This window comes from Parasteatoda tepidariorum, chromosome 4, assembly GCF_982258835.1.
Source record: "Parasteatoda tepidariorum strain Cologne lab strain chromosome 4, Ptep-v5.0, whole genome shotgun sequence".
NCBI classification, from domain to species: Eukaryota; Metazoa; Arthropoda; class Arachnida; order Araneae; family Theridiidae; genus Parasteatoda; species Parasteatoda tepidariorum.
In genome coordinates, this window is record NC_141758.1 from 32,585,325 (window position 1) to 32,729,503 (window position 144,179).

At 30.4% G+C, this 144,179-nt stretch overlaps 3 protein-coding genes across 4 annotated transcripts; 1 reads left to right on the plus strand and 2 right to left on the minus strand.

Moving 5' to 3' along the window:
- Positions 1 to 6,039: 6,039 nt before the first annotated feature.
- Positions 6,040 to 37,429, minus strand: LOC122268220 (pancreatic lipase-related protein 2). Its single transcript, XM_087160887.1, has 8 exons — positions 37,270 to 37,429; positions 32,957 to 33,396; positions 29,596 to 29,842; positions 28,081 to 28,305; positions 26,296 to 26,523; positions 24,233 to 24,347; positions 12,832 to 13,011; positions 6,040 to 6,300 (listed from the first exon to the last, which is right to left on the minus strand). Exons 1-8 carry the CDS (start codon positions 37,289 to 37,291, stop codon positions 6,222 to 6,224), a joined length of 1,536 nt encoding a protein of 511 aa, XP_087017013.1. The 5' UTR covers positions 37,292 to 37,429; the 3' UTR covers positions 6,040 to 6,221.
- Positions 37,430 to 40,077: 2,648 nt separating this feature from the next.
- On the minus strand, positions 40,078 to 77,092 carry LOC107440430 (pancreatic lipase-related protein 2). 2 transcript variants are annotated; one of them, XM_071182112.2, is made up of 8 exons: positions 76,876 to 77,092; positions 73,429 to 73,868; positions 70,121 to 70,367; positions 63,944 to 64,168; positions 61,429 to 61,656; positions 51,226 to 51,340; positions 48,658 to 48,837; positions 40,078 to 40,300 (listed from the first exon to the last, which is right to left on the minus strand). In XM_071182112.2, exons 1-8 carry the CDS (start codon positions 76,895 to 76,897, stop codon positions 40,222 to 40,224), a joined length of 1,536 nt encoding a protein of 511 aa, XP_071038213.2. In that variant the 5' UTR covers positions 76,898 to 77,092; the 3' UTR covers positions 40,078 to 40,221. The 2 variants fall into 2 exon arrangements, with proteins under 2 accessions (XP_071038213.2, XP_071038214.2); XM_071182113.2 differs by lacking the exon at positions 40,078 to 40,300 and having other exon boundaries at positions 48,696 to 48,833; positions 51,222 to 51,340; positions 76,876 to 77,032.
- A 9,288-nt stretch (positions 77,093 to 86,380) lies between these two features.
- Ogdh (oxoglutarate dehydrogenase Nc73EF) lies at positions 86,381 to 118,944 on the plus strand. Its single transcript, XM_043049259.3, has 22 exons — positions 86,381 to 87,103; positions 89,047 to 89,262; positions 91,341 to 91,461; positions 93,314 to 93,414; positions 94,428 to 94,582; positions 97,954 to 98,100; positions 99,608 to 99,695; positions 99,776 to 99,884; positions 100,900 to 100,970; positions 101,589 to 101,717; positions 102,857 to 103,036; positions 104,468 to 104,620; positions 106,839 to 106,941; positions 108,016 to 108,286; positions 108,440 to 108,567; positions 109,869 to 110,047; positions 110,852 to 110,923; positions 112,177 to 112,302; positions 114,891 to 114,963; positions 115,503 to 115,666; positions 117,429 to 117,583; positions 118,460 to 118,944. Exons 1-22 carry the CDS (start codon positions 86,894 to 86,896, stop codon positions 118,557 to 118,559), a joined length of 3,051 nt encoding a protein of 1,016 aa, XP_042905193.2. The 5' UTR covers positions 86,381 to 86,893; the 3' UTR covers positions 118,560 to 118,944.
- The last annotated feature ends 25,235 nt before the right edge of the window (positions 118,945 to 144,179 follow it).

The window sequence follows — 144,179 nt, forward strand, 5'->3', positions numbered from 1 at the left end:
TTATTTTGCAGTACAGTCAATGGTGGATACGATGTATTTTAGATGTAAATATAAACTACGAAGAAGTTAAGATACATTTTCTACAGCCTCATGGACCCTTACTGTCATACTCGTACCCACGGAAGCCTTTGATATTGAAAGTAAATAAATCACGGATCATTTAGAAGGTTGAAGTACTAACAACAACAGGTTAAGACTTTTTCATACCGTCTGATGAGATAAAAATAATTAACAAAAAATAGCACTACATCATTCCTAACTATTTCATAAAATTTTATAATGCTTATATGTTTAAAAAATTACTAATTCTGTTCATAACATATTGTAACAGAGTTAATAATCATAATTTTAATTTTATAAATTATTTTCTATGAAATAAATGTTATTCATATCTTGTAACTATTTTAAATATTTTTTGCATATCAAAAGGTAAACCATTTTTTAATAAGAAAAATATAATACACTTGCTAAAAATAAAAATGTTATTTTCGATACATTTTAGGAGCCAAAAGTATGGGATAAATATTACTTTTGGTATGAATGATCATTGATTTATATATTGGTTTAAGAATTTTAGGCTTTTTACTCAGTTTTCTACGTATATTGTATGAAATGTCTTAAAGGGGAAAAAAGTTGTACAGCATACCACTTTCAATTAATAAAAATTTTGGTTTGCAATAATTAATGTTTTTTTTTTTTAAAATTTCAATTTCTATGCTACAAATTTGAAAGGTGTAGAAGAATGTTGCAGTCAATAAAAAATATTTTTTTCGTAATTCTTTGAGATCACATATCACAGGTCAAAGGCCTAATCAGGTTGCTTTGAAAGTTGACCTAGCCTCAGAAAGTCATATAAGGTATCAAATGAAAGGTCTATTGCAATGGTGTTTCAAATCTTCTAAAGTAAAAAAAAAAGTAACTTATAAAGTTAAGTTCTTAAAGTAACTTTTTTTAAGTAAAAAAAAAAAGTTGCAGTTATTTATATGCATGCAAGTTAGTGGTTTTTTCAATGAAAATTTTATTTTTTCACATGTTTATAACTTGGACAAATTTCAAATTAAAAACTGTTCGAATTGTTTACATTATCATGTGTGCATGCTCCACCAAATTTCATTAAAATAGTAGGGGGGTCAGTTCAAAAGTGATTGATCTGTTGTGGAATGACTCATTATGAAATTTTTCCTTTGCTAATATTTCCTTCTACTTATTATATAAATATAATTCAAATTTTAAAGGATCTTTTTGATTGATAGTTTCTAAATCAAAAAATAAAAAATTTTACTCTTATATGCTTCAAATATAGATTTTTATATATTTATTATTTGATTGTTACAAAATTGTTTTTCTAATAAGGCAGTGGTAAGTTTAAAAAAAGCAACATTTTTATACTAACCACTTGATGCACATTTGACCTAACTCTTAATACACAGCAGTAAATATGTAATCAAAAATCTAATCTATCATCATAAAAGTAAGTAGTCAACTATTTCCAAAAATAAATTTAATGTAACATGAATTTTTTTCATTTCCAATATTATTGTTATTTCCACAGAATTTTTATCATTTCCAATATTATTGTTATTTCCACAGAATTTTTATCATTTCAATATTATTGTTTATCATGATGTGCTTAGATTCACAAATATATTATTACTTTTCATTACTTCCAAATAAATATATAATAATTGATAACCACATAAAAATTTTATCGATAATTTTTAAATCTTGCCATAGTTTTATTAACTAGCCAAAGCCATAATTTTATTTTATTAAAACTGCTCGTTACAAATTCATTTATAAAATGTTATAAGTAGAAACACTTTTAATGTCGAATAAACATAATATATAAACACTTAAACATCAATTTGAACTTTACTGCAGAATTATTTTTTATGTTACAATTACAATGCTTAATAATTAAGTACAAATGTTAGGAAATATGCATAGGATGATTAGACATTACATGGCATAATTATTCTTTTAATTTAGATCCGAATTTTCTTTTCCTTACAACAGAACGTAAGAAAATTATATAAATATTGCAGCTAAGCTTTTAAAAGAGAATACTTAATTTAAAAGTATTTAAGAGCACCCGTTAACATACTCTTAATATCAAAATGACATAATTTTATTTAAAAACAAATAATAAACATAGCAAAGAAAACATTAATTTTTAGTGTTACATTTATAAATATCGAAAAATTCGAAAACATTTTCGCCTAATTTCTTTTTTAAGCACAAATCTCCTCTTTTCCAGTGGCTGTTTACGAAATAAATGTAAACACAATCCATCAATGAACCAATTGTTTCATCACACCAAGTACGAGATTACGCGAGAACACAGACAGGCGTGCACAAAATTATTGAAATTTTTATTTTAATTCACAATAAATGCGATAACTTCTCAAATTCTTGCAACCATGAGTGATACTCAACAGCCAATCACAGTGCGAAAAGCCCATTGATCTGACGTTATCATCTCCTTGTTGCCATTCTGTAGTAGAAACTATGGTTTAAAATTAGTTACCAATTCCTTAAAAGATAGAGACCCGATTGCAATGCTTCAACACGCCATCTGGGGAGAAGACCGGTTCCATGGTGTTAACCCTTCCCTCTCCTCTCAGTTGTTAAGAATGTACTACGATATTTTCCCCTTTCATAATATTTCTCGTATTTAATTGTCAAAATTAATTTTTTAAATTTCTACAACGCCTTCTTTTAGAGCTACGCTCTATGTAGTTTTCAGTTCCACATAGTTTTCTAACTTAAAAGTTTTAATCAATTTGAAAATCAAGACAAAAACTAACAACGGTCTTTCTCCTATGACTCTCCACACGCTACTGGTGAGAGCATGCGAAGCGTTTCCATAGGCAGAGAGTTCGGGTATACGCCACTTGTAGCCAATTTTAATCACCAATCGGTTTGTTCCACGATATGAATTAACTACGATTTTGAATTAAAAACATGGACACGTTACAGATAGATCAAGAAGAACGCCAACAGAAAATGAAGTTAGAAGATTCACTATTGGCAATCAAAATGGACTGCAGGTGACGTAGAGCAGAACTCTATACCTATGGCAAAATCTTCGCATGCTTCCACTATTAGTGTGTGGAGAGTATATGAAAAGAAAGTACGTTAGTTTCCTCTATAATGCATCATAAACTGAAATGCATTATCACCTTCTTTCTGCTACATCCTACGTAGCAGAGAAGAGAGGATACTTAGTATTAACTAGAATTAATTTAAAAAAGTCCTGGTGATAAATATATTATTAAATTCCATAAAAACTGTAGCTTGCAGAGAGAAACTGATTACAGATTTGAAATAAACGACGTGAAAATATCAAAAATCTGTTAAGAAAATCTCATGCAACAGAGAAAAAAATGTTTCTCGGTGTTATAATTTTTGATTTTTCTTAATACAAACGATGAATTCTGACTCATATTTGTCCCAATTGGATGTATGAACGTAAACTGGAGATCGGATGCCCTAATTTACATTGTGTTTTTTCTCGGCAATTTGAAAATACTCATGACGAAGATCATGAACGATCGCCATCGCCACTTTCCCGCAGGGACTTGTTTCAACGAGATACCGAAATAAACAAGCATTTATTTTTTTAAAATTCAATCTTTATTAACACAAAACTACCATCCGAAGAGCTAAAAACATTCCACGTGACTCTAAAAACATTTTGAACAGTAATTATGCAGCTCAAGATATTAATGAACCAAATTTATATCAACAAGATGCTTTTATCATACATTTTATTAAAATATTATGGTCTTATGCTTTTTATTGGATCCCAGAGTAATAAAAAAGGGAAATAAAAACAACAAGTTATGGTGGAAAAAAGATAAGAGTAGAAAAATTAGAATGAATTAAATCAAAAAATGTAAATTGCACATAAAGGCAATTTTTTCGTTCTATTACGTATTAGCTCTATTTTGAGAACAATTAATAATATACTAAAATGATTGTTTTACGCTTCATTTTCCCGACACCGTTAAGGGATAAAAAAAGATAGAATACAATAATAAATTATTCTATGTTAGCAAATAATATGACAAAATAATAGAAAATTAATCTTTTATGTCTTAATTAATAGAAAACTAATCTAATAGAAAATTAATTAAATAGGCTAACTGCTGTCAGTTTTATCTATATTATCTAATAGATGAACCTATCAGCCTAACTAAATAGATTTAAAATTTTGTTGCAATATGAGGTTTCTTACCTAAGTTGTAGGGAAAATTGCCTTACAATAATAACTAAAACGCGCATAATGTAAAACAAAGCAAGTTTCAGAAACTACAACAGAAAATAGTTCATAATCACTGTAATTGTGTTACTACTATACTGTTAAATGTAGATTTATAATTTTGATATTTGTAAAAGCATTTTTTTTATAACCGTCATTGAACAGCTGACCCAATTTTTGGGTTCACGACTGCCAATGTTCAACTCCGTAGCTTTGAATTTTTAACACAATCCATAAGATAAGCTAACTTTTAGTTCAAGTAATGGGAGAAAATTGCCTACGTGGAGGACTTTTTCTTATGGAACTAATCCTCAATTGCGTTGTATGGCAATTAAAACCATACAGACCTCCCACGGTTAGCCAAAGGGGACTCTAAAACATGATCCGTCTACCACTGAGAATATTTTAACACGTTCACGCCTGGAAAAGTGAAAATACTGGTTCGGGAAAAGAGAAAATACTGGTAGAAGAACTATTTCAATATTAGATAATATTCGGGAGGAGTTAATCTATTCTCAACAATTCACTGTAAGGAAATTTATCACGCCGAAGAAGCAATTCATTATAAAAATTGCATCTGTTAAAAACAATTGGTAGTTACGGATTTTTATTATTCCCGGAAAAAAACTAAAAAATGAAATTTATTGTTACCAGTTTTTACTCCGGTGCGCTGCCAAGATGAGACAATCTAGCGCGACCACCGGTGGGTCAACCCCGCGTGAACGTGTTAAGCAAGTACTTTCGTCCGTGTGAGTCAGGTCCGTCATTGAGCAGCCGACCCATTTTTTTTTTGGCTTACAACAGCTAACGTTCAACTCCGTAGACTTGTGATTTTGAACCCAATCCAGAAGACAAGAGAGCTCCTGGATGAAGTATTGGGTCTTCGAGGAGGACTTCTTGATGGAACAACTAACCCGCAATTGCGTTATATGGTGAGGAAAATCACGAAAATCTCGCATGGTTAGCCTAAAGGGAAGGGTACTTTAACCTATGATCCGTCTACCACTGAGGATATTTTACGCAAACACTGCTGCTGGTCCAAGTCGGGTGCGGAATTCGTATTGACCTGTCATCGCTGGGACTCGAACCAGTTGGAAGGCGAAAGCTCTATCCTCTGAACCACCACAGCTCATGTAAAAGTATTTTTATTTTATAACCGTCGTTGAACAGCCGAAAGTAAATCTGGGTATACGACTACCAATGTTCAACTCCGTATCCTTGCAATTTTGATCCCAATCCAAAAGACAAGGCAGCTCCTGGATCAGTACCCCCAGAGGTTTTGATTTGTTATGGGAACATGGAGGACTTTGAGACTTGACAGATTTAACGTGCATGAGTCACCATTTAATGCGCCGGGAGTCTTCGTTCGGCCTGGGATCGAACCCACGAACTCTTGGACATGGCTCCAGTGCCCTACCAACCAGGATATCCCGGCCTTCATGTAAAAGTATTTTATTTTATTTTATTTCCGTCGTTGAACAGCCGACCCAATTTTGAGTTTACGAGTACCAATGTTCAACTCCATAGCCGTGTAATTTTGAGCCAATCTAGAAGACAAGGAAACTCCTGGATCAGTACCCCCAGAGGTATTGATTTATTATAAGGAGGGCTTTGCGACTCGACAGATTTAATGTGCATCAGTCACCATTTACAACACTCTTGGACATGAGTCCAGTGCCCTACCATATGTATAAGTATAGTAAAAATTCCAGAACTCTTAATTAAGACATTATGCCCACACTTGCCCTATTTGAAAAATAAGGAAGAGAACAGAACGCATTTCAGCATTTTATTAAAAGTTATTCTTATTGGTATTTAAAACGCTGAATTACATTGAATTATATGAAGTATGCAATCAGTTAACAGTTTTTCTTTACAATATTGAGCAGAAAGACCATTAATCTTATTTAAAAAAAACATGATTCTCATTCGTTCTTTTAATTCCACAGTATTCTCATCAGCAGTTGGCATCCGTTTGCTTCAAAGTATGGTACTTCTGGTCGGTGAGAATGACGGGATCTGCACAACTCTTAAATCTGAAAAATAATTTCAACTTTTCAAACAATTTGTATACGCTCATATTTTGAGTCATCATTTAAATTACTCTGAGCAACTTTGTTTTGTTTTTGGTTTCTAACGCTGTTCTGATTTCAGGTTGAGATTGATTTAAACCGCACCGGCACAAATAACCTAGTTAATTTTTGCTAAAATTTGCTCCTCTCAAATTTAACTGCCTGAAAAGTAATAATGTATATTAAAAAAAAAAAAAAAAAAACGAATCCGTTTGAATAACTTTTGATCTAATAATCAGATTTTCACGTAATAAGATTCAATCTTAATGACTCGAAGGGGTGACCTCAAGATATCAGGCACAGAAACGTACTTTCTCTGAATAAACACACCTTTCTTTCGACGGTCTCGAATTTCTGATCTCCATACTATGGCGGGTAGCCGTAATTTAAGAAATATGGTCCCAATAGTTTGGTCAGAATTCAGAAAGAAAAAAAAAAGAGAAAAACTTCAGCTCAGCGAATTATCTTTAGTGTAGCAGTAGCCTTTTAAAAAATTTGTGATCTCAGTAAAACTTTTAATTAATACTTTGAAAAAGAAATTTTAAGTCAAAAGAAGTAACAGAAATTATTATATTCCAGTAAATTTGATTAACTTTTTTTTAATTGCATTATTCTATGTTATTAGAGTATTGAAATCAAGCACATTTAGTTCTTCATCACAGAAACAGGAATTAAATTTTATAAATGAATATCAAAAATATTTTTCGTCATAGCAAAATTCTTATTTACTCAAAGAATAAAAATGTTTAGAAAAGAAATTAACACAAATGTCTATTTAATTATTCAATAAATAATTAAAAATGGGAATTGCAAATTCTTTTAATTTTATAATGTTTTTTTTTTTTTTAAATTTTTAGCTTTAGTGAAACAAAAACGTCTAGCTTAAGGATATTTGCTGAAATTATGCGGTTGAATTAAATTACATGAAGAGAATAAGCGGTGATGATGGACCGATATATTTCAATAGATTAGATTCTTGAAAGTGTTGATTCGCTTTCGGTGAAGCTGAATTTTCTTAACTTGATATTTTTTTTCCTATTATTTTGTTTAGATTTTTTCATTAAAATTACATAGTGCATTAATTTTACCATTTCAGAATTCTTCTTTGCAAACACTAACAAATAGTCTCTGGAGATAAATTAACAACAACCATACTTTGTATATATGTTACCGGCAAATTATGAAATCCGGCATTGTATAGAATGACTAGGCATTGTATAGAATGACTAGGCATTGTATAGAATGCCTAAAATTAGCCGGCAAAGTATGAAATGATTTATATTTTACACATTTCCTAGGCATTCTATAGATTGCCAAATGAAAAACGGCAAAGTATAAAATACATCTCCGATTCGTTTCAAATATCAATTGGTAAGGCTCGTGACTTTTAACGCGTGGCTCGTGACTTTTGACTAATAGCAAAAATTATTTTCTTACTGTGCTATATGGAAATGGCGGAACTTAATGAAATTTACATGGAAAAATTTAATGAAATGTAATTCAAAATGTCATTCAAGCCTGCCATGCTGTAACAAGTAGGTTAATTTCATATTTTTTATATGAAAATTTTGTTTCCCTTAATAAGAAAGGCTTAAATTTTGTTTTGCATAACTTTTTAATTTTCTTTCCACATTTTGAGTAAATGTTTTTCAATGGCACAGTATTCTCAGTCTTTTTTAGAACTAGTGGGCTGCGCCCCCTTCTCGCTAACGCTCGCCAACCCCCGAAAATTGCAACTCAATCTTATATGGTTTGCTTCGCAAACTAAGCTCGCTTCGCTCGCTACTAACTTAGGTACATTACAAATGTACAAAATTCTGAGAATTCAGAACAATTATTCAAATCCATATAACAACTTTAAAAAAAAAAAAAAAAACATTACATCTTTTTAGTAAATACTACGTCATTAAAATAAATTTGAATTCAAGTAAATGACGTGTAATTCGTTAAACCTATTAGAAATGTGCTACAGTATAAAATCTTAAGATAAAATTTCTAAAACTGATATCTCTTTAAAAAGGTTAAAATTTTGGCTATAATTAAGTCTATTAAGAATTGAAATAAGTGAATTGCAGTGGAAAAACCTGCATAAACAAATAAATTCTAGTAAAACAAATAAATTCGACTACTCTCTTGTGCCTAGCATATGCTCTCTCTGGTTATTTCAGTTTCCGTTTTCAAAAGCGCTATATGTTGAGCCATCTAAGCTAGATTTGGCATGTGACATTTTTAGCGGCAATGATTGGTCAATTTTCTAGTGTTGCCATTCAGGGAGTTGTAATGAGGCCTTTTTTTATCGCCGTGTAAGAGAAATATATATATATAGATAATATTTTTATTTTTGCGAAATGCATGTTACTGTGAATGAACGAAATCGGTAGTTTCACATTTATTCGATATTTTAATACTAACTGACGATAGATTAGAAGAAACATCAATGTAGGGTATACCGAGCAGTGGCACTTGACCTTCAAAAAACATCAGTGTAGGGTATACCGGGCAAATGTATACCGGGCAGTGGCACTTGACCTTGCAAAAACATCAGTGTAAGGTATACCGGGCAATGTCACTTAACTAGGACTAGTAAGACGGGACCTTTGGTAAATGTCCGAAATATATACTAGGTCTAGTATGTACGGTATACATTTGACCGGTATACCTTACACTGATGTTTTTTTTGAGGTCAAGTGCCATTGCCCGGTATACCTTACACTGATGTTTTTTTTAGATCAAGTGCCATTGCCCTGTACACATTTGCCCGATACTCCAAACACTGATATTTCTTCTAATCTATCGTCAGTAAGTATTAAAATATCGAATAAATGCAATTATATCCTATAATAAATTAAATATCAAATCGGATGTAATAAATATTTCGGACATTCACCAAAGCGACTATGTGATTGTCAGCATTCACCGGTGAAAGTCAACAACCACCGATTTCGCTTATTCACAGTAGCATGCACATCATTTACATAATAACCTCATCAGGACGTTTATTTCATACTTTGCATAAATAGCATCCGGCATTGTATAGAATGCCTAGGCATTCTATACAATGCCTTGGCAAAGTATGTAATACTTCTCACATTTCATACTTTGCCTAAAAACGTCAGGCGTTCCATACAATGCCTAATCATTCTATACAATGCCGGCGCTCCATACTTTGCCGGTAACATATACAATATTTCAGAAAGAGGAGTTCAAATTTATGAATTTATAAGTAAAAATAATTTAAATTATAGCGATATTCCTATTTACTCAAAGAATAATATTGAGAATAGGTATGAGAATTTATGTGTGTTTAAATGCTTAATACATTGTAAAAAAAAAAGAAGAAGAAGAAACTGCTTTAGTAAATAATTTAACTAAAAATAAAATTTCTTAGCTCTAGAAAAAAAAAACTACCTAAATTTTTGAACATTAGCACATAAAGATCGTATAGATGATGGATAAATATTTTTCAATGGACTAGGTTCATGAAAACACTGATTTGTTTTAATGCAATTCCGAATAATGAAATCATTCACTCTATATCTAAATGTATACTACCCAATCTGATGACTGATTTTAAATAAGTAATTAGGCTGTAATTAAGCATTATTTTAACTTTATAAGAGGAATAAAATAATCTTTTCTGTGATCTACACCACTCATCTGAGCCAAAAAGAAATGTTGATTCACTGTGAAGAACTCCATAAGCATATCTTCAACGATTTTTGAGGTAAATAAACAGTTAGAAGTAATAAAAATCTTTCTTCTATTTTGCACGCTCTCAAAACTGTAAATTTAATTCGCAAAATTTTTTAACTAATAATGTACAGAGAACGATATAAGTGATATCAAAACTAAAAGAGCATTGAAATAGCCTTGATGGTAAGAAGCGATACGTTTTCATTCAGCACATGTGACGTTATAACCAATCGGGGACCGTCTTTAATTGCATCACTGAATGAACCATTTTGGGCAATTTATATGTTAAATAATTTAACAAATAAACATTTGAAAAAAGAACAATATGGTTTTCGGATTCAGGAGAGAATTTTCATCAAGTCAGGACTGAAAATAAAATTTTTTTAGAGATGCAGTATTTGTCCATTCAGTAGCTCAGAGGTATTCTATATTATTTCACAACCATCGTTGAACTGCCGCCCCAATTTTTGAGCTTACGGCTACCAATGTTCAACTCCGTGGCCTTGTGATTTTGAACTCAATCCAGAAGATCAGGAAACTTTGCATTTAATATGGGAGAAATTTGCCTTCGTGGAGGACTTTTTAATGGAATTAACCAGCATTTGCGTTACATGGAGAGAAAAAGCACTAAAACCTTCCACAGTTAGCCTGACGACAAGGGGAATCTAACCCATGATCCATGGATATTTTACGTCATCACCGTTGTTGGTGCGAGCCGGGTGAACAAATCGTATCGACTAGTCATTGCTGGGATTCGACTACCACATTCGACTACCGTCTACCACTGAGGATATTTTACGTCAGCACAGTGGTCGAAGCAAGTCGGAATTCGTATCGACCAGCCATTGTTGGTATTCGAACCCGGTTCACCTCACTGGAAGACGAACGCTTGATTCCCTGTGCCAACACGGCTCACCCCAGAAGTATTGCTTTGTTATGGGAAATTAGAGGACTTTGTGACCACAACAAAATTAACGTGAACCACTCACCATCCAATACACGGGGTTTCTTCGGTTGGGGAGATTTGAAATCCCGTTCTCACGAACACGAGTCCAACGTCCTACCATCCAGGCTATCCCGGCTTACTTTAAATTTGAAATTAGTTAAGTAGGTGAAAGAGAATTTGCGATGAAAAGTCTTTCCTGTGGGAGAGCGACTTCTTAAGGGGTCGAAAATTTCGACCACTCATCTGAACAAAGAATTGAGACCTTATGTTCTAGATTGGTGCAACCCCTCATATTTTGAAGGTCAAGAATCCGAAACGAAAGGTATGTTTATTCTGAGAAAGCAAGTTTTTTGCATCTGTTTTCCTATCCTAAATTGCTGTCTGCACTAATTAGCATACGAGGTGAGGCTCTCAAACCATTAATAGTGTATCCTAGAGTGGGAAAATCCGATCTTTAGATCAAACGTTATTCCAGGTGTTCTGTTTTGTTGGTTTGCGCACTGTGCATGTAAACAAAATAATCAATTCAATTTGCAAACATATGGTCAAGTAAAATAATAAAAAGAAATTATTTATTTTTCGTATTTTACTTATATATAATTTAAGGGCCGGGATAGCCTGGTCGGTAGGGCGCTGGGCCCATATCCAAGAGATCGTGGGTTCGATCCTCGCCGGCTGAAGACTCCCCGTGTAGTAAATGGCGACTGATGCACGTTAAATCTGTCGAGTCTCAAAGTCCTCCATGTTCCCACAACAAATCAATACCTCTGGGGGTACGGATCCAGGAGTTTCCTTGTCTTCTGGATTGGTTCAAAATTACAAGGCTACGGAGTTGAACGTAAGTAGTCGTAAACCCATGAAATTGGGTCGGCTGTTCAACGACGGTTATAAAATAAAATAATATAAAATATATAATTTAGATTTCTATACACAGATTTGATATTATCATTAAAAATTTGGATCTTGTGATATAAAAAACACCCTTTAATTTGCTTTTTATATATTTTTAATCTTTTAAAATCCCCGTTTCATTTTTTTATATTTTGAAATTTTAAAACAAATTAATGAATTGTAAAATATTTGTAGTGGAAATATATACTTTTACTGAACTTTTATGTAAATTTTTACTAAAAGTTTTTTTGTTGTTGTTACATCTTGTTTGAGACTAATAAATTTAAATTTCTTAATTTTAATTCATGAGATATCCATTTAAAATACTTGTCTTTTTCACTAACATGATATAGTTGTATAGGCTTGCTAATTTTATACGCTTTTTGGAAAAATGTCAAATTTGATTTAAAGTTATTTTTCACACCACTACTTGTAAATGATTAAAAACTTATATAAAAAGTTACTTTTGTTTTGTAATAAGCGTAGTAGTTGGCTGTCAGAGTCGTATAGCAAGAGGTAGAGGTAATCCCCATACTTTTTTCTCAGTACGTCACTGGGGGTTGTGTTGTACTCTTAGATATTTCGCTTGGATGGCGATGCCGTAGTTTTACGTAAAAACTCATACTTCATGGTTGTGCGAAAATTAATTTTAAAAAATATTTTTCACTCAAAAATCTAACTTTACCATTTCACTTTCGTCAACCATTTCAACGAAGTTAACTTTAAAAAATATTTCTTATATTCTTAGATATCGCAATGATTTTTTTAAACATAAGAAATTTTTCGAAAATTTTTCCGTGTAATTTTCTCGTGTAATTTTTGGAAATAAAAGGTTAAGATAGTCAGCTATAAACTGTTACTAACTTAACTACAAATTTCATATTTGACGATCATATAAAAGAGCCGATTGAAATAATTCCATAGTCTTAAAATTTCTAAAAGAGTATGAAATTGAAGTGACTCACATATATTTGCCATCCGAATCCTGTATGGTGACAGAGGCTATTCCAAAGGTTTCCTTTCCTTTCGTAAAGAAGCCATTGTATCTCAGGTACAGAACCTGAACTGAATCCAACTGACTTACAATATCAGATATGGGCATTGCTTGAAATTTTCCACCGCCAGGGGAAAGCTTCTCATCTTTCCTATAAGGTAACAGAATTTACAAAAAAAAAAGAAGAAAAAAAAGATTATTATTTAATACTTTCGCGGCGACTGTAACCTATCCGTGACAGCATATAAGTCAATCAGAGTGAAAAAATAATACTGCCAGTCAAAACATTTCTTTAGCAGTTTATCTGTGAATATGGTAATAATAGTTTGATTTATTTAATTCACCACTACTTAGTTCAAAATTAAAACTTAATAGTTACACTTTGAACTAACATTCGTTTAACATACCTGCCAACTCTTACGCATTTGGCGTAAAATTTTATTTCTATATTTAAAGTGGTAGTAAAATGTATGCTTTCTATACATTACTTGCATTTATAAACTTAATTTAAAATATTTTTGATGCACCAGTATCTTTAAAAAAAATTAAGCATATATATAAATATGTAATACTGCTGTAGAAAACTGCACAATCGGTAACAGCAAACTCACCTGGACCGACCGCATAAAAAATGTAATAGACAAAGCCAATACAGCAATAAATGCAATTCAACCTCTCATCTACAACCGGAATGTTTCACTTAAAAACAAAAAACTGCTATACACTTCCATGATTCGACCCTTTCTAACATATGCTTCGCCTGCTTGGGCCACAATTCCAGATCATCTAATGAAGAAACTGAACCAGTGCCAAAACAAAATACTCCGTAAAATCACCTGTCCCAGATGGTTCATTAGAAACTCAAACATCCACAAAGATCTCAAAATACCGACTCTCTCTCAGCAAAGCTATCAACTGCAATACAGGTAACTTCAATGAAATATTTAAATTTGAAAACTTTAAAAAAGACAAAAACCTTAGACCAATAGCTGCACACTTCACCTCTGACTCCTCATACCGAAACTATCAACATAAGTAAAGATCTCCAATTCTAACATTAATAGCTCATAGCAATAGTTCAAAACATCAACAGATTACAATCTCAACTGCTTCAACTACAATACCAGACTTGAAATCTGAACCAAGTACCTAATGTTGACAATAGATTCACAGCCATCTTTTCTATAGCCTTGAAATTCAAACCTGCTACCTCATGTGGACAATAAATACACAGCCATCTTTACTATAGCAAGTTGCTTAGAATTATTTTCACTTTCTTTTCAGTTAAACAAGCAAGATGTTTGTTTTACAATATCAGTCACCCCAGAGACTCTGTATACAAACTGCTTATATTTTCTAATTTTACTGTAATTTCACGATGAATGGGATATGGGTCTTCTGCGCGGCCCAGGTGCCCAGCTTTTGTTAAATAAAGTAAGTAAGTAAGAAAACTGCACTATCTTGTTCGAAATACAGCTTATTTTTCTGCCTATAATTGCAATTTATGTAACATTTGACTACCACTGGCGAAAATCATCCTTGAAAGGATTAAAAGTTGGCAGGTATGGTAAAATACACAGTTAGAATAACGTTAAATAAAGTGATAGCAAATTAACCGTGTGCCCACATTTTTTGCCCCATTCTAAGTCAGTATGAATGCTTCTTCGACTAGTCCGTCCTGAAAAAGTTAAAGAATGGTTGCATCATACATAGCCTGCAGAACATAGTGGCAGTGGATTTGACGGTCAGCAAACTTACCTGCTATAGACCGAACACCAACAGATTTTTTAATAGATCAATTAAGCATGATTAGTTATGACGTTCGGCCAATGGTGCCTATGTATGAATTCTTTTCTTTCAATTTGCTCTCACGGTAATTAAATTGAGTATGACATTACCAGACTGCCCCAGATTGGACAAAATATGTTAAGAAACGGTAGAGAACATAAACTAAAATTTGCAGATTTTCCGTTTATTTTGCCAACATTTTAAAAGGCTTAACACAACATAACTGTAACTAAATGGCGTATCACAAAAGTCTTTGAATTATTTAGAACTAGTGATGAGTAAAAACCCTGTAAAACGAGTTTACTAAGCCAAGAATCATACATCAAAACACTACCACTGGAAAATATTTATCCGCAGCAAGTTCGCATTAATTGATTAATTACTGCCAACTTTCTTTGCTTTATGGGAAAATTTCTTCTAGCAGCAGCTAAGTTTATGTTTTAATGTATTATTCTTTGTTTTGTAAATTTGTTTTAAAGTTATTTGCCACATAAAGTTATTTGTCAAAAGTTTAATGAAACGCTTTAAACCAGATCTCTTGTGGTAAAACTCGCAAAATTTCGGGTAAATTGTCCAAACAGTTTGAAAGCTGTAGTTTTTAATTACCTACTATTGAATAAAATATTTTGTAAACTGTGTAGTAGTTCGCTGCTCTGTTCTTTTCTTAAATATTCTCCTTTCACTGCCACTAAGGAAAATAATTTTCATGTCAGGTTTACATACCCTCCAACTGCTACGGAATTTCCGTAGTTTCAGAAATCTTCTTTTCAGACGGTAGCAAAATTAATGTCTTAATATTTAAAAAAAAATAATTTTAGCGTGACTTGTCCACTATTACTTATAAAAGTGCAGGCCATATGGCTAGATTCTTAAGTTCTGATAAAAGTTTTATGAGAGATCCAATTGCTTTAAAAATTTCTACTTTGGTTCGCTACCACTAGAAAGAATTATTTTCAAAATCTTCATAAGTTGGAGGGTATGGGTTTAGAACCTTTGTTTATTAATTTTATTTTAAAAAAAAAGTGAAAGCTTACAATATAACAAAGAAATATCAGGGTTGCTAGCTTTTTGCGATTTTTCGGAAAATTTCTTAAATAGGAGTATGCTTAATTGTTTTATGGTTGCACATGAGACTAAAAATGCTGATTATTAATTCATTTAAAATTAGCAGCCTTATTTTTAGCATATTTTTTTCAATTTGCTATTGATAATCTAAGCAAAATCTTTTCTTTCTTTATTTATAAAAAATTGGGCACCTGGGCAAATCTAAGCAAAGATAGTTTTAGATTTAGATTTAAATAATTTAAAGTGTAAGTCATAGCGGTAGTTACAATTGAATGATTAAAGAAATAACAAATTAATTAAAGTGAATTGAGTTTCAAGCACTTTTTATATTTTTAGTTGCCTGTGGCATCCCTGTTGCATGATTCATTGTTTTGTAAATTTGATTTAAAATTATAATTCACATCACCATTAAATTTAAATTAACTAAAAGTTCGTTGGAAAAGCCATTTAGAGAGGCTTTTATTTTATTTCTAATGGCAAGGCAAAAGGTACAAATAGAAAGATGAAATAAATAACAAATTCAAATGTACGTAGGATAACAAAGAAAGAAGACCGAAGTCATTGCCTTAAAAGTTCTCTTGCTTCCCAATATCTTGAGGACTCAGTGTGTCCATGAAGGGCCTCACATAGAAGCAGGTGGTCCCTGCCCAATTTCTCTCCAGATTTACAAAGCGGACAAAAAGGCGTGGTGGAAAGGCCTATGCGGTATAAGTGAGCAGAAAGACAATCGTGGCCTGTATATAAGCGGAAGGCCGCAACTGCATCACGTCTTGGTTTGTCAGGAATTAAAGAAGGGCTTACATTTCTCCAACTTTTCAAAGCTGTGCGAGTCTGAAGGTCTTGCAATGAGTTGGTTTTACAAGGAACAGTTTGATTTTCCAAAAGGAAGTTGCCGTATTTGGTTGTTGTAGCAAATTGGCACCTTTCTTGGCAAGTAAATCTGCCTGCTCATTGCCCCAAACACCACAATGGGCTGGCACCCACTGGAGGACTATTCGTTAGAGAGGCTTTTATAATCTAAGCAAAATTACCGAAAATTCTGAAAGCTGTAGTTTGTAATTTTCTTCCATTCAATAAAATTTGCAAATAGCCTAGTAGTTGGCAGTCCTGAATATCAATTTTGCTAAAATTCAAATATTTTACCACTTATCCCATCTCTACACAAAAAGGTAATTCTACACTCCTTAGGCAAAGAAATGAGTTTAAGATGTTTATTTTGATAATAATAATAACTATTTGCAGATGTCTCATTGTATCTAAGCTGTTAGGAAGTTCAAATTATATCAATCACGAAAGTAATTATGTCTAACTCTATATGATATGATATTATGTAATTTTATATTCGACAGAAACGTTCGTTTCATAAACGACTTTTAAAGTCCTCTAATTGAATGCTCGTTAGTTCTGACGTCGGGGTTTTCTTTAGGACTTCCGCAATCCTTTATTAAACCTAGTTTTTTTGAGCCACGTTTTCAGTTGCGGCGATGAATCCTTCACAAGATTCTCCAAGCAAAGTTTTTGCACTTTTTTCTCTTAAAAACAAGAAAAAGTTTGCGACAGGAACAAGATTTAAGGATGTCAAAGTTATTAACAAAACCCCAACGTCAACGCCTCCTATAACTGAAAGCCTCCACACGGTTTTTTATAGGTCAAACCACTATGAAGGATATCCACTTTCCGAATGAGTCATTTAATACAAAATCTAGTTAAAATAAGAATGTGGTAGCAACAATATATGACTAAAAATTTATTTTATTTATGAATAATATTGGTTTGCCTTATTCACTTGTCAACCACTACAGATTCAATTCTCAAATATATATGATAAATTTCTCTCAATTACTTTTATGAAAGGTTTTGGGTTCATGCGCCCGCACAATTGGTTCACTTTTTAAATAGTCTGTGCGGACTACTTATGAAACACCGTGTGGAGGCTTTTTGATGTAGTAGGTGATGATTCAACTCCGTAGCCTTGTAATTTTGAACTCAATCCAGGAACTCTGTATCTAATATTGGGAGAAATTTACCTTCGTGGAGAACCTTTTAATGGAATTAACCTGCGTTTGCGTTACATGGAGAGGAAATCCTTCCACGGTTAGCCTGACGACAAGCGGAATCTGACCCATGATCCGTCTAAAACTGAAAATATTTTACGTCATCACTGCTGTCGGTGCGAGACAGTTGCGTAAATCGTATCGACCAGCCATCGCTGGATTCGAATCCGGTTCACCTCATTGGAGGGCGAACGCTCTATTCCCTAAGCCATACCTGCCAACTCTTCCGGTTTTTCCGGAAGATTTTATTTTCATATTTAAAGTGGTAGTAATTATATACTATTTTTTCTTTTATAATCCTAATTTTTAAATGATATTGATCACCACTATTCTTACAAAAATTAAGCACATATATTAATATGCGTTACTGTCATGGTTCAACTGTGGAAAGAGCCACACATCTAACTTTACTGGGTGCGAGGCCCAGAGCCAAGACTCCAGCTACAACAGCCCATCGACTAGTGACACTCATAAAAGAGCTACAAGATCTAATGAAAAACCAAGAAGTGCTGTGCCTTCTGCAAACTCTCATGAAGGGGATCCAACTGATCCCCTTCCAACTGATGCTCCATGATACTCCAAACAACGCCCTATCCCTGCAAAGATGTGAACCTGAACTCCTATTTTACCTTCCAAGGATTAACTTAGGACTTTCTAGATTACGACATCACAGTTTAGATGAATCAGTTAGCGGCGCTTCGCGCCGAACACTGAGATTTTCAACATTCCAGCATTCATGGTTGTCAACTTAAGTTTTCTCAAATACAACGTATTTGTTTGCTTAAAATTGAAGTTTTAATTCAATTTTAATACCACTAGGGAAAATAATAATGGAAGGGATTAAAAGTTGGCAGGTATGCCCTAAGCCATCAAAATTTAAGCATCTTTTTATAATCTGAGTTAATGCGAACTGTAATTGAATAGAGATGTTTGCAAGTATCAATGTATTTTTCGCTTTATTAATAAAGTAAATAAAATAGTTTATATAAAAATAGTGCAATGCTTAAAATATATGACTACCACTATTTTATTTATCTAAATATAATTTTAAAAAAATCCAAAGCTTTGCTGCAGACTTTACTTACAACTTTATGTTACTTAACCTTTTATAAGAACTAGCTGTAATGCTGGTTGAGAGAAATAAAAATATATTTTTTTTTGATGGTAAACAAATTAATCGACACGTACTCATGTTTTGTGATTTAATTTACAATAATTAAGCCGCCGCCGCTAAATGTCATAAATTGTAAAAGACCTGTGAATCGCATAGAGAAGCAATTAACCATAAATGAACCGATAGGACTTTTAAGTTTCGCTAAATAATTTCCTTCTAGCAATGAAACGAAACAAAATATCCAATGACAACTTGTCGGTTTCTGTAATACAACTTTCCTTTATTATTACTAGCTGACAACACACGATTATTTAAAGTTGAACATTACCTATGGAACTATCTAGTTGCTGATATATCGTTCGAGAATGCCATTTTATGATACCTCAATTACATTCCTCATTTCTCAGCTTTCTATTTCAATCAATTTTGCAACTACGCCTTCCATATTTTTTTTTAATTGATTCGTTAACATTTTCAACTAGTTATTGAAAAAGTGTTAAATTTTTATAATGTGGTGTATGTCACAAATTGAAACCTTTATTAAAAATTCGAAAGTAATATAAAATATTTAAAAAAAAATATTTGACAAAGTGTTAAATAGATATTATTTAATGAGACAAAAAGTTTCGTGCATTTTTGATAATTTTTCTAATATTTTGGTAAATATTTTTTCCTTATATCTAATGGCAGATGATCTCCTCTGCCTTTAGATATAAAGAAAATGACACATGATTAAAATAACCCAACTCAAGAGAACAAGGTTATAAAAATTAAAAAGAGCCATTTCCTCATTCGACTCCTTGCTTCCCAGTATCGGTCAGCGATAGCTACACGGAGAGCACAGCAAAGGAGAACGTGATCGCCATCCATTACAGATTGGATTCGACGTATAGAGAAATATGGATCAGAAGTTCAAAGTCGTAAAAACGTTTTCCAAAACTTCGCAAAGCATTAAGAAAATTCTACAAGTAAGGAAAATAACTTATTCTACCAGTAAGGAGAGGGCCAAATTTTGTCTACTTTCCTTCGAATGAACCGCCATTCCTTAAACCAATCAATGATCAGTTCTTTTCGAAGGGACTACAGGATTGCTTTTTTTTCACTTCGCATAATTAGCTAAATAGACGCCTATATTGTAGGTGGCAGCACAATAACTCAGTTAGCTTCGATTTGAAGTTCAAATTTCGTGATGTCTTTGTACAATTTTTCCCTGTCCAATTTAAAAATAATTCTGTTCTTTTTTGTTTTAAATGAAAGATAAGAATTTAACTTTAATTTTCTCTAATTAAAAACTCGATGAGAGGAAAACTACTGTGGATAAAAACTGTTGGAAGTTAGAATGAGTTTCTTGAATTTAAAAAATAGTAAAAAAAAAATTAATTTAATTCCTAGCACATTAATAAAGATATTTTTTTTCTTCTTTCGTTTCCAAAAAACAGAACGTTATTATCTTAAAAATTGACGATTTTATGTAGGACTGAACTCTCCATAGAATAACATGGAGTTGCTTTTCTCCCGATCGAGTGAGCGAACGGCCTTAAATCTGTATAAGTTAGCAGCAAGCAATTTGGTAATGGACGAAATTAAGTTTATTTTGATTGTCATTTCACGACCATTTCGGAGGGGAGCAAGAGCATGTTGAGTTGTCGTTTAGGCTTATGTTAAGCCTAAAGTTAGGCTTAAAGTTTTGGAATGGAAACTCGTGGAAGAAAAGGGTAGAGTTTAAATCTTTAACCCTTTCTACTCGGGTTACTTTAAAATGCTGTTTGAACTAATATAAGTAAGTCATTTTAAATATATAATACTGTAATTTTGTATAATTTTTGAAATTCATATAAACAACTTAGTGACTAATTATGATTATACAAAAGAATTTATTTTTACAGTGGTTACTTTAGATGTCGCATTAGAGGCGACTTCGGGGTGTAAAGCATTAAATCATGTGAAAATATTTTCCTTTTGCTACATAGAAAGGTAGAAAATTGTCATAAGTGGAAATTGACTATAGAAGTTTAGATTTGAACTTGAATTCTGATATTATTAACCCATAAACCGGTTCGAAGCGACCAGCCATCGCGGGATTGGAAACCGGTTCACCACATTGGAAGGCGAACGCTCTATCCCCTGAAGCACCATACCGTTAGCTACTTATTAGGTTTTTTTTTTTTAAATCTCCAATCCATGATGATAGATTTAAATTTAAAACTTTGTGTTTCTAAAATATCACAGTAATGAGGCAAGCTTTGTATAAACAAAAAATAAATGAAATAAATGAATAAGTAAATAAATAAAATAATAATTGTGTTACCTGTTTTTATGTTTTCAGGTAAAAAAAAAACTTGGCAAGTTCACTTGCCTAGCGGTTGTAATGTGTTAATGTGTTTCATAATATTCCATCGTAAACATGTTACCACTTTGTTTTATTTTCAGCAATGCCAGGTAGTACTCTTTCAGCAAAATCTTTCATAGAGTGGTAAACAATTAAAAACTAAAGCTTTCAGAATTTTTGGCAATTTTTACAATACTTTAAAAAGCCCCAACTTGAGATAGCTGCTACAAAGTGGAGTGTCGTGTAAACTTATGAATCATTTACATGCAGTGGAGTGGAAAATGACTTTAAATAAAGTTTACAAAACAAAGAATAATGCATTATAACATACACTTAGAAGAAATTTGCGCATGCACTAGAAGAAATTTTTCTGGAAAGCGCAGAAATTTGGCAGCCCCGTACATTAAGGTGCAACTTGCACTTCTAATACAATAACTCGAATGTTTATGAGTGACCAGATAATCGTGTAGCATCATTTTGAAATATTGAGGAAATTAAAAATTCCCATCTGGCATTAATTCTATAGTTAAGGAAAAAAAGGCGGGCTTCTTAATCTGTAACCCTTGACATTCTGTGGCAAAATTTGAGGAAAAATAATAATATTTGTAAAATATAACTTCTTGGAACGATTTTTTCTCTCTTTCTGTTGCATGATATTATCGGTCGTACCGAACGGTCTTCTGTTTGACAGGACCATCAGAGAAAAAATTCACCTCAAACCCGAGGACTTTCTTTTCAGAAACGAAACTCCCGCTATTAAAGTTGTTCCAGATAATACGACACTCTGTCTAGAACTCATCGAACCCTGCTCGAAAAAAGGTTCTACGAATAAACTCAAGGAGTTTGGGATGAAAACTATCGATTCTCTATCTGGCCTCAATCATATCAGGGCTTTTACTGATGGATCTTCTGACTCCACTTTCACCAACGGAGGTGCGGGAGTGGCACTGCTCCTACCTGATGATCAAAAACGAGAGATCGCAAGTGGTGCTAGAAAAATCGCATCTAATTTTACGGGAGAATTGATAGCCATTTCCACGTGACCCAACGTGATCGGATGTGCACAAAACCAAACGTTTAGGCAGTGCATTAACTTTCCTTGAGCGGTACCACAACGACGGTGATGATTTCTTAAGCCAAATTGTTACGGGCGATGAAACATGGGCGGCCTAAGTCACACCAGAATCAAAGCAGCAGTCCATGGAATGGCAGCATTCAGATTCACCCAGAAAAGTAAAGTTTAAGCAAACAATTTCTGCTCGGAAAGTCATGTACACAGTTTTTTGGGATAGAAAAAGAGTATTGCTTGTGGAATTTCTGCCTCGTAATGAGACTATCAATGCAGCAGCTTATTGTGAGACATTGAACAATCTGCGCTGTTCAATCCAGAACAAAAGACGTGGAAAGTTGAGAAAGGGCATCGTTTTACTGCATGACAATGCCCGTCCGCATGCGACTAATCAGACCAAAGATCTTATCACATCTTTTCAATGAGAAACTCTAGATCATTCTCCATACAGCCCTGATCTTGAGCCCAGTGACTACCATCTGTTCCTGCACTTGAAGAAACACCTGTGTGATGGTCAGCGTCTTCAAGACGATGACGAAGTCAAAACAGTTGTGATGCAGTGGTTAAGAACTTCGGCGGCAGACTTCTATGAGGAGGGTATTCAAAAACTGGCACAACGTTATGACAAGTGTCTCAATGTTGAAGGAAATTATGTAGAAAAGTAGATTAAGGTACAGGCTTTCATGTAAAATAAAATTATTGAGATATCTTTGCACGTCTTTTTTTAATTTCAAAACGGTATTCACTTAAAGAAGATATATATATATATATATATATATATATATATATATATATATATATATATATATATATATATATATATATATATATATATATATATATATATATATATATATATATATATATATATATATATATATATATATATATATATATAGCATAATAAATAAGAAAATGAAAAAAAAACACGAAGAGAATTAAGAAAAACAATAAGTTTTATTTATTGCGCATAAGCAAGTAAATAGAACTCATAAAATAAGTTCAAAATGTAGAGAAAACAAGGGAAAAATTACAGAACAATGATAAAAGGGAGAAAATGAAAAATAATAATAAAAATAACAAAAAACCAGGGGGAAAAAGAACAAAAAATTTTGAAAAATCCAGAAAATAAAAGATATAATCTTTTTATCAGCTCTCACGATTATATCAGCAAAATTCAGGATTTTTCAAAATTTTTTGTTCTTTTTCCCCCTGGTTTTTTGTTATTTTTATTATTATTTTTCATTTTCTCCCTTTTATCATTGTTCTGTAATTTTTCCCTTGTTTTCTCTACATTTTGAACTATATCAGAGATGCCAACTTGCTCCAGACAGCAAATATATATTTTAAAGTGGTAGTTTATCAATTGTGATTCTTGATTTAATAAATTCAATTTAGTAGATTTTTGTCCACCACTATTTCTAAATTAATCGTAGGCTTATATAATTCACCACTTCAAAGGAATCACGTCATGCTATACCTTTTAAAAAGCAAACAAAAATAGTTAAATATTTGCAAAATTTACTTTGTAGTTAATTACCGTTTTTTTAATTATTTTGGCGTGTCCGGAGCAGTTGGCATCTCTACTATATATATACAGAAATTTTTATAAAGTATAATATTAAATTATTGTGAGTTTAAAATAATGTTAGCATATTTATTTTAGCGTTTATTTTGAAGAAACAATAAATGTTTTGTTAACCATAATGTATTAACCATGAAAATAAATTTGAATCCAAAAACAAAATAATAGTCAAATAGAAATCAACATATTTTCTTTCTTTGGGATATATTTTTTCCCACAATGCTATCGCAATTTGAAAAATAAAAATAAATTAATTCTACGAAAATAAAGCGACTGCCTCATTATGTGTATGAGACTTCTTATCAAAACCTTCATCACAAATACTTCCTCTTTCATAAAGTTTTGAAAACTATGCGGGCATAACTTACTCTGTTAGCGTCACGTTTTCTTTTTCTCCATTCTTCCCAACGAACGTCAAGATCATCGATCCATAGGACTTCTTGACGGTTGCAGGGAATTTCACTGTCAGTTTGGCAAGACCAGCTGCGAAAGTTAAAACGATAATTTAAGCATGTATTATGCTTGCGATGAATAGAATTACTTTTAAGAATACTATAGAATGAGTTACAAATGTGATTTTTTTTAAACAATGAAATTGAAACAATCGTCTTCTGCATATCAAATTAATATGAAAAGCGTACTAGAATTCTTTTTTAAGTTATACTTGATAATAATAATACTCAACTACTGAAATGTTTTGCGAAGTATAATATTTTAGCTTCGCAATTATTTATAAAGTAATGATGTGAAAAGTACTATGTTAATGTTAAAGGACGACCGCAAACTAATTTCGAAATCAATTCAATTTAAATAATATCCTCCTAGCATTCACAGGACTGCCAACAACATATTTTGCAAAATGTTTTATGAAGTGGTAAAGAATTAAAAGCGTGGTAGTTTTATCAACAATTAAAAAAAATAATTTTAAATCAATATAACGAAACATAAAATCATACATTAAATTATAATCTTAGTCACCACTTGAGGAAATTTTCCCAAAAAGCGTAGTATGTTAGATTCTCTAGTAACAGGGATACCACCGGCTACAAAAAAATGTAAAAAGTAGTAGAGAAACTCAATTCACTCTTTTCTATTTATTATTTAATTAATCAATCTTGTTGCTGTTGTTTCTAATCCCCAAGAGGTCCATTCCAATTAGACCAAATCCAAAAATGTCCAGAAAGTCTAAAAACAGATGAGGTTTTGAAAAAACCTCGTCGATCTTAAAATCGAAACAGTTTAGAATATGCTCTGGAGAAGCCTGAGCAGTCCTACATTTAGTGCACAGTCCATAAGTCTTTCGCCCCTGAACATACAAGAGACACCTCAAGTGACCACTTGCAAAGTGAGAGAAACAAGTCTGCTGGCTTCTAGGTCCATCAAAAAGCAAGGCACCTCCAGGAAGTTTTCTGAAATACCAACTGCGGGGAGGAGGAACCCTCCAGAGCTCCATAAAAAAATATTTTTGCACTCTGCAAGGACCTCATTGAAAGTGGAAGGTATATCTGGCTGTAAAGGTTCCAAAGAAACATCTTTAGCCAGTGAGTCCGCCATCTCGCTACCTTTGATTGGAAAGGTCACTGGAAGTGTACCCCAAAGTCCGCTGACAGCCTGAGGAGCATCCCCAAAATTGAAGCCGCAGCCCTGTCTCCAACATTCATCTTGTTGCATAGGTGCTGGATTGAAGATTTGCTATCCGTCAGTAATTAATCAATCTTAACGCAGCAAAACTTACGTTATTCCTCCTTTAAACTTTTTGAATTATAATTGAGCACTACAAACATATCAGAACATAATAGTTTTTACGGTAGCGAATTTCAGTCTGATCAAAATACAAATTTGTTTTTGTAGTAAGATTTTTTTTCGGTAATTGGTCTACTACCACTTGGAAAATATATTCTCAGGTTGAGTGAAAGTTGGCAGGTATGAATTTGATTTCAATAGTTAACTAAAAAAAAAATTGCCATGAAAGTTTGCAAATTTTAATCTCTTCTATTAAAATTGTGAATTTTATAAAACCCTGCTGATAAGAAATTCTTACACTCTTTAAGAAGAGGATGTTTTTCTACATTTACTCCCAATATTTTATGTAACATTGTGATTACGATTATCAAGAAATAAAATGGTTCATTTATATATTTTTAAACTTTCATGAAAGTTTATAATGGAGTTGCAACAGTGTGACCACAGGCTGAAAAAAAAAGCTGTGACAAAACTTTTAAGAGGTGATTAAAAAGACTTCATTTTACCATTAATTTCACTAGATATATAAATATTTTGATTTAATAAATTTTATTTTTAAAATTGAATTTAGAGATGAAATGAAAAACTATCCAAAATATTAAACAAAAATTTTATTTATTTATTTTTCCAATATATTCTACGGCTTTTAACTGTTTTACTATAAGACATTCATATTAATATATCTTACCACAATATGGAGTAGTTGCTTTCGTCATCAAATAGTATATACCAGAGCCGTGTGACTTGTAACCCATTCGACCACAAGAGTCTGAACAGCTCATGCATTTGCCAAGCACAAAATCTTCGTAATTTTGACACCTAAAAGCCGTGTATTCGCAGGGAGTAGGATTCAGAACAGATTCTGTAAACAGATGCACAGCACGTTCATGATTGCACGCTCGTTCTCTCATACCCTCTAAAAAGTAAAATTTAAAAAAAAATTTAAATTAGTTGGGTCAAGCAGTAAAACGATTAGTCAATTATAAAAACGAAAAGTCATGACACAAAAATTTTAAAAATATTATAAAGTAACGACCGACATACTTTGCTCGTTGTATCTAAGGAAACTAAAAATTTAGTGTTAGAAATTTATATTAATGAATCAACTAATTAGAATACATTTTAGCACGAAAACATCTTGCTTTAAATAAAAGTTGTTAAGCAAAGCTTCCAACATTTTTTTAAGAGCGTTTTTCGGAGTGAGAACAAAACAACAATTGGATTGATAAATATAAACTAACTTTTTATCACCGGAAACGGCAATGATGATAATTAGATGTCTTTTTTTATTTAAACTATTTTAATATTATAGTTGTAATTATCATTTTAGATTAAATCTATTAAATATAAAATGTCAAAGCATAAACTTCCTAACACCTGGTTTCAAAGTAAATTCTTGCAAGCTAACAGAAAGAGCTGGCAGGTATGTTTAACTCATTGAATGCCATGCTAATTTTACATGACTTGCCCGTCTGGCCGAACGGTAAATAACTACAAACTAAATTTGCACGTATTAGACAAATTTTGTTAGTTTTTTCAAGGTTTAGCACGAATCCTAAGCTCGTTCGTTCGTTGTTTTAGAGCTGGGCATCTGAGGCCTAAATGGACCTTAGCACGAATCCTAAGAAAAAGTGGTAAATTGTCTAAGCCCACGAATTATTTAGAAATAGTGGTGGATAAAAATCTACTAATTTGAATTTATTAAACCAAGAATCACAATTAATAAGCTACCACTTGAAAATATTTATTCGCTGTCCGGAGCAAGTTGGCATCTCAGTGTATATAAATAAAACTATTTTTGTGTGTTCTATACTGCATTAATTTCAGTAACGATAATAATATTAAAAAAATTAAAAAATTACTCCAATTATAAGTTTCTAATAATCTTGGCTTCGTCGGTCACCGGTGACCCCGTGGAGCTACGAACAAACTCAGTGCCGGTCACCTTTGATCCCCATGGCATTCAATGTGTTAATATTTAATAATGTTTTAGGGAATCAAAGATTGAAGTAATCTGCATTAGACTAAATCTTTTCGATCAATAGTTTGTGGTAACTTATGAATGGTTTTTGGAGGGTCTAGACACCAAATCGTAAGCAAGTGTAAGCGCAATATCTCAGCTCGAAAAAAAAATTCTTCCGTGTAGGTTTAACCTTCACTGAAGATTTTCTTAAAGGGTTTTTATGTGTTTTTTTTTTTTTAATATGGATGGTTATACTGTCTGTTTCAGAAAACTACGTTTCCTTGTGAGCGGTAGAACAAAAACTGAGCTAAGGAATTTTTAACTAAAATTCTATAAAAGATTAAAAATATTGCAGGCGCTATGATAATCGATATAAAAATGCAAATAATAATTATGCTTAAAAATAAGCAAACAATAGTTTTTTTAACACTATTATTTAAAAGTGCAGCGCTGAATCGGTTAAGGAAAAAAAAACTGCTATATTAAAAACCTTATTCGCAGGACACTTACTAAACATATCGAAAATAACTCCTTTTAAAGTACTTGGGCATCCAGGTTGCCTCTTGCCACCATTTGGATAGTAATCAACGTGTCCTATGGGTTTCTCTATACCGACGCCACCGTACCATATAGCGTCAGCGTTTGTATGCACAACGTCCACGAATTCAGCATCGTCCTTTGATAAGTGAACACTTTCGTCTTCATCTTCGAATAGAGGGCTGGCTGGATCTAAGCCTGAAATGTTAAAAGAATCCTACTAAATGTTTATATTACAAACCATGGTTTATGACGCTTGGAGCATTCTTCGATAGTAAAATTGAAAAAAAAAAGCTGTAAGAAGCTGCTAATATTAAACTTTTTTAATAAAATTTGGAATTTCATTAGTCACCACTTTTTGCATTTTTAACCGCGTCTGATCTGATCTTGTTTTATGAGCCGGGCGCCTAGGCCTCACAGCGACCCCTATTCCATTCAACCTGTATTATTTATCGTTGTATAAGTTCTTTGAGATCAGAATGCTATGTGAAAGCTGTCATGGGAATTCAAAAGCTTTGCTTGAATAAATAATAATAATGAAAATAAAACGACGCAGCTTGCTTTAAACTATGTGTGACTTTAGTTTTGGGTGCAGGTTGATGGTCAACGTGGGGAAACCCCAGGATAGAGCTTTCAATATTGCTGTTGCTAAATCTAATACTATTATAGGTGGATCTGCGATTAACAAATTTGTTGAGGCTTTTATTTATTTTGATGATTTTGAAATGAAGCGTATTGCTTTTAGATCTGAATGCCTGGGACGCGAAGCGGCCCTTTATCCCATTCATCGTGTAGTATTTGTCATTTTGCTTTATTTCGTTGAGGTTAGCAGGCAATGTGGTTGTTGATTTTAACCAAGTGAGGTAACCCGGTATGTAGATATGACTTTGGTAGTAAAGATAGAAAACAGAAGAAAGGAGGAACAAAGTATGAATTGACAAGAATCTTAAGCAAACATATCTCTTAAATGTTCTGTTAACTATCATTTCCTTTTCAAAACTAATTCCAACTTTGTAATTTCTGATTCTATCGAAGAATTCTGATTCTATCGAATAATTATGACAAATGACATATATTTTTTAATATGTTACTCATACCTTCTTCATCTAGTTAATACACATTATTTTAATTATATTTAGATCTATCTGTAATTCACAGAGGCTGCACAGCCAACACTCTGATCTTTTATGCCTATACAAATAGTCCCAGTCACTCACGCGAATTTCAGATGAAGGAGTGAGATGCCAGCTTCGCGGGTAGGTACTCTGGTCCCCCACCCATCAAGTCAAGTCAAATCGAATAATTATGATTTGAAAATTAGTTAACTCTAAAATCGTAGAAATTCGTCAACTTTGCAAGAACATTAGTAGCGAAATTAGTATATAGGTCAAAAATTTTTGCCCCAATTTAGTTAAAAAGTAAAGCTAATAATATGTAAAAGCAAAGGAGTATTTATTAAATTGGATCAAGTACAAATATAAAATATACCTGTAATTCTTCCAGGCTTAGTTCCGCGTAATTCTTGCATTCTCTTTCCAATGAAGCCAACAACATGGGCACCCAGACTGAAACCGATGAGATGGAGATCTTTCTCTTGGATTCCAAGTTTGTCTTTAATCCTGTAGTAAAGAACCGCTGCCTCTGCGCCTACCAATTCAGTATTTACTGCTGCTTGTATGTAGTAAGGGACTCGAGCACCTAAACTCCAGTCGATGGCAATTACATTCACTTCTTCCTGAAAAATGTGCAAATGACTTTGTTTTCTTTTGACCCGTTAATACTCAAATTTCTGTATAGTAAATTTGTGAAAAAGTGCTATTAGAGAAAGATTGGCAGTGCAGAAATACTGATATCTGTCTACTTTTCGGGATTTTCGAGAAGATATTACTTATTACATTTAATGTGGTAGCAAAATTTATATATACTTTATTCTTGTTTAGATGAATGTGATTTAGAATGATTTTGATTATCATTACATTTAAATAATTCAGACATTTAGATAATAGCACTGCTGGTTCTCTGAAAATATGTTCAAGCGTTCATTTAAGTCTAAAGTAAAACTGTTTACAATCTCAATTAATTCGGAATTTCCCTACCACTAGGAAAAAACTTTTTTGAAAAACGTAATGGTTTGCAAGTACATAAATTAAGTGGATTTGGCAATTTATGTAAATCACCGTTCAAGTCAATATATACTTCAAATCATGTTCATATTCTTGTTACCACAATATCACAAAAACAAAATGTCTTATTCACTGTATGATTTTCATGATGTATGGGGTAGGGGCCGCTGCGCGGCCTAGGTACCCAGTTTGTTTTAAATAAAGAAATTAAGTGGATATTTTCTTACGTTAGCTGCCACTTGGCTTTTTTTTAATGACATTTCCATAATAACAGATCTAAATTAGAATCTTTATATTACTAATATGTCGAGATACATCGACGTTTTCTTTCCAGAAATAAAAACTACTGATGCAACAATTATTTCACTAGTTTTTATCGTTTAAAAATAACTGTCCTCAAACGAGGACGTCGGGAGCTAACGCTAACGTGTTTAAAATATCTCCAACAGTAGTAAAATACAGCAGCTTAAGAATTGGGGGAGATGAGACTTGCTAAAAGTGATGTTAAGTACAGTGAAAGACTTTTGCATTGAATTGAACCATATTATCACTCACATTCACTTCTACCTTAATAAGGTTTTGAGTTTAAACCGTTTCATTGTAATGCTGAATGTTCGAAAATTTTTATGTAGATCACCGTATCAGATTTTTTAAAACTCGGAAACCGCATAAAATGTGGAATATATTCCGTATTACTGACGTTGAATTAAATAAAGAATAATATTAATTATTACAGTATTAATTTTAGAATAACTTCAGAACAAGCAAATGCTCCGAACTTCCTCAATATTACGTAAAAAAATGGAAAGTCTCTTGCTGAAATCAGAATGATTCATACCTGTCGCCAAATTTACTAAAACTTTACTAAAAGCATTTTCATCAAACGTGAGTAATGAAAATGCCTTTAGTGCATTAGATAAAGAACAATATTAATTATCACAGAATTAATTTTAAAATAAGTTCAGAACAAGAAAACAAAAACAAAAAATGCTCTGAACTTCATCAATATTTCGTAAAAAATCGAAAACTTCTTACTATAATCTAAATGATTCATGCCTGTCGCCAAATTTACTTAAACTTTACTAAAAGCATTTGTATCAAAGTTTAAATAGAAAAATTGCTTTGTTATCACGGATACAGCACAAAAGAATTCCTACCAAAATTTAAATGGCAAATTATATAAAAACTTTCATGTAACTTTCATAAGTATACATAAACTTTCTTATAAAAATCAGAATGGGTGACTTTGCTTCGTCAATTATAAGTAAAATACTTAAAAGCATTCTTGCCGCATCTAAATGGGGAATACCCTTTGTCACTATTGCGTAAATTATACGAAAGCATTCTTTTCATTGCTTACGTGAAACAATCGACGAAATTCAAGTCGTAATTATTATTTAAAATATATAAAAGCATTCTCCCCAAAATAGGATAATAACTTTGGTTTGTCAATATTACACACAATATTCCAAAGCCATCTTACCAAAATTTTAAGGGTTAAATTTACAACAACGCAGCTGCGTGAAGCACACGAAAACTTTCTTAACTCTTTAAAACCTGATGCAACTTGAAAGTGTATATTTTTCTTGTATGAATAGCTCAAAACGAAAAAAGTGCTAAGAATATTATTTTGATTTAAACATTTATCTAAGAAATTAAAGATAATCTCTTTGTACTAAAACATGTTATTAAATTTAAAATCTAACTTCATCTTTGAAATGGAGCAGCTAGTTTTTTTTAATATTAACACGTTCACGCCGGGAAAAGTGAAAATACTGGTACGGGAAAAGAGAAAATACTGGTAGAAGAAGTATTTCAATATTAGATAATATTCGGGAGGAGTTAATCTATTCTCACTAATAACAATCCACTGTAAGGAAATTTATCACGGCGAAGAAGCAATCCAATATAAAAATTGCATCCGTTAAAAACAATTGGTAGTTATGGATTTTTATTATTTTCGGAAAAAAACTAAAAAATGAAATTTATTGTTACCAGTTTTTACTCCGGTGCGCTGCCAAGATGAGACAATCTAGCGTGTATAAAGACAATCTAGCGTATTAGAGCGAACTACCGCTAGCGTACCGAACTAGCGTATTAGAGCGAACTACCGGCGCTAGCGTACCGAACTAGCGTATTAGAGCGAACTACCGACTAATCTAGCGTATTGAGACAATCTAGCGTATTATAAAGTGGTGAATTATATAAACATACGAATTATTTAGAAATAGTGGTGTATAACAATCTGCTAAATTGAATTTATTAAACCAAGAATCACAATTGATAAACTACCACTTTAAAATATATATCTGCTGTCCGGAGCAAGTTGGCAACTCTGTATATTGCCTAAAATTGTAATATAAAATACCATTTTACTACCACTGGGGAAAATCATCCTCGAAAGGATTAAATGTTGGCAGGTATGTAAATGGTAATATTCCGTAAAATATAGGGAAGCTAGCTTGCCTAAGCTTAATTAAAAAAATTCATTTCGGCATTATAACGCAAAATACACGAAGGCTTTTTTTTTTTACTGGTAAATTCATTCTGTAAATATTGCGTAAAATTAACGCGTGAAGATTATTACAGGTACCATTTTCGCAAAAATTTACGCATAATTTAAGCCTGGTGCTACTAGGACAGAGACAAAAGCAAAAATAAATATATCCATACAATTAAATAATTTTCAGTCTTAGAAGTTAAAATTAAAAGAATAATAATCTCACCGCTTCCAATAGTGCCGTTTTCATATTCCATACCCATGTTAGGTTGTTTCTCCCTCCAAAACCGTGTGTTATAAACTTGAGGGGGTGAGAAGGGTTTAGATTACTTTTGAGAACAGTGCTCACATCCTTGTAATCTAAAAATTGAGGTACAACCAAATTCTTTCTTGTATACAGTAAGAACTTAGTGTTAACTGTTTCTGGAGGTTCGGGAAGTGTTTTTAAGTGCTTGAAGGTACCGTTCTTGTCGAAACAGCCAAGTTCATCGTAACACACACTTTGTGGTGTCTGAAGTATGCTTGGGTGTGCTTGAGAGATGCCCAATTTATCTGCCAACTTATGTAGTTTCACTTCTTCTACAGCACTTTTAGCATATTCATAAATGTTTGCATCTCCTTCTAGATCCACTTCGTCACCATGGCTAGAGCAGACCAGTAAAAAAGCTGTAAAATTGTGCATTTTATAAATTAAAAAGTGATCTGGTCTTAAAACTAAACTCTTCTTTAACAGCGAATTTAAAAGATAATGAAAACACTGAATTCTAACTGTACGATTCGTCATAATCTAGTAGACATGAGCTAAAAAGACATACATAAATAACTAGAAATATATACTAATAGAAGAGGTTAGGAGCAAGCTGCTTTTAACACGCTCACGCCGGTTTGACCTACCGGTGGGTCACGCTCAGAGCCGGATTATACCTTTCGTAGGCCCTAGGCACAGCCGTTTATGGGCCCTCCCCTCCTTCCCCCACTCCTCCCCTCTTTTCAAAATATATGCTAAAATGTTCTTCGTATGGAAACGTATTACGCCATTTTAGATGTATTAATTTCAGAAATGACTAAAAGGCATAAAGCTTACAGTGATTTGTACGATAATTTCGGTTTTCTTGTTCACAAAAATGTGTCAGAATCGGAGATTAAACTAAAAGCGCAAAATTTGATGAAAATTTACTCATCCGATTTAGAGGAAAACTTTGTAGATGAATTTTTACTATTTTCAAATTTGTATGAACATAAATCTGCTTAAGAAATGTTGAAGGCTCAAATTAAAGATAAACTTGTGAATACTTTTCCTAACGTTCACATTGCATTAAGAATATATTTGTCGATTCTTGGATCAAATGCAGAAGGAGAAAGATCTTTCTCCAGATTAAAATTGATAAAAAAATTATTTGCTTTCAACAATGAATGAAGATCGTTTGGCATCGCTCGCACTTATGTCTATCCAATCAGACATTTTGCGTAGTTTGGAATTCGACAGCATAATACAAGATTTCGTTGAATCCAAAAATCGCAAAAAAGTAATATATTAGATCATAAGATTCTGCAAAATAATTTATTACCGTAAAATATTATATTTTTATTTGTATCTTCATAATTTTGTGCAAAATACACTTGTTGTTTTTAAAGCTAAACTATTTTTGACAACAAATTTTTTTCTCCCAAGTTTTTCGTAGGCCCTAGGCACGTGCCTAGTGTGCCTATAGGTTAATCCGGCCCTGGTCACGCTAGATTGTCTCATCTTGGCAGCGCACCGGAGTGAAAACTGGTAACAATAAATTTCATTTTTTAGTTTTTTTCCGGGAATAATAAAAATCCATAACTACCAATTGTTTTTAACGGATGCAATTTTTATATTGGATTGCTTCTTCGCCGTGATAAATTTCCTTACAGTGAATTTTTATTGGTGAGAATAGATTAACTTCTCCCGAATATTATCTAATATTGAAATACTTCTTCTATCAGTATTATCTCTTTTCCTCTACCAGTATTTTCACTTTTCCCGGCGTGAACGTGTTAAAGAATGATGATAATGAGCGCATTGAAATGATACTGCTTGTCATCATGCTCGTCTCGCCCCCCCCCCCACCGTCTTCAAACTTCCTAATATATTTTTTCGCTAACACAACACTTTATTCATAATTACGCTGTTTTTTACTACATAGGTATATAATCACATTATTCAATAAAAATATTGAATCAAACGAAAAGAATATAAGTAATTAATATATCATATATTATGACATATATATGATAGATATATATTAATATATCATATATATCATATCATGCATATAATATGCATTTAAAAAAAATCATACAATAAGCTTAAATATTAACTCTTCTAACTTTTTTTGTTACAAAATCGTTCAAGACATCCTGAAAGTTAACCTTTTCCAATACATCATTTTCAATTGCCATTATGGCCAATGAATTTAAACGGTTTTGAGACATAGTTGAACGAAGACAGTTTTTAATTAATTTTAATTTGGAAAAGTTTCGTTCACCAGTGGCGTTTGTAATCATTAGACTTCTATATATTTGCAAAGCTGTCATTACATTCGGGAAAGTTGATTGTGCCATGTTACCAATAATCAGTTTGTAAGACTCTTCGGCAGGCACAATTTTTTTTTCCGGCGTCTTCTAATTGTAAGATGAAGTATTTATACTGCACCATTTCGTCTATAAACTCAGACTCAATGTCCTCGAAATAATGTTCCTTAAACTTTGTGCAAGCCTGTCTAATTTCAGCGTCGGATTTTGTCGAGAAATCTGTTAGAAACCCAAACAGATCATTTATTTCCCGGTAAGCTTCTAGGCGCCGCGACAGTTCTGTACACAGCATGTCTAGTACTGGCAAATATGTATCAACTTTTAATTTCTCTTTTCCTCTGAGCATAACTTCTTTTGCAGGTCCGTCATCGTGATGCCTTTTCCTTTTTCGCACACGCTGATTCTCATCACTGTATTGAGTATCAGTTTTCTCATTTGCCTTAGTCTCGTTTTGAAACACAAACTGTAAAATTCTCTTTTCTTTCACAGCCGTAAAACTCGCAAACAAATTGCATGAAGTGAAAATTCAACGATTACATTAAAAATGTTTCAAAAATGTTGTCTATGACACAATACAACGCATGTATTTAGTGGATCGGGGAATTCCCCAGTCATGCGACGAAAGAACCAGCACTGCCAACCTTATTTTTACATACTCTTTGGTAGCTTGGCCATAGAATATACATACCTATGGTAGGTACCAGAACAGTAAGTGTGCATTCACAACGTAGAATTTTGCTCGTTTTTCAAGCGTGTTGTGTTAAAAAAGCTGCTCTTGCTGTATAGTCATCTGATTAGTCGGAGTTAAAATTACCGCGATAAAATTGCTTGCGATTATATAACTGCGTTATATATGAACTAACTACCATAATATTAATATCTAATTTGGAATGCGTTCAGAAATGTACTAAAATAGCGTCGATGTAATGTACAGAGCAAGACAATCGTCATTGAAATTTCGAATTAAATTTTTACTGTTTAAGAAACATTGTCAATTTTTTTCTCTGTAGCACAGGGCCCCTGAACGTGGCGGGGCCCCAAGGCAGTTGCCTACAGTGCCTAATGGATAAAACGGCCCTGCTTGTCATGTATATAAATGAGATAGCATAATTGAAAACAAGTAATTAAAATGAGCACAGGAAATATTTACATAGGTCGAAATTATTTACAGCTATGTTCAAAAGTAACAATATGATAATTTCACATTTTTATATATATACTTAATTTTTTTAAAAATTTTGATGGTGAAAATTATTGCAAATTAAGTTTATGAATGCAAAGAATATACAGAAAACATGCATCTTACTACCACTTTAAATATAAAAATAAAATTTTACGCGAAATACGTTAAAGTTGTTATGTATGACTTGCCCCTCCGGACATCTAATTAAAACTTAAATGGTTTTACTAATAGTGTTTCCTTTTTTCAGTTTCGCATATACCATGGACTATTTGCAACTAGTTTTATGTGATTTTTGACAGCAGTTATTTAGTCACTAAGTGCCAGATGTGGTTTTACTCACCTATCTGCCTTTGCCTAACTCTTCCTTACTTGATTTTCAAAATTGTATTCATTAATAATGTGAACTACTTAAAGATGAATACAACAAAACACCTTTTTTAGCCTGATATAATTATTTTTTTCTTGAACATTTTATTTTTAATTCTAGTCAACAGATTTGTATCTTTTGGAATGTATTTATTCCAGTATCTGATAAAAGGTTAACAATTTTTTTATCACTATTTTTGAAACCAAATGACTTTTTCTATCACAATCCACGGCATTCTTTAAATACTTTTTTCAACTATAATTTTACGAGCAGAAAGAAACGTTTTTTTGTCTTTTATTTTAAAATCAGTAATAATTTATAAATGCATCTACGCTAGACATTACGAATATTATAATCGCTGACATACATTTAAGGCAATTAGCAATTCATAAATAAATTTAATTGAAAAAAAATAATAATTCAAACTTACCCGTGAATAAAATAGACAACATCCTGAAAACTGAAATTCTGATTAAATAACTGATTGAACACGTTGGCAGCGATTGATAAAATAAGTTTTTAATCAAGAAAAAATATCTTTTTTATTTCATCAAACGCAACAGGTGTTCCACTGTAGGTGATAGGCTATTTCCCAGGGTCTCTCATAATATGATCTTTACTTCAAAAGATTTAATTTTAATAAACTATGTGTAGAAGGATTACCAATTTATAATCAACAGATTTTTATTGTGATATCATAAAATTAATGATGATAAAATTAATTCTACTAAGCACACTTGAAATAAAACTAAGACTGTGATATGATAAGTTATATACAAAATGTCAATTATACCTGGGAACTCATTTTTTGTACACTCCTTCTGATTTTAATTTGATATTGAACTGAAATGGCGGTTTGTCATAGAATTTTTTTTCAGTTGTAGCAAGAATTATATTTTAAAGTAAAGTATGGGTTAATTAAATTTAATGTGACTCTTTAATTAACGATTAAAATTCATTGCAAAATGTGACAAAATTTGTTATGACAGCTAGCCCGGCAGAAATATAATTGATTCATATTTACTTTTGCAATAAAAAAAGAACTTATCGACCAACTTTTACTGGTTTTGAGAATGATTTTCCAAATACAAGTGTTGGTGAAAAATCAGAGTCAATCGGTTCAATAATTTTTACTCACCAAAGTTTATCAAAATAATGTTAACACCTTAGATTTATAAGGAATCCTTTACTAACATGGCGAAGGACAGCCTTTGTCACGCACAGCTTGGAATCGTCTGGGAATCACATCATACAAGTTCTGAATAATGTTCAGTGGAATAATTTACCATTCTTCATGGAGTTATGTGAGAGATGTCGATGAAGGATATCGATTGAGGATTGAATGCTCTAAAATAGACCATAACAGTTCTAGTATACTGAGTTCGGGGGAATGTGCGGGCAAAGATAGATGTTTCACTTCCTCACATCATGTGTTCATCAAAACATGATTGGACAAACCGTCTTGAGAAATTCCATATCCTGCAGGAATCAAGGAACGTTTGCATTGTAGGATGGACCTTGTCAGTGGAAACTTCTCTATACTTTTCCCGTTGGCCTTTCCTTTCAGGGTTGCAATTGAGCCAGAAGAAGACCCCAACACAGCTGTTCATATCATGACAAGGATCCACCTTCATGCCTGACAGTAGGAAGGAGACAATCAAGATCATACGCTTAGGAAGATATCTTTGTAACGTATACCCTTGAGCCGCGATGTCTCAGGGGATAGAGAGTTCGCCTTCAAATGAGGTTGACCGGGTTCGAATCCCAGTCGATACAAATTCCGCATCCGGATTGCACCGACCATAGTGCTGACGTGAAATATCCTCAGAGGTAGACAGATCATGGATTACAGTCCCCTTGCCGTCAGGCTAACCGTTGGAGGTTCTCGTGGTCCTCCTCTCCATCTAACGCAAATACGGGTTAGCTCCATCAAAAAGTCCTCGACGAAGGCAAATTTCTCCCAATACTCTATCCAGGAGTTCCCTTGTCTTCTGGACTGGGTTCAAAAGTACAAGGCTATGGAGTTGAACATTGGTAGTCGTAAACTCATAAAATTCGGTCGGCTGTTCGATGACTGTTATAAAAAAATGAAATAAAATAAAACATGTACCCTTCGTGTTGTGGTGAAAAGTGATTCATCTGACCCATACAACTATTTTCTACTCATCAATTGACCAAAAAAAAGTATTGTAGCAATGGCACAACTATACAAAAATTATCATGTGACCTCTCTCTCTCTCTCTTATTTATTTCGGCTACTTTTAATTGACATCGAGTAGTGCGGTAACTTATAAAATAAAGAATCAAAGATCTCGTGATGGAAAAATAAACTTTCTTCATCAACGGATAAATAATTACTATTTAAAACAAAAATTGCGAAAAAAAAATCACAAAAAACAACTTAAATTTGCAATGACTCTCAATCAATTAGGAATTTCTAGAAAAAAAAGTTTTGTAAGAGCTTTTTTTAAAAAAACATGATACAAAATGGTCATATCAGCACGTCAAATTTTAACCCGGAAGTTACGGACAGTTGATCGACCAACATCCAGCATGGTTTTTTACTAAAATTTTAACAGTTTAATTCTCGAACTAATAATCGAATCGTAATTTTCTCTATTCTAACTCCTTGAACATTTTCTAAACACCTTCGTAGAAGTTTTATAGATTTTGAGGAGCAAAGAAAATTTTCATAGCATTCCAGGGTTGCCGACTACTACGGTTTTTGAAAAATATCTTATAGAGTGGTAATCAATTAAAATCTAAAGCTATCAGAAAACTTCATAATTTTGTCAGCATTTTAAAAATTTTGCCACAAGAAATCAAGTTATCATTGTAAGCTGGTTGAAAATACATTGAGTATAAAAGAATTTCACCGGGAAAATAAGGAAATATCATTATCGCTATAGACAGTATCGTTATACACAGGTTTTATTACATTGGATGCCATTTTTCATTTCACCTTAAAAAATAATTTCAAGATGAATAGGCATGGACGTTCAAACCCTAGTACCTTGCTCCTGCAATAATAATGAGTATTTTAAACGATTTAGTACCTACATTAGATCAAAGAACAATTTAAAGTGCAAAGGGTTAATCCATGTAGTGTAGTTACTTTAATGTTGAATGTAATTTTATAAGTTTACTGATTATAAAGGCATTGCAAAAATTTACTAAACAATTGTTCATTTTATTTCAACTTATCTAATTTGAAAAAGAGAAAAGAACATAGAAAGCGTTTTATTAAAAGTGCTCTTTATTTGAATTTAAGACATTGAACAACATGAAAGTAAACAAACAGTTAATAGTTCTTGGTTGGTAAAATGTTGTGCTTAAGGATCCATAATCTTTTTTCTATTCTTTTAATTTCGCAATATTTTCATCAGCAGCTGGCCTCCGTTTGTTTCAAAGTATGATATTGTTGATCGGTAAGAATGACGGGATCTGCACAACTCTTAAATCTGAAAAATAATTTCAACTTTTAAAACTATTTGCATAAACTTAAACGTTTACGTCATTTAAATTACTCTGAGCGATTTTACTTGGATTTAAAATTCCAATTTCTGCTCTGATTTTAGTTTGAGATTGATTTAAAAACTGATACAATAATTTTATCAAATTTTATCCGACTTCCTCCCAAATTTAAAATTTTGTAATGATGTACTTTCCGTTGCAAGTAGGTTTTTAATTTTTTTTAATTAAATGATCATTTTTAGACAAAAGAAAACTATCTCAAAACTCAATATATAACCTTTAAGATAGTTCTTTTTATCGCATATGGTTTGAATTGGGGGCTAATGGTAACATGGGCCTTAAAGTAGATCAATATTCCTGCTATTTACAACTCAAAAATTTTCTGTAAATGTTAACATAATGGTAAAACTATGTTATACTCATATGTTTGGTAACAAAACGAAACACTAAAATATTAAATAACAAATTTACACACAAGGTTTTCAAGGTTGAAAAGTATCTTCTTAGTTTTTTCCTTAAACTGCAAACTAAATCCTTTTTTTTTCGTCGTTTTTAACAATGGAAGATATTACCTGATTAAAAACTGCATTCGTTTAAAAAATATATAAATAGAAAATAACAGTTCTAGCACACAAAAACAGGCGCCCATTTTCAAGACTTGCTAAACGTGAATGAGAAGAAACAAAAGTGATTTTAAATATGAAGCTAAAAGTTTACCAAAATGAAATATTTAAAAATAAAGGTGAGAAGCAAAACTTAATAAAACCACAATAGCCGAGAGAGAGAAAAAGTTGAAGAACAGAACAAGAAGAACCACAGTGACAAATCGGGGTAAAATGCATTTCCACGAGGTACGGAGAGGTAGTGAGGAACTAATGTCGTTAACAAGGGAATCAGAATTCATATGAATAGAACAAGATTCCAGGGCACTCGACTGTTGTTTCCTATTTAAATATTTTTAAAGCGTTTTTAATCAGGTAACATCTTTTCACTTCAGTTTATTGGGAATATTTATTTAATTTACTAGTGAAAACTCACATTACGTATTTTAATAATTACATTTGGTTTGCTTTTTTTAATCAACCAAAAATGAGTTTAAACGAACTAATGACTTCTGGTAGGCACAGATGCGGGGCATTCTGGGAAAAAGAATCTCTTAGCGGTAGTCAATTTGTGGTAACACTGTCAGGCACTTCCTTTTATAAGATGCCACTTTAAAGTTTAAAGGCCTGGTAGGGTACAGGCCCTGTACCCTACCGGACCTGTGAAAGTAAAGTACCATGTACTAAAGGGTAAAAAGAACAGGATACAGGTGTCCGGTAGGTGGAAAAAAGAACGCAGGAAAAAAATTTGGGTGAGAAAGGGACTAGTGTGAACATGGAGCTAGAGTAGATCAATAGAATATTCCTGTTATTTATCACTCCAAAAAATACTTGTTTTTAATTAGTAACAATAAAAGAGATATTAATTTTAAGATGTCTCGACACTAGTCACATGATATAGGCAGAGATCCTTGATGTAGGAGGAGATGGGTCAGCTGTCCGTGTGATTGCTAGATAAGTAGTTCCAGAACTTTGTTCGAGGAAATTAAAATCATTGGAAATTGAAGCAGCTTGCTCAAAATTGGAATCATTGAAGCAGCTTGCTCAAAAACTTTAGTATGCTGGCTGCTGATGAAGACGAGGTTCGAGCGCTTTTGCTCGAGGAAATAATGTAAGAAAAAGTAAAGAATCAATTTTCTCAGAGTTTAAGTTTTTTGTTTGCAAAATGAGAGTAAAGTATCGGCACAGGTGCAACATTACGGATTACCCGTAGTATTTCATTTTTAAATATAAAGTAGCAGTGAATATTTCAAATTTCTTGTTAATTCTTGGATTTATAAATTTAATTAAACATGGTTTTGTTTACCACTAAATGCAAATAAATAAATCTTATATAAAAGGGAATGTTACAAAAACGCAGTTTACTAATTTAGACAGAAGCCTGACAAAATGTATAAACTTAGCTTCTTCGAGACGGGTGAGTCATATATGCATTCTCAGAGTGGCGATAATCAGGGTAAAAAAAGATAAAACTGGTAGCAAAACTCTTTTTATAGAAGTTTATTTGAAGGCGGTGTAATACAACTCCAATTCAAAATATTAGAATAATGATAAATAAAGCACATAGTGGTTTGAGATATGCATTTGTTTTGGTAAAAATGAATACCTGAGAATTTTGAAGTGTGTTATCACATTCTACATGTTTTGTAGATGAACATGACATAAATAAATTATTATGATATTGCAAAAGTTTTTACAATGAATTTTTTCTAAAAGTTCAAAAAATTAGAAAAATTTTCACAGTGGTTCAAAAAATTAGAATAACATGAACAAAAATAGCATAATTAATTTAAATGACATCTGCATGAATAGTTAATACTTAGTGGCATCTCCCTTAGTTTTAATAACGTCACGCAAACGATTTTACATACGAAGCGCTATTTTTTTGCAGTCATCTTTGCTGATAGTTGCCCAAACGGATTTCACGCTTTATGTGAGTTCATTTTTGTCCTTTGGAGCTAAATCCTGAAGGCGTTTTTTCATTAAACCCCATATATTCTCGATGTGGTTCAAATCGGGTGAATTGGCCGGCCAAGGAAGTAATTTGACTTTATTGTTAGTAAGCCAAGTAGTGGTGGCGTTTGACGTGTGGCAAGATGCAGAGTCTTGTTGGAAGATAAAGTCATCCTCAAATAGATCTTCCGATGTCGGAATCATAAAATGTTCAAGTACCTCCTTGTATACTTCAGAATTTACCCTTCCTTTCAAAATGCACAGCTTCTCTAAGCCCTCAGCACCCATACACCCCCAAATCATTACAGAAGTGCTAAACTTCACTGAGCGTTTCAAGCAATCTGTGGTAAAAGCTTCTTGCTTGCAACGCCAAACACGGACACCCTGATGACCGTGGGAAACGCAAAACATCGATTCATCGCTAAAAAGTACGTTATTCTAGTCCTCAATACCCCATTGCAATCTGTCTTTGCACCACCTCACTCTGGCTCGTTTTTGCTTGCGTGTAAGTAGCGGCTTTTCTTGGGCACACGTGATTGAAAATCAAGTTCATGGAGTCGTCGTAGTGTGGTAGATGTTGAGGCATCCACTCCTTGTTCTCTCCACTTTCTACTTATGAATCTCAAGCTCTTGAAGCGATTTTTAGTGACGACACGTTTCAGCATTCTGTCTTGTCTCAGTGTGGTTATTCGTTTACGATCACTATTTGAGCGATTATTTTTAAAACTTTGATTTGTAGAATAATCTTTTAAAATTTTACTTACAGTTCCTTGAAAGCAATTCACTTTTTTGGCAATCATTTGTTGTCTAATTCCCTCATTGCGTAGAGTCACAATCGCTGTCTTGGTAGTGTCCGGTATGTCTTTCGTTCGACCCATTTTAACTCCCAACTAACTAAATCTGATTTTCAAACGAGCTTTTATACGCGTACTAGCTCTACAGTGGCGCAACTTATGCAAATTTTATGATTAACGTTGACCAATCACACAATTTTACAGATATTCTAATATTTTGAATCGCCTCTGGAAATATTTTAATATTTTGAAAAGTTTAAATATTTTTTTATAAAATCTCTAATACTTCTTTAGGCGCGTGTGAACAATAATATCATACGTCAACTAATTGTGGACGGTTAATGATTTTTCCGTTCGCCACCGTTGTTTATTTTTAAAGACATCACGCATTTTATAAGGTAATACAATGCCTTTTTTGGTTATTCTAATATTTTGAATTGGAGTTGTAGTAGTTTGCTTTATTTAATTCATCACTACTTAGTTCGAATTAAAAATTGTAAAGTTACACTTTTAACACGCATGGATAGGTAATATTAGATTAATAAATTGTCTCCCATGTTAAGTTCTGGGAATTTTCTAAAAGTGGTAGAAAATTTGTTACAAATAAAAGTGGTCTTGAAATTTTAATTAATTATCAAAGAATATTAATTTTTAAATGATTGTCAAATATGTGGTACCAATAATTTATTAATGGCTAAAAGTGTATTGAGTTAGACAAACGTGATATAACATCAGAAATACAGTGACGATATCAGTACCAGGATACATGGATATGGAGGAAGATAATATGAGGGCACCAAGACAGAATAGTTAGAAACAGATTTAACTAATTGACTAGTTCACAATAGAGAATTTAAAATAAGTGTGAAGCTGAACTAAAAAGGATGCCTCCAGAAATTTTTTTATATATTTTAAGGACAGAAGGCAATTGCTCCAATGTATGCTCGATGCTCGACTAAGTATTTGCACAGATGTCCCTAGTCGTAAGTCTTCGATTAACGCTAATTTTTCCATTAACGACAGTAATGGCTTCACAAGGGACTTGTTTTGGGTCTCAGTAGATCTGATTTTGATGCTGTTACTGGATGAAAACATTTACTCACAGTGGTTTATTATGAACAGTTTTCGTCATAAACAGTAAACATGTGACTATAAATGTCCACATCCCGTTCACCTCTTGCCCCTAAAAACCATTTCTGCTCGTTCTTTTATTCTAGACGCATCCATCTTAGCACGACATTACATTCGTTTTAAATGCATTCATGTGAACTGGTTAATCTATTATACTCATATAATCATAATCAATTATAGCTGTTATATTTCTGAAGCTATCACGCGGATTCTCTTTTCAATTAGGCACTTTCCTTAAAAAAATCATAGGATGTCAAGAATGAAATTTGTCGTTAACTTATAAGTTTCTATTTCTACAAACATTTTATTTTAACGTTTTTTACTAGGAAGCAGACTGCGCAAACCAGTATTATAAATCCATGGCAGACGAGAGTAAAAAATTTCCTGAAAGGCTTTGTTTAACAACAATTATTAAATTGGTTTCGCGTTACAAAAGTATCCAAATTGAGGAAAAAGTAGTGATTAGGCCAGGTGAATATGGACGAATTCTAATTTCTGTAGTTTTGCCGCAGTCATTTCTGTGTGTAATCTTGCTTTGCAATACAATGAGATATGGGTCGATCTATTGACCAATTTAGGTTATTCTTTACATCATTTCGCACAGTTGGTTATAATTTATTTCTGTTACAATAGTTTGGAGTTGACCAATCTCAGCAGTGACTTTTAGTTCATCATTATTCGCTTAAATTTCTAGAGTATCACGGGGCTCATTTTACGTCACAGTCACCCGAACGAAATTTGATCAAACCAATTTGATACTGATTGCTATAGTGCATTGTTTCTCAACGGGGGCGATACCGCCCCCCGGGGGGCGGTAGGAGTATGCTGGGGGGCAGTGAACTTGTTTTGGGCAGTAGGGGGGCGTTGGGTATGTTTTGGGCGTTCGATGAGCATGTTTTGTCATTCAAATTTAATTTTGAAGCTCCCAAATAAAATTATTAAATTACTATTGATTTAATAAATAAAATTAATATACAACTAATGTTAAAAGAAAGATTAAATCAATATATTAAATTAAGATTATCCGATTCACCATTTGTACCAGCAATAAAACAAACTTATGTGATCTATATTCTCGAATTCGAACCAGCGTAAAGCATGAGTCAGTTTTTTTACCTTTGACTCATACGAGCCATTTGGCGAAAATTGAAATGCATGTGCTTTCAGTATGAATGTTTGGTTTGACCCATGTTTCTTATGAAGGTTTTCGTTAGCTTCCTTTTAGTCCTTCCCCCCAGTTTCAATTCAATTTCACAGTTTATTTGGCTAGGTTCGTGCGCTTTATTGTAAATTATTTATTAATTTTGAGAAATGGTTGATTTTCTTTCACCGTTTGTATTTTGCTGTCTCTAACGATGTCGATAAACAAAAAGAATTGTCGTCAATACAGTGTCACGTACTTGAAGTTCGGATTTGTTCTATCGCCGTTAAACTCTCAACCACGCAAGTGTTTACTTTGTTAGAAAGTTTTATCTAATGAGGCAATGAAACCTTCCCGTTTGCAGGAGCATTTGCAAAATATTCATCCTGACAAACCAAATAAAGATCTGTCATTTTCACGAGCATCAAGCACAAGTTTCTGATGGCACCTTCGGTCTCAGGCTTACTAGCAACCTCATCGCAAAAATGCGATGATAGTTTGATAGCCTCTTATAATATATCAAAATTATTAGCTAAATCTGCGAATCTTTCATATCATCGGCAAAGAGTTGATACTGCCGGCTGTCAAGGAAATTTTAGAAACAGTTTTGTACCATCCTGCTGCGTCCAATGTAATCAAAAATATACCAACGCAAAATATCAAAAATATATCAAAAATATATCAAAAATATACCAATAAGCAACGATGAAGTGTAGCGACGAAATAATGAGATGGATGAGTCATTGAAGTTTCTTTATGCTAACTTTTGAAATCCAACGTATTTTACCCTCAAGTTTATGAGTCAACCTCGCCAAGTAATGAGGCTTTACTGTTGGCGTACGTCCGGTTTGTTAAAGAAAGAAAAATTATTCAAGATATGCTTTTTGCAAGAAGCTTGATTGTAGAAACCCAATGTGAATCTATTTTCAATACTACCAAAGATTATTTTAAACAGAAAAATATTCCTCTTGCGAATATTATCTCTTGCCATTGATGAAACTCCTGCAATGGCTGCACCATATCGTGGGTTTATCGCCTTTTTGAAGAGGGATTCAAAGACAGCATTTAGTTAAAAAAATCTCAGTAGTCGTTTACATCAGTCATTGCAATATGTCAAGCTCTGCTGTGAACAAAATTCGCAGTAATGCTCTCAACGATTGATTATTCATAAGCTGTGTAAAAAAAATACAAACAATGAATTCAATCGTTTGCTACTACACACTGAGATTCGCTGGCTTTCCTTAGTCGCCTGTCTCAATAGGTTTTAGAATCTTTTCGACTTTGTACTTGAGTTCCTCGAAGTCAGAAATGTAGTTTCGAAAGACAAATTGCTAGAATTCAAGATAGAAGTTGACTATTATCGATTTATTTGCAAAATTTAATGGTGTTAATTTACAACTTCAAGGCCACAAGCTCAATTTGACCACATCAAAATTAGTTTTTTCTGCCTTTCTAAAAAAAATATTTTGTCGAAACAAAATTTTGATCGGAATAAGTTTTGCCAATTTCCAATCTTATCGGATCTTGAAAATAATAGTTAAATTTCCTCTGACGATACACAAGAATATTGCTAACACCTTGAGTCTTTACACATGGACTTTTCCGACCGTTATAAAGATGTTTTCTCCCTGGAAGTCCCTCAATGGGTAATGAATTTTGTGAATATTGAAACAGCAGAGGTTCAGATTCAGGAGAAATCGGCCGAACTTTCAAGTGATGAAACGAAACTTTGAAATGGTGATGTTCTCACAGAATTTTGTTTGGCTTCAAGGTAGCACCACTCGCCTGGGCTATGGACTATCATCAAAAAAGTTTAAATTGCCTTCCCTTCCTCCTACCTTGTCGAACAAAGATTCAGTGCTGTGACGGATGTAGTCACAAAATAAAAATAAAAAATAAAGAAATAAAAATAAAAAGAGGGTACTTGCGACTTCACCTCACTAAAAATATTGAACCGAATGTTAAGAAACTGGCTCTGAACCCTCAAGTAAATTCATTCCACTATCATAGTTACTTGATTGCTTCGTTGATAATAATTTCTAGAGTAAAAATGATTTTTGGGTGTTTTTTTCATTATCGAATTAAGAATAAATTACTCATTTTAATCATAGGCTTCTTTGTTGTAATTTTTTTCCAATACTGTATTTATTTTTATCATAACAAATAGACTGCGTTTACCTGACGGGAGAAAAATATCGAGTTAACGTGCACATAAATTTAAAAAAAAAACAAAAAAAAACAAAAAACAAGCAAATTTAGCTTCTGAAAAAATTGCTTAAAAATGTTGCTTCTTATAATTCAGCACCCCCTCCAACCCCTTTCTCAAAATAACTAGATTTTCGCAAAAGGGGTGGGGGCGTTGCAATTTTTTTTTACTCCCTAGGGGGGCGGTAACGTTAAAAAGGTTGAGAATCTATTATAGTATAACATTAAAGCCAAATACATCATTGATGTTTTACGTACTCTGCGATGCTGCAGTTTTATGTAAGAACTCATGTCTTATAATGGTACTAACTTTAAGCCATTAAATTTCAACAAATTTAATTTTTAAAAAAGTCAATATTTTTTATTGGTTATCTTTTTTTTTCTTTTTTAAAAAAACAAGCGAGATGCGTAATTTTCCTAATAAGCTGTAAAATTTAACATATTACAACCTTAACTACGAATTTCACTTCACCATTGTTTCAGAATATTTTAAGGAGTAAGAAATTGAAGTGACTCACATATATTTGTCATCCGAATCCTGTATGGTGACAGAGGCTATTCCAAAGGTTTCCTTTCCTTTCGTAAAGAAGCCATTGTATCTCAGGTACAGAGCCTGAACTGAATCCAACTGACCGACAATATCAGATATGGGCATTGCTTGAAATTTTCCACCGCCAGGGGAAAGCTTCTCATCCTTCCTAAAGTGTAATAAAAAAAATTTAAAAAAAATAAAAAAATTCAAAATAAAAAGTAATATTTTTAAAAACCACGTTTTAGTAGTGGAAAATAATAATAAAGAAAAAAATTGAAAAACGAAAAACGTGGGGCGCATGAAATACATAACAGTAATGTTATATTAGTGTGTGTATGTGTGCTCTTGAGAATATGTGTATGTATATCAGTAATTGTAATTGTATCTGAATGTGGATCTGGAATATGCTTTCGTATATGCATATGTATGTGGATGTATATGTGGCTGTGTATGTGTATGAGTAAGAAAATGTGTATATGTATGTGTATATGTACTGTTATGTATTTCATGCGCCCCACGTTTTTCGTTTTTCAATTTTTTTCTTAATTATTATTCTCCACTACTAAAACGTGGTTTTTAAAAATATTACTTTTTATTTTGAATTTTTTTATTTTAAACTGAGATTTTTTTAATTTTTAATTTTTATTTTATATTTTTAAAAAATTATCATTTTTTAATTATTATTCCTCCCTACAAAAAACGTGGTTTTTAAAAATATATATTTTTATTTAGATTATTTTTCTGAGTCAAGAGTAGTCAAAACTACTACAAGACCACTACTAAAGTAATAGAACTTTCATTATAAATTAAGGATACAAAAATCTTTATAGAAAAACAATACCTTTACGACTTTCATTAGTTTTATGCTGATGACAACCAAAACAATGTAGAAATGAATGAGGAAAAACTGGATCCTACCACGTGATTTTTCAGCCAATAAAAATACTCCGACAACAAAAATATTTTCACCTGACACGTAATAATTTGAAATAATGGAATCGACAACAAAAGACAATCTCGAAAATAATAATTTTTTTAAATTTCAATTTTTTTTTCTTTGTATGTCTTTTTTCTCTTCATTTTCATGCATTGTCATCCAATTCTGAACTGTGTGCCAAATTTGAAGTTTGTAGCTAGTCGGGAAGTTAGTTTAAAATCGATTACAAAATTCCACCCGGACAGACATACACGAAGGCAAGTTTTTATAAACGTGGTAATAAAATGGTCAGAAAGTAAAGAAGGCTTGTGCTATGCTGAATCTGCAGAACATGGTAGCAGAGTATTTGGCAGCAAGCAGATTTGTCTGAACCATTCACCCCACATTTTGTCCCGAACGCAGAGATGCCAACTGCTCCGGACACGCCAAAATAACTTTAATAAAGGTAAATAACTACAAATTAAAAATTGCTAATATTTGTCTAATTTTGCTTACTTTTTAACTGGTTTAACATGATTTACCATGATAAAGTGGTTTATATATAAGCCTATGAATTATTTAGAAACAGTGGTAGATAACAATCTACTAAATTGACTTTATTAAACAAAGAATCACAATTAATAAACTACTATTCGATAATATTTATTCGCTGTCCGGAGCAAGTTGGCATCTCTGCGAACGCACATGCGGATATTTTGAAACTACTTTTAAGACGAACGGCTTACGGATGCGCGAATCACATGCGAAAACGCTTCATAGGCCGAACACCAACATGTTTTTTCCCTCGTCAATTAGGTGTGATTTGCTACGATTTGTAAATAAATATCGGGGGCGTTACCTATGCTCATTTTTATAACATAATACATTATGTTTGATAGAAATTTTTTTTTTCTTCATAATAAATGCTAACAGTAAAATACATCTACTAGCACTATTTTTTATTTTTTAGAATAAGCAACCATCTTTTTAACTAAGTACTAGGCGCAAGTAGTAATCAGTTATTGAATATTATACTGCTTCAACATAAAAAAAAAATCTGAGTTAAAACAATCTCATAGTTATTCGCAATTTTTAAAAAAAATTAATTCGAAAATATTGCGGGTTTTTAAAAATTAGGAGAACACTTCTTCAGTAACTCTATGCAAATAATCTTTTATTCAGCAGCAAATGTTTGGGAAGATTTTACATGCCAAAACTGTCCGCACAATTTGAAAGATCATGCTTGAAGCTTTTTAGAAATGATGGCCTATGGGACCATGCTAAATTGACATCGACCAAAATAAATCTAGGAAGTTAGAAGGCGATTTCTTTTTTCTGTACTATTATAATTAAAAAAGGATTTTTACATAAATATTACAAACCTGTAGAATGATTTCAAAATTTCAGGTATTATAGCTAAATAGACGTTATTAAATTGCAATGTTCCTTTTGGTTCATACGAACTTAGCATCGATAAAAGTGACATCATATATAAGAGCTTCAAGCGTGATCTTTCTGATTATACCAACAGTTTTGCCTTACAAAATCATCCAAAACACTCGTTGCTGAAAGGTTCTTTTGATCAACCCCTGTACTTCCTCTTTCTTAATTTTGAAAACTATGAGGGTTTTAACTTACTCTGTTAGCGTCACGTTTTCTTTTTCTCCATTCTTCCCAACGAATGTCAAGATCATCGATCCATAAGACTTCTTGACAGTTGCGGGGAACTTCACTGTCAGTTTGGCAAGACCAGCTGTGAAAATTTAAATGATAATTTAAGTATGTGTTATGCTTACGATGAATAAAATTTCTTTAAAGAATAATGTGAAACGAGTTCCTAAAGTGATTTTTTTATGATAAAATTAAAAGCAATCGTCTTACTTACACCAAATTTTATCATAAAGCGTACCAGATTTTTTTTTTTTTTTTTTACTACTAAGTAAATTGTACCTCACGTAAATATACGTAGGTATAATTCATAGAGTTATAATATTTATTAAACATACACACACACACACACATATATACAGAGATACTGTATTATTAAATTATAATCTGTAAATATTTATAATCAGTAAAAACTAAAATTTCATCTGACTTTTGACTTTAATAAAAAACTGAAATAGATATTTAATGGTCTTCCATGTTTTTATAATAAGATTAATAGAAAGTGAAATTAAAATTACTATAATTATAAAGAGTATCATGTCCCATTTTTTTTCAAATAAATGAAGAAAGAAAATGATTTCATTTTTAGACAAATAATTTTAAAAAGTTCTCTTATAAAAAGTTTTAGCTTACTTTTTTAAAGTCAGAAAATAAAACTGTTTTGATTTCTTAATGTATCACTTAGTAAAAAAAGAGAAACTGTTTCTTAACAATTTTTTTAAACATATGAATTAATAATTATAACCTGTTTATTAATATATAAAGCATGCAACTATATTTTAAAAATTGATCTTTTCAGACTGTATTATTTAAATTTCTATTTGATTTAATATCATTTTCAACAATAGACTAATTGCTAAAATAAAATCTATTACTCAGTTTGAAGAATGTTTAAACACGTACAGCTCTAGTTCAACGAAGTTCGCTTTGTTTTGGTTGTACCAATATGGCGCCGCGGTTGCGGTTAAGGCTTCACGAGTTTACGGGCATGCCGTCTCCTCCTATTTATTACTCTATGGTATAATTACCTACGTAAATTATACCTTTAATATATTATACCTTGTAGTATTATTCAAAATCTGAGTATAATACTCAGATTTTGAATAATACTACAAGGTATAATATATTAACACTCAGTTATTTATAATGTATCACGAGAAAAGTACTATATTAGGATAACTACAAATTAATTTCGAATTCAATTCAATTTAGATAATATTCACCTAGCATTCGAAGGATTGCCTACCACTACTTTCTTTACAAAAAATTTTATAAAGTGTATTTTATTATTATTACAACAATTATATTTATAAATAGTGTAAATATTCTTTCTTTATCTTTATCTTCAATTTGTTCCCTTTATTATGTATCAACTTGCGATTTATTTTTATGTATGACTCAAACTTGATTTTATCAATTATTGTTCATTCCGAGATATAACTTAATGTTAACGCAGTACCTCCCTTCCCTTCCACCACATATTATTCAATTTAGATGAAAGAGCAGATATCCATACATGGATAGGTACTCTGAAAAACTTGATTAGTTAGTTAGTTACAACAATTATAAACCGAAGCTTCAAGGATTTTCGGTACTTATGCCGAAAATTTATAAGTTTCACAATGAGAAAGCAAGGGCAAAGCAATGTTTTTACGAACTTATGAATCATTTCCATGTAGTGGTGTGAAAAATAACTTTATAAAACAAGGAATTATACATTAAAACATAAACTTAGTTACTGCTAGAAGAAAATTTTCCAAGCAGTTGGCATACCTGCATCATGGTTCATACGCAAAAATACTGGGAAAAATTAATATCAACTATATCAATTTCATAGCTGCAAACTCTTCCGGTTTTCCGGGAAGATTTCATTTTCATATTTAAAGTGGTAGTGAAATTCGTGTTATTGCATTAAAATTTTTAAATTAAGTCATATGACTTATTATGACTTGTGTATGCCATCAGTCTTAGTTGACCCAGAACTAACCTCAGATGAAGGAGTCTAAAGCAAGTCTACGATAATGAACTTCAACTTGGTTTAAAACACAAGTACATTATTGAGTAAGATTGTTTTTAAATTATTGTTTAACTACCACTTGGAAGGTCCATTTTCGGAAAGAGTAAAAGTTAACAGATATGCAATTTTGTGGAGAAAAAAAATCTGATAAGTTCTTAATATGTTGTTGACTTATTCCTCTTGGACAGCCGCAGGCTAGACCAAGTCAATGAGTTCGAAAGTCTTCAGGAAATCAAATACAAGTAAGGGACCAGAGTAGAGGTCTTTCTTTACCAGACCAAGGCAGTGTAAAATGTGATCGGGAGAATCCTGTGCAGAGTTACACCTCGCGCACGTTGAATAGGTCTTTCGCCCAAGCTCAAAAGAGAAACACCTGATGTGTCCACTTATGAGCATATTTATAGTGAACTGTATGGCTCTATCAGCCCCTATGGTAATTGCCCCTCCAGGAGTCTGCCCATTATACCAAGAGTGGGCCGGAGAGATGCTCCATAGTTGCAGGGCTAAAGAGAATAGAAGGGCTGGTTCACTCCTTTGAAGTATCTCTTGCCGCGCCGATCCTCCTACGTCACTCTAGTGACGTCACTTTGGCGCAAAGCTCGCACTTTTACTTCAAGAACGGAGCGTTTGGCCTTACTAGCTCTAACTAATATTGGATCATTTCTTTTTGCGAGATATTCTAAGACATTTGTTATTTTCTATAATGATTTTCCTCAGTTTTTGCAGTGAATTTACAAGAATTTAAAACTATTATCGAAATGCCAGTTTGCGCGATTGTAACTTGCAAAAATTCTGATATAAAAACAAAAGGAAAAAGTATAATTTTTCGCGTGTTCCCTAAAGTAAATGAACAACTATGTAAAGAATGGATTCCGAAATGACACAGTTAATATAAAACCGCAATACGTTTATTCTGTCGTAAAGAACTTTTATAAAAATTTATTATCTAAATAGAAACCGCCTCGCTACTTCATAAAGAAAGGCAGGTGAAAAGAATTAAAAAATAGATAAAGTCAAAGAAAATTAAAATGTAGGTAAAAAGTATAAATAATATATATATAGTATATAGTTGAAATTCTCCTAATTTCATAGCATATTTTTTAATGTAGTTATTCTAAATATTTATGATTTTTTTAAAAAATTATATTCTCTTCAATTTAAATATCTATATATTATATCATCGTAAATTTAAATGTCTATAAACAATTGTAAAATTTCTGATGTCATTATGAACCTAAATTATTATTTTGTTTCAGTAATTAGCGTTTAAGGTTGATGTTTCCTAATGATTAAGTATGAACAAATTGCTATTAACGACATATTTTAAAATCAGGGATTCTAAATTTAACTTAACTTATCCTTATAAAAGAATATGTAGATAAAAAAAAAATGTGTCGATATATGCCTTCATTTTTCTTAATAGTTAAAGTTAAAACTGAACTTTTTTAAATAAAGTATTTATCGAGTCATTTTCACCAACTAGCAAAACATTTTTATAAGTTTAAAAAGGTATTTTTTTAATATAATAACCAAGAAAGTTTTTTTTTGAACTATGTTTATGAACGGAAATAATGTGTTAATTACGTAAAGTTTGAAGGCTAATAACCAGAAAAAGTCTAAACTTATTTTTACAAGAGAAAGATGCAAAGTTATCATATTTTTGATTGCGATCTCCGAGATCTGTAGACACAGTGACGTCATGAGGAGGGAAATCGTAGCTTCAGCTCTAAGAGCGGAGTGAACTAGCCCTTGTATTCTCTTTAGCCCTGCCATAGTTGTTGGTTAATGGTTGGAGCAAATCTCAGGGAAGGTCAAAAACTCCCATTATCGAATTTTATATTTACCACCGTCAGATATATGTATATGTACTTATTGAAAATAAAATATTCTGGTAGCTACAGATATAATAATATTAAAATATTATATTATTCTAACATTTCAATTCTTTCAAGGTGCGTATGAATATTACTTCTTACATCAGAAAGCCTCCACACGGTTTTTTATAAGTAGTCTGCGCAGCCTATTTATAAAGTGAACCAGTAAAGAGCATGAACTCAAACTCTATTTTAAATGCAACTGAGAGAAATTTATTATACATATTTGAGAAATGAATCTGTAGTGGTAGACAAGTAAATAAGATAAACCAATCATATTCATAAATTAAACAAATTTTTAGACATATATTTGCTACCACTGTCTTACTTTTACTAGATTTTCTATTGAAGGGCTCTTTCGTAAACGGGTTTACCTTCACGGTGGTCTGATCGGACTACCTATAAAAATCCGTGTGGAGGCTTTCAGTTGTACGAGACGTTGGTATGAACCTAAATCATATTACAGACTTCGATTTATTCAATATTTTCTCAAATCTTTTGAGGATCAATAATATCGAAATAAATTTTGAGAGATTAAGTACATTGTGTTTTAGCATGCATTTTGCTAACCCATTAGGAGCCATATAATAATAAACATGTTAATGTTTTCTTAAAAATTTAAACTGGTAGTAAATTATATGCTTTATCATACGTGCCAACTCTCCCGGATTTTGCGGTAGATTTTATTTTCATATTTAAAGTGGTAGTAAATATATACTATTTTTTCTTTTATAAATTTAATTTTTAAATGATTTTGATCACCAATATTCTTACAAAAATTAAGCTTATATATTAATATGCATTACTATCATGGTTGTCAACTTAATTTTTTTCAAATACAACGTATTTGTTTGCTTAAAATTGAAGTTTCAATTCCATTTTAATACCACTGGGAAAAATGATAATGGAAGGGATTAAAAGTTGGCAGGTCTGGCTTTATCTTTATTTGTTCATTCAATAATTTTATTTTCAATAGTTTTGATCATCACTTAATGTAAACAATTTATGCCTTTCCCGTCTGGAAATACTTTATCTAGAAATATAATAAATCCCTGAAAATATAAAACTTTTTGCTTTAAGCTTTTACCAATGTAAATAATAGGAGAATAAAGTAAAAGGTGTAAAGCGATGTAGGAATAGAGTAAAAAAAAAGATAAAAAATATGTCTTATATAAGAATAAACTGTATTCTACTACTTGTACTTCAACTTCCCCAGTTTTCAAAAATAAGGCTTTTAAATTTAGACTAATCAGTTAAGACTGCTTTGCGGCAGCGTATTAAGGTTTGCGTGCATTTTCCAACGATTCCAAGAGTACTAAAAAGTCACGGCTGCTAATGTGTTGACTTACTAAATTTGCAACCGAAATTTGCTATTCCGCAAAAGGTTAAATAAATATATAAGTCATGATTTTCGCGTAATGAACTTCGTAATTGCAAACAATCTTAAGCATATTAAGCCTAACCTTGATAATCCTCTAGCTGTCACTTAACACGTTCACGCCGGGAAAAGTGAAAATACTGGTATGGGAAAAGAGAAAATACTGGTAGAAGAACTATTTCAATATTAGATAATATTCGGGATGAGTTAATCTATTCTCAACCATAACAATTCACTGTAGGGAAATTTATCACGGCGAAGAAGCATTTCAATATAAAAATTGCATCCGTTAAAAACAATTGGTAGTTATGAATTTTTATTATTCCCGGAAAAAAAACTAAAAAATGAAATTTATTTGTTACCAGTTTTTATTCTGGTGGGCCGCCGAGATGAGACAATCTAGCGTGAACCACCGGTGGGTCACCCCGGCGTGAACGTGCTTATGTATCATGGGTATCTATGATTTCCGGTTTGTGATGTATGGCACTGCTGACAACTACTACGCTTTTTGCAAAATATTTTATTAAGTGGCAGACAATTAAAAACTAACACCTACAGAATTTTTCGTAGTTTTGCTAACATTTTAAAAGCCCCACCACTAGTGGTTTGGAGTTGAGTTGAATTGAGTTGAAGATGAGGATCAGTGCTAATCGCTTTTATCCTCTTTTTCTTTAAGTTGAATTCAGAGATTAGTTGAGTTGGTGATGATGAAGAGGTGAAGTTACAAGGTGATCGCATGAAAAGGAACATAGAACCTTTCCGATGCTTGGTTTACAGTTGTCGATGAATTTCAAATCAGAATTTGGGGGATTAAAACACTTTCTGAGTGACAGTCATTCGTCAGAGGAAAAAAACTCTTAACGGAATCACTGTTTTCCTCAGGCTACACCAGCAGAGAAGATTGGAAAATGTAGAAACTAAGATTGTGTACGAACAAGTACCCGGCCAACCAGGCTTAAGGTTGGTAGGGCACTGGACCCATATCCAAGAGGTCGCGGGTTCAATTCCCGCCGGTCGAAGACTCCCCGTGTAGTAAATGGTGACTACATGGTAAAGGGTCCATAATGACCTAGGCACATGTCCAAAGCTTGGAGAAAAGAAAAAAAAAGTAAATGGTGACTGATGCACGTTAAATCTGTCGAATCACAAAGTCCTCCATGTTCCCATATCAAATCATACCTCTGGGGATGCTGATCCAGGAGTTTCCTCGTCTTCTGGATTGGTTCAAAATTGCAAGGTAGCGGAGTTGAACATTAGTAATCGTAAACCCAAAATTGAGTCAGCTGTTCAACCACGGTTATAAAATTTAAAAAAAAGTGATATTTGCGGACTCAAAGGGTGAAATTAAAATGAAGTGATTAGTTAATTTAGTGGAAAGATGTTAATGAAAATTGGAAAAGTGAAAAAGAGAAGGAAACGCAAGCAAAAACATTAAAAAAAAAACACATACAAGGAAATCAAATTAAGCATGGGATTAGTAAAATAGGTAGATCACAAACACGTCTTTTTTAATTATTAGTAATAAGCTGAAATGAGTCAAATAAATTAGGGTTTCACAGAATTCCTATTTAAAATAAGGAGACACCTCGCCTAAGCAATAGGGAAATGTTATATTGTGAAAGAAATTTAATCACTACACGCGCGCTGCTCACCACACGTGCTCATCGGACTACACGTGCTTCTTACATGCCTCATATGAAACCTTGAACTTGAACTAAATTCACTTCTCACTTTCATCTGTGCCCGCGGGCACCCGGAATCATGGCATTGTTGTGGATATTGGCGGTGAATAGCGGAGGCGGTGGTCAGACTAAATCTAAGTACATTTATTCTATACGCATGAAAAACCGTATTTAGGGTGAAGAATCCTTGAAAAAACGGGTTCTTTATATTACGCTTCCGAATCATTTACAAGTAGTGGTGTGAAAAAGAACTTTAAATCAAATTTATAAAATACAGAATGATACATTAAAAGTGTGTTCCTCAACCTTTTTATCACCGCGGATATGTCAACGATTGATTATTTTACAGCGGGCGACGTTTATTGTTTATATTTTAGATTATTTTGATTTATTAATTTTAATTTAATTGTATTTAAACATGCCTTCAACATAAAATACAGTTACACCTAAAAATAAATATGAAGTGTTTTAACCCTTTAATGGGCCCTTTATTTCTAGTAAAGGTAAATTAAAGTATTTTTGGAATTTAAATTGTTTTAAGAACAGTAATTGATATTAAAAAAAAACTCATTTAGTTTATAAAAATGCCATTTTTTTGGTGGTAAATATATTTAACATGACCTATTAGGAACTTAATGGCTTTTATTTTTCTTTATTTATAAAATAAATTCCTTAAATGTTACAAACTTCAAAAGGAATTATGTATTTTATAACTTTTATACGTTTTTTAAAAGTGACAAATGGTTACCAATTTTATTCAAACTCACTTCACGAAAGTTGAAGTTATTGAAAAATGGAAACCTAAATTAAAAGTGGTAAAACGTGGTGGTAAGTATACTTATCACGGCCTTCAAAAGGGTTAATTTACTAGAACGTTAAATCAATGAAAGCCCTGAGCTTGTTTCTTTGCAATGAGACGGTTCCATCTGGGAGTAATCGGAAACAATGATTCATTACAAATATTAAAAAATTTATGTCACTACCTTCGGGGTCCCCTTTTTTTTAATAAATAAAATTTTAATGGAACACAGATATTTTTAATTTCGGGTAAAAACCTAGGAATTTAAATTTAGTTTCAATGAAATGGGCGGCCCGGTATCATTTGATCCCCTGACCGGTACCGGACCGGGGGTTGGGGAACACTGCAAGCATGAACTTATCTACCACTAGGAGAAATTTTTCCAAAAAGCGTTTAAAGTTGTTAGGTATGTATAGAGTTAGTTTAAAAAATAGTTATTTCTTGAAAACTAATAAATAAAATTATATCAATAATTTATAAATGCCTTTTTCCATGCATAAATACCTGTGTTATTTTGCTCTGCTAAAATCAAAAGAGCTTATTCCATAGTAGCTTAAAAATTTTTTTTTCAAAATCAATTTTTGATGAGGTACTAAAACCTTTTTTTAATAACCGTCATTGAACAGCCGACCCAATTTCGGGTTTGCGATTACTAATGTTCAACTCCGTAGCCTTGTAATTTTGAATTTAATTTAGAAGACTATAAGAGTCAAATATTGGAAAAAATTTGCTTTCGTGGAGAACTTTTTGATGGAACTAACCCTCATTTGCGTTACTAGGAGAGAAAAGCCTCCAATCATCAGCCTGCAGGCAAGGGGACTCTAACCTATGATTCGTCTACCATTGAGGATATTTTACGCCATCACTGTTGTTGGTGTGAGCCGGGTGCGGAATTCGTATTTACCAGCTATCGCTAGGAATCGAACCCGGTTCAGCTCATTAAAAATCGAGCCCTCTATCAACCGAGCCTCCACGGCTCTACTTAAACCTTTGGCGAATATTAGCAACGGCGACATACAGTGTATTCTTATTGTAGACAGTGTATTCGTAATGTAGACAGGGACCGATCAAAACAAATTCAGGCCCAAGGCCCACAAATTTTCCGGACCCTTAGCAAAATATTTTGAGATTAAATTTCTGAACAGTAGTCCTAACTATAAAAAGAATTTATTGAACTACATGATTCAAGAGAAACATTCTAAAAAATTTTGAAAGCAGACAATTGAAGATTATTTTTCTAAGATAAATTTTCCGCGTATCTAAATAGTAAAGCTACATATAAAATAACAAAACAATGTTGTATAAAAATAAAAATAGTTTGGTGACCAAAAACAAGTGAAATCAGTGATTTTTGCTATAAGTCACTGATTAGTTGAATTATTTTAAAGATTGTAGCCTTCCATCTACAGCTTTACATATTTGTTAAGAATAATCTTTTAGTTCTTGTTGACACTAATCATTTATAAAAGACTTTGCGAAAATGCATTCTCGTTGCATTTGCTTAAGCTGTTGGAGTAAAAATTGCACCAATTGAAATTCAGCTGTACTTTCGAATTTGATTAGTGCAATCTTTACAGGTGTTTCGTTTATCACAATATAAAGAAAATTTGAAATTAAAAATGCCTTTTTTGAGAAAAACTGTTTCTTTCGGTATTTTTTTTTTAAAAAGTAATATTGTGAACTTTTTACAATTTTTTGAGGCCCCGCAGAAAGTGTGGACCCTAGGCCCATGCCTATTGGGCTGAGGCTATAATCGGACCCTGAATGTAGAGGCACACTTTATAGCTTTCATGCTTAGAGAATCGTGGTTGCTAATAACTGGTGAACGCTTAGAACCAAATAGTTTTAATCAATTAATTAATTAATTTATTTTTAAATTTGTAATTCGTAACATTTTTGGATTGAGTGTTGTCAGCTTGTAACACTTTCCCGGAAAGGGCAGGCCACAAACTATTGAACTGAAAATTATGTCTGTTATTCTTTGGATATAATTTCTTAAAATTAAAGTGAGATCTGTAAATGAAAAACTGTCTGCTATATTAAAAATAATAAATAAATTAGCTAACTCTCCCCCCCCCCCAATTATTTCTATGTACTTCTTCAATACCTTCTTTAATTCAATCGTCACTTCTCGCAATAACGCAGTACCCATTACCGGGTAAAATTTTAAATAAAAATGTTAAGGAAAGGTTAAATAGACAAATCACTTTATACATATTCTCATCTACCAAAATATATTTAAATGTTAAAATTATCCTACTTAGTACCTCAAACTAAAATGAAATTAAAACATTTAAAATTTCCATAAGCCCCGTAGAGCGTTTTTTCAATTTTCTTCAATAGTGGCCATCCTGAATACAGCATTCAGCATTCGGAATGTCCGAATAAGGCATTCATAATGCATCACCAGTTTAATATCTTACCACAATATGGAGTCTCTGCCTTCGTCATCAAATAGTAGATACCATTGCCATGTGACTTGTAGCCCATTCGACCACAAGTATCTGAACAGCTCATGCATTTGCCAAGCTCAAAATCTTTGTAATTTTCACACCTATAGGCCGTGTATTCACAGGGAGTGCGATTCAGAACAGAATCTGTAAACAGGTGCACTGCACGTTCGTGATTGCAAACACGTTCTCTCAAATTCTCTGTAAGGAGAATTAAAAAATAAATAAGTTGTATCAATCAGTAGAACAATAATTAAACTATAGAAAAGAAAATTCATTGCACAAATATTTGGAAATATTGCTCAATGCAGCGACCACTCTCTGTTCCCCAGTAAAATGATCGTTAATAGAGGTTGGTCGTTCTTAGGGGTTACCTCCATTGACTTCAAAATGCTATCGAAGGTGCATGATTTTTCGTAAGCCATTTTAATTTTACTCAGTGTCATTTTCCTGGTGCAGAAGACCCACTTGCGTTGACTTCATGAAAACTGGATCGATGAATCAAACTTAGCGTCAATAAAAATGACCCTTAATTATGTGCAAAAACAAATTCACCAATTATTAATGATGGAACTATTTTAAATAAATAAACAATAAAGTTTTTTTTTGTTTAAGTTTACGTTTCATTTTATATCATAAAAATTAGTTTGCTTTTAAAAGTGGGAAGATGTTTGTTTGCTTGAGAGATGCTTAGCTGTTTGCAAAATAATTTTTTTTTTCTAATTTAACTTGCAACTCTAAAAATAAATCTTGAGTCCCGCAGTGGACTGATCGTTAAGACACGGTTCCCAGCAGATCACCGAATTCAAGCGTCCCTGGCTGTGGTCAGTGTGCGGGTGGGTTGACTACTTGGATCAGTCTACGTAGGGACACATGGTGCGTGGTATTGGTCCTCGTTAAACTGTTATACCGTAAAGTGCTCGACTTCGCGTGCAGGTAGTCGGACTACCGAAGCGGGGGTGCCATCCCCTCTGTAGAGGATCAAAATTGTGAAGACATGTCTTCGGATCATCCTCAGGGATGTTTCCCAGACAGTCGCCAATAGCCCATTGTGCAGCTCTAGTGCGACGTAAATGAACTACAACAACAATAAATCATTGATAGCATCGTCTTTAGTGCATTCTGACTGCAACACAAGGTTGTCGATCTCTTTCAAAGATCGTCAAAAAGAGACCTCTAAATAAGATCCACTGACAAATAATTTGAGTATATTTGACCATTTGTTTTGTTAATAGTTTTTGTTTTCATATTTTTTCGTGTTTCCTGATTTGATCTTTTCCGGTAGCTGAAAGAGGTTTTGATAGTCTCTCTTAAAAGTTTTATCAAACACAAAGTCCATGGAAAAAATACCATGCCTCCCAAAACTGGTCATAAATAAAGGAGGTCGCTACACAGAAGTAGTCGAAGTGGAAGTGTATGAATTATTAGATGGGAAACAGAATTTTCTGATGAATTTAGAAAGTTGCAGGTTTGAATACCAAACAAGTGTGGGCTCTAGTATGTGTATAAAGATGGAGAACAAAAATTTTTTTAAAATATAGATGAGAGGAAATATGATTAAAAAAAATAATAAAATATAAACACTATAAATTTCAGATTTAATATATTAACCTTTATAAATCGATTTGAAATACAGACAAGTACCCAATTATGTGTCAAGGTAATCCACCCCCGATCCAAGCACCCGATTATTTTGTTTGTTTTTCTTGGGGCAGTAGTTTGTATGGTTGTTTACGATAATATACCGCCAACCGCTGAAACTGCTCCCGCACTGACTGCATGGTAATGTCCCCCTGACGAGCCTGCCATGTATGTCAGTGCCTCCACTTGAATTTCGGTTTAGCGTTTTTCCTTTTTGATTTTTAGGATGTTAGGTTTCCTGTTAGAAACTTTTGAACATATCTGTTACTGTATTTTCTAGGTAATATTTAGTATGTTATTTCCTGTCAATGTTTTCCGGATTTCTCCTATTGTGATAATCATTTCAGTTCTTTTATGAGGTTATCATTTACTTTGCTTAAAAAAAAATTCCTCAAATATTCTTCCAGTTATGACATGAGCAGCTTGACTCTATCGTAACTTGGAACTATGTATTTTAAACTTTTTTTCGTCAGTTTTCATTATTATTATAATATTTGTATCTTTATTTATTTTGTATGTATATTTATATTGTACGTATATTTATATATATGCTAGATTTGTGCTAGTTTTAAATCTTTGCACTCAAGAGGAAAATCTCAGTCCCACTGACCATTTAACCCACTCTAAATGTTGACATTTTTGTATATCAATGCTTTGGAGCCATTTCATATAGCGGCCACAATATCTAATGTAGAAGCGCCACTACCGAAGATTCTCGCTACCTGTGAACTCGATCAAAGTTGCTTTTTAGGAAGAGGGAACACTTTTAGTTAAATTTCTAACAGTTGGTGCAGTGATAAATCGATAAATTCTACTATAATAAAAACCTAATTCTTAGAATACTTACTAAAAATATCGAAGAAAATTCCTTTTATAGTACTTGGGCACCCAGGTTGCCTTTTACCACCATTTGGATAATAATCAACGTGCCCTATGGGTTTTTCTATACCAACACCACCGTACATCAAAAGATCAGCGTTTGTATGCACAACGTCTACAAATTCAGCATCATTCTTCGATAAGTGGACATTTTCGTCTTCATCTTCAAATAGAGGGCTGGCTGGATCTAAGCCTGAAATGTCAAAACAAATGTTACAAACCATGGTTTATGGCGTGTGATACGCTTAAATAAATTAATAGAAGAATAAGTAGAATATAATTGTATTTGAGCAACTTTGAAAAAATTAGTTTCAAATTAGTAGAAACATTGAAAAAATTACTGTTGAAAAATGCTTTGAAGACTTGGCAGTTTAAATTAATACTCCTTCTTAAATCTGAAAAGAGCAAAATTTTCAAAATCCTACTTTTTAAACATCATTAATAGCTATGAAACGTTGGATCGTAAAAATTAACATCATTATTAACGCTTAAAGAAATTAAATGAAAAACAAGTAAAGAAACGCTTGAACAATTTGAAAAAAAGCACCTTTAGAATTTATAGAAACATCGCAAAAAATAACTACTGAAAAGTGCTTTATTTTAAAACTGGACGGGATAAATTAGCACTCATTTCTTAAATCTAAAAAGAAGAGATTTTTCAAATATATATTTTTTATACAGCTAGAAAATGTTCACTTTTTAAAACTAACATCAATATATTTATTATCATGTCCTTAATATATTATTTTACACTTTATAATCGTCGTTGCACAGCCGATCCAATTTTAGGTTTACAACTACTAATGGTTAACTCCGTAGCCGTGTAATTTAGAGGCAATCCAGAAAACAAAGAAACTCCTGGATCAGTACCCCCCAGAGGTATGATTTGTTACGGGAACATGGAGGACTTTGTGACAGGCCTGACAACCTTCAACGCTTTTTGGAAAAATTTCTTTTAGCGGTCGATAAGTTTATGCGTTAATGTATCATTCTTTCTTTTATAAATTTGATTTAAAGTTCTTTTTCACACCCATACTTGTAAGTGATTCGAAAGCTTATATATATTTATAAGCTTATATAAAAACACTATATTGTAGTCCTCAATGGAAGTACTAAGAAGCACGTGTAGTTCGAAGAACACGTGTAGCGAGAAGTGCGCGTGTAGTGATTAATTTTTTCTCACAATATAACATTTCCCTATTGCTTAGGCGTGGCGCATCCTTATTTTAAATTGGAATTCTGTGAGACCTTAATTTATTTGACTCACTTTAGCTTATTACTAATATAAAAAAACAAGCGTGTTTGCGATCTACCTATTTTACTAATCCCATGCTTAACTTGATTTCTTTGTGCGTGTGTTTTTTAATGTTTTTGTTGCGTTTCCTTCTCTTTTTCACTTTTCCAATTTTCATTTTCCACTAAATTAACTAATCACTTCATTTTAATTTCACTTATTGAGTCAGCAAACATCACTTTTTTTTCAATTTTATAGCCGTGGTTGAACAGCTGACTCAATTTTGGATTTATGACTACTTATGTTCAACTCCATACCCTTGTAATTTTGAACCAATCCAGAAGACGAGGAAACTCCTAGATCAGTACCTCCAGAGGTAGGATTTGTTATGGGAACATGAAGGACTTTGTGATTCGACAGATTTAACATGCATCAGTCACCATTTACTACACGGGGAGTCTTCGACTGGCGGGAATCGAACCCTCGACATCTTGGACATGGGCCCAGTGCCCTACCAACCAGGCCGTCTCTGCCCCATTTCCTTAATAGTCAGTAAGGTGGGTAAAAAAAAAAAAAAAAAATTTGAAGCAGTAGAAGATGCAGTTTGTCGATAAAAAGAACTCACCTCGATTTTAAAAAAAACTTAAACTTTCTGCTGCTATGGAAACAATAAATAGCGCATTTCAAAGAGGGCATTTCCTACTTGAAATAGTTAAACCTCGTAACCATAGTCACCGCCTCTGTTTCAGACGAACAGCGAGAGGAGCTTTTTACCTAGACCGAACAATCTTCATTTTGTTTTGTATTTCAGACTAAGTTTAATAATAGATATTGATAAAATATACGGATATATTTTAAGTTTTGATCATGTCATATGGAGGGAAAGAATGCTGCCTACGACCATACAGTTTAGTTGAACACAGAAAAAGCTACAAATACTATGATTGATATGTAACTAGACAATAAGGGGTGCGAAGAGACCTTTATCCAATTCATCTTGTAGTTGTCATATCATTGAGGTGAAAAATACATTGAGAAATAAAAAGGTGAGGGGCCGAAGCACTAAAGGCATCGTCAATGAGGTACAAAATTACAACCCGACAGATGACAGATCCACCCGACAGATTTAATATCCACCAGACCCCCTTTACTACATGAAAAGTATCGGGGATCAAACTCATGACCTCTTGTGCATGGGTCCCACGCCCTGCCAACCAGGCTATCTCGCCCTACGAGTTCATAAAGAACGTATAGGTTTATATAAATATATTTACGTTTGTCTACCCTTTTGAAAATAACATTTAAAACAAGAAACACATGATCTTAACATATCTCTCATCATGAGCTGAAAAGCAACAGCGTTTTCTTACTACCAAGCCCTACGTAACAGAGAAGTTAGAACACTTGAGTGATTTAAAAACTCCTGTTTCAGACTATTCTATTAAATTTTCTAAAAACAGCAGCTTATAGAGAAAAGCCTATTGCAGATTTACAACACATATTATCGATATCAAATCTGCAATTTTAAACACATATTATCGATATGTGTTTTAAAAAATCTCATTCAAGAAGGGAGGGGGAATTTCCCCAGTGTTGCCAGCGTCTATCGCTGAAGAGAATATCTAACAAAAATATCTGTTAGTGGTTCTGTGAACTACCACTTTCTTTTGAAAACTAATATCCATTCATCAATTTCGAATTCAAAAAATAATTTTAAATATTAATCAAGCCAAAAATCCTCGAATTTGAAACAAAATTCACGAAAACATTCGTGCCAAGAACAACCCTGTAAAAGACATCCTGTATTATGTCATGTTAAAGTCTTAAGATATTGGTTACATTTTGGGTTTTATTTAAATGTTTACATGCCGGTCTCTTATTTTGTACCGATAAAAAACGTGGTCAGCTGGTTTGCACATAAATTAAATGGTATTTTGTCAGAAAATGAAACAATTGTTTGTTTCCAGAAATGATATGCATCACATAATATATATTTTTATATAATTAACGGATTTTGGTTGATAAGAATACTCCTTTTCTCCAATTTTAAGTGCTAAGAATAAAATATTTCAGTTACCAGTCTTTAACCTTTTGAAAAAGATGCCAGCTCCAAGAATTTACTCGTTGTTGCCAGCAAACAATAATCATTTCCTCTCCAATATTGAGTTATGCATAAAACGAGAACAATAACTGAATAATTTCAATCAGTCGCGATTTTCTATTAATGCCCTCTACTCAGTTTAACACGTTCACGCCGGGAAAAGTGAAAATACTGGTAGGAGAACTATTTCAATATTAGATAATATCAGGGAGGAGTTAATCTATTCTCAACAATAACAATTCACTGTAAAGAAATATATCAGGGCGAAGAAGCAATTCAATATAAAAATTGCATCCGTTAAAAACAATTGGTAGTTATGGATTTTTATTATTCCCTGAAAAAGAAAAAAATATGAAATTTATTGTTACCAGTTTTTACTCCGGTGCGCTGCCAAGATGAGAAAATCTAGCGTGACCCACCGGTGGGTCACCAAGGCATGAACGTGTTAAATAAATCATTTGAAAGTATATTATATCTTTTAATATTTAAAAATACTCGAAAATATAAAAGTACCTTTTTAAACAAAAGTATAAATTTTACAATTAAAATAAGACGTTTATCAAATAAATAATCTTAAAAATACCCCAGCTAAAATTGATTGCCACATTTCGGTCAAAAATTTTGTCCCAAATAAGTTATCGAATGAAACTAACAATATGTCAAAGCAAATGAAGTATTTTTGAAATCATATAAAGTACAAATTATAAATTTAAATTCGAATTTCAATTTAAAACTTAAAAATTAAAATATATTTTTTTCTAACAAGGTTATTCCGATAGTATTATTAATAATATATTATTGGGTTTAGTACATTCCAATATTTCTGTTGCCCGCAAAGAATGCGAAGGCTTCGTCTGCAGTAAAAGTTGGAATAAAAATATAACGTTAAAACGCAACCACTTGTATGCCAGATCCCTTTATAAATAACCTGCAACAAGAACTGGAAACTTTCCAAAGCGAAATTTGCCAATGACTATTTGTTTTGAATGCTCTCCAACGTATTCAGCCATCCCCACTCAACAATTTATGGATGAAAACATAAATCTATTGAACGTATAAAATGATATCTATTGTTGGTAAACATAAATCTATTGAACACACTTCTTCAGAATATTCTTGAGAATTTTTTTGGGAAGGTAGATGAATAGATGATTTATTTCTAAATGCATAAATAAAATTAATATTGCTTTCGAAAGAAAGTTATAGAGGTAAAAATTGTGCTTGAAATTAAAACGAAGGAAAGCATCACGGCCTGGATAATATGTAGCTTTAAATATCATTTTTGAACTTTTATTAACGTTTTTTTTTGTCTACAATGATGAGTGAAAATAAAATTTAAAAATATTAAAAAAACTTGATATGAGTTATGTGAAATATATGAGTTATATGGTGTTCCGTAAATGATGCGACATACTTCTAGGGAAGTAGAGCACATCATACGAATTAAGAGTTACCTAGGAAACCATGACTGCAAATGTCATCTTACGCTGCTGGGGGCGCTTTCCTATAATGGACATGCTCGTGTGTCTTTGAACTTGTAACTTTATTTTTCAGAAGTATTTTATTTTATAAATAATTATATAAAATATATATATATATATATATATATATATATATATATATATATATATATATATATATATATATATATATATATATATATATATATATATATATATATATATATATATATATATATATATATATATATATATATATATTGAACAGCAGACCCAATTTAGGGTATACGACTACTAATGTTCAGCACCGTAGCCTTGTGACTCTGAACCCAATCCAGAACACAAGAGAATTCCTGGATCAAGTATTGGAAGACATTTGCCTTTGTGGGGGACTTTTTGATTGAACTAACCAGCATTAGCGCTACATGGAGAGGGAAACCACGAAAACCTCCCTCCACGGTTAGCCTGACTGCGAGGAGACCCTATGTTACTATTATTTAATTTTATAACTGTCGGTGAACAGCCGACAATTTTTTTTTTTTGGATTTACGATTACAAATGTTCAACTCCGTAGCCTTGTAATTTTGAACGCAATCCAGAAGACAAGGGAACTCATGGATCAAGCATTGGGAGAAATTTGCCTTCGTGGAGGACTTTTTTGATGGAACTAACCCGCATTTACGTTGCATGGAGAGGAAAACCACAAAAACCTCTCATGGTTAGCCTGACGGCAAGGTTACTCTAACCCATTATCCGTCTACCACTGAGGATATTTTACGTCAACACTGTGGTCGGTGCCAGCCGGATGCGGAATTCGTATCGACTGGGATTCGAGCCCGGTTCGCCGCATTGGAAGGCGAACGCTCTATCCCCTGAGCCATCGCGGCTCTTATGTTACCATTAGTTATTGTCGAGAGTTCCATTAAAATAGGCTCCGAAATGCTGTTTAATCGTAATTTAAAGATTAGGCGAGCTGGTCCGGTTAGTCACCAAATCATTAAATTACGATAAAACAGCTAATACTGTACCTATTTGAAAGTAATTTGTGACAATAATTAATAGTAAACAAAAAATTAAGATAATTCCGAAAAATAAAAGCACCAGATGTTCAACGGCACACAATGTAGCAGTTCATAATAGGGAGAGAAAAAACCTTAACGACATTCGATAACATTTCCGGTCATGGTTTCCTAGGTAATCCCTATGATGTGCCCTATTTCCCCTAGAAGTTTGTCGCAACATTTACCGGACATCCTTTATAACACACAGAACCGAAATGGAGCAAAAACAATATTATGTTATAACAAATGAAATATTTATGAAATTGTTTCAGGTACAAACTAATGGTACCTGTAATTCTTCCAGGCTTAGTTCCGCGTAATTCTTGCATTCTCTTTCCAATGAAGCCAACAACATGGGCACCCAGACTGAAACCGATGAGATGGAGATCTTTTTCTTGGATTCCAAGTTTGTCCTTAATCCTGTAGTAAAGAACCGCAGCCTCTGCGCCTACCAATTCCGTATTGACTGCGGCTTGTATGTAATAAGGGACTCGAGCACCTAAACTCCAGTCGATGACAATTACATTCACTTCCTCCTGAAAAATGTGCAAATGACTTTGTTTTCTTTTAACCCGTTAATACCTAAATTTTTATATTGTAAATTTGTGAAAAAGTGCTATTTGAGAAAGAGTGGCAGTACATAAATACTGATATCTGTCTACTTACCGGGATTTTCGAGAAGATTTTATTTTTTACAGGTAGCAAAATTTATCTATACTTTATTCTTGCTTAGATGAATGCGATTTAAAATGATCTTGATTATCATTACATTTAAATAATTCAAACAGTTAGATAATAACACTGCTGGCTCTCTGAAAATGTGTTAAAGTCTAAAGTAAAACTGTTTACAATCTCAATTGATTCTGAATTTCCTTATCACTAGTAAAAACTTTTTTGTAAAACGTAATGGTTTGCAAGTATATAAACTAAGTGGATATTTTCTTATGTTAGCTGCCACTTGGGTCTTTATTTTAAATCACGTTTCCATAATAACAGATCTAAATTAGAATCTTTATATTACTAATATGTCCTACGAAATGTACAAATGACATTGATTTCCTTTTACATCCAAATTTTCATAGCGCAATTAAAAAATTTTGAAGAAAAAAATAATCACATTTTTATGATAAGAGATCTACATAAGAATCTTTATATCACTTATATATCGTGATAAACAGAGACGTTTCAATTTTTACAAGATAAAAACTACTTTTGCAAAAATTATTTTATCAGTTTTTATCTCTTTATGAAAAAAAATGAAAAAAAGATCTGTCCTCCAACTAGGACGTTGGGAGCAAACGGGTTTAAAGTATCTCTGATAGATAATGCGTATATATCTGTCATACTCAGTTACTCTATGTGATGCCTGCTGTTCGAATTTATTAAACCATAGCTGTCGAATCACCCGGTTTCCGAAAGAGATTATTTTATTTTTAAAGTTGGAACAAAACACGTAAATTATTGTTTTTTTATTATTTAAAAAAAATTTATTATAATGATTATAACCTATACTATACATAAATAATTTAAATGAAAATATTAAAAGCCCAACATTATTTTTTCAAAACAAAAAGTGTTTGCACACTTTGAAACGATTTGTGTTAAGTGTTAAATCAATTCTTATATTGATAGCACTACAAAATCATGTCTAGAATGTATAAAAAATGGCAGCAACAATTAAATCCATTGGCAACCAAAACTCCGTTCCCAGGAGCATGACTATTTCCAAAAAGATAATTTTACATATAATTCTTACAATTTATTCTTACAACATAGACTTCTTACAATTTATGTGGGAGAAACAAGAGTTTTTTTTATTTCCGCTATAATATAATAATAATTTAAATGCCAGTATATCCATCTGACCCCAGGAGAAAGTGATTTTTTTAATATCTAGAGTAGTAGTTAACACTAAAAATATCAAATGAAATTAACCAAAAGTGAGCCTCACTTAACCACCTAACAAATGTTTTTCATTGAAGGCATTTTTCACTGAATTTTTTACAGATAACTCGGCTAGAAATAGATTAATATAATACATCAAGGCATAAGCATAGGTGCCAACTTGTACAGCCATTGAGAAATTATTTTCGTTGTGGTAGTAATATTTATATTTTAGCCTAAAAATCTTAATTTTAAAAATTAAATCTTAATTTTTTTACGTACCATAACAAATTAATAATTCAAATCTAAGTATAAAAGATGTTTTTAGCAGCACTTATATCCATACCCGTATTAGTAAAATAACTTAATTTTTTGAAAAATTTTAATGCTGTAAGTATTATAATACTACCTCTCTCTAAATTCTTAATCAAAAAGCAATAACAGGGTTATTGCGGTCATTGAAAAATTTTACTACGAGATGAAACTATCAAGTCGGCGACGATGAAAGATTTAAAACTAATTCATATTAGATTCGTTAAGCTACGTAAATTAGTTAAAACCATATTTTTACTGTCACTTTTTTATTTCCTTCCCCAAATTGTTACCGCTTATAGTTGGTAACTTTTTACCCCCAAAACAATGATGTGAGGAATCCTTGAATCCGTAATAATGAATCATAGGAAAGGAAATTAAAATATGGGGCATTTTAAGAATCAACTAACCCACAACAAAATTACATTACCGTATGAAGTTGAACTTTGATTAAGAGATACAGGAGTTAGACAAAACTATGGAAACACGTATGTACTAACTCTATGAAAACAATCTTTCTTTTAAAAGCAAATATTTTGGGAGAGTTTACATGGGTAAATTGTTGGCACAGTTTGAAAGATCATTCTTTAAGCTTTTAGAAATGATGTTACTTTTACCCTTGCAAAAGTTCGGATCTACGAAAATGAACATTGATTTCTTTTTAGCTTTTAATGTCAGCAATTTTGAAATCATTCAACAGGATTTCAATATTGATGGTAGAATGCTTTTTTAATCATAGCAGTTTTAAAAATAAGAAGCTTTTAACTTATTACGCCATTCGGAAAATTTTACATGAGTAAAAAGGATTCCATTTCTAAAATTCTCAAAACTTCAAGCATGATCTTTCGAATTGTGCCAACAGTTTTGACATTTAAATCTTCCAAAACAATGGCTGCTAAATGAAAGATTGTTTACATTGAGTAAGTATAGAAGTGTTTCTATATTTTTTCCCCACCCCTGTATAAGTTTAGCTGTACCTGGGGATTAGTGAGCTTTGCCCAAAATGAGGTAAAGTACGTTGTGAGATATTTTGCAGAGCGTTAAACCATATTGGGGTTCAAATTGGCTGCAACTTTCCTATGGTGCTGAGTATTATCGTACTTCTGAAACTTGAAGGCACAACATTTTTTGAGCCTCCTTTAGTTTGCAACAAGTACAAGTTTACACCATATTATGGTTTTCAATTGAACCAAATTGTTTAAGAGTGTAGATCACTGTATCAGAGTTTTAAAACTTAGAAATCAAATAAAATGTTCCCAAAATTTTGTTAGAACGTTTGTTTTTGTTTAGTTTTGTTTGTTCAATCAAGCGAAAAAATAATATTAACCATTAGAATTAAAAGCAAAAGAAATGTCCATATAAAAATTAGTATTCAACCTCAGAGATCAAAATCAATCTTACCGCTTCTAATAGGGCCGATTTCATATTCCACACCCATGTTAAATTGTTTTTTCCACCAAAACCGTGTGTTATGAACTTGAGAGGGTGAGAAGGGTTTAGATTACTTTTGAGAACAGTGCTCACATCCTTGTAATCTAAAAATTGAGGTACAACCAAATTCTTTCTTGTATACAGTAAGAACTTAGTGTTTACTGTTTCTGGAGGTTCGGGAAGTGTTTTCAAGTGCTTGAAGGTACCGTCCTTGTCGAAACAGCCCAGGTCATCGTAACACACACTTTGAGCTCTCTGAAGTATGCTTGGGTGTGATCGAGAGATGCCCAATTTATGGGCTAACTTATGTAGTTTCACTTCTTCTACAGCACTTTTAGCATATTCATAAATGTTTGCATCTCCATCTAGGTCCACTTTGTCACCATGGCTAGAGCTGACCAGTAAAAAAGCTGCAAAAATAAGTATTTTACGATTTTAAAAAGGTTTTTTTTTAAAGCAAAATCCATTTTATCAGTGAATTTAAGGACAATCAATCATTGACAATCAATTACTTTTACATGTAGTCCTTTTCACGTAATTCATAATAAACAATAATGCCTATATTGCAATCTCAGTTTTTATTGCAATCTTAATGCCTATATTGCAATCTCAGTAAGAACTTTTGCCATGTAAAATCATCCAAAACGTTTGCTGCCAAAAGAAATATTGTTCACATAAAGTTAGAATGAAAGTTGTTCTATAAATTTTTCTAACCCCTGAATATTTACCCTTTGCACTCGAGAGGTGACTGTCAGTCACCACTGTCACCTGTAAATTATCCGCAACTCTGAATGTGACTTTTTTTTTCACCTTAATGCTTAGTTACCACTTCATTCAGTGATTTCCGGGTATTATAAGGTAAGTTTGTAAAAAAGACTTTCAAAATGTTAGTGGTTGCGTCCATTTTTTTAACAACTGAAAGAACTTCGAGTGCAAAGGGTTAAATGCACTAAATATTCATTACTTATGTAATGCCTTTTTCTATTTAAATAAAGTTCATTCTATAATAACTGGGCTGGGATAGCCTGGTAGGTAGGGCCCATGTCCAAGAGGTCGTGAGTTTGATCCCCACCAGCCGAAGACTACCCGTGTAATAAATGGTGACTGGTACACTTTAAATCTGCCGGGTCACAAGTCCTCAATTTGTTCATAACAAATCATACCTCTGGAGATCGTTCTCTGGTTCAGGTCAAAATTACGATCTGTGGATGAATGAATGAATATGAATGGGTCCGCTCTATAAACGGGTTGTGACATATGTGTGTGTCAAATGGTGCCACTGGAAAACAAGAAGAAGCGCACCTCTTTCGACTTAATGGTATACGGCAAGAATAACTATAACAACCTTTTTCATCGAATTTTAGGACAGAGGATTATTGATAAATTTATACAAAGAACAATCATGGTTGCGTACGTTACATTTTTTGGGACAAATCCTATGTTTCCCGTGTAAGAAAATGCCATTCCGCTGCAGAAATATTTCGTTATAGAAAATATTTGAAAATTTATTTTAAGATTGAATAAACAAGTTTAACGATCTTCAAAAAACTAAATTGATTTTTTTTTAAAAACTTTTATATAGTGATATAATTTATCTATTTCTTCCATTTATTAAGAATATTACCAAATAATAATTCTGTTTAAGCTTTATGTTCCCGAAATATTATTATATTGAAATTTTTATTAGTGAGCAATTAGGCACTATTATTATTATGTTACTTTTTTACATTGCCCTCTCTCTGATTTTTTTTTCCTTTACATTGGCTAGGTTTTAATTTTAAAAAATTTTTGGGTACTTCCATGGGTACTGCTCATTTTTATTGTACGCTCTCATTAGGCACTCATGTTTTGAGTACTGACCATACTAAAATTCGTTACAGAAAGTTTTTACGAATTATAAATCACAAGCCTGTGTAATCTGTGTTTATTACTTGATATTAAATCATTTCTTGTTTTTTTTACAGAAAAAATAGGAACAGAAAAAAAAATGCTCAAAAATAGTAAATAAATAAATTCATAAAGGTCGTCTTACTGTGAAAATATCTTTTATTAACACATTTATGAAACGTAAAGTGTTGAATAACGCATAAAACATCTGACCAATCACTGCTGTCAAACTGATACAACAGTGTCTCTAAATAACACGGTGACTGTTTGCATCTAATTTCAGCTTATTTATTTCTGGCAGCAGATCTTTAAACGAAGTGCCGCTTTCGGTTGTATTCCCCTAACTGGCTTTATTTCCGTGATTTTTAAAAATTAAAAAGTAGTAATTAATTATGCGAACAACTTAGATTTAGAACAATAAAACACCTGTGAATGATTGTTTCAGATTGAGGTATATTTTTATGGAAGCTTTTATTTATTTTATTCTAATTAACCCTTTCCCTGTCAGCGTCGCATCTCATTGGTTCTGCATTTTTGTACCCGTATGGTCCGCGTCGCATGCCAGGTAACGAAGAGAAAAATTACATCATTGAAATTGAATTCGTCGCTACTTGCACGTCTCTTTAAATCACACGATTATTTTCTAAATATTACTAAAGGAAGGTGCAACTAGCCCCACTTTCTTCTCAATTTTCGCAGTGAGATTTCCCACCTTGAATTGAAATCAAAATCATTTCGTGCTTTCTGCAATTTCGCTTTCATTAGAGTTACCGTTGCATGTCAAAATAGTTATGATGTATTCAGAGAGTGAGTCAGAGGACAGTGAATTTATTATCTCTCAGTCGGGAGATGATAGTTCTGATTTATCAAGTGAAAATTCTTTTCCGAAATATTTTTTACCCCAATTTTAATAATTATTTTATGTAGAAAATTATCGTAAACACTATAGAGTTAATAAATATGTTATCACAGTGTTTTTTTCCTCTTTTTCTTTAAGATGAAGTTTGGGTGCATTGTAGGGTAAACTGGAGATCAGTGGAAGGGACATCACATATTTCACCACCAATAGATCAAGCAAAACTCTGCTTGAGGACAAAAATATTTTGAATTTCCGAATTCAGGATCGAACATGTATTAATTTTCAGCAATAAAAAAATGCTTTTTCGGGTCTGATATTCGAAAAGAAAAATCCGACAGAGAAGGGGTTAACAGTTATTTAAATTTCAGCATACATTCATTGTGGTATAATATAATACTCCGTTAAAGGGTTAAAACTAGATCTCTTTTGCTCTAAAGAAACACAACATGCTTTAAATACTTTTTTCAAGTAGAATTTAATGAAGATTGAAAAAAAAATATTTTTACTTTTATTTAAGAATCAGTAATAATTTATAAATACAGTTAAATGAATTTATGCTAGTCCTTATATATATTATAATCTCTAACAAATCTTTCGCACTATTAGTGATTCTTAAATGCTTAATTATCAATATTTTTTTCTTAATAAGTAAAAAATTTTCTGAAACTTACCCGTAAATAAAATAGACAACATCCTGAATGCTAAAATTCTGATTAAATTATAAAGTTTGAACACGTTGGCAGCAATTGATAAAATGTGTTTTTAATCAACAAAAAATATCTTTTTTATTTCATCAAACGCAACAGGTGTTTTACTGTAGGTGATAGGCTATTTCCCAGGGTCTCTCATATTTATGATCTTTCGATTAAAGATATATTTTAAATAAACAATGTGTAGATGGATTACCAAAATATAATCAACTGGTCTTATTGTGATATCACGATATTAAGGATGATAAAATGAATCCTTGGATTAATGCTGTGAATGATAAGATATATTCACAAAAGGTCAAATATACGGGGGAGGGGGAGTACATTTTTATACATTCCAATCAATACTGGTTTTAACCCTTTAATATGAAAAATTTTCTAAGAGGTAATAAAAGTTATGATTTAAAATGAAAACAGGGTTAAACAAGAGTGGGTCGAAAAAAAAAATTTTTTTTTAATTCGGAGCTCTTTAATTCGGCAAAGTTTGCCCTTTGAAATAAAAATGAAAACGGCATCAAAAATTTAAAATCGATAAATAGTTTACGTTTTGCGCTTTGTACTGAAAATTTTTGAAAACTTGAAAAAAATCATGTTTTTTCAAACATGAATCTATGACCTTGCAGAAACACGTATGACCTTAAATACGTAATTTTATTTAAAAAAATAAAAACTTTCAAATATTTTACAGCTAATTACAACAAAATCTTTGATGCTGAAATACTCAAAGAAGGTTCAAAAACTAGAACCCCAGCTCCTTTTTTCCCAAGTGATGTAATTCTCTCAAATAAATTTTGTTCTAATTTATAGATTTTTCAAAAAAGTCATGTTCCAGTGCCAACTAACCTCACAATTTTATCATTACACTCCCAAGGCCCTGTAATCGATTTTAATTGATAATTTTGTAGGCGCTGCAGTCACAGCACAATAACGAATTATTTTCTTCCATCCATTTCATGATTTTGTAAGCCAATCTTTTCTCTTAATTTCTTCTTTAAAATCATGATTAACACTACCACAAGGCTAAGTATCAAATGATTGCAAGGTAAAAGGCCCCCCACAGGCCCGAAAGGTTTCGAACAATCAAATGACTATTACTATAAAGCATGAATCATATGATTTTAAAGTAAAAGCTAATAAAAAGAAAATTTGCAATTTCTTCAGTTGATTATTAATTAATAGCTCTTTTTTAAATTTTGTAAGAACAGTATGAACCCTCAACCATTACAAAGTTACCATCTGTTTAATTAAGTGGAATTGGTAATGGAAGGAATTACAGCGTCAGACTGGAAGAGGCCGAAAACCCAGATAGCAAAATAAGGTTTATTTTAACTCAGCAAAAACCTTTTAATGTAAACCTAAATAGGTTTATTATGCGGTTTACGTGTAAACCTTCTAACCTTAAAACGAGATTTGTGACAATCTGCTCTATTCTACGCTCATTACCCTAATCCAAAATCTTGGAAAGCAACCTTCTATATAAAAACCTTAAATCGAGGTTGACTTAGGATTTTAAACGTGAGAAAACCCTTTAATAAAACTAGTCTCAAGGTGAAAAAATCTTAAATCTAGGTAGTTATAGGGTTTCTCTTCGCAAAGTCTTGTATGCTCAAGTAAAATCCACCTTGTCTTGAAATTTTAATGGACAATGCAATTTGATCCTATCGCTAGGGTGACGTCAGCTAATGCATACCTGCCAACTTTTACTCTTTCCGAGAATGAATTTTCAGAGTGGTTGTAAAACAATAAACGAAAAACAATCTGACTCAAAAATATATTTACTATATTTTGATCCCGTTGAAATTCGCTTGCTCAATGATTATTATGCTTTTATATATTTATTGTAATTATTTATATGTAGTGGTGGTCACACTTATTTATAATTATCATTATAATTAAAAAAGTTAATTGGAATTACCTGAGTATTGCTACCACTTTAAATATGAAAATAAAATCTTCCGGTAAATCCGGAAGAGGTGGCAGGTATGTTACTGTCATTATGGACCTAAAAGACCATTTTACCTAAGAGACAATACTTTTAAAAAAGCTTTAAGAAACAAAATAATTTTTGAAACCTTTTAGGATGAAAGGTTTGAAACTGCAAGATTTTTGCGTTATTGAAAAAAGGTTTATAATAAAAACATTTTTGTGACAATAAGAAGAAAATTCCGACACAAGGTTGCCGTAAGGTTACATGCTTTCCGGGAAGGAGATTCTTTGTAAAAGGTCAAACAAAAACCCTTATTCTAATGAGTATCTCCATGGATAAAATAATGACTAGCAATAAATGAAGCCAAGGACATGAAACAATTTTTGAGAAGAGTGGAAACTCATTAAACAAATACACCTGTTTATTAAGTCAGACCTATGATAATGGCTTGTTTGAAAATGTGAACACATCTCGTGTTGAAACAAATCTATTTTTATACAGTGTTTTTACATTCCTATGAATATTTATCGAAACAGATATGCTACAAGTTTTCATAAGAGATATTGAAGAGTTTAGTTAGTTTTAGTTTTTCATCAATTCAAACATGATACTGCCTACTTACGCTTTCTGATGAAAACTATTTTGGGGTTGAAAAAAAACTATTTTAGTTGTTTTTCGAAGGCTCCGTCGTACTATGAAGTTATTCTTTTTGCGTTAATAATATGTTATTTTTATAACCGCTGTAAGTTTGCAACTGTTACTCATAACAATTAGGTCAAGTTTAGCCTGTCTAAAACCAGCTCTGTATACACTTATTTTCGAAAGAAAAAAAAACGCAAAACATATAAAAATATGGAGTAAAGCCACAGTTTTGTGAAAATATAAAACATTTTTGTGGTCTAATTTTTTAATATTCAAAAACTTACTTCAATGCAGCATTGCTTGACTTATAAAAATTTGCAAAAACTGAGAAAAAGGCAGTGATTTCTATAATTTTCATCCAGGTGGGAAAATGTGGCCAAATTGGCGATTTTTAAAGAAGTTGAATAACTTTTAAAATATTTTGGTTATTTGTCTCTTCTAAATCGCAGATATTTCTTCACGGCAAGATTATAAAAAAATAGTTTAAAATCATCGTATCGCCTCAAGCGTAAGGCACTTAAACTATGGCTTTTTTATTTTCCTTGGCGGCAGAGCTTTGAAAAGCAATGTTAATTTTACCTGTTGGCTCATACAGCCAGCTCTAAGTCTGCCACAGCTACTTTCAATTCATTCTGGAAAATGCTGCAAACTACTAGAAATGAGAAGCTATTGGTTTCTAAATGTTCCAGGAGTGAAAACGAGACGGAAAAGAGGAAAAGCTGGTAGTAAAACATTTGCAGTTATAATAGTTTCGGCTGAAACAAATAATAAAGAAATCAATTTTCTGATTTTAGTGTTCTTCTTTATTTGACATCTAAAATGGAGGAACAAAAGTTTATAAGTAAGGAGGGAATAAAAGTTTTAAAAATTCTTAAACTGACCTGTGAACTCATTTAACGATCGGAATTAACGTTTAATTAATGTTCTGAATTAAGACATTTTGTTAGAAAACAAAATATAAATTAAATGAATATAACTCATTGCAAAATTGACTACGCTGCAGTCAATATTACAAATAAAAATTTATGGTGTAAATTATAACACTAAAAATTGAAGTTTTAATGGCAATAAATCGTAATTTTAACGAAAAATTTTAAAAAAATTTTAAATAATTCATAGCATAAAATTGTGACAACTACTTACGAGACATTATTATCAATTTCTTAAATCATATACGAAGTTAACTTAGTGAAATTTCTGATAAAGGAAAATCAATACAAAACAAAAAATGAATTTAACATCATTTCTTTCAAAAAATTTATTGAGATGAAATAGCTGAATATAAATGCCCCGAAACAAATTATTATGTCTACGTTAAGCATTACTGCAATATGAATAACTTTATTAAAATAAAATGATGGAAATCGATCCATGCATTCAATCGCGCCTGGTATTGATTTTAAGCCTTCACTTTCCTTCGAGGACATGTCATCATATCAGCCATTTCCTCGAATTCCATCTGATCTGTCGGGAATTTGTTCCATCAATTTCCTTCAAATCACCATACATTAAATGATTACAAATGGTATTATTATTTCTAGAAAACAATTGCCTATAAAAACAAAGAATTATTTTCGGTGTATTAATTTTATTTACGTTACATAATATATATAGTTTTACTAGCAAGAATAAAGAATTGTTCCATTAGTTTCATACTTAACAACCGTTGTAGTGGTTTATCTATTTTTAAAGATTATTTCCGTTCTCTGCTTATATAAAAAAATGGATTTATTGATTTGCTACGAAATAATAAATTACAGTTTATATTTTACAGATATCTGAAGTACTTTTGCACAGTTATATTTTAAATTATAAATTTTCAAACAAAATTTTATTTACAAATTTTAAATTTAAAAAACGCTACTTCAAGTTAAAAAAAAGCCATTTCAAAAAAAATAAATAAATACATAAAAATTGCTGTATCTTTAAATTTCAAATTTTTAATGTATTCCATATTTCGCAGTCCCATTTTACTCGTATTTATTTATTTTTCATTTTTTTAAATACGAAGATGCAAAAATTGTGCTTTGTCCTTTTATTCAATACCGTAAAATATATGCCCACTTTTTCCGCCAACTCCTTAAAATAAAACTTTTTATTATGTCTTTAAGGTTAATATTTTTTTTACCAACCATTTTTATTTAAACTACTGAAAATCGAAACGAATACATACCTGCCAACTTTTACTCTTTCTGAGAATGGATTTTTCAAGTGGTAGTAAAACAATAACCGAAAAACAATTTTACTCAAAAATATAGTTATATTTTGACTCGGTTAAAATTCGCTATCATATAATTAGTATGCTTTTATATATTCGTTGTAATTATTTATATGTAGTGGTGGTCAAACTCATTTATAATTATTATTATAATTCAAGAAGTCTAATGGCATGACATGAGTTTCGGTACCACTTTAAAAGCGAAATTAAAATCGCCCGGGAAAACCAGAAGAGTTGGCAGCTATGCGAATATTTCGGACTGAAATATATATCTGTGGACCGGTTCTTTAGCCACCACACTCTCCGGATTTAAGCAGCATAGATTTATTTTTTTGAGGTGCACTTAAAAGTGCTCAGTACGCAATACCTGAGAATTCTGAAATGGATCTGGTTGCAAGAATTGTCTGAGCTGCTGTGGATATCCAACAAAATCCAGGAATATTTTGAGCGAGTTCGCCAATCCATGGCCTGACAGTGTAACGCATGCATCGCTAGCAATGGTGAAAACTTCCAACATCTTTTGTGATAAATCATCTACTACACATATCATCTACCACAGGGTCTTTGTGGCTCTAGAGATAGAGCACTCGCCTCCCAATATGGTGATCCGGGTTCGAATCTAAGTGATGAGTGGTTGAAACTCCTCTCCTGGATCACAAAAACCACAGTGCAGACGTAAAATTTACTCAGTGGTAGACGGATCATAGATTAGAGTCCCCTTGTCATCAGGCTAACCGTGAGAGGTTTTCGTGATTTTTTCTCTCCATGTAACACAAATGCGGGTTAGTTCCATCAAAAAGTTCTCCACGAAGGCAATTTTCTCCTAACATGATTCAGGAGGTCCCTTGTCTTCTGGATTGGGCCATGGAGTTCAAAATTGGTATTCATAAACTCAAAATTGGGTTTTGCTATTCAAGTTTGTCCATATAATCCTAGAACACACTGTATATTCTCTCTTAATATATGAGATGCAGAAAACTTATGCAATAATTTTCCAAAAAATAATTATTGGACTGATATATATAAAAATTTAAAAAAGTGTTGGGCTCTCACCAAATCATCGGATCTAATATGACTCAAAGAGAGAAAACAAGGACAAGATTGGGCAATAGTCGACCCTATGGATGGTACAAAACATAGACCTAGAAAAATGGCAATATACGAGCCAAACCGGTGGACTCTGCTTCGCTGTGGTTGTAGGCAGTTTCTAGTGGATTGCTATGTGTTTACACCTGACTGATATACATGAATAAAAAGTTATATAATAATAAAAATGAAAAGAGGCTATTTACAATATTTCTTGTATGGTATACGAATTGATAAGAAATGTGCTGCTAAATCCAATTTCATACTATGCAGAGATGCTAACTGCTCCGGATTCGACAAAATATTTTAAAAAACCGTGAAGGACTAAGATTTCCAAATTTTCGGCTAATTTTGACCACTTTTTAAAATACTCAACAATATTTAACTGTAAAAAGTGGCGCTTTACATAAAGCCTTTGAATTATTTAGAAGTGGTGTACTATAAATCGAATTTACCTAACTCCTTACTTGTAGAATATATTTGTGAAAAATGTGCCAAAAATGGAGAAGAGAAATTTCGCCTTAATTTTGTTCATTATTATCATCACAATGTTAGAAATAAATTATTTTAAGAAAATTAACGAATTATCTACTATATTCAATATTTTTGCGTGTATGGATAATGTTAAATAATTACAGTAATTTTTCCTCAAATTGTAGCAAAATAAATCAAACGACACAATTTTCAAAATAAATATAATAAACTAATACAATAACATTATTTTTTGCATCAACTTTCAGAAATTCTATGCCCTTCAGATTTCTTTGAATTTCCGAAAATTGCGCGAAACTGCCGAACTTTTGGAGGGAAAATTCAAAAACGAGTATACTCATATGTTATTACATATTATGCATCAGACAAACTGATTTCTCGCTACAGGAAACTGAAGCACCGATTTTACTCTTATATTCTTATTTTTACTATGGTAAATTTAGAATTGAACTTTTAATTAATTTTTAATTGGATTAAACTACCATTTAAAACTAAATAAATAAGTGCCAATAAAAGTTTTGAATGGTGATACCAAAAATTCTGAAGTGAAACACACCTTTAATGACGTTTTTTAGGAATCGTTAGATAATAATTTTATAACAGCGAACTAGCGAATGGTTTTAAAATAGCCGCAACCCATCATCCGGCTTTGAAATAGATATTATTATCTCATCATTTTCAGACGATAGCAGATGTTTTTGCTCCCGAAGAAATACTGAGAAAGAGAGTGAAACTACGTTTTAAAACTTTTTTCTGTTGTTTTCTGTAAAAACAACGTTTTATATTATTATTTTGTTGTCGTTATTACTTTCTTGTGTTGTAATATCCCATTTCAAGATTCCCCCCCCCCCCATTACAATGACACGTTTATTATAACAACTGATACATACAGTCCAGTTTTCGATTCTATAGACACAATGTTATTTTAACTTCCATTAGAACGTTCTCACTAAACCGTTCATTTATTTCCGTTTTATTTTATTTTATTTTTATTTTATTTTATTTTATTTTATTTTATTTTATTTCATTATTATTTTTTTTATTATTATTATTTATCTTATTTTATTCTATTTTATTTATTTATTTCATTTTTTTTAATTTTATTTTTTGACGGATTAATTTGATCAAACATTTTTCCTCCATCAACAAAAAAAGAAGAAAAGAAAAAAGTTGAGAAAAGTTTCAAAGAAATCATTTAAACCACTATTTTTTCTGATGCTATAGTATATTAAGTTTGTAACATCTTCAACTTTGACATTTTTGACGTTTAGACACTGAGAAAGGTTCTAGTTTACTGAATTGAAACCATAGTATGTCAATTTATGTACTTTCATTTGTGCTTTATTCAAGCTGTTTTTTGCTTCAGTCTTCAATTTCATTTATTTGAATGAATAAATATTATTGGCATTTTTATTTACTTACTATATGATGATCTCTTGTAATAGTGTAGTATATTTATATATATATTGGCCCATCCCTGTATGTATAGTATTTGTATGCTCCCTGTAGTATGCTTTGTATTTGTAAATTCAGCCAAAAATCAAAACTCGTATGTAAACCAAAGTAAAAAATAAATAAATTAATAAATGCTCTTTTTTTTTTTTTTTTTTTTGAAAAGAAGCAATGTAACCCCTCTTGCAGTAAAGGTGCATCTAGTTGGTAACGGTTGCCATAGTGGGCAAAAGAAGCACGGACCTTCAGAATTCATAATCAGAAGATTAAAAAATAAAAACATTCCTTTCAAACTGTCCTTTATATATATATATATATATATATATATATATATATATATATATATATATATATATATATATATATATATATATATATATATACTTACTTTTTTAGCATTCCATTTTCCCCTGTTATTTTATGTAATTTTATGTTTTGTATGTACGTTTCACGATATTTATTGTTTATCACTAATACTTTACAAAAGGGAAATTTCTTTTGACGATATCCTCCTAGAATTTTTCAAAGTTAATAATAGATCCAACTCTAAGTTGACCCCGACCCCCCCCCCCCCCCAAAAAAAAGAAAAAAAAAAAAAAAAAACGTTTGCTTTCCAAAATCTTCTAAAAATTCTCATCATATATTTGAAAATTTTTCAAATTTTACTTAGTTATTTAATAAAAATTTTGTAAACGCATTTGAAATTTCGAATATGCTTAACTATCATTTTCCACATTCTTTGAACGTGAAACTTCTTAATAAAACTTTTTGAAAACTTAAGAATGATATATCATTTTAAAACTATTAAAATTTATTTAAAAAAAATAATACTGAAAAAATTATTGTCTGTTTAAACTGCTTGGTTATTTTAATTTATTGTTTTCCGTTACACACTGATATTTAAATGCTATAAAATGAGAAATTTCCTGCCATCCATAATTAATCCAATGGATTAAGAACTAATCCAAAGGATTAGTTCTTAATCCACACATAATCCGTTTTAAACCACGAAATAAAAGAACGTGATTGCTCTTTTGTTATTAAAAGAAAATTACAGTAATATTAAAAATGTTTTATTTTCTTTTTTTTTTTATTATTGCGAAGTTACTTTATCTTCTCAAATACTGTATTTTCTCACATTTAAGAATATTTTTAAGAACTCATCGCGATTTGTGTGCTACTATGTGTTCCAGTGCCGGAATTTTATAAAGCCTGAAAGAAAGGTTCGAAAATATCTTGAAGCCCTTTAAATTTTACAGCCAACCATAAGAATTCTGAGAAATTAAATTGTAATAAATATAAGCTAAAAAATTCTCTTCACATATCATAATCCTCTGATATAAAAAATTTAAAAGCATTCTGTACTGAAACAAAAGTTATATATATTTAACATGGACACTAGAGTACCGCTTCAACAGCCATGATATTTAATTTCTGATACCGATGCCCAGCAGAGCCGCTCTCCCGTTAGTTTTTCTGCTTTCAGCTCCTAGTTTTATTAATTGTGCTCATCCTATCTCTTAGTTTTGCTTTTAAATGTGACTAATTTATATAAATAAAAAGTAAACAGACACCAGACCACGTGTATTTAAAATTACCACAAGCTACGGTTACAAACATTCATTTTTCTGTCTAGTAAAAATATTTTTGGTTCATAAATTTGGCAACGCCGATTGGTTGTCCTACCTTCAGGTGAAGGGAGAAAAAAAAAACAAATATTGATTTTCGCTCATATTCATGTACTTGGAAACACCTTGTTCTTTAAATAATTGGGACTGTACGCAGCCGAATAAATCTCATAATATTTGTCATTTTTTTTAAATCATTAAATTCGTACTGATCGTAGCTGTAAGGTCATTGTCAAAACGTGTTTCCCCTTCTTGCGTCCTACATTGCGTGAAAAACGAGTGTAGTTGCGAATTGTTGCCCTACGTAATCACAGTTTGTATATTATGTTTTATGACATTCGTGTAGGGCATGAAAACAAACTTCTTACTTGTCAATCTTTTGCTGAATGTTTAATATTGAAAAAGCAATAGTTTTGATCGAATATTTCATTTAAAAGCCACAAACTGGCACGTTTTCAAGTATATTTCAGAAGATTAAGGACTAGTGTATAATCTTACTGATAATATACAAATTTTATAAATTATTTGGAAATCATGGCTTCAGCTTTGAAACTTGGAACGTTTAGTGCCGTCATTTGTAGAAAATCGTATTCTCATGTAAAAATAAGCTCATCCACTGGCTTAAATAAATATAGGACTTATATGACAAAAACTTCTCAAGAACCGTTTTTAAATGGAAGTTCATCTGTATATGTCGAAGAAATGTATAAAGCATGGTTAAAAGATCCTGAAAGTGTCCATAAAGTAAGTTAATTTGTACACTATTTTTTTATGCAATTCAAAGAATAGTCGCGCAACGTTCTTTATAACTTTGCGCGAATTATTTGCCCATTCATGTAAAAAACATTTGGTTTTCATTAAAATCTAGTTTAAAAATTCATGTACATATTCACTAAATAACAAATGCAATCAAAAGTACAATCTAAGTTAACCAAATTCTTAATTTCAATCATAACATATTGACTTAAAAATTTACTGTAATAATTACTATGTTTAGAATTACCTATTATTCTAAATGTTATCTAAAGTGCTTGTTTCAGTGCTTATAAGTGCTAATTTTACTAATAATAAAAAAGCAGGCTATTTCTTGCCTGAATCATAGTCTAATTTATTGGAAATCTGTGAAAAAATATTTCTATAAAACTGATATCCTATTTTTAAAAAGGATATTTCATGAAAATTTGTATAAAGATAAGTTAACTGAACGTTAAAGATAAGTTAATCCTTAAGCACATATTAGCCCAGTTTAATTTTTTTTAAATTTAAGAAATAAATCTATTAATTGTTTACCTAGTAAATTATCTATTAAACATTGATGCAAAAATGTAATAATTGCATAAAATTTTTGTGTAAATTTTCTTATTCCATTAAAATGGGTTTTTATCATTAAATTATATTAAAATGAACAATTTCTCTCTTTTTCAAATTGCTTTTTGAGATCACAAGTAAAATGATTATTGATCCATCCGAAATAAATAAAATTTTGTGAAAGGATAATTTCTTGGGTTTAAAATTTTATAAAGGTGTTTTTGTGGTTTTAATTTTGTAAAGTATACTTTTTGAGGATTTAGATTTTTAAGACTCCAGAACTTAGTGAAAGGTTTTTTAACAGACCTAATTTGATTCTTGGTTCAATTAAAAGTTTTTTATTTTTTAATAGTAACACATAGTATATGAGTGAGTGCTGAATTATTGTTATGGTGATGTTGCAACTTGGAAATGTGATGTTGCAAAATCTTGCAACATGAGTTTTAACAAAAATCTTTATTGTTTTACCATGTTCATAATTATATACTTTTATTTCTACTATTTGAATACTAAACAACCATCTTTTTTTTCTTCTCTTAATTTAATGTTCTTTATTTATTCCAGCAGAAATGTAAACATTTATGAAATAATGATATTGCTATGCTTAAACAGGTTTCAATTTTCTTAATGCTGTTTATAATATATAAATTTTATATTTTTTTCTTGTTTTTCCTTTTAAAATTTCAATATATGAAGCATTCACAAGCTATGAATAACTTTTTTTTTTTAATTAGCACTAGCAAATAGGTAATTGGATACTTATTTAAATACAGTAATCTTCATTTTAATATGTCTCATTTAATGTATAGTTAATATAAATTTTTATTATCAATAGTTACCGCTTTTTATGATGCATAGTTATTGGTAATTTAAAAAAAAAGGAAAGAAACAGAAGGTAAAAATTTTTTTACTGAAAGAAAAAAATAAATTTTTATTTTAAGAATTACAGATGAGACTTTAAGTGGTGATAATAAAGGTGATAGTGATTTAAGTATTTAGTGTCTTGAGTATTGCAAGTCTAAACAGTTGATGGCGATTCTTAAAAGCTAAAGTTTATGAGTTATTAAAAATTATAAACCATGTTCTCACATTTACTCTTTCGGTGTAAATGAAAAACCATAACTTATTTTTAAACATTTCCTATTTTTTTACATGCATTATAGCTTAAAAATTTTGATAATTTTAGTGGTTTTCAGTTTAAAAACTGCCCTAATTTAATAAGCAGCTTGCTTTGGTCTCTTTTTATTTTCCAGTATATACAAGTCAGTTACACATAAATTGTTCAGTATAATTATAAATTGCCCAGTGTAAACAAGATTAAAAGTATTTTAACTTAAGGTTCAGTTTATGTAGTTATTAAATTTTTTTTCTTCTTACAGTCCTGGGATGTTTACTTCAGAAATTCCACTGAAGGAGCTGATCCAAGTAGTGCATACCAAAGTCCACCTCTTACCCCCACTGAGTATGTCCACGTTCCTTTCCCATCCGTGCAAGGGATGACCGCCCTCACCCCGGTATCTGGGACTCCACAATATGTTGAACCAAGAGGAATTGAAGATCATTTATCTGTACAGGCTATCATAAGATCATATCAAGTGAGTAACTTAGCCTCTAAACTTTTTAATCTTTCTCATATAGAAGGCCTTTTCTATACGCAATGTTGCTGCATTGTCCTTGATATTATGTTAGCAGTGTTTTTATTACAGAAAAAAAATGAGAGAGAATTTCTCACCCTTTCTCAAAAACAGGGTGAGATCTCAAAAAATTAAGTGAGACTTCTAAAAATTAAAAAAACGCGAATAGACTTGGGAAAAAAACATTTCTTAAATTATAATACATTTTAACATTTTCTAATTTTTAAAGCATTGAATATTTTTGCTGCATCATCATATGGAAAACGTTCTATATCTACTTTTTCATCAGGTTTTCTCATTAGGTTGCTCAAATGTTTATCAGTCATTTGTATACGATATTTTGTCTTAATTCGGTTTTGAGTGCTAAATGACCTTGCCACATATGCTGAACAATTCGGAATCACTTAGTAAATTTGTAGCATTGAAAAAAATTTTAACGTCTTACATGAAGAAATCTTACCTTCCGTGAACACGTGGTTGCAGAAAAATGTGTTCTGAAAGGTGTTCCGTCATTCGTGGGGGGGGGGCATTGTGTTCTGGTTCGCACCGGTTCTGAACAATACTGGTAGGGAAGCTAGATAACATGGATCCATGTTGAAAATAATGAAAGATCAAGGAAGAGAAGTGGTGAAACGGATTTTATTCAAAATGGCAGAAGACGAATTTTTTTCCAAAATTTGCTCATTTTGAAATTGATTAATAGAGTGCGTGATCTTCTCGCGTTAATAATTTTTTAATTCGAGAAAAGAAAAAAAATACTCGAGATTCTCGCGTTCTCGCACTGTAATGAAAACACTGTGTTAGGTAGGGTGATAGAAGTTAAATCTAGTGATTACAAATACTTATTATTTAATTGAAAAGAATTGATTGATAAAAATTAACCAGACAGTCGAAAAAAGTCTGTGTAACACAGACAACATTTAATTGATAGTCTATTTCACGCTGATTCATTTCATTCTAAAGTATGTGTAAAGTCACCAACACAAGTATATTAGAAATGTATATTCTGTGTTATGGAATTAACTCCCTTAAATTTCGTTTTATGGAATTTTATCTATGTAATATAGGAAGAAGTATATACGAGGAAAATTATTCTCGAACCTAAAATGTGTGTTTCTGGTGCACTTTATTTCCTGATCAAGGGTGCAGAAAATTCACAGCATAATATTTCTCCTGAACACACTTTTTCAGGCTTGAAATTTCTCTCAGAATTAATTATATCAGTTTTTAGTTACAATGAAGCTTAATAACTGATTTTAGAAGGTGGAGTTTGTGTATTATTAAAATTGTTTGATAATAGTTTTTTCTCTAATTAAGAAAAAAATTTGTTTGACTTTATATAATTTTTGAAATATGTGTTGAAATTAAAATATATTGAAATAGTAAAATAATTTAAGAAACTGAATTTTAAGTCCCACTCATGAGTTTAAAGAATTCAAACTATGTCAAATTGACATATGTTATTTGTGATTTTTTTTCCTTCTCTTTTTGCAGGGAAATTTTTTGTCAAGTTATTATTTATTTTTTTATTTTATAGTCCAAAACATTGTGAAGCAAAATAATTTAAAGAATTCAAACAATGGCAAATTGACATATTATGTTATTTGTGATTCTCCCCCCCCCCCCCCTTCTTTTTTTCCAGGGAAATTGTTTGTCAAGTTATTATTTATTTTTTTACTTTATAGCAGGGGTTTGTGCATGCCAAATTTACTACTGTTTATCGGTACCTTCGCAAATTCAACTTTAGGAAAAACGGTAGTTTCACAAAATACTTTTTCTTAAAATTTTATTTTTGTATCCCGTAAGAAACGATAAATCCATATTTTTGTGTTGGTTTTTTAATATAATTTTTAATTTTTACAAATCATGTCTTAATTTTCACGAAATTGGTAACTCTCAGAAAAACCTAGACAGATCCCTGTATAGGGTAAAACATTGTAAAGCAACAAATTTGTTTGGAATAAAAAATTTATGGAATTTTTTTTTTTTGTCCTATATGTTTTTTGTATGCCTAATAATGTACCTTTTTTTTTTAATAGGTGCGTGGTCATCTAGTTTCCAAATTAGATCCATTGGGCATCACGTCTGCGAATATACAGTCCCCTTTCTCTGAGGGATCTCCCAGTTCCCCTCAAGTTGTTTTAAGAAGCTACCAGTTGGGTAAACAAAACAGCCTACTTTGTTTATAAACTATTTCTCCTCTTTTCTTTTTTTTTCGTATTTTATTAAAATAGTAAGGTTTCCGATTCTTGTACGCTACTTTAAAGAATCTATCAAAGTTTGCTTCTCACTAACTTATATTCTTGTGCTCTTACAGTTTTACAACAGTTAAGAAATGTTTTATAAATCTTAGAGGATATATATATTTTTTTTATTTATTTCTGAGCAAATGAAAATTTATTAGGAAGAAAATTTATTTTACAATTCAATTCAATAATTTGACAATAAAAAGAATGCCTTTATTATAAAAGTACCTTCTTTATTTGAATTAAATTTAATTGGAAAAGTTTTTTAAAGAAGATTAGTGTGTTTCATAATATTTTAAGTACATTGTAGAAAAGTTAACTAAATTTTGAATAACAACTCTTTAAAAACGCTTACTTCAAATTTTCCTTGCAGCAAAACAAATTGTTCAAAACTTTTTTTTCTATTTTAAGTAATTTTTATGTTGTATATCCAATAGTTGTCATGAAAAAAAAGCATTTAATTATCTTTTTTTTTTTACTATTTTTATTACTTTTTTTTTTTTTTTTTTTACTACTATACTATTTTGCATCTTTTTTTTTCACAATAAGTTATGTTAATGTCTTGTATTAAAAGCTAAAATTCTAGATAAGGAGATTTTTTAATTAAAATATACCAAATAACAGGAATTAATTACAATATTAATTAATAACATATCAATTTTTCTCATTTAATTTAAGAGTGGATGAAAGATCCAGGTGGAATTTTGAGTAAGTTAACTTTAAAGTTTAGATGCTTCTTCCTTATGAAAGAAAATATTATACCTTACCGTCATATCTTGTCTGAAAAACTCTAATTCATGAAAAAAATGATACCTCAACATTCTTTAGCATTAGGAATAGCATTCTTAGCATTTTAATTTTCTTCTAAAAATAAATTCTCTTGTGTTAGTTAGAACCTTCTTTCATTCTAAAATCATTCAAAAGTGGTATTATAATCTTCATCCACTGTGATTTTGATAAATTTAAAGATTTAAATAAATTAATGTTATAACTTTAAATATAATTCTTTCCCGAGAAATCTGAATTTTTTTAAAAATGTCACTTAAAACCTTCTTCCACTAAGCGATTTAATTATCTGTTTTAAAAAATTTATTTAACTGCAGTCAAGCCTTAAAGGAAAATTTTGAGCAATCTAAGAATCGCATTTTTAAAAAATCTGCCCGTCTAATATGTGACCTTGTGTAAAAATGCAAATAATGAAACAAAACATTAAACGATAATAAAATTTAAGGGGAAGTATTTTTTTAAACTTCTATACATATAAAAGAGTGTGAAACAGAGGTTAGAACTATAATTTGGACAGAAATTGTAATTCTTACTTAGAAACAGTAATATTATCCATTCTTTGTTTTCGAAGGTGTATTACACATTTGGAAATATTTTAAATTTTATGTTATTTCATCCTTATTTTGTACTTATTTTATTGTTATTTTGCGGTTTTGTACTTTTTACAATCTGCTTCAGATTTTTTGAGTCATTATGAGTCAACTTTCATTTTTTCTTTACTTATACATTGCAGCTGTTGTATGGCGTTATAATATTTAAACTAGTTACTTGCTAAGTAATAAATCTCCGAAAAATTTATCAGTATACTTTGTTTTATTTTAGTGACATTGGAATAAACTATTGTTTATATTTCTTTAAATGCTTAAATTTGCAAATCATATTTTTAACATATTTGACCATCATTTGATGAATATTATTGAACTTCCCATTAATAATATCATTGTGTGCTGTCATGTCCTCCTTCTCCTATTTTCAAACAGAGGAAAAAGACATGGATCGTCATTTCAAGCTTCCTGGAAGTACTTTTATAGGGGGCAATGAAAATACTATGTCATTGCGGGAGATTTTAAAACGCTTAGAGGTACATGTATTTATATCCTTTTTAAAATTGAACATTTATGTATGATAAATGAATTTAACCTTTAACCAAAATTCTTCACAAAGAAAAAGAACATTTTTCCTCAATTTCTGAGGAGGAAAAATGTTGTTTTAAAATTCTCTTTTAGCCTGCTTAAATGAAATTTGATAACATAAGTATCATAACATATTCGTAGTCCTGTTTTTATTACAAAACAACAGAAACTTTAACTTTGAAAAGAATATTTTAGTTGCCACTGACCATTATGCTGTAGCACCCAATGTTTTGAGCATTAATTTAATAGAAAATGTGAAGAAAAAAAAAATTTTTTTTTGTAATTGTAGTAGTAGTATTCTAAGATATTATGAAAATTGAGGTATCAAGATTTATTCAAGTTAACACCTGTTAACTGTATTTGTTTGATTTCTGGAATCAGGAAATTTGAATAATGTTAAGCATGAAAATTTTTGTAACAAAACAAGTGTTATTATAATTAAAAAATCAATCATTTAGCTTTTGAATTGAATAATTATGGTTTCTTTAACAAGATTAATGTATAAATTAGATAACTTTCATAAAATGTTATGTTATTTCCTTAATTTTCATGTTATGTATTAACGAGGTGAAGAATTGTGATTAATTGAGTTGTTAAAAAAAGTTCAGTTGAGACCTTGTTAGAAATGCCCACATATTTAATAAGGATTCATTTATTTTAATAAATTGCTTAATGCAGTTACAGACCAAAACCTTTTCTTCTTTCTTTCTTTTTTTTTTTAAACAGTTGCCCGAAAATAAATTTTTTAAAAAAAGATGGAAATTCTAAAAATTAATCAAAAATATAAAATTCTTTTCTTCTTAATTTCAACATTGATTTTAAACACTGTATTCCATAAAAAAAATGCTGTCTGTATTTTAGTTTTGATAATTTATTTTTCAATGTCTAGTTAACAAGCATCAAAAATTATTTACTTCAACATTTCAAGCTAAATAAATTATATTAAATGCTTTGTATGTAGGATGTGTACTGTGGTCCTATTGGAATTGAATATATGTTCATAAATAGTCAAGAAATATGCAATTGGATTAGGAAAAAATTTGAAACACCAGGTATTATGAACTTCAATAAAGAACAGAGAAGACTATTGATGGCTCGTCTCATTCGATCAACAAAGTAATACCAAAACACTCTTTAATTAAACCAAAATCATTTTTACTGTTATTTGTATCAGAAAGTAAATCAATTAAAGGGTAAAGCTTGTAGCTAACATAAAACATATATTTAAATTAGTATTAGCTCTATTTTCTACATTATTTTTTAAGATTAATATTTTAACAAGTTTATGTATTAAAAAAAATATTTTTATATTCAAATTTTTCTTAAGTACTTCATTTATTAATTTATTTAAGTGGATCAGAAGATAATTCACACATAAAAGTTATATTTTGTGGTTACATGTTTAAAGAATTTTTATTATAACTTAAATCAACTATGTTCTATATTTAACTAATATAAAATATGTATTTAAATTAGTATTAGCACCAGGGTTGGGTTTTTGACGTCAAAAAGTGGTTTTTGACATGACAAGGGTATAATACTGGTTTAAACCGTCAAAAATGTCAAAAACTAAAGTTTGCCAAAAAAATATATAAACTTCAAAACTACCAACAGTTGCCATGCATTATATTGAAATTTAATTATAATATAGGTAATCAGCAGGTTTTAAAATATTTTTTAATTAAAATTAAGGTAAAATAACAGATTTAAAATCTCAGAAATTTATATTCAAATGCATGTGCAGAAAAATTTTGCACAAAATTTTTTTAAATATTTATATTTTGAAAAAAAAAATTTTTTTTTTGATACTTAAGAAAATTAAAAGTTTATTACTATGCATTTTTGACATATAAGGAACATATAACTAATATTTATAAGGAACTTACAAGTTATGTTGTATAAATACAAACTTGATACAAGTGTATGAAAAAAAATTTTAATGTTATACTGAATATCTTTATTATCCAATATGTTAATTTGAATTTAAAAGTAGTTATATTTGGGAATAATGATAAATATAATTCATATTGTTTATTATATTTAATTATAATTATTACACTTATCATTTTAAAACAATTTTTACCTCCTAATTGTTTCCCCCCACTTGTATTAAGAATACAAATAATGTATATCTTGAAAGCAAGAAGTAATTATTCAACAGCTGAATATTTAGATATTCAACAAAACTATGCATATAGTATTCAGCAAAATGAAATTCACAAGTATTTGGATAAACTAAATTTTCAGCATAGTAAATGAATAGGCTGAATATACTGTAAATCGACACTAACTACTCTGTGTATTTAACAGAAAGCACTTAAATTTGTATTGTCTTATGTTAAAAGATTATTAAGAAGATTTAAAAGAATATTAAAATGATTTTTCTTTAAAAGATGTCTAATGTACAAAACTGCTAATGTTTATCTTTAAAAATGTCTAATTTTTAGTATAATCTATACTATACACTAAATTTGGTTATAAATAAATTTCTTAATAATATCACTGCAGATTTTCAATAACACATGAAAATGAATACATAATATTACGAAAGATGTGAGCTTTCAAAAGTACAAGATTTTGTTTACTATTCAAAATATAAGTGTTTCTTCAAAATTTTAACTTTATTTTTTTCCAGAACATATTTAGAAACACTATCCTTTATAAAAAATATATAAATTTTATGTATTAATTAAATTTCACATATGAATATAGGTTTTTGACATTTTTGACAGTGAGGTTTTTGACGTGACGGTTTAAACCATGGTTTAAACTGTCACATGTCAAAAACCTGCCAACCCTGATTAGCACTATTATTTACATTATTTTTTAATATTAATATTTTAGCAAGTTTATGTATTAAAAAGTATATTTTTTACTTGAATTCTTCTGAAGTACATCATTTATTAATTACTTCAGTGGATCAAAATATAATTCAAGCATAAACATTATATTTTGTGGTTGCATGTTTAAAAACTTTTTTTGCAATTTAAAACAACTTGTTTCAAAATTTTAGATATAACAAATAAAATATGTTTTTATTCATAGATAGTTGTATTAAAAGTGTTTATTTTACAATTGAAGTAGCATTAGGGTAAAAAGTTCAGTTACGGTGCACCCTTAAAACTGTGTATTAATAAGTATCCATTCTTTTCTTATACATTATATCAGTATATAGCTGAAAAATCACCACATTTCTTATGACTTATCTTTAAAAAAAATTGTGTTAACTTTGTAATTCATTATATTATAAAACTTTTACTGCAGTTTATTCTTTCATTAACTATTGCCAGATTTAATTTAAGTTATTAAGTTTTTTATTAAGAACACTGTGTGTTAGCTTTCTTTTCTAGTTTGAACTCAGTTTATTTGAGGAACTCAAATGCAAATCTTACTTATGTTTATTTTTAAAAAAAAAATTTTTTGAACCTTATTATGATGCTAAAGGAAATGAAGTGCAATTTTGGATCAAAATTTATTGTGTGGAATTTTGCGTTTTAAGCAAGCGGTATAATTAAATATGCAAATTTTTTAACTCTTTTGCATTGATATTTTTCTTAGTATAGCCAAAAAATACAATTCAATGTAATTGTAAGCTTCATTTTCAAATTGTTTTACTATAAACACCTTAGTTTATTTGTTGACAATATAAAGAAAAAATTTCAATGCTATGCTCTTATCTAGTGAAAATTTCAGTAACTTACTAAAAAAAAAATTGAAACAATTCCTAAGGATCAGTTCAAAGTAAAAATTTTCTATCACTATATTATTCCAAGCCCTTCAGTTGAAGATCTTAGTTATAGAAAGTGTTATAAGATATAGTGATAACTCTGAATTATAACGCTTTAAGAACTTAGTATGGACCATTATAAGTTAAAAATTTTTATTTTTAAAAATTTTTGAATAAGGCAGTTTTTTTTTTTTTTTTAAGAATAGAGTAATTTTTAAATAGCTCACCTAAGTTTTTATGTATTCTAAAGCTGATTTTTGCAAATTTTCTGAGATTAACACTTTGTATTTTAACTCATACTTCTAATAATTTATTTATCCAAACTTTTTTTTGGGATTTTTACCATCTTAAATCAATAGTTGCAGTTTAAAGTGGAGGCAAATAGCTGCTATGGGTATAAGAACCTAATTTTTTTATTCTGATTTTCTCAAAAATTCTAATTAAAATTTAAGAAAGGTGTTCCATCTTTTATAAAAAATACCAAATTGTTGTATCTAATTCTTGTTGTTGAATAATTGTTCTTCAGGCCCCACTACAATCTGATAAGCCTTTTAAGTTTTCAACATCGCATTCTGCTCATATTTATAAAAAAGAGCACTTTCTAATTTGTTCGATAATTAAATTTGTTTGGGATGTGGTTAACTGATTTTTTTTTTTGCTAAGGGCTGTTACTGTTTATTGGCTAGTATTGTTATATTGTATACAAGATTTTTTATTGCAGAAAAGTAACTCTTATTTTGAGTTTTGAATTACATTTCAGATTTGAAGACTTCCTTGCTCGAAAATGGGTATCTGAAAAACGATTTGGACTTGAGGGATGTGAAGTTCTTATTCCAGCCATGAAAACTATAATTGATCGAGCCAGCGAATTGGGTATTGAAAGTGTCATTATAGGAATGCCTCACAGGTATTGTTTTTTTTTTCATATAGAATGACTGTAGCATAAGAGACTTAAGTTTCCAAATCCTTGTGAAATGTTACCGTATATACATTTTTGTTTATAGTATAATATTTAAATGAAATGATTGTTTTTTCACTGAAAGTTGGATTGTACTTGCTGATAAAAGTTATTAGCTTTTATAGATAAATGGATCTTAGTTAAGAATTATGCACATTAATTTGATTTCAATTTTAATAAAACTAATCAATTTGCCTAATTTAAACTGTTGATTCAAGTTTTTTTCATTTATATATTTTTCTGCCATTTACAAAGCTGTTTGTTAAATTAACAGTAATTGAAAAAAAAAACATTAGGTAATTTACCCTAAAGTCAATACTTGATAAAAAAAAAATTGCAGCACAGCAAAGGTTATTTAAAAATTTTGAAAAAAATGAAAATGGTTACTGACGTATCAAAACACTAACATACTGTTAATTATTAGAAAGTATAAATATGATATTAAATTATTGCCAAGAATTTATACATCTGCTCACTAATTCTTAGCCTGGATAGTTGGTCACAATAATTTAAACTGTTCATCAGTTTTAAGTTTATAAATACTGTGTTTGGAAGATATAAAATTATTTTATTAAACTGTAGATAAGCTGTGTAATGATATCCTTGGCTATTAAAGCTTTGGTGAACTTGGTCACAAGTCTGGCACATTTTTTTATTGCTTGCTTAGGCGCACTTGAGCTTGTTTTAGATGAGTTATAAATCAAACTAATTTTTACGAAGCTAATGAATTCTTTTCAGAATAAATAAAATGAAGTTTATACAAACTAAAGAGGAATGAAAGCTTCCAATAATATCGGAACTGGCTGTAATTTTTTGCCGTCAACAAATTCGACATGGTTTTGTTCAGGGCTTGAAAATTTTAATTCGCCATTGACTGTCAAATATTTAAAGTTGGCTAATAAGTTTCATCATCATGTAAGTTAATTAAGCTACTTAAGCATCAAATTTAAATCAAACTACTTGCGTTTATCTAGCATAGCTACATAGTTAAATGACATAGATTATCGTGTCACTATCGAGCAGCACCTAGAAGTGTTTTGCAATCAAGCAACTGCATTTTTTGCCTATTTAGGACAAAAAATATTTAGCTATCCAATTTTCACCACAAAACCATTGTTTTTTAAACATCAAAGCAATATGACAACCTTGTTTTGATTTACTATTATTGCAATAAATAAGTTTCGATTAAGTTCTTTATTCTTATTTGATTTCAGTGACCAAAAGTGTTCTGTGTACTACATCTCTTAACATAATAAATATTGTTTATATTTTTCATGAATGTAAAATAATGGCAAGTAAAATTTTTAGTCTAGCTAGTAACGAACTAAAATTTTATGTCTTGGTTTAGTCATTCCTATTTGTATCATAAGCATTAGTACAGTACTTTCATGTATTTATATTTATAGTTTTTTAACTTCACTTATATTTATTTACATTATTTTAATTCTTTATTTAGGGGTCGTTTAAATGTGCTAGCAAATGTATGTCGCAAACCTCTCGAGCAAATATTTGCTCAATTTAGTGGTCTTGAACCTGCTGATGAGGTAAAACTATTTTCTTAGGTCTTTTTTTTTCTTTTTTATACATATAAAAATAAGTGTAATGATTACTTTATCATCTTCAGGGCTCTGGTGATGTGAAATACCACTTGGGCATGTGCCATGAACGTTTAAATCGACTTACAAACAAAAACATAAAACTGGCTGTAGTAGCTAATCCCTCACATTTAGAAGGTTTGTTCAGTTACTTCTATTTTAAAAAAATATGTGTCTTAAAATTATGGAAATGGTCGATTATCTCTAGAAAAAGTCATTGGATCAAAAATCTAAAAAATATATGTATAAAATATGTTATAAAATATGTCTACCAAGCTTTGTTTCTGCATTTCATCTCTTGGGGCAAAGTGAAGGCAACTTTAAAATCTTAAATGGATTCTCCAGAAAAAATAATCACAATGTGATTAACATTTTAATTCATAGATGTCACTACAACTGCGAAGTGAAAATCGAGTAAAAGTTTTTAAAAATGGAGGTATCTCAAAAAATACATGTCATGTTGATAAAATAAAAATAGTCTTGTGTGATGTTTTAAAATACAAACTAATGACACCAAACCTGATCTGCAGTTCGAAAACCAGTCCTCCTGTCTGCAAATCTCTCTTGTTAAGAGATATTGTGACTTAAAAATAACTTTGTAACTTAACTCTTACTGTAACTTAAAAATTAGGTATTTATCTTTGTAAAATATTTTTTTTTTCTGTAAGTTATTATTTCATAAATTCTAAATTTTATTTTGAAAATCAAACAAGGAGATAAATTTTGGATATTTGTGTCACTTATTAATACTAAAAAGCATATTAGTCTGAATTATTTGATGATAACGAAATTATATTCTTTTTTATCTGATTTTTGGAATGTTTACTATTTCAAAATTGTATTGTGTAATTGGTATAATTTTATCACAAATTTATTATTCCTGCAAAATTCTTAAATAACACCTTTATCTTTTTTTTTTAATTAGATTTCATATTTTAATGTTTGAAAGCCAGTTCATAATCAGTTTATTTGTGAAAATAAAGTAATTTAAAAGCACAATTAATATTTTCACATTCTCTGATGATTGAGTTGGGTCACCAGAGAAGAAACCTCTTAACCTTGTATTCATTATATGTATTTCTAATGAAAGGATTAATTAAATTATTTTTACTTCATGAAGTTTATTTTTAACTGACTTGTGTTTTAATTGTAGCATGTGACCCTATTGTGCAAGGAAAAACAAGAGCAGAGCAGTTCTATAGGGGAGATACTCAAGGAAAAAAAGTAAGTAAAATTTGATTAATAATTTTTTCTAAAAATTTGCATGAGATACTCCTTGTTTATTACCCGAATTCTTGTCAAAAATAAAGTAAAAATATTGACACAATAGGGCATGGCTTATTATGAGAATTGCAGAATTAGAAACATTCTGTTTGCCTGAGAGAGGGTGAAAATAAACTCTGTATAAATCAACTTATGTAAAACAATATGAATTAATGATATTTTTTTAATGGGTTTTGTTTTTCTCCCGAGTATTAATTTGTAATCTCTTATATGACTATATTTTTGAGTGGTTATAATAAGTGATTTTAGAACACCTTGTATGTTGTCTTCCTCCTAGTGTATGCCTCCAAGAATGTACAAATGTGCCTCCTAGAGTACGTTGAGTCACTGCTTGTAAACTTTTTTTTAACAAAATTTATAATAAAGGTTAGTTTTGTTAATATAGTTTAGGTGATAGTTACATTTCAATATTTACATTTAAGTGAAAAATAATCCCTAATAGTTTTCAAAAGGTAAGAATTCATTCCTTAATATAAGATTTTTTATTCAATTCACCATGTGTTATATTTGCTTTTAAACTCTCACTTAATTTTCATCCAATTTTTACTCTCTCAACAGGTTATGAGTATTTTACTTCATGGTGATGCTGCATTTTCAGGACAGGGTGTTGTTTATGAAACTTTCCATCTTAGTGACTTACCAGATTATTCTACCCATGGCACCATACACATTGTTGTTAATAATCAAGTGAGATTCTTAAGATGCTCTTATAAAATCATTAACATCCTTGTATAATTTGTCTATGGAGAGAATTCCCCTTGCCACAAAGTCTAAGTCCGTCTGCTGCTCTAGAAACAACAAGCAACACATTTCAAAGAGGGGAGCTTCACTCTCTTCTGATTTCTTTATATTTTTTTTTTCAGCTATATTTTTGAACATTTTAAGCATGCTGTGTTAGAGCTATAAGATAAGAAAAACTAGATATTATAAACATCAATTGATGACTCTGTATTGACAGCTAAAATTACATTTTTTTTAATATTATTATTATTTCTGATTGATTTACTAAGATTTTTCCACAGAGCAAATAGTTTAATTATACTTTATGATACAGATATGCCAAAACATGTCATTTTGCACCAGACAGAAAAATTATCTAACAAATTGAAACTTTGAAGAAAAAAAGGCTAACTAAACTCTGGAAAATCTGCATTATGCACTATACTGAGTAGAGTTTATTGTGCATGGTTTTATATCTTTTTTTTCCCCATCTTCAGAGAACGTTTAGCTTTTTCTTATTTACAACAATGCGATTTTGTTTGATCCATTTTAAAGATTGGTAACTTTATTATAAATATGGCAGTTTTTTGTTATCATTTCCTCTTAACTTTCAACGCTTAATTTTTATCTCTAATAAGTGAAATTTAGCTCTTTAAATTGGTTTTTATTCTTTTTCAATAGCGAATCTCGTATTACAATTTGTATTAACGATATTTTCAAAGTAGACATTGAGATTCACATTGAAATTATTTAAGAATCACTATTGTGATTGCAATTTATATTCATCTGATTTTTGAATCATATTTTGCTGTTCATATTTTTCTGATTTACAGATTACATGTCTCAACTTAATCTTGACTTGACACTTGAATAATAGTTAAAACACTCTTGAGATTTCGCTGTATCAACATAGCATTTCATATACAAATAACACTTGGCATATTCACACAATTGTAAAATCAAGCAAGATGGTTATAGCCCATAAAAATGTTTTAATTTTGTCTATGTGTGACTCAAAGAATTAGTTATAGAAACTTATTAAAAGTAATTAATTTCGTTACAATCAGTAAGTTGTATACTAATATTAATGCGTGTCTATTATTTAGATTGGATTCACAACTGATCCCAGACGATCTAGATCATCTCCTTATTGTACTGATGTTGCCAGGGTAGTGAATGCTCCTATCTTTCATGTCAATGCAGATAATCCTGAAGCTGTAGTGCATGTTTCAAATGTTGCTTCTGAATATCGAGCTAAATTTGGAAAAGATGTTGTTGTAGATTTGGTAAGTTCCTGATTTAAATTATTTTTCTCAAAACATTAACATTTTAAAAGCTGCTAAATTAGAATACAGATTCTAAAATATCTGGAGGTATTTGAAATCTTATTGTTAAAAAACTGCAAGTTTAAATAACTTTAGATATCCTTGGCATTTAGTTTTAGAAACATAAAAATATTCACCTTTCTGTATTAAAAAACTTTATTTGTTAAAAATGTTTTACAAATATTTAATGTTTGCTCTACAGTTTTGTATATCATCTGCTTAAATCTCTCTTTGGTATTCAATTCATTTTGACTTCTTGATCATCTTTGGCACCTATTCTTCTGGCCCATATTTAATTCACAATTATTTTTCCTTTAAATTCAGGTTTCCTTGAAATATTGTGCTTGTTTTCTTCATTAATGTGACATTGTAACAGTCATTCATTCTTGAGTTATTTGTTATTATACCAGAGAGCCAAAGTTTGAAAGCTACGTTCAGGTTAAAAATAAAACTTTTTGCTTGAAAGATATATTTACTTTAGTTGTAATGTTTAAGCAACTATCTTTATTTTTTAAAAAAAAAATTTCAAATTTTAGTCAAACTAAAATGTTCCCATCCTTATTAATTTATATTTTTTTACACTGGAAAGCTAATAATTCACATTAACAAATAAAAGAATTAAAGTTTTTGATGAAAATATGGTCTCAATTTTTATTGAAATTTACCTGGTATACCTGGAAGAGTCGGGGAAATTTTTTTCTGAAATTGAGTGGGAACCCTGTTAAAAACTAGGGTTAGTTAAAAGCAAAATCTTCAGCCAGAAAGCAATGATAGGTTCAGTTGCAAGGCTTAAGCAAGCAACATTTGAAGTTAAATGCCACTCATTAACACATGTGCAGACCTGCCAACTTTTAAGCCTTTCCAGGATGATTTTTCCTAGTGGTAGTAAATTGGAATTTAAGTTGCATTTTTAAGCAGAACATACGCTGCAGTTTTAAACAGCTTATGCAGTTTACCATGACACTGTTAAATATTAATATATATACTTAATTTTTTTTTTGAAAAATAGTGGTGATAAAAAAGGTTTATAAATTAAGTTTTTAAATGTAAGGAATATATAGAAAGCATACATTTTACTACCACTTTAAATATAGAAATAAAATTTTACGCTAAATGCGTAAAAGTTGGCAGGTATGCATGTGTTTTCATTTCCAATTGGTTATTTAGTATGTTGATACTATGAAACTTCTGTATCTTTTCTGCGATTATCTGTGAGTTCTTTCTTTATATCGTATCAAAATGTTATTTTAAGTATGAGTATAGTTATGCATATCTCGCTAATGCATGCATTTAATCCAATACGTAAAATTTTGTTTTCTTGACTCTGTATATCAACAGTTACATTCTTGAGATATGTTCATTTTGTAAATAATGATTTGTTATCTTTTGTAGGTGTGCTATCGTCGTAATGGGCATAATGAAATTGATGAACCAATGTTCACTCAGCCACTTATGTATACTAAGATAAGAAAAACGCTCCCAGTTCTTGATCAGTACAGTCGACGTCTTGTTGAAGATGGAGTGGTCACTGAAAAGGAATGTGAGGTATGAAAATAACTTATCTTTATATCAAAAATAACTTATCAAAACTTTAAAAAATATACTTTTAAAAATTAGCTAACTTTTTAAAATAAAAAAAAGCATTTATTTGACACAACAATCACACAGCAAAGCAAAAAACAATTAAAATACCCATTACGGTGAGTATGTAATACAAACAAAAAGCAACTCACTCTCCGGCGTTCTAAAAAAATTTTCCTTGTTCTTTTTATTTTTTCCTGATCTTGTTATGTTTTTTTTTTTTTAAATTCATCCTTGTGTTAGCTACATTTTTTTCAGGACTCTATAATAGTATTTTTTTTCTTTTTTTGTCTAATATTGCTCATTAGCTGATAAATCTTTCATTGTTGCAAATTCAAAATATGGGCTAATTTTAAAATTTCGGATATATTATATTTTTATTTTGTGTACCCTTGCATAAAAACTCAAAAGGAATAAAAAAAATATGAGAAAAGCTTAAATTTGTTATGAGGCAAAAAAAGAAAAAAAAATGAATAAAAAACGTAATAAGAGATTGACCTGGAAAATTATCTTAGTCAAAGGATTGAATATCATGCAGTTATTTTTTAAAAAAATCCTGATGTCTAGTAAATAATGTCTTGCAAAAATTTTTAAAAAAATTTTAAAACTATTTTAATGTTATGGGCAATGTTTTGTTTCCATAAGTGCTTTTGATCAATTGATTTTAATTCATATTACATCTCCTTAACTATATCGATTTCTGCATTTGTGAAAAATATTTTAAGTGTTTTTGTTAGCGAATTTGTTAAATTAAAAGTATCACACTACCTCAATTTGCTAAGATTATCTCCTTTTTTATGAAATAGAAGATATTCAAATGGAATCAGAGTGGATTTAATTGAAATTAAATTCTTTATAACTTCAAGTAAATTAAAATCTTTTTATTCATTGTGGGCTGTTATTTTTAAGCACTTTATTTAAAAGATCCCTTCTAACCATGTTTAAAACACTGAATAAAAAACTTGTTTCCCCCCCCCCTTTAGAAATCATTAATTTGTTTATGTAAAATTTCAAATTTAACCAAATGATGTCTAGAAAAGGAGGATAACAATTTAGCTTAAAAAAATTAAAAACTTTCACTGAAATTGCAGCATTGAAACCTGTTTACCTGTCTGTTTATCTGTTTACCTGTTGTAATTTCTTGAAATAAAGTTCAAAAGTCTGATTTCAGTATTAGTGAGTTAGATGAAAGCAAAGAACAACAATGTAGCTTTAAAAAATGACACTTCAGTAGATTAATACTTCTTTTAATTTTTTGAAATCTCAAAAAGCTAATTTCATTATTAGTGAGGTTGTTAAAATTTTTATAATTGAATATTTTAGCCTGCATTTTAAATCTTGATACTACAGCAATGAACAAAATTCAAGCAGCTGTGAAAGAAAGATATGAAATGACCATGACAAATTCCCACTTTTAGACAAATATTAACTCACGATTATAAATTAATTGTCCGTGCTGGCACCATTCTTATCTTATATAAATTACCTTATTGCATCTTCAGAAGTTTCCACTGCTGAAGATGCAAGTATTAAACTGCCTTTTGAAGTTTAGGAAACTTAAGTATATTGACATTTCCTTATTGTTATGGTTGTAAACAGTTGGTTGAAACAAATATGAACCCACAGTTATGAATTGCCCATTCTGATGATTGAAACATACATTAACCCCAATAAATTTATTTCCCAGCTGTTGATTGAATCGAATATTAACCCAAAATTAAATATAAACAGCCCATGCTTTCTTATATAAATTTGAAGCAGATTGTAAAATTGAACTGGAAAAAGCAGTTCCCATTGCTGAAGCAGTTTAAAAATTAAATATTTTGACATTTCCCTATTATCATGGTTGTGTAAGCTGTCGGTTGAAATGTTCTTGTTTTTATTATACAGTTACATACAGCTGAGTGTCAAACTGTAGTATTAGATAGAATGTTCTTGACATTTTGTTTTGTGCATAGTTAAATAGAGAATTATTTAGGTCTTGATATATAACAAAGCTTATGACTATATATTCTCCAAATAAATGAGATTTTCAATAATAAAAAGTTTCTTACACACTCAATATAAAAAATTTAAAAGTGAAGTATGAAAAATTTGAACAGGAAAAGTTCTTATATTGTAAAAAAGGTTTTTTTTTTCCAATCCTGTTTTTTGGAAGATTCAAATATAGAATCCATTTTAGGAGGAAGAAGCCAGATATGAAGCTATTCTTCAGGAAGCGTATACTAATGCTGAAAAAGACACTCGAATGTATAATACTGATTGGCTAGATTCACCATGGAAAGGTAATATGCTAATTTATAAAAAATATCATGCAATTCTTATATAAATTAATCGCAAGGTTTGTGTGGAGGAATTTGTTTGCTACTAAATTTCAATATGAGCTACGAGTTAAATATTTAATTAATCATGTTCTGAAGCTGTACACGCAATTCTGATTTTGTTCAAGCAAGGGAGAAAACGTATATACAGTGGAAAATCATTGGACTTTGTCGTTGAGGGGAAAGTTTTAAATGGGTGCTAAAAGTTCCCATTAGTAGAGGTGAAGGTTTCTCAAGTACGTTAAAAACAAAAGTTTCTTTTTAAAAAATTTTGCTTTTTTTTTTATTTTCTCAAATTTTTTTTTCGCATTCTGTTGCAGGATCTTTCTGTTTGTAATCCAAAAATGTTACTGGATCTTTTTTTTTAATTTTTTTATTTTTTACTTTTGTATATCCAAAACTTATATACTTTCATTTATACCAATATAAAATGTGTCAGTTATTTTAGATTGTTTGTTTTGTATTTAATGTGTTTTGCTTGGACCTATATTTTTAGATATTTTTGAAAACTGACATTTATTTGCACTTTATTCATCCCTAGTTATTTCCTAAACTATTAACCCTTTCGCGACGAATATTTTTTTTTTTTTTTTTTACAACAACAATTTTGGTAGCATAAACTATGAGTAGGGCAGCATTATGTAGTGCCATTTATCTTCTGGGAATGAAGATACCTTCCAAAATATTGGCAGGACTGGTGGGAAAGTCTCCTATTAGACAGAGAAGTGTTTCTGTCCCAAAAGATTTTTTTGAAATTTGCTTGGGACGTATGTGTCGCGTTAGGCACGAAAGGGTTAAATCTACAGAAATGTGTAAACTGTTACATTTCTTCTAGGGGTTTTTATTTAAAATACTTTAAGCATTAAAACCTTTAGAACTTCTCCATTTAATTTTTCCTGTCAGGAACTAATGTGTAAAGATAACCTACCATTTTCCAAATGCAATTATCATTTTCTTGATGAAAATTGTTAAATATACTATATAGCTTGTCTAATTACATTTATCAATTATTAATTTTTTATAAAAAATTAAATGTAGGATTTTTTGGAACCAAAAATCTGTATAAATGTGATCCAACTGGTGTAGAAGAAGATATATTGCGCCATATTGGTGTGGCTTTTGGCTCTTCACCACCTGGCAACTTCAAAATCCATCCTGGCATCAAAAGAATACTTAAAGCTCGAATGGAGATGGTCGATCATCGTCTTGTTGATTGGGCTCTGGCAGAAGCAATGGCTTTCGGTTCTTTGCTCAAAGATGGCGTCCATGTCAGACTAAGTGGACAAGATGTAGAACGTGGAACTTTTAGGTATTTTAATCATTTATTTTAACTTATCTATTTTACAATTTATTATGTAAATTATAATATTATAAACTCTAATTTTGTTAACTTTACTAGCTGCTACAAAAAATATCAAGCTTTTTCTCTTTGTAAAGTGCAATGTGTTGTTTTTATTTCTAGCCATCGCCATCATGTGCTTCATCATCAATTAATTGATAAAACAACTTACAGACCATTATGTCAACTATGGCCAGACCAAGCTCCTTATACAGTATGCAACAGTTCTCTGTCAGAATATGCTGTCTTAGGTATAAAAATAGTTACTAAAAAAAATTTCTTTTCTCTATAGTTTTATCTCTTTTTTTTTAATCAAATCTATTAATGTATGAAATTATATCAATGTAATGTAAATATTTGACAATCATAGTTCTAACATAAGCATTTATAAAATGTTAGTGCTGTTATAATTTTTTTGTGTTTGTTTTCAAAGATAGGAAAAAATTAAAAATAAAATGTTCACTCTTGTCTTTTAAAAACTTTAATGGAGTCTGATGATGCTTTTAAGCTTTCTTGTTTCTGAACTTTTATACTTTTCTGTAATCACTTTTCTAAAATCATAAGTTTTTGGGAGATAAATTAATGTTGTATAATAAATGCATAATTCCATTATAGTTTAAACTTTTCCACCTCAAATGTTTATTTGAAAATTTACTCACAAATAAATTACGGCATAAATTAAAACATTTGGATGCTTATTGATTTAGATTAATAACTTTCTGCAAATTAAAAGCATTGAGGGAATAAAATAAGTCAGAGGATTTCTATAAAAATTAAGCTCCATTTAGAGCATGTTTCTTGTTAAAAATGTATGTTTCTGTTTCATTAAAAATTAATTTTATTGGTTTGAAGTTTAAACAATTTCAACCACAATTTATTTTACTAAGAATAATTTAATGTAATTTGATTTGTAATTATTTCTTACTTATAGAGTGCTCTAATTCAAAATATAATAAGTTCTAAATATATTGTTATTAAATTTATTTACTTTTTTTTTCAAATACTTTCTGAAAATCAAGATGGAGACATATTTGTAATCACTGTAGTTAGTTTCACAAAGTTAATTATTCCTTAGTCTCATATAATCTGTGTGATTTTCAATACTGTGTTTTTCCTATTAGTTGCATTAGAAGCTTGCAAAATAAATAACACATCAAGATGCAAAAACTATGAGACAAAGCTTTCCGCTGTATGCGAGACCATTTTACTCTCAATATTTGCATGGACATCTGTTAAGTTTTCCCTCAGTTTGCAACCACAATATTGCTACAAATGGTTGTTACTCTGCAAACATAGTTTTGCATTTTTCTCAGTAGGTAGCACCACCAGTTGATAAGCTTTATGACAAAATTTAGAACTGAATGAAAATAAATTTTATGGTTTTATAAGCAGAATACAGCAAGCTCACCCTATCTATTTCCCTTTTTCTTTAATTCATTTTTCAAATTGTCAATCATTTTTGGAATACCATTAATTTAAATTTAAGCAAATTCTTGCCTTAGTTTGTTTAAACAAAAAATTTTAAAATTATAACTTATGCTGTCTCATTTAGGATTTGAGCTTGGTTTTTCAATGACCAATCCTAATGCTCTTGTTATGTGGGAAGCTCAGTTTGGTGATTTCATGAACACAGCTCAGTGTATCATTGATCAATTTATCAGTAGTGGTCAAGCTAAGTGGGTCAGACAGAGTGGAATCGTTTTACTTCTTCCCCATGGAATGGAAGGAATGGTGAGATAAAAACTATTCATTCAACTGATTTTAATTTATTTGCAAGTCAAAAAGGTTTATTTGCTAATTTCAGAAATATGTACTAGTATCTAACAGTAAAGGGTTTTTAAGTTATATTTTGAAGCTTTCTAGTCATTACTAATAGTTATCTTTTATAAAGTTTTATAAAAGAAGTCTTAAGTAAGGAAGATAAATATTAAGATATTGCTCGAATAAGACTAAGATATTGCTCAAATATACATGAACTGCTGTAAGCATTAAACTCTTTTTCTCATTAAAATCTGTATAATTCACAATACTATTTATCAATTAAGTATCTTCCCACATTTTAGCTAACATACATGGTTTTATAAAAGTAAATTTTATTCTAAATCTTATATTCTATATTTCCGAATGTAAGCCTATCTGTATGTAAGGCTAAGTCAAGGAAGGTGTATACTGATTTGGGACTTATTAAAGGCTCATCCGGCATATAATTTTTTATTTAAATTTATTCTTGGACTGAAAACTTTACTATAATCGTTGATTGTCAGTGGGAACATAAACAAGCCATTTAAGAAGCTTTAACTAATTAAATTACATTGTCATTAAAAGAGCTTTTATTTTTTTTTAAAATTATAACTTAAGACAGAATAGTACATACAAAATTTAATATTTTTTTATTATTAATTGAACTAACAGCTACCTATGGAGAAATTAACTTATATATAGATTTCAGATTTTGATCCCATCCCTGGAAAAAAAAAAATGTGACATATATCATGGTCCTTATTTTTATTGTTGAACAATAAATTTTTTCTCTAGGGTCCTGAACATTCTAGTGCCAGACCTGAACGTTTTCTTCAACTCTGCAATGAAGAGATGGATGTTTTTCCTGTAAGTAAGACTAATGCTTTTTCTTTCCACTACTTTTTAAAAACTAGAGATGTACCAGGTCCTAAAATTTAGTCATGTGCCAGGGGAAAATTTTGCTTGTTACCTGACCGATTCTGGGTACCCGATAAAATTTCAATTAATAACCTTAACGAGTATTATAACATTTATGGAAAACAATATAAAAATCTTATATTGAAATTTTATCTTATTACCAATGTTTAACCAAAGAGTCAAGTGGCAGTTTTGTTGTCCTACTTTTGTTACGATTCTATCTCTGAATCCAAGTAATTTTAACCCTCCAAAATTTAGAATAATTCCTACACCAAGCAACAAACAAGAGGCAAATTTGTGCTCATGAGAATTTTTTTTTTCTGAAGTGAATAAGTATATTTCTCAGGGCCTGATTACCGAAAAGGCACAGGAAGCAAGTGCTTCCCCAGTAAAATTCTAGGTGGGGCCCCAAATGACTGAAATTAAGGGCCCAATTTCTTATTTTTTGCAAAAGAAATACGTAAAGAAGGGTCCGACATGATTGCATAAGATCTCTGTATTCCTTTCCAAGGTTCTAATAGTTTTCACATGGTTCTTGTCTCTTTAAAATTTATTGTTTATGGGCAAAAAATATCAAAAGTTTCTTTTGCTCAAGTTAGGGGGGCCCCAAAATCCTATTATGTTTCCCCTATTTTCAGAGGTTAATCGGGCCCTGATATTTCTGCAGGAGAAAAACCTTTCATGGTTAGCCTCACAGTACTAGAATTTTAACCAGTCTAGTTGGAAGTTAAATTGAGCTAATAAGTACGTAAAACACTCTCTATTAAAAATTCAGTTTAAAGTTAAGTGGCCAATTTTATGCATATATGCTTTTTTTTTTTAGTATAAATCTAAATCAACTTATACTGAAAATGTTATAAATTATTTGTGAATAAGTTTTTTTTTTTTAATAAAAACTGCATTCAAAAAAATTATCTATAAATTTTTGTTAAAAGAACTGTCTCTATTTTTTAATCTCTAATATCATGAGAATAATTTATTTGTCATTTGTGAGAAAATATTTATGTTTAGTTTGCAACTGTTATCTATTATTCTTTTGATTATGAATTTATTAAGTTACATTCAGTACCGAACAATTAATTGTGTGTAGTTATAAAATTGTATAAATAAGCGCTATCCTGTAAAAAAAAATTATTTAATATTACACAATAATTCATCTTGTGTTCCTTCTCCTTTCATATCTTTAAATTTTGTGATTTCAGACAATAGATGAAGATTTTGCTGTCAGGCAACTTCACGATTGCAACATGATTGTAGTGAACTGCAGTACACCTGCCAATTATTTCCATGCTTTAAGACGTCAAATCATTTTGCCATTCAGGAAGCCTGTAAGAGTTATTGTTACTTTTTTATTAGAAAAAAAAAAATTTTGTTTCTCATGTTTCAATTTTCTATTTGTTTATAAAAAGAAAGCTAATTTAAAAATTAAAATAATGTTTGGTTCCACAATGGTAGTTTTAGTAGCACAAACATAAAAAATTAATGAACTAATTGAACGTTACTACTATTGAATTATATTCATTCTTCGGATCTCTGGAAAAGTAACTTTTTAAATTTTTATTTGGCAATAGTATGAGTCTTCTTAATATTAGTTATTATTACTTTTTTAAAAAAATTCTTTTAGTTCAACCGTTTTTAACTGAAGCAATATGACTGCTAAAAAGCATTATCTATTATCAGATTAAATTTCGAAAGTTACTCTTTCAGGACAATATATTAAATAATTTGCTTTATTTTTTAGTATAATTTGTGTTAATAGATCTCCATATTTTAGGGGCAATGGTAGTAAATGTTTCCTTTCAAATATATAACAATTATTTTCTTTGAAGTAACAACATTAATTTTCAATATTCTTAATGAGTATTTACTAATTATAACTTGTTCTCAACTATTTCAAACAAATTTATTTACTGATTCAATTGCTATAATTGAAAGCTGATCTATAAAAGTAACAATTAATATATATAATATCATTAAGTTTTCTTTAACCACCCAGCAACCTCCAACAAAGATCAAGCTGTTGATAAATCTTGGGAGGGCCTTCGAACAACTTGTCTCCCCAAAACGGTTCCTATAGCTGCTGGAATCTCATCCTTCCGATTGTGCACTGGACGTGACTACCTTCTAGCACACTTGCATAGTATTAAACTTGCTGGCTCTCCTGACTACATTTTGTCTAAGGGACATGTAGGCATGAATGGCGAGCATCTATGGAACTGTTCCGCCTTCAAAGATGCTGATAGTTCTTATTTCAAGACTCTCTCCACTCCCGGAAGTACATCTTATTTGTATTGGACTACATAACTTCTTATGTTCGAAAGAGCAACTGAAGAACATAATTTTAAAAGAAAGGTTTTCTTTAAGCTATAAAAAGTAAATTATCAAGAAACATTTGCATTATCTTTTTATAAAATGTATGAGTCTGCAGATTTTCAAATGAGAAATTGAATTCTTCTATTAAGTCAAAAAAATCTTATATATAAAAATAACAACTTGTTAACAATGTCTTAATTATTAGTAATTTTTTGACACTAAAACATTTTTTGTGATAAAAACTATTTTATTAAATTTTAGGTACATTTAAAAAAAGCTTTAGTTCTTTTTTGTGTTGTAATTTGGTTAGGTGAAATTCTAGTTAATTTTTGAATTGTTCAGTCATAATTATTGATTCATAATATCATTGAAATGTAGTTATATAATGAAACCTTTAGGTTTGTTTAATGCTACTCCATTTTTACCCCAAGATTTCAATAATTTTTCTTTTGTTGACTTGTTCATATACTTTAGTAGATTTATTCTGATTCATATACTCTACATATGCTGTGCAAAGGGTGTGATATGCTATATAATGAACTGCATTACTGATCTATTGTATTATGAAGCCTCAATACAGATTTTAGAAACTATTCCATTTTTTAAATTTGTGTTAATATTATTTTATTGATACATGGAATATTTTATGTTAGTTAATTTTTTTTTTGTTAGAATAACTAATTTTGCTTTTAATTTTTTAATGGAAATCTACTCATCTCATAGGTAAGTCAGAATTTTAAGTAAAAAAAAATTTTTTTAAATTAAGAAATAATTTATTTTTTGACAAAACCATTTACCATTCTTTACCATTTGTTTAATCTATCTCATTCATTTTTATTATAGAACAATTTTAACGTAAACTAAGCAATTTATCTTCTTCCTCCAATGCCTAATGGCCAATTTTCTTTTCTTAAAATACTAATTATATTATTATAAATGTGCCATTAAATCATATATATTATTTGTTTGTTCTTTAATGTGTCTAGCTAGGTTTATTACACTTTTTTTACAAGAAGGTGATGGAGTATGTATAAAATGTAATTCAAATTCTGAAGAAGAAAAAAATTTAAAGCAAATTAAAAATTATAGTTTTTAATGAAACAGAATATTTATAGCTACAAATACTGAAAACTAAATTGAATTTTTATGCTAAAGTATCTTTATAATAAAATTTTAAAAAATTTCTTTCTGACAAACATTTTAGAAATATTGCAATAAAATTAAAAACCACAACACATCGTTATTTATTGTTCATAAAAATTGCTCTTAGTAGAAAAAAAAATTCTTGACAAACTTCTGTCATTCTTGCATTATGAAATAAGAAATCAGCAAAATTTAAATTTTTTTGAAAAATCTAGTAACTAAAGTGTTGATTTTCTCATTAAACATGTCTTCCTGAATTCATTTGAAATATTTTTAACTTTAAAACAAATATACCATTAAGATTTTATAAGTATGGTCATAATCTGAGCTTAAACACCAAACTAGTCATTTCTGTACTAAATCCTAGTTTTAAACCTAGTCTGGTACCTTAAATTTTTTTATGAATTTAATTTGCAATGCAAATATATTGTTTCATTTTTTTTTTAATTACTTTGTACAGCTTATTGTTTTTACTCCAAAATCCCTCCTTCGTCATCCTGAAGCTCGCTCTTCATTTGATGATATGACTGCTGGTAAAGTATAATTTATTACACATATTAATATTTTCTATTATTCTTCATAATTTTTTTTTTTTTTCACTCTTCTTGGATTTTGGTCTGATTTCTCAGCTGCGGACTAAAAAAGAATAATAATGTAATGAATAATTTTGAATAATATAATGAATAACTTTTAAGAATATAATCAATGTAATAAAGATTTGTATTCAGAATAATTTAATGCCATTCACTAAATGACAGTATTAATGCTAAAATTTAAATTTGTAGTATGTAAATTGTATAGTAATTTTTTTTTTTTTTTGTAATAAAAATTTTTTTTAATTTCCTGTGTGGAGACAAAAAAAAAAAATTTTTTTATTTAATATAAAATATTTAAGCTTCAATCTATTTTTGTTTCATTCCTTTTTGTGTAGACAGCTAAGCATGTAAAAATGAGAAATTATTTATTGATTTAAACGTTTTCAATTTATCTATAAAAAAAAAAAATCTCTCTAAATTGGCAAATTCTTAAAAAGAAATCAAGAATTTTTTTTAAACTATTTTAATACTATTAGATACTTCTTTCCAACGTCTGATTCCTGATAATGGTCCTGCCAGTGAGAATCCTGGAAATGTTGAACGAATTGTCTTCTGTACAGGCAAACTGTACTATGAATTGTCGAAAAAGCGAAAAGATAGCAATTTAGATTCATCTGTTGCAATAGTTCGAATTGAACAGGTAATCACATCATAAATATATCTATTTTATAAATATATCTCTTTTATCATCCTCCATTCGAAATCAATTTATGGATTACTGAGTAATTTTCTAAGAGTTAACCCACTTAATTAGGTGTAGTTAGCCAGCCCTTTTAAAATAAAGCATTTTCAAGGTTGAAATTAGGTATTTTTTATGAGATGTAAAGGAGTTTGAAATTGAAATGTATTCACTGAGTATGTAATCAGTGCAGGCCTGATATCTGCCTGAAGTGTTTTATTTTTACACCCAATAAAAATTAATTTCTATCTTAAGTATTTTATTTTTCGATTCAGCAGGGTTGCAAAAAACCCGGGTTTTTGTAGAAAAACCCAACTCGGGTGGGTTTTATTGGACTTTTCTAGGTTTTTCATGTTTTTTATGGGAGGTTTTTCAAAAGAGAGGGCAGGGATAAGTACCTTATTTTAATATTAATAATTAATTTTTATTTTATAAATTGATGTGAAAGTCTAAAAAAAGTTTCTTCTGACATCACGATACAAAATGTTATATGTACTCACATACATCACACATTTAAAACTTATTTTAACACAGGATTACTTTTTATTTATATTTTATTCTTAAAAAATATTTGAGGAAAATTTTTTATTTGCATAGAAAGCGAATCAATGGCCATACAGTCAAATCTAGCCAGCAAGGTGACTCCAGTCTCCAACACAATTAGTTTCTTTACTATAGGTTAATTTTTTTTAGGCTAGACTACATATATATTTCAATAGAATAGCTCTTTAATATAACAGAGGATTAAAAAAGTAATCAATCTTAGAAAAACCCAGTAAAACTCACTTTAGGGTGGGTTTTTCAGAGTGGGTTTTACCAAGAAAAACCGGGTGGGTTTTTTGCAACCCTGCGATTCAGGGTATTTTTTGCCAACCTAAGGAGTTTAACCAATCTCTTGTTAATTTTGTACTTGATAGAAATTTGCTGTAATGAATGTAAACAATAACCTTATATATACCTAAAGTGTAAAGTGTGCTTCATTATTTGCACACCTTAGGATATTGTTTGCCAACCAGTTGTTTGTTTAATCTTATCCATTTTAATTTTTAACTTAAAGGTTTAGATGAGGTTTAAGTGCAAGTTTAAATCTCGAATCAAACTCTATGTTTTATTTCAACTCCTATTAGAAGCTATTTATATTGACCTTTGGACTTTTCCTTACCCCTTAAAATATGGTTTACTAAACTAATGTGTTGTATTTTCAACTTGCAGGAATTATATACAGTGGAACCTTTCAGGAGCGATCCATTCCACAGTAAAATAGTGGTTGGGGGAGATTGGTCGCTCTTAGAGGTTACCTCCTTTGACTTCAAAGTTATTTTGATTGAAAGTACATGATTTTTCGCCAACCCCTTTAAATTTAGTCAGTGTCATTTTCTTAGTGCAAAAATGCCACTTTTGTTGGTGTCATAAAAAGACGCATCAATGAATAAAATACAGTGTCTATAAAAAGGATCCTAACTGATATAATTAAGTGTAAAACAAAATTATATATGATGATAAAGCTATTTTAAATAAATAAATATGTTTTTTGTTTAAGCTCACATTTAATTTTATATCATAAAAATTAGCTTTGAAAGATAAGAGGTTTGTTTGCTTGTTTTTTTAAAAAACTTTTTTTTTTTCTAATTTAACTTTCAACTTTAGAAGTAAATCATCAATTTTGAAAAAAGCATAATTATTCAATTGAGATGTAATTTATCTTTGAAAAATATATTTTCAGCTTTGTCCTTTCCCATTTGATCTTGTTAAGGAAGAATTAGATAAATATCCTAATGCAAATTTAATTTGGTCCCAAGAAGAACATAAGAACCAAGGATATTGGTGTTACATTCAACCGCACATGGAAACAGTCTCTAACCATGAACGTCATATTAGGTGAGTTGTCATTCGATTATTTTAATCTTTATGTACCAGTCATTCATGATATGTGTCAATCAATACGGTTTCCAATTCATTGTAAAAAATTATAAAATTATCTTGTTTTCTAATCATTTTTAGTAAACTATTTGTGTGTTAGTTCTATATTCTATGGAGTATTATATATTGAACTCTTGCAAATTGGTTATTCTAAATAATGGTTATAGCTGCATGTTTTCATTGCACAATTAAAACTTTTCAAGGAATTTTCTCATTTGGTTGAATAACTTGTGTTTTTTAATCGTTAAATAAATGTATTATTTGTACTGGAACCCCTATTCAAGAATGCTAATTGAAAAATTTAGGCTGTAACTATAATGAGTTTAAAACAGTTTCCATGGACCTTGAAAGTCCATAAAAATTTAGTTTTGAATCTGACTTTAATTTTAACTATAGTTAGTTGATTCAAACAATTTAGTCTTAATAGATTTCTAAAACAAAACAAAAAATTCATTTTCTTAAAAACTATTCATACTATAATGAATACGTGAATGCTTGCAATAAAGTGAAATTGTGTTTTTTTTAAAAAATTTATAATTATTTTTCCCTATACAGCAAGTAACAGTATGTATACGTATGTATATTTGATAATGAAAAATTAATATAATATTTTTGGGACCTTAATTTTTGTTTTGATAAATAGGTGAGAATCTTGTAAAATAAGAAAAATAAAAAAAAATCTTTACTGTAGTTTCAGGCAAGGTGCTCAGTATTTAGTAAAAAGAAACACTATTCATAAATAAAATTATTTTTTGGATAAAATCTGAAATGCTTGTAAATTACCAAATATAATTTAAAAAATAAATATAAATTTCTTTCATTTACATCTTGCAGCTATGCTGGACGAGCCGTGTCTGCTTCAACAGCTACAGGAAGTAAACAAGCTCACAAGAAGGAGCAAGAAAGAGTTGTCTCTGTTGCCTTGGGCTTATAAAGAAGAAAATTTTGTTCTGTGATAAAGACTGTACTCTATTAAAATGCCTGGATTTTGTATACAAATTAGGTGCAATTTTGCACTTCAAGACCTTTTAAAATAATTTAAAAGCTGAATTTTTTTTTTAATTTTCGCAATTTTATTTATTTTAAATCTAAAGATCAAAAATGAGTTTGCCTTTTAAACCTAGTAAAATTATTCCCTTCTTTTTAAAGTGAAAAAAAAAAATTATTACTCTTAGAGCTAAAAGATTGTAGAAAACGGAAGTCCTAGAAACTTAATTTGTGCTTAGTACTTCTACATTATTACAGCACTATTTATTAGTAATTCTTTACTGAAAAGAAACTGGGAAATATGAAAATAAAATTATATTTTGGAACATTGATTTTGTTTTCTTGTCTTTTTATTTAGTACTTTACATACTAAAAAGAGGGGCAAAATGGTACTGGTTCAGTTGTTGATAAAAGTTGACATGACGCTTTTTAGACCTACGATACGTTGAAACTCTATTTATGTTGTTTTATTCAATTTAGAATACATGTTTTACCGTTAATTCGTTTGTTTTTTTTAAACAATATAATTATAATGAAATCAAAAATTAATTATTATTTTAAACTTTTCTATTGTTTTATATATGTATTTTTTAAAGTGAATTCTAACTGATTAAAGAAGTTAATTTAACTATGGTCCATAAAAAATAACTATATGAAAACTGCTCAAAATACGCAAAAATTGTGAAAGAATCTCACTAAGTGTTTTTGAAATGAAACTGCACTATCAGTAAAAGCTTTTAATAATTAAAGTATGTAGTACCTGGGATAATATTGTATTTTGTTGCAAGTCTGAAATTTTAACGCTAAGAAATATCTTAGACAGGGTTCCCGTGGCCTTGAAAAGTACTTCAATTTCATTTTGATTTTCAAGGGCCCCTAGAAGTACTTGAAAATGATATTAAATCCTTGAAAAATTCGAAATGACCTTGAAAAGTATCGAAAACTCAGGAAAACAGCCCTATTTCCAGTATTTCTATGTTTAACTTTTTGACGCGCGTAAGTGTGAGAGAATGACTTCCCCGTCTTTCAGATGATGACACGTACTGTTTGATTTTAGGATTTTATGTATGTTTGGCCGATTTTAGGAATTTTAAATATTGGGAACTGCGCCAAATTCTGACAAAATCTCGATACTTATTCAGGCGATTTTAATATCAATCATCGATCCTCGTATTAGACTTATTTAAAAATTATGTATTGCAGGGATGAAAGACTTCCGCGAGAAAGCGGAAATCCGCATTTTTTTCCCCAATTTTGAAAATTTCCGACCGTGTTCCAAAAACTAAAATTTTTGGGAAGTCCTATTGGAGAAACCCAAGCCGCCCGAACGATAGTCGGATTACCGCGACTTCTGCTATAGAGTGGAAAGGAGTCTAAGCGTTTCGTTTCGAGCACCGATATTTTTTTTTTTTTTTTTTTGTTTGACTGATTTTTGGAATTTTAAATATTAGGAACTGTACCGGAATTTGCCAAAATCGGGATTTTTAATCAAACGATTTTAATATCAATCATCGATTTTTGTATTTAACTGATTTAAAACTTACGTGTTGCAATTTTTTTACGCGATTTAAAAATCGTACTAGCAATTCCTATTCACTCAATTTCAAAATCCAATATCGCGATTTGTATTTAAGCGTTTTTAAAACCCAATATCGCGATTTGTATTCTCGTGAGTTTAAAATCCAACGTCGCGATTCGTATTCACGCATTTTGAAATCCAATTTTGCGATTCGTTATCACGCAGTTGTAATATCAGATATCGTTTTTCGTATTTGTACGCTATTTAAAAAGAACTCACTGCGATTCGTATTCACGTGATCTAAAAATTATGTATCGTGATTCTTATTTACGCTATTTAAAAATTCAATATCGCAATTTGTATTTTCGTGTTTTTAAAATCCATCAGCTCGATTCATATTCACGGGATTTTAAAATCCAAAATCGCGACTCATATTCACGCGATTTTAAAATCCAATATCGCGACTCATATTCACGCGATTTTAAAATCCAATATCTTTATTTGTATTCACGCGATTTTAAAATCCAATATCGTGATTTGTGTTTTCGTGTTTTTGAAATCCAAAATCGCGATTCATATTCACGCGATTTTAAAATCCAAAATCGCGATTCATATTCACGCGATTTTAAATTCCAATATCGTGATTCATATTCACGCGATTTTAAAATCCAATATCGTGATTTGTATTTTCGGGTTTTTAAAATCCAACTGCACGATTCATATTCACGCGGTTTTAAAATCCAATAGCATGATTCATATTCACGCGATTTTGAAGTCCAAAATCGCGATTCATATTCTCGCGATTTTAAAATCCAATTTCGTGATTCATATTCACGCGATTTTGAAATCCAAAATCGCGATTCATATTCATGCGATTTTAAAATCGAATATCAAGATTCATATTCACACGATTTTAAAACCCAATATCGCGATTCTTGAAAGTTGCTTTTATAAATCTCAGTATCATATAGAGCACCCCCCCTCCTCCTAGTGACCTGCGTTGTAAAGGTTCAGCTTTTTTTATTTTTGTCCACTTTAATGCCTGGTGTTGCAATTCGTTTTCGCGTGATTCAAAAATCGCACTCGCAATTCCCATTAAAGCAATTCAAAAATCTAATGTCGCGATTTGTACTTAAGCGGTTTTTTAGCGCAATTACTTTTTTCGCGAGTTTAAAATCCAATGTCGCTATTCGTATTCACGCATTTTGCGATATCAAACATCGATGTTGTAATATCAAACATCGATTTTCGTATTTATACTCGATTTGAAAACTACTCGTTGCAGTTCATATTCACGTGACCATGTCAAGTGCGTATGATCGATGCTACTGAAAAAAAGTTAATTCAAGTATGAGTGGTTAATTAAAAAAAGTCAAAGTGACCAAAATTGTTACTAAGAATCTATCAGAAGGTATTGAGGTGAAAGTTGGCAACTGTTTCAATTTAAAATGGTTGACTGGTAATAAATTTAAAATGATAATCAAGCCGCAACATCCAATAATTGATTAATTTTCTTAAATAGAAAAGTGGTCGAAATTTCAAAATTATATTTAAGAACAATTTAAATTTCACTGTCTAAATGCTTCTGCCACTTTAAATATTAAATAAAAGTCTCCCCACAGAGTTGTTTTTAAATATCTGATAGATATCACAGTATTATATAGAACATTCCCCCCTACCCCGTCTTCTGCCCAAATCTTTGCTTATTCAGAGGTTGTATACCTAGCTTAAAATAAGCCTTAATACAAAATTCAAACCTGATGTTTTTATGCATCATGAATTTTATTCTCAACTTGATGCCAATCACCCTTGTTTTTTTTTATTTTTTACTTAGATCACTTTCCGAAATCAAGAGAGAGCAATGGAAGTCTTATTTTTCAGTACTGCTATTATCGACTAACATTTATCGTCAAAAAATTTTAGTTTAAAATGTTAAATTTTAGTCTATCTTTAATTAAAATTTAAGTCCTTGAGAATTTTATAATAAGTCTTAAAAAGTCCTTGAAAAGTACTTGAATTTTATTTTTATGGTAGAGCATGAACCCTGTTAGAGTATTGAAATTGAATATGCTAGATAAATAATTATGTTTCTAAAAATTTTGTTGTGAATAAAAAAAGTATTTGAGGCTTAAAATTTAAAAGTCAATTTATCTGCCAAAGTTTACTTATGTAGTACTAAATTACCATCATAAATTTTAGATGTATGTATAAAAATTAAAAATATTTTAGTTTTTTAACCCAAGCTATCTAATTTCACTCATTCATTATTTTTATATGTTGATTAAAAATATATTTTGCAATGTAACTTCCTGAGACTCCTGTCGTTAACTTATTTACAGGGCTTCAAGTGCTGCGCATATTGCGCATTTTGCTCCAAATCGGTATATTTGCGCATTACTGCGCAGAAACGACATTTTATGTTAAATTTGCGTCGAATCTGCACCAAAAATGTTTTGGGGACCAACTAAACATTGCCAAATTTTAATAGCAAAAGAAAATTTTTCCTCTTGTTGATTTCATCGTTATTGATGTACCGTCGTCTTCGTCAATGGAAAGCTAATGGCCTTCTTGCGCCATTCTATTTATAGATTAGTACCATGATCCTTGAATTAACTAGGGGACCATCCACTAAGTACATAATTTCATGTTGATCCTCAGAACAGTCAAGAATCACAAAGCTTCATAACCTCAAACTTTCTATCTCTGTTTTATTCATGTAATTAGATAAAGATAAGATTAAATAAGGATAAGAACTAATTGAGTTTCATAACTTAAATTTTTTATCTGAGGGACCATCCACTAATTGCAGATTGTTTTTAAACAATTATTTTACTTTGTTACTTTTTAAAAAAAAAAATTTTTTTTTTTACTTATTGCATTTTATTATTGTATTATTACCTTCAAAATTTTCAGTGCTCTTATTTTGTTTTAGGAAATAACTTAATAATATTTAGAGGCAAGATTTTAAATAAGTATGAAGAGAGGGGTTTTCAATATTTTAAATGCAGCAAAAAATCTTATGTTTTTCAGATTTGTCATTCAAAAATACTTTAATTCATCTCTTAATGATTTGATTTAAAGCAACTGATATAAAAAATTTTAATTATCACAGATTTGCTAAATATTATGAGTGTAGGGACAATATAATAATTTACTTCTGAAAAATTTTTTTTAGCTTCAATACTCATTGTATTTGCATTTAAAAATTATTTAATTTTTTTTAATCATTTCATTAATGCAGTACTTTATAAGTAACCAATTTTAATAAAAATTTATTAGGGGCCATTCACTAATTTACATTTGTAATATAAATTTATTAAAGTTTTCTTAATTTGCTTAATTCTTTACATATTTTTATAAATTTGGTATGATCAATATTAATCTTGTTAATGTTGTGTTGAATATACTATTACAAATAACATTTATTTAAATTTTAATAAAATTACACTCCATAACCTTAAATAATAGTTAAATTAATTAGAGTTTTGAATTACCTTTTACAGAATTAAATAAAGTAATTATTAATTTAAAAAATAGTATGAGCCACTCAATGTTGAATTTATTAAATTTTTTTTTAATATTTCGGCAATATTAAATAAATTTTTAGGTCTTTTCCACACTGAAACACCATTGATTCACTTGCTGTATGATGAAATGGTGTTCCTAGTTAAAGCATTGTTAGGGCGTTTTTTTAAAGAGTTTTGGTTTTCATGTTTGTCAGGAAAGGACTTAAAATCATTGGATGTACAAAACGCAGAAATTGGGCAAAATTCAAATTTAATAGATGTTGGACTAGATACCACAAAGGTGATGACATCCTTATCTTCTTCAGAAAAAAAATTTTGTATTTAGGTGTCAGATCTTTTTACTTGGCATGCACAAAACATTTATTAAAAGCATTGCCTCTAAAAAATAGGTTACTGTGCCCTCTTAAAGTGTTGCATCCTGTAATGAGAATGGAAGAAACTTCTATTAAGTCAATAAGATATCTGGCAACAGTAACCCCATCCATTATAAAACCTGGAAAGGCATCTTTGTTACTAGATGAAGGGGGCAAGGTTACATGGGGAACCAGAAGGTTATTCTTCTGACTCAAATGAATATGCACAAATTGATGTGTTTTGGAAAAACTATTTTGTGAAGAAAGATAATTTGGGAAATATCAAATATCCTCTTATAACAAAGCTCTATTGTGCGTACCACATGGGAATGCCGATGTTGAAAGAGGTTGAAGTGTGAACAAAAAGCTACTTGACAATAAGGCAAGTTTAAATTTGCATAGTGTTAATGGTTTGAGAGAAGTTGTGTCACATATCAACAAAATAGGGGTTTAAATAACTTTTAAGTTGACAAAGATATGATTAAAGTGGCTCGTGCAGCATTTAAAAATTATTCTGCTCGACTAGAGGTTGAGAAAAAAGAAAGCAAAAAACACTGAAACTGAGGAAAGCAGATTGAAAGCTGCTGAAATTGATTTGCAAAAAAAATTGAAGGCTTCTCAAGATCTCTTAGCCGCAGCTGAAAAAATATTAAAGATGGGTAAAATAATAAAGATATGTCGATTATAGAAAGCGGACGGATCCTCTTATCTGAGGCTAAGTCGAGGATAGCAGAATATTTAACAGCATTGGAAGGTACCAAAAAGAAACTTAATTTGTTAATGCAGGGACCTTCAAAAAAGTGTAAAAAATAAGATATGTTATTAATGGACAAAATAAAAAATTCTTGTTATTAAATTCTTTTAATTCTATTTATTAAATATGCTCCAAAATTGCTTGGGATTATTATCATAACTACGGCAAGGCCAAGTGCCGCCAATATTTTGGCGACCTATTTGGATAGGTCGCCAAGGGGTAGGAGGAAAAAGAGAAAACCGATCATGACATCACAACGGAAAGGGGGAAGATGGGGGAAAGAAAAGGCGCTCTCTAAGAGGAGAGGACCAAAAAAGAACGGTGTTACCGTCGTGATATCAGGAACGGGGAGGAAATTGAAATAACAGGTACAGAAGATAGAAAAAAAAATCGCATGCAAAATGTAAACATAGTTCAAGAGTGAAAAATCTGGGTTTTAAAGAAGGTAGTGTATAGCGTGAGGATGCCTGTGAATCCTCAGGAAACAGGATGATCCCTCAAGGCATGTTTTCAAGCATGCGCAGTATACTAATCATAATGAGTAACGCCTCCTCCCTGTCCTTCTTACAGACGTCTACAGAACAGAAAATGGCGCGCTCATTTCCAGAATCAAAGCTCATTTCAAATCAAAGCTTATCAAGAAATAATAAAAGATTATTAAAAGGGTATGTAATTATATTTTATTCGAAGTATTGATTTTCTGCCTTTTCATTAGAAATATGTATTTCCTTAATTGTTGAATGATCATCTTTTTTAATTAATTAATGAACGTTGAATATAAAGCTTTGCAAGAATCTATGTTCAGTTTCTTTCCTATTTTCTTTATTTGATGTTAAATGTACAATGTAATGACTGGTGATTAAGACGTTAAAATGCAAAAATTGCGAACAGAAATCCGAATAAATTATTTATAGTTTGTAAGTGCAAATATATTTATACAATCCTTAGTATTTAACGATCATTCAATGTAAAGAAAAGGCAGCATTTCATGTATTGAATAAAATATATTTACTGCTCATAATAAGATCTCTTTTGTTCACTCGTTTTTCATTGACTCAAGAGTCTTCACATGATTATTTAATAAAAAATACGAAAGAAATATTTCATAATCATAACAAAATGTGACCCAAGCATACTCGTGATACAATTGGTGTGACTAATATAAAGCATGTTTCCTTAATTAGACTAAGCAATAATGTAAAATTTGAGGCACTTAATTATTGAGTGTAGGTAAATTTTCTGTCATATTTGAAGGGAGTATGAGTTCATGACAAAGTAATGAATTTAAAAAGTTTGGGCCAATATTTTTAACTTCAATGCGAAATAGAATAGACTTGATTAAAATCATCGACAAAATAAGGAAATTTTTGCATTAAATTGACTAACATAATTCAAATTAATTAGCACATAATTTTTGTATTCTTTTCCCAAACTCAATGTATTTAATTACAAATTTACACAAATCATTTTAAAAATTTCTTATATTTCAATAACGCCTCTGTAGATGGCACCACCACTATCTTTCTATCTAAACTTTTTTTTAACTGATGCTTCCCTTCCCTTCACCAACCTTTTGAGAAAGGATACGCATGAACGAAAAACTTACAAAATAGGCTGTTTACTCGACAGCTGGTAGCAATAAATTATGAAAGATAAGATGATTGAGAGGATCCTAAATATTTCAGATTAGAGTTAAGAAAAATTAAACTTATAAGCATTCAAAAATGAAAAGTATTTAGGTGCACCTAAAAAAAGCAATCACAGGACGTAGCATAAATAATTTATGTAGTTTCATTATAAATATGTTTTGTGATAAAAATTGTTTAAGATTTTTGCCCTATTGTTCAAGTAAACAGCTGAGTTTGAAAATTGAAATGAAATACATGAACAGTAAGAATAATTAATAAGTTCGAAAATAGGTACAACAGTTACAGTTGAAATATCAATATTAAGTTTTTTTGTGATAATAATGTTGTTCGACTAACACATTTATTCTTTAAACTAGATTGTATTTAATAATTATTTGCATTTTTTCCACGTTTTATTCATTAAAAGTGATTAATTCTTACACAGTTGAAAATTCAAATGTAACGTAATCTTAAAAAAAAAAAAAAAAAAAAAACCAATACAAATTTTACAATTTGTTTTCAACTTCAGAAATTCCATTTCCATCCATCTGTGCACATGCCACATTTATATCAAAAATAATTTTTCCATTAAGTTTTGTTTTACTGATCAAAAAAAATTCCTATTGTCCATATTTTCTTGCTTCTCAATTACATTCATTATTTTAAAGTTTTGATGTGAAAAAATTCAAAATTGATATACTTTTCTAACAGGTATTTTTGTAATGGAAATGTTTACATCCTGGCTTAAAGACTGAGAATTAATATTATTTGATTATGTTTTAGACTTAGGTGCGCCCCCCCCCCACAGCAAAAATTATAAATGCACTCAATCTTAGACTAAACACAATTTTTTGAAAAATATATTATATGAGACAAGAACACTGTGAAGAGATAATCGGGAATTTATAGTCATTCATTTTATTTTTAATTTATAATCATTCATTTTATTCTAATTTATAAAAATTTATAGAATTTAATTTAAATTATTTTTATATGAATTAGCAAAGAATTAATAATCGCGATGAAAAGGCGAAATTTAGAAAAGTACATTGTTACTGAGTAACAACATTGAATTCATCTATAGTAGAGTGCACTACCATTCTGAATGAAGGGCTATGTTCCAAGTATTTGAATAGATTAGATATAATTTTAATGTAAACATAAGTGTTTTACACACAGCTCTTTTCATCAGTCACTAAGTGATAAATTTCTATTAAATTAAATTCTTTTAAATAATTATAATTCTTTTTTATTATCTTAATTCATTCAACTAATTCTTTCTTTTTTATCAGTTAGCTTTGTAATATATTTGCATAAAATTAAATTCTCTTAAGCATTAACAACTGAAGAAAACCAAAATAATACTCTCATAAATAAAAATATTTCCTTTTTATCAAAAATAAATGAATAAATAGATAGATTTATCGAAAAATATAAAGATGGGGAAAAAGTGACGGTTTTATATCACATCAAGTAACATAAAAGTATAATTTAAAATCAGTTAACTGTAATGTTCTTGAATGAAAGTAAAAAATAAAGAGATAAATATTTTTTGAGAACATAACTGCAAAGTAAATATTTTAAGTAAAGAAATCGTATGGGGTAATTTAAATTTTAAAATAAAATTTTAAAAAAAAACACGCATAATTGCTCAAAATAAGATTTAATATTAATTTAGGATTAAGTTCTATATATTCTTAACCTTAGGACATTGCTAATTAGTGAATTATAAGAGATTTCATGAATATTAAATCATAAAAGTTTTTTCTTCTTATTTTTTTAAACTACCAAAAATTAGAAATTAAGCTCAAAAAATTAAAAACGCATTAAATCCTTCAGTCGAATTTTGCGTTTTGTAATAATGTTATTGTATTGAAAAAATCAAAAAAGGGAAATAATGGCTATTTTAAAAGAAGAAAAAAAGATTGTAAAATAACATGCTGGATGGACGATGAAATCGGCAGTAGTAAAACACATCAAAATTAATGATTAAAATGCCTCGAAAGTTGCAAGTCGTTTTATTGCCGGATTAAAAATAACAGGATTTTTGAAACCCTGTGGAGAAGCCTAGCAATAACAGTTGAAAGAACAATAAAAAATCTCTTAGATTTTTGATGAATTTGGCACAAATCAAGTGCATATTCGCGATTTAGTGTCGTGTTAATATATATTAAAAGTATGGTATTTTCAAAACCATGAGAAAATGCGTATTGCCGAAAACAAGCAATGGAAAAATAGCCTGTTTTTACGATAAGACTGACATAAATAACGTACTTCAAAAGTACTTCCGATAAAACGCGATCGAAAATAACTTGAATTAACTTTGAAATGGACTGAAATAAAGAGCTTTAAAAGCATTACTAAAATTCGAAATTCACGCATTAATTCTGCCGAGGTAAAATTATCGGGATTTTAAAAACTATGAAAATTTGTAGTAAAAAACAACGAAAAGAGCTATAAAAAAACTACAATGATTTAGATTTGGCGCGTTCTAAGACTCATTTGCAATTTAAAATTCCTAATCTTTTTTTCTTCCTTTTTTTGTGAAAAAAATGTATAGTTTTTATTTTATTCATGTTTTTATTTTATTTATATGTTTAAGAAAGACCGCAGGCCGTAGAAGGCTCATCAATATAGATGAAATTTATTAATTCCGGAATCGTGCGTCCTTTAAACCTCGTGTATTCTCCCCCCCCCCTCGCACCGCGGTGGTAGATGAGGTGTTATTAGTTAAAATAATTAGTATTTATATTTAAGAACATTTGTTATTTTATTTCATTTACTGAAGTGTGTATTTGCATAAAACAAAAACGGTGGTTTATTTTTTTAAAGATTTGACAGCTGCAAAGAAAATGCCATTTAGAATGCTTTAGAACATACAAGAGCATTTCATGTACTTTTATTTCTTCTTCTTTTTTAAATTCTCTTTGGCGCCTGGGGTCCCAGGCAATCAGGGGGGGGGGATTAGCTCTTGAAAATTTGAGTTCCAATTAATTGTATTAAAACAAAAATCTACGAAGAAACACATTGCCTTGTAAATCTTTTAAAATAAATATATTATACTGAATAAATAGTATATATTTTTTTTCTTTTTTCAAATTGTGATACTCAAAAAGTGACCGGAAACCAAATTCTCTACATTTCAATGAGGTGTTTAGGCACTCAACTTTCATTTCCTTTTCAATTTGCTCCCCTCTTTTCCTTTGATTGTTCGCACTTCCAAAAACATCATGAAGTCCCAGGGGCGCCCTTGGGCAAGTAAAAGGAACACGGACCATAAATTTTACTAGTCTAAAAGGCTATTTATAGAAAAGCGTGTCTAATTAAAAGAGTTTTATTCGATTGGTTTCTGTTAGTTGATTTAAGACTGTTGGCATCGTTTTTAGCTATAATCTACATCCATGTTAGTTTATGGGAGAAGTAATTTTCACTTTTTCTCAAAAACTTATTACCGTCTGACATCTTAATATACGTATCATATTAAAAGATCTCATTAAAACTTAATCACCTAATGTTTCAAATTATTTTAAATTGTTATTATAAATTTTCAGAGCAATATCCATGATGTGTTTATGAAGTTATTTTTTTAGCTGTTCATGAACTTGAAAAAAAAACATAACACAAAAAAACATAAATGCATAATTGATTTCTGTTGCCTACAATAAGAAAAAAAAAAAAAACTTCTGTGACTGAAAATTACCACATGAGCACTTAGGGTGCCTTGGGTGAAGTAACTTTGGGATATCTAATTTATAGTTTTAAAATCAACTAAAATACATTCAATTCTAGAGCATAGCAAATTTTTTTAATATCAAATATAGACAAAAATTTTAAAAACATCCCTAGAGATTTCTGATAGAAATTATTTGTGAAAAAAATTTTTAGAAGGGGAATAAAAAAAATCTGAAATCAATTCTTTAGCTATACTATATAGAAATTTCTAGCTAGAACTTATAATAGTCTAGCTATATTAAGTTCTAGTTATAACAGTTATAACTCAGATTCGCTGATTATTATAAAAAATGGGGACTTAATGAGATATTTAATTCTTTTGCAGTGTTATTTTATGTATTTTTATGAAATATTTTCTTTAACATTTCTTGCAACGTAAATCATTTTAACGATAAATTTTACAATATAATAATTACTTATTTTAGTTTGGGCATTTTAATTTATCGTTTTAGTTATGTTCTAATATATTAAATGACATTAAAAATATTAAATAATGCATGAGATAATTTTAAACTATTTTGTAACAATATATTGATCAATATTTTACTTTATTCTAAATTTAATATTTGTTTTAGTTTAATTTTTATGAAATTTATTTTGCTTATAAAGTTTACTTTAGCTATAGAACGAATAGTTCAAAATTCTCAATCATGTATAAAAAAAACTACTCTTGACGTTTACTTATTCACACTTTTTGCTTCGCTATATAGGGGCTATCTGAAGACGTTAGATACATTTTTCGATCTAGTTTTTCATGCTTAATTGCATGAGATAAAATTCAAGTGTGTGGCATAATTGGTTTCAAAGCTGTAAGAAGTTTCTTTTAAATAAATATACTTTATAAAAAGAAACGCATTTTAAATATTAGTCCATTAGAATAAGCAAGAAAAAATGCATTGGGAACAATATTTATAATTAAATACGATTAGGAATAAGCAATGCAAAATGCATGAATAAATACTTAAAACCCTCTATTCGATTCCTGTTACATATCTCATTCTATTCAACACACATAGGAGGGGACATCCTTTTTTTTTTCTTAGAAAACTGTTAGTTTATTTTAAGTATTTATGCATATACGTATGCATACGCATTCATATTTGTATGTATACACATGTATACATATTTATGGATACGTAATATGTTTACGAACGTAATATTTATACGTATGTATATTTATATATAAATGTGTTTATAAAACTTAAAGTAGACAAACAGTTTTCTAGAAACAAAAAGTGTGTAAAAATTTCTTAAAAAAAAAAAGTCGATAGATAATGCCCTTTTACAATTAATATTTTCGGAGATATCAATAGTTCCTTCTCAATGTAAATATTTTTTAACTTTTAAATAACTATTTTTCAAAATAATTTAAAATCAAAGATCAGGAACAGATAAATTCTAAAAAAGAAAAAGCGAAACGAATGACGCCAACCGTTACCAAAAATTTTAATTAAATAGCATTACATAAGCTGAAACGTAATTTGCCTTTTTCAGGCAGACACTGCAATTGTCTATCCATCGACGTTGATCATTTATGTTTTGACGTATAATGCGGTTTTCGGAATTTTATGTTATGCAATATTTAATTTAATTATGAGCATACGATTATTTTAAGAAATTTCATATTTAAAATTTTTTATAGTATTTAATTTTTTAATATTTTAGAATTTATACAAGCAGAAATTCAAATTTGAACCATTCGAATTCGTGGCTTCAAAAATTCATCATTTTACAGCTAATATTTTCACGTTCAAAGCAAATAAAAAAATAAATTTAGAGTTAAAATAACTCTTATAAAACTTATTCCCGCATCAATAACACTTTCAGAATATTCCTGATATATTTCACTAAAATGGGCAAATTTTCCTTTTTACTATACCCTTGTTTCTCTACGGGGGCGGTGGGAGTATGCTGAGGGGCAGGGAACTTGTTTTGGGCTGTAGGGGGGCGTTGGATATGTTATGGGCGGTAGGGGGGCAATGAGCATGGTTAGTCATTCAAATTTAGTTTTAAAACTCCCAAATAAAATTATTAAATTAAGATTAATTTAATAAGTAAAATAAATCTTAAATTAATATTAAATGAAAAAATAAGAATATTCGATACATCATTTGCACCAGCAATAAGACGAACTTGTACGACACCTTTTCTCCGTTTCGAAACAGTATTGCACAGCGCATGAGTCATTTATTTTTGCCTCTGACTTTTTCAAACCATTTGGCGTATGGTTCTAACTCATTTAAGCCGTTTGGCGAAAATTTGATTCATAAATTTCTTTTTTCTGGGAACGGCTTATTTATTTTGAATAAAAATTTTTTTTTTTTTTTTTTTTTTTTTTTTTTTTTTTTTTTTTTACTATCGAGCAATAAATTTGCGGTTTTATTTTCATCAAATTTAGACTGGCACAGACCTTCGAGAGTTACATATTCATTAGATCTATTTTTAGATTTTAGTGCGGGGTGACTACTGTGTTCTGAACTATTGGACGGATAGGCGTCAATTTAATATTAATATTCGCTTAATAACTTTAAATCGAAAGTGCTATGCTGTTTAGTTTTTTTTTTAGAGTAAAATCATTATTAGAACGAGAGGAAATTATTATTATTTTTTTAAAATTCGAGTGTATTCCATTTTTGCTTTATTAGGATCCTCAAAAATATTAGGGGGGTTATTAATTCACAATTAAAATTTTGGCAGACAGCTGCCGTTACTGTTATCGGATTTTCTAAGACTGTCTCCTATAGCTCTGACTCATTCAAGCCATTTGGCGAAATTGAAGTGCATGCTCTTTTAGTAAGAATGTTTGATTTGATCAGTATTTCTTATGATCGTTTTCATTTACTCCTTTCAGTTTTTTCCCAGGTTTCAATTCGATTTCATTATTTCTTTGGCCAGGTACGTGTGTGAATTAGTTTTTCATAGTATATTATTGATTAATTTTAAGAAATAGTTATTTTTTTTTTCATCGTTTGCATTTTGTTGCCGCCAACAATGTCATTTAACAAAAAGAAGTGTCGTCAATACAATGCCACTTACTGGAAGTTTGGATTTGTTTAATCACCGTCGAACTCTCAACTACCTATGTGTTTACTTTGTAACAAAGTTTTATCGAATGAGGCCATGAAACCCTCTCGTTTGCAGGAGCATTTGCAAAAAATTCACCCTGACAAACAGAATAAAGACTTGTCATTTTTAAAGAACATCAAGGACAAGTTTCTGAAGACACCTTCGGTCTCGGGCTTACTAGCAGGGTTGGGTTTTTGCCGTCAAAAACTGGTTTTTGACATGACAGTGGTAAAAACCGTGTTTTTACCGGTAAAAACTGTCAAAAACCTACTGTTTTCTTTTATTTATGGCATATGGTGGACAATATATTATTTTCACATAATTGCCTTTATAAATTAATGTTGTAAATGATTGTTATTGATTTTGCAACTACATACACGTATTCTTATGGAAGGATATACATTCATACAGAAATATTGTAATATACTTAGTGATACTTACTTTTATCATTATAGCTTGATTTGCAAAGGATTCAAAATATTGCACTTCTTAATTGTTAGAAATAAACAAACAAACAAAAAAGCTTGGAACTATTAATAAATTCAGGAACTAAAATGAAGAATTTAAAATTTGGCATTTTTTAAATATTAGAAATAAGCTAAACAAAACTTCTAACTACTAACAAACTCTATGTCAAGAATTACTGCTATTTTGTCAAGTTAAAAACTTTTATTCAGTTGAAAAAGCACATTAAACAAAACTTAATTACAAACAAAATTATATGTTCAGTAGTCGGGGCAGTGGCGTAGCGAGCTTAACTCGCGCCCGGGGCACAATACCCTTTTAGCGCCCCCCCATTCGAAAACCATATAATATTATATGTAAAATATATATGTTTTATATATAGGCGACTTGAATTATAGCAAATTAATAAATAAAGTCATAGACTCAAGCCAGGCTTTAAATTTGAGACAAAAAATGTAGTTGAGAGAGCAAGACTAGATTTTGAAATGTATATGATCATCTAGAATTAGTTCAAAAGATACCTATTATTTATTTTACATATTTGTGAAGAAATATTTTAAAAACACGCAGTTTTTAAACAATAAAAAAGTAAATATTAAGGAGATACATATATTTAATAATCATATGATTATAATACATTAATAAAACTATTACTATGTCTAAATTTTCCGTGCTTTTGATGAAGCAAATGTATCAATAATATCATCAAAATTGATCATATAAAATTTTTCTCTTTCCACACTTAAAAATGCTAGGTCACTTAGGCGATCTGTCAAAATTAGTTTTGATTTTCTGAATGAACGTTCGCAGCTAGCAATTGATACTGAGATAGTCAGGAGTATTTCAAATGCCGCTCTCAGATTTGGAAAAACATCTTCTTCATTCGAGATTGATTATAAAAGTAAGAAATTCTAATGGAGTTTTAGGTTTAATTTCTTTTCTACTGCGGAGTAACATTTTGCTGTCACATACTTTGATAAAAAGTTCTATTACATTGAAATCTGTATTATAAAATTCACCCAGATTTTTAAAAAAAATTTTCGAGATCGTTATCAACATTATCCTTGTTTAATAAATTTTCAACGTCTAGTAGAAATCCAAATTTGAAATTAAGGTCACTTAATCGTGTACACATTTCTTGTTGGAGACGATCAAGAGTGCTTTTCATAACGCGAGAAATTTCACTTTCTGCGGAAAGACCACCATGGCCAATTCTCCAGGCACGTATTGTTGTATCCATATCCCATTTTTCACAAAGATACTCTGCTTTTTCTATCACCTCTTTACAGAGCTTGTCTCAAATTTCGGCTAGTTCAGTCGCTAATGATTCAAGATCATGGAGTACTTCTCTAAAATTCATTCTAGGATCTTGTAATCTGAGCTGCACACGATCAATCCTTCTTAAGATTTCATACCAGAAATGAAGTAAAGTTATGAAACTAAAGGTTAGTATATTTTGCAACAGAATTATAGCTTCACTTCTGTTGTCACTTGTAGTGGTAGTGTGCTCTGCTAACTTTTCTATTAGCTCTTTTATATTCTCTAGCCCATAGATGATAACGATAACTGCCTGTATTCTAGCGCTCCATTGCGTTTCAGATGTGTGACCTGCCATCACGGCAGCATTATCGTAACATTGTGATCTGCAGTTTGTTAATGAAATTTCATCGTAATTTAATTTCTCTAAAATTGTATTTTCGATCGAGGCTGCATCTTTAGCATGTATTTCAATAAAACTCAAAAAAGATTCTTTGATGGAAACTTTTTTATTGATAAAATCAGCATCTACATACCTAGCGACTTGGGACATTTGTTCTCGATGAGAGATATCAGGAGTTGAATCAAACAAAAGTCTATAAAATTTATTTCTTTTGATATCGTTTGTTAGTTGATTTCGAACTGTAGATGCCAGAAGATGAATGAATTGATTTTGAATCTGTGGTGACAAATATGAGAACAACAAATTTTTCTGTTAACGAATTTTTTCATACTCTATTCACGTAATAATAGAAGCGTCGAGTAGATGTAGTAAGTAATCTTACTTGATTTATTACTTACCAAGAATGCCTTGAACTTGAAAGGTAGTAACATAGTGAAATGTGCAATATAATTTATGCCGACATTAAACTTATATGTAATATTTAATAACATTTCATTTTTATTCTAAGCAGAGCGCGATGACAAGGACGTGAATTAAATATTGAAATATATTTAATATGAATATGAATTTAATATAATATTTAATATGAATTAGATATTAAATATTATGAATAATATTTATGAATTAACATTTATTATATTACACTGGCACTAATTTAAATATATTTTCCAGAAATCAATTATAATAAAAAGGAAATTATCCAGCAATTTTTTGTTTTGCGGACCATTTGGCGCCCCTTTGTGAGTAGCGCCCGGGGCATGATGCCCCCCCCTTGCCCACCCCTCGCTACGCCACTGAGTCGGGGTCACTGTGCCGAAGCTTACGATAGCAAGTGACTAATTTTGCACATTTTTCATTGCCCAGTCGATTTCTGAGTTTAGTATGAATGAGTCTGAAATTCAAGAATAATGAGGATTCGAGATCATTGAGGATAATGATAACAAAAGGTTAGTGCAATGGTTGCAAGGAAACTCTAAAAGGATTTCCCAGGCTTTTTCATGTCTCATTTCTGTGTAAAATATTGAAAACAAAAATGATAAGAAAAGTTTTTTTTTGATGAGGCTTTCTTTTTATGTTTACATGTGTTTCTCACAGCAATATTTTATGAATGAAAGTAATCAATCTCGACATTCTTCAGTAACGTAATATGCCAAACAAAATGATGCTTGGAAATGTTGAAAATTTTGATTAGTATCCTAATATTTTACTTCAAATAGTATGTTTTGATATAATCATGTTGGGGAAAATGCAGAAATATGTTCTTAAATATCTTTTAGCAACTTTGTTTTAAATTTTATTGCCAAAAAAATGAATTAATTTTAAATTATAAGCAGTTAAACCCAAATAAAAATACAGTTTTATCCAAACTATGGGTTTTTGACAGAGGGGTTTTTGACATGACGGTAAAAACCATGGTAATAACCGGTAAAAACCGTCATGTGTCAAAAATTTGCCAACCCTGCTTACTAGCAACCTCGTCCCAAAAATGCGACGATGATCTGATAGCCTCTTATAATATATCAAAATTAATTGCCAAATCTGGCCAAGGGTCATACCATAGGCGAAGAGTTGATACTTCCATCTATTAAGGAAGTCTTAGAAACAGTTTTACATCATCCAGCCGCATCTAATGTAATAAAAAATATCCCATTAAGCAACGATACAGTGCGGCGACGAATTGATGAGATGGCGGAAGACGTTGAGGATTCCTTATGCAAACTTTTGATATCGAATGAATTTTCCCTGCAAGTTGATGAATCAACTTTGCCAAGTAATGAGGCTTTATTGTTGGCGTATGTCCGGTTTGTTGAGAAAGGAGATTTTTTTCTAGATAGGCTCTTTGCACGAAGCTTGATTATAGATACCAAAGGAGAATCTATTTTTAACACTGTCAAAGATTATTTTAAAGAGAAAAACATTACTTTTACGAATATTATGTCTGTTGCCACTGATGGAGCTCCAGCAATGGTGGGTTTATCGCCTTTTTGAAGAGGGAGGTACCAGATATTTTAGCTGTTCACTGCGTGATTCACAGACAGCATTTAGTTGGAAAAAATCTCAGTGACCGCTTGCATCAGTCACTGCAAAACGTTATCTCTGCTGTGAACAAAATTCGCAGTAATGCTCTTAACGATCGATTATTCAGACAGCTATGACCTGTCTGCCTGTCTCAATAGGTTTTGAAATCTTTTCGACTCTGTGCTTGAGTTCCTGGAAGACAAAGATGTAGCTCTGAGAGACAGATTGCTAGAATTTAAGATAGACGTTGCCTACATGACGGATTTATTTGCAAAATTTAATGGTGTTAATTTAAAATTTCAAGGCAACGAACTCAATTTGATCACTTCAAAATCAGTTATTTCTGCCTTTCTAAAAAAACTCATTTTGTGGAAGCAGAATTTTGGTAGGAATGAGTTTAGCCAATTTCCGATCTTATCGGATCTTAAAAAGAATGGTGAAATTTCCTCTGGTGATATACAGGAATATTGTCAACATCTTGAGTCTTTTTACATGGGCTTTTCTAATCGTTTTAAAGATGTGTTGACCCTGGAAGTCCCTCAATGGGTTATGAACCCTTACGTGAATATTGAAGCAGCAGAGGTTCATATTCAGGAGGAATTGGTCGAACTTTCAACTCATGAAACTTTGAAAGCTAGCTTCCAGAATGGTGATCGTCTCACAGAATTTTGGCTTCAAGATAACATAAGTCGTCTCTACCCTGGACTGTGCTGTGACGGATCTAGTCACAAAAAAGAGAAATCGACTCGAAATCGTGCAACGAGGGGACTTGCGTCTTCACCTCACTGAAAATATTGAACCGAATGTTAAGAAACTAGCTCTGAACCATCAAGCAAAATCATCCCACTGACATAGTTACTTGATTGCTTGGTTGATACCACGTTTCAGTGTAAAAAATTATTTTTGATGTTTTTTTAATTATCTAATTAAGTTTAAATAACTCTTTTTAGCATAGATTTCTTTGTTTGTTTTCTCATTACCGTATTTATTTTGATTATAATAAATAGATTACCTGTCGGGAGAAAAGTATCGAGTTAACGTTCACACTATTTTTTTAAAAAAAGCCAAACAATGTTAACGCGTAAGAATATTGCTTAAAAATGTTACCTCTTATAATTCAGCTCACCCTATGCTCCAAATAACTGAATTTTCACAAAAGGGGCGTTTAAACTTTCTTTTTGCTCCTTATGGGGGCGGCAGCGTTACAAAGGTTGAGAACCTATGTACTATACCATAGTTTATTGCTTTTGACATGAAGAAGAGTTAGACATTCCTCTATGGGCTGTCGCGCCACTGAGTTCAGTTTTTAGTACATCGTGTAACATATCATGTAAACAAGAAAAAGAAAAAAAACCGAGAGCAATATTATTTTTTACCAGATAACGGCCTAATTGCGAGGACATTATGGTCATGGATATAGATCCATAATGTTCGTTGCGACTCAGTCTTCATATTTCCCTTCTACAAAACAAGCATGAATTTAATGATGGAGCCTAAGTGGAGTAATAGTTATTTAAAAAAGCAGTTAATAAGTAAAATTATATGCAATTTTTTAAGTAATAGTAATTACTGAAAAATAATAGAGTAATAGTTAATCACAATTTAATTAAAAAGCAATAGTTAGTAGTTATTTAAAATTTTTATAGAAATATTTAAGGTTGTCAGGAAAAAAGGCGAATGTAATACTACATTATAAAACATCCCTTTCTGTGACCTTGCTTTTTATTGATCATAAAATGAAAATAGTGGAGATAATGATCATGAGAGTAATAATTTTCTCGCTTTTTCGCTGCATTAATTTGAATTTATTCAACCCCTAACTGAAAATACTGTGGAATGACTCTTCCAGGTGACAATACTGAATACAAACAATATCTTTGCTGTGCAATCAATATTTTGCTTACACCATAATTAACAAGCATTTTAGCTGACTAATTTATTGCGCTTATTCACATACTTTAAAAGAGCTAAATAAAAAAACTTTTTTAATACAGTTTCAATAAACGTTTTTTTGTTATATAAACATTGCTGTTCTATATTTAAATTTGCAGATTTCATTTACAATAGGAATTTTAAATTACATTTGAACAAACCAGTTATTAAAGAATAATAATGAAATTGAAAAAAAATATTTTGCTGGAACTTTCCAAAGATATCATTTAATTTTGTAAGCAATACAAAATAGATAACAAAAGAAACACAGAAATGCAAAAGAGATAATATTCCACGGCAGATAACAGTCAGGTGAAGAGTAGAAGGTTAAACCCTTTGACGCAGAATTTTCATTCAAAATATTTTTTATTATTTCGTAATAATTAAAGTCAAAATAAGTACAAAACTTAAAATTTTGAATTATAATAATTTATTGTTATGAAATAGAGAAAACTAAATGTAGATAAGGATACAAGTGTCCATTGCGAAGCATGGACTGACGGCGCACTTCCAAACAATGCCTTTCCAAATTTGCACTTATTTGTAATCATTTAAACATAAGGGAACATAAGTAATTCAACATGTAAATTTCTTTAATTTTCAAAATTAATTATTGATAAATTTTTGAATGTAAATAAAAAAACATTTTTTCAAACTACTTTTTTTTGGATTTTAATAGAAATATATTTCCGATAATCTAACAGATTTTTTTAGTAACTATTAGACGGTTTCTTATGTATTTAAAAAATTAAAAAACCATGTTTCTATTAGTAATTAAACTGTCTGAAAAAATATATAAAAGGGACGTCGCTCTTTCCTTTAAACTGTGTGCATCTTTGACGACAAATGAAGAATCATAACTTAAAAACCAACAAAAAACATATTTATAACAAGATAACATGCTAGCAATTAAGTAACAAAAGATTAGCTGTAAACATCTATTAGTAAAGTCTTTATAAGGGAACATAAGTGAAGTCTGGATCGGTGAGGCAGCGCCGCTGTTCGACTGTCGTCATTGATTTCTTCAGAGCCGTTTTTATGTTTTTCGGGGCCCTGGGCCTGTCGTTATTTGGAAATCCTTTATGATTAATTTTAGTATAAAAATTTTTTAGCTTAAATCATTTTTAAAAAATTATTTTACTTTAAGGTTGAAAAATAAATACATTATTATAAAAGCGTTAATACATAATTAGTATTGAAAGTTTAAGGTAACAGTACTTTTCATGGTTTTTGAGAGTCTTCTGTCACATCATTAAAATTCATTTCCTGCCAGACATCATATTCAATGCTCATGATTGACAAATAATTAAATCTTTTTTAAATCAAAAAAAAAAAAAAAGAAGTGTATGAAGAAGAAAATATAAAGGGATAATAGCTCAATGCCCTGAAACCTTTTGTTTTCGAAGCACTACTCAAGTATTTCGTTCAAGCACTTTTTTCACATTGAAAATGAAAATTTAAAAACTAATTGTACTACTGAACTCCAAATTATCTTTTTCAGTTAAAAGTAGAGAGAGAGTGAGAAAGAGAAGCTAGATGATTTTTCGTGGGAAAATTAAAAAAAAAAAAAAATGAAGAATTTGAATCAAGATTGAAGCTTTAATTTTTTATAAAGGATAGGTTGGGATAGAATTTTTGTTGTTTACAATACAAAATTACTTCATAATTTTCTTACAAAAACTAGTTTTTCATTCACCTGTTATACCATCTATTTACATGGAAGTATTTGTTTAAAATTTTTTTTTAGTGTTTCAGTCTCATAATTCATTCATTATTATTCTTTGAATTTACACTAGGGAGAATTTCATTTAACAATAATAATAATATATTTTCTAAGCAAACAATGTCATCGTAAAGGAATTTTTTTTATTTAATAATAATATATTTATTAGTAGCTATGAATTTTGATTTCATAAATGAATTTTTGCAATATAAATTTAGAATTATCGTTAATATTTTTTTATTCGCTAAATTTAAAAATTTTAAATTTATAATTACATATTCATAATAATTATTTTAATTGTACAAATAATAATTTTTTATTATTTCTATATAAAAGAAAAATATCAATTTACTAATTTCGTTTTTTAAACTTGCTTCTCAAAAAACAGGTGTGGTCAATACATTTAAGAAAACAAGTATTATTAGAAACACATAATTCAAATTTTCTGTCATATAAAAATTTTAATTTTTTAAAAATAAAAAGGAACATAAAGTATATGTTCTAGTATGTATGTATAGAAAGAAACATTTGTATTGTTCTACTGTTGTTGGCTGGCATACAAAAATCCCCTTTCCAAGAATTGTATAGCTGGTGCAGTAATTGAGTAAAACAAACCACCCCTTTATAAATCAAGTTTCGAGTCCCCTTCTACAAGAACGTATTAATTCAATCATTTGCCACATGCCTTGGGCCAGGCCCATCCTTAAAAACGGCTCTGGATTTGTTAATAATGACGGAAAGTGGCGTCGGCTGGCATCACTACAGCTTCGCCAGCGCCAGAGGGTTAATGATTTCTCTCTTGATGGGGAATTAGGGAAACAGAGAGCATCTCTGAATTATCCATATTTCAAGCTAGAACCATATTTCAAGTTTCAATATTATATGTGCAGTTGATTTTTATATATATAAAAAAATAATAAATAAATAAAACGTTATAATATAAATTTTTTTTAACAGTTTGAAATACGTTTTACTGTTAAAGTTACAATGAGTACTATAGATAATGAAAAGAGTAAGCAAAACATTTATCCAAAGTTCCTAAATCTGATTTTTTTCTCAGTTTGCATTATTATAATAGTAAAAAGTAAAATTATGGAAATAAAATCACTATAGACTATTTTAAGAAATTTTTTTTGTGACTCATCGAATTTCAGTAGAAGAAAGAATGCAAAAAAAAAAAAAACGAAAAAATAATAATAATAATAATGAATAAATAATAAATGAAAGTACTACGTGCAACATCAAATGTTTTCAATTGGAGAAAATTGTGAAATATTTTCTTAAATAAAATAAACAAACGTTTTAACTCTACGATGAATATTTATGATACACTGATGTGAAACAAACATTTGCTGTGGGTGGAATAATTCTCATGCATGTTAATTAAAAAAGTATAACAAACATAAAGAATAATTTTATTAATAAAAGGTTCATTTTCCAGTTAATGATCCTTTACATCATTATCTATTAATTTTATAACCAAAAGATAATATGCTAGTGCTTTTATTAATGAAAAATCATAGCAAAAATCTAAGGACAGAAACATGTGAAATGAGACATCTTAAAAATTTAGATACAAAAAGTACGAGAAATCATTCTTATATCCTTGCTAAGTGTTCCGAAAGGAGTAAGAGGGAAAAACGGAGAGAAAAAAAAGAAGAAAAAACTATTCCCACTAATTTAGGTGCATCCGTCAAACATCCCCTCCCCTCCCACTAGATTTGACAGTCCAGACAAAAAGTAAAATTCCAATGTATTTCAGTGCCATCTTTTGGCGATATACGTCTCCACTAACCAAAAAGAAACTATTATTATTTATTTTAAATAACTGGTGCAGCCATCTATTAACAGAATAAAAAATATATAATCCACACTAGCAAAGACTCTGTTTTATGATTTAATTCAACTAAATCTTTATATTGTAACATATTTTGTTATCAACTGAATGATAGAGTATAAAAACAAAATATGAAATGAAATTGATAAATTTGAGTAAAAAACAAATGCATTATGAAGATTGAAACATTTTTAAGTACTTGAATTAAAATTTCAAATGTCTCTTAAGAAGTTATATTTTTAAATTAAGGTAAAATTAAAAGGTATTTCTTTTCAATATTTATTTGGATTTTTTGTTTTCGGAATGCTTTTAGTAATAAAGAATGGGAACGTCACCTTAATTGTAATAGCAATAAAAAAAAATTGAAGTTTAAAGTAGAAATTTTAAAGACATCAATTTGCATATTTTAAAGTTTTATGAAGTAAAATTAATGAAAAAAAACCCCTATATTTTTATATATAAAAATTTAATTTCAAACGAATTTTTGGGAATAAGAAATAAACTCTGAAAATTTAATGTTTTTTATAAGAAAATAAAGTATTTTTTTATAACAGTGAGTAGAAGTTCATTATTGCTTAAATAATATATTGCTTTGATGAAATGTTTTTTTATTTATTTTTCTTATGTCATTTATGGCAATCTTATGAATATTCTATTGAGTCAATGAGTGAACAAAAGGGAACACAGTATTATGAGTAGTAAATATATTTTATTCTATATATTTATTGCTGCCTTTTCTCTATACATTATTAAATGCTCGTTAAATACTATTACAAAGGATTGCATAAACATATTTAAATTTAAAAATCATTCTCTATTCGGGTTTCCTCTGGTAATCCACCAGTCATTGCACATTTTGACATCAAATAAAGATTTTCGTTAGTCAAATATTTTAAAGAAATGATCATTCAACTCTTAAGGAGGTATAAATTTCTAGTGAAAAGGCAGATAATAAATATTTTGAATAAAGTATAGTCACATACCCTTTATGTAATCCTTGATTAGTTTTGGATAAATTTGAAGTAGTCACATTTTTGAAATGCCATTTCTCGCCATTTTCTATCGCGTAGTCATTTGACTAGGAAGGACAGGGAGGAGGCGTTACTCATTATGATTAGTATACTGCGCATGCTTGAAAACATGCCTTGAGGGATCATCCTGTTTCCTGAGGATTCACAGGCATCCTCACGCTATACACTACCAAACAAGGATAACGAAGTAGAAAATCAAAGATAAACATAAATAAACACTTACTTATGGAAACTATATTCAAGTAGGCTAATCCATTTTAAAATTGTTAAGTTTTAACTGTTAATTCGAAATGGAAAGTTTGGCAAACGTAATAATTTTTA

Excerpts from the sequence above, each read along its gene's own strand:
- LOC122268220 (XM_087160887.1), bottom strand. The coding sequence starts at position 37,291 with ATGTTGTCTATTTTATTCACGG. Across the intron at positions 24,348-26,295 it reads AGCAACTACTCCATATTGTG|CTGGTCTTGCCAAACTGACA; the intron begins GTAAGATATATT and ends TAACTTTCGCAG. Across the intron at positions 13,012-24,232 it reads GAAAACGTGACGCTAACAGA|GAAAGATGAGAAGCTTTCCC; the intron begins GTAAGTTATGCC and ends GTTACCTTATAG.
- LOC107440430 (XM_071182112.2), bottom strand. The coding sequence starts at position 76,897 with ATGTTGTCTATTTTATTTACGG. Across the intron at positions 64,169-70,120 it reads TAAGCCTGGAAGAATTACAG|GCTTAGATCCAGCCAGCCCT; the intron begins GTACCATTAGTT and ends TTGACATTTCAG. Across the intron at positions 48,838-51,225 it reads GAAAACGTGACGCTAACAGA|GAAGGATGAGAAGCTTTCCC; the intron begins GTAAGTTAAAAC and ends ATTACACTTTAG.
- Ogdh (XM_043049259.3), top strand. The coding sequence starts at position 86,894 with ATGGCTTCAGCTTTGAAACTTGGAACGTTTAGTGCCGTCATTTGTAGA. Across the intron at positions 108,568-109,868 it reads GTCAGAATATGCTGTCTTAG|GATTTGAGCTTGGTTTTTCA; the intron begins GTATAAAAATAG and ends TGTCTCATTTAG. Across the intron at positions 115,667-117,428 it reads CAATAGTTCGAATTGAACAG|CTTTGTCCTTTCCCATTTGA; the intron begins GTAATCACATCA and ends ATATATTTTCAG.